This window comes from Mus musculus, chromosome 2, assembly GCF_000001635.26.
Source record: "Mus musculus strain C57BL/6J chromosome 2, GRCm38.p6 C57BL/6J".
NCBI classification, from domain to species: domain Eukaryota; kingdom Metazoa; phylum Chordata; class Mammalia; order Rodentia; family Muridae; genus Mus; species Mus musculus.
Genome location: NC_000068.7, coordinates 137256187 through 137400365, shown reverse-complemented (window position 1 = coordinate 137400365; position 144179 = coordinate 137256187). Strand labels below are relative to the sequence as shown.

At 40.4% G+C, this 144179-nt stretch overlaps 2 long non-coding RNA genes across 5 annotated transcripts; both read right to left on the bottom strand.

The window, feature by feature from the left end:
- Nucleotides 1–70362: 70362 nt before the first annotated feature.
- Nucleotides 70363–113320, bottom strand: Gm14055. 4 transcript variants are annotated; one of them, XR_375018.3, is made up of 8 exons: nucleotides 111790–113320; nucleotides 111503–111630; nucleotides 106277–106346; nucleotides 105741–105808; nucleotides 80395–80469; nucleotides 79468–79642; nucleotides 73976–74009; nucleotides 70363–71374 (listed from the first exon to the last, which is right to left on the bottom strand). It is a non-coding gene; the product is annotated as a predicted gene 14055 (long non-coding RNA). The 4 variants fall into 4 exon arrangements; XR_375017.3 differs by having other exon boundaries at nucleotides 111503–113320; XR_375019.2 differs by lacking the exons at nucleotides 111503–111630; nucleotides 111790–113320 and adding an exon at nucleotides 107761–107941.
- A 7506-nt stretch (nucleotides 113321–120826) lies between these two features.
- Gm39944 lies at nucleotides 120827–136370 on the bottom strand. The gene is made up of 3 exons (XR_866771.2): nucleotides 136234–136370; nucleotides 121518–121568; nucleotides 120827–121064 (listed from the first exon to the last, which is right to left on the bottom strand). It is a non-coding gene; the product is annotated as a predicted gene, 39944 (long non-coding RNA).
- Between the last annotated feature and the right edge of the window lie 7809 nt (nucleotides 136371–144179).

Here is a 144179-nt window from a genome sequence, read left to right as displayed (position 1 = left end):
CACTCCTCCATTGTTGGTGGGAGTGCAGGCTTGTACAACCACTCTGGAAATCAGTCTGGCGGTTCCTCAGAAAACTGGACATAGTACTACCGGAGGATCCAGCAATACCTCTCCTGGGCATATATCCAGAAGATGCCCCAACAGGTAAGAAGGACACATGCTCCACTATGTTCATAGCAGCCTTATTTATAATAGCCAGAAGCTGGAAAGAACCTAGATGCCCCTCAACAGAGGAATGGATACAGAAAATGTGGTACATCTACACAATGGAGTACTACTCAGCTATTAAAAAGAATGAATTTATGAAATTCCTAGCCAAATGGATGGACCTGGAGGGCATCATCCTGAGTGAGGTAACACATTCACAAAGAAACTCACACAATATGTATTCACTGATAAGTGGATATTAGCCCCAAACCTAGGATACCCAAGATATAAGATATAATTTGCTAAACACATGAAACTCAAGGAGAATGAAGACTGAAGTGTGGACACTATGCCCCTCCTTAGATTTGGGAACAAAACACCCATGGAAGGAGTTACAGAGACGGAGTTTGGAGCTGAGATGAAAGGATGGACCATGTAGAGACTGCCATAGCCAGGGATCCACCCCATAATCAGCATCCAAACGCTGACACCATTGCATACACTAGCAAGATTTTATTGAAAGGACGCAGATGTAGCTGTCTCTTGTGAGACTATGCCGGGGCCCAGCAAACACAGAAGTGGATGCTCACAGTCAGCTAATGGATGGATCATAGGGCTCCCAATGGAGGAGCTAGAGAAAGTAGCCAAGGAGCTAAAGGGATCTGCAACCCTATAGGTGGAACAACATTATGAGCTAACCAGTACCCCGGAGCTCTTGACTCTAGCTGCATATATATCAAAAGATGGCCTAGTCGGCCATCACTGGAAAGAGAGGCCCATTGGACTTGCAAACTTTATATGCCCCAGTACAGGGGAATACCAGGGCCAAAAAGGGGGAGTGGGTGGGCAGGGGAGTGGGGGTGGGTGGATATGGGGGACTTTTGGTATAGCATTGGAAATGTAAATGAGTTAAATACCTAATAAAAAATGGAAAAAAAAAAAGAACTTCTTTGTCACAGAGTTAAAAAAAAAAAAAAAAAAAAAAAAAAAAAGAAAATAATTTTATGGTTGGGGGGTCACAACAGCATGAGGAACTATATTAAAGGGCAAAGCATTAGGAAGGTTGAGAACCACTGCCTTAGACAATGGACAAAACACTATATGGTTAGTCTAGTGTGACTCTATTCTTTTTTAGATATGACACTTGGTGAGGCTTCCTCCCTCTAAGCATTAAATCTGTAAACTGGGAGCAATAAAAAGCACAGCCTCTCAGGCTGTTATGAAATTAAAGTTTGAAAACTGTGTGCTTCCTCTGCTACATAGTAAGCACTAAATGAATTTTAGTTAGTATAACTTTAATATGTCACCTGGGTGAAAATTTGTCTCCTGGGACTGAACCCTGTGACCAGCAATCTTTTACTCGCAGACTGTTTTAGCCAAATACTCATGAGCTACACAATTACAACAATATAGTCTGCCACAGCACACAGTGCAATTCTTGGTGATGTTCTCAGTTTTTACCTCTCTAGCACTGACCAGAAAAACCTCAGGAATAGTGTGCCTCAGAGAAAATTGCTTCAGGTCCTGTGTCATTGCATAACAGCAGAGGTGTTACAGGTACCCAGAAGATCCAATGAAGGGCAGGACTACCTAGACCCCAAGTTTTAACAGTGACAAATGTATCAATGGCTTTTGCATAATGGGGTGAGAGTCCCTGAGTGACAAGAACAACTCTGAGACAAAGTGCAGATTAAGGAGCAGGTGGGCCATTTACAGGTTTTCTTATTGTGGTTCAGATTTTAGAGACAGGGTTTTACCATGTCATCTAAGCTTGCCTGAAACTTGCAATTCCCTTGCCTCCCCTACTGCTGAGATTACAGACATGTACCCTCACCCACGGATCCAGGATTTTACATTTCAAATTACCTGCCAGTCTGTGTCCTTGTAGGAACTTTGGTATTAGCTAATAACTGTATGTTTTGTATATGTGTGTATCTGAAAAAATGGCTGACGGTTGTGAAAAGTGTCCCACATGCCAGGAAATATGCTAAGCAGTTTGATGCAGTTAGCCCTCACGACAGCTTTCTGAATCCTGCTCATTCTGTAGGTGAGCACGTGTGACTCTTAACTCTGAGTGAGGATATAACTTGCCCAGAGCCTCCTAGCTAGGAGTAAGAATTAAAATGTGTGAGGAGCCGCCCTCGCATTTGCCATTATAAGATGGCACTGACAGCTGTGTTCTAACTGGTAAACATAATCTGCACACGTGCAGGGGCAGTTTTCCCGCCATGTGTTCTGCCTTTCTCATGATGACAACTGGGCCGATGGGCTGCAGCCAATCAGGGAGTAATACATCCTAGGCGGAGGATAATTCTCCTTAAAAGGGACGGGGTTTTGCCACTCTCTCTCTCTTGTTCTTGCTTTTTCTCTCTCTTGCTCTTGCTTTCTTGTTCTTGTTCTTTTTCTCTCTCTTGCTTTCCTGTTCTTGTTCTTTCTCTTGCTTTCTTGTTCTTGTTCTCTCTCTTGCTTTCTTGTTCTTGTTCTTTTTCTTGCTTTCTTGCTCTTGCTCTCTTGCTCTCTTGCTCTCTGGCTCCTGAAGATGTAAGCAATAAAGCTTTGCCGCAGAAGATTCTGGTTTGCTGCGTTCTTCCTGGCCGGTCGAGAACGCGGGTAAGAGTTGGTGCCGAAACCCGGGATCGAACCAGGGACCTTTAGACTCTTTAGACCAGGACTCTTACCCGCGTTCTCGACCGGCCAGGAAGAACGCAGCAAACCAGAATCTTCTGCGGCAAAACTTTATTGCTTACATCTTCAGGAGCCAGAGAGCAAGAGAGCAAGAGAGCAAGAGAGAGAGAAAGAACAAGAAAAAGAAAGCAAGAGAGAGAAAAAGCAAGAACAAGAGAGAGAAAAAGCATGGCAAAACCCCGTCCCTTTTAAGGAGAATTATCCTCCGCCTAGGACGTATTACTCCCTGATTGGCTGCAGCCCATCGGCTCAGTTGTCATCACGAGAAAGGCAGAACACATGGCGGGAAAACTGCCCCTGCACGTGTGCAGATTATGTTTACTACTTAGAACACAGCTGTCAGCACCATCTTATAATGGCAAATGTGAGGGCGGCTTCCTACATATCCCCCTTTTCTTTTAATAAGAGCAATAGGCCACCCATATTAATGAGAGTGGAGATAGAGGTCAAATCCCCAGTGTGCAGGTAAAGGAGCCATATACAGGATTAGCTCTTAGGCTCACAGGCTTTTACCCAGAGCAACCCTGACCTGCTCCCGTGTCGTTTTTCCTGGGGGAAGGGAACTAGGACACTGAACCTTCATGAAAGATGACATGTCTCCCTAGAATAGGCTCATATATGCCGCAGAGCCCTTCTACTGCAGTGCTTAGCCATGCAACTCTCTTGGGCTGCTGAAGCACACTCACTCTATCCCGTGCAATGAGACTAGCCTCGTGGGGTACAAGAGCTGAATGGCCAGCGACCTATTGCTTAAGCATAGATAACCATATATCAGGGGAAGCACCATGTTCTAGAGCTGCAAGCGCCTGGGCAATAACCACCTTGTCTCTCCTAGTTTGGGCCTTAAGCTTACAGACCAACCAAAGAAGCAACACTAATCCACAGCAAAGTATATCTCCAAATAATCCCACCCATACCCATTCTTTAAAGAAGGAAAATGCTGAGGAGATCCAATTGGGTAATCCTTTGATCAGGGAACAGGTCCAAGCGCGTGGAGTTGACCTGAATGATGGCAATTCTCAATTCCCAAAGGGTCTGTTCAAATTCAGCCGTCCAATTCTGTAACATATACTGAGAAAGACTTTTTGACAAATTAGCTGCCCTACTAAATTTCTTATACTGAATGGAAGTAACGCACAATCCCGGAAACTTTTATTCACATCCCAGCTGAGTTATTTGCCATAATACATCTAGTTGTTTCTGGACAAGATCTATGAGTTGATTAATTTCTGCCCATGGAGCATTTTTGGGATCGGAGAATGGCGGCCGCTAAGCCTGCATTGGTAAGAGGTCCCCCAAGCTCCCGACAAATCTGAGCCAGTCTTGTAAGCCTTTGTTCTTTCTTGGGGCTATGGCCGCTCTGCATTCCTGCGTGGCTTGCTCATAAATAAGCTATTCTACCAGAGGTGCGGCTTGCTCTGAATCTCCAAAAATACGCTCTGCTGCCTCTGTCATTCTGGCCACAAAATCTGAGAATGACTCCTGAGGTCTCTGGACGATCTTTGTTAGTTGTCCAGTGGCTTCACCTGCTCGGGAGAGCGCCTTCCAGGCCCTAATAGCCTTTTCATCTGATTCAGAACTATTAAGAACTGGCTCCTTGAGCTCACCTAGTGATGAGTATAGGCTCCTTCTCCTAGAGACCTCCGCTAATTGATCTTTTTTCTTTTCTTTTTTCTTTTCCTTCCTTCTATTCTCTCCCCAGGTATTCTTACCTGACCTAAACTTTTCCTCGGGTTCAAGACCCTTGGAAAGGCCTGTATACTTATTTTGTGTACCATATTTCCTCTTTGCTCCTACTCTCTCTCCCCGCTTTACTTCTGATAGATTGCCCTGAATTTCATCCAGAATTTTCAGCCCTGCCTTAACCACTTGATAACATGTGAAAAGGAACAAAAAGGCTCCTAACACTAGAAAAAGTTCAAGGCCAAACATACCTTGTAAAGCTATTTCCCACTTTACTTCTGATAGACTGTCTTGAATTTCGTTAGAAAGTTCAAGGACAGACGTACCTTGTAAAGCTATTTCCCACTTTACTTCTGATAGACTGTCTTGAATTTCGTTAGAAAGTTCAAGGCCAGACTTACCTTGTAAAGCTATACTTACGGGTACCCTGTTCCCCAGCTGAAGAGTTCTGAATTCACGCAGTTGAATCCTTCTCAACAGTCTGTGTTGCGGGAACACTTTATTGCCACCGTTCCCCAGCTGAAGAGTTCTGAATTCACGCAGTTGAATCCTTCTCAACAGTCTGTTTTACGGGAACACTTCATTACCATGACCCGCAGTTCTGGTTCCGGAATGAGGGATCTTCCTTGCGCCGGTGATGGTAACCGTCCCAGGTTTTCTTGTCCCAGGTCTTCTCGTCCTAGGTCTTCTCGTCCCAGGTCTTCTCGTCCCAGGTCTTCTCGTCCCGTCCCGGGTCTCAGCACCAACTCTTAAACGCGTTCTCACGACCGGCCAGGAAGAACGCAGCAAACCAGAATCTTCTGCGGCAAAACTTTATTGCTTACATCTTCAGGAGCCAGAGAGCAAGAGAGCAAGAGAGCAAGAGAGCAAGAGAGCAAGAGAGCAAGAGAGCAAGAGAGAGAGAAAGAACAAGAAAAAGAAAGCAAGAGAGAGAAAAAGCAAGAACAAGAGAGAGAAAAAGCATGGCAAAACCCCGTCCCTTTTAAGGAGAATTATCCTCCGCCTAGGACGTATTACTCCCTGATTGGCTGCAGCCCATCGGCTCAGTTGTCATCACGAGAAAGGCAGAACACATGGCGGGAAAACTGCCCCTGCACGTGTGCAGATTATGTTTACTACTTAGAACACAGCTGTCAGCACCATCTTATAATGGCAAATGTGAGGGCGGCTTCCTACAAAAATGCTGACTGATCTGAGCGTAGCGTCTGTGGTCTACCCATTATTCCCCAACAGTGGATCAGATACCAGAGATACAGCCTAGCTTTTCACTGTGCATTCTCAAGGAAATGGCCTTACAACAAGCCATTCCCCTAAGAGGCAGTGGGAATCCTGGCTGGGCCCAGAGAGGACAAGAAACAGAGTGTGGAGCCAAGGGAAAGATAAGCAGACAAACCAAAGCCAGCCTGCTGGCCTAGGCTAGACAGAAGCAAGGAAGCAGAGTGGTTGGGAATTCCACAGTGGATTTTCAGTTCTGTAACAATAAATGCGAACACTACACACACAATTTGTGTTAAAAAAAATATTCTACACCATGGTGTATAGAATTGCTTGTTGAACTCTCAACCATATCTCCAAGGCTCATTTTACAGATGTGATAACTGAACTCAGAGATATTAAGAGCCTAGGCCACATAAATTGTAGGAGATAGGTTTGTATCTTAATCCAGAGAGTCTAATAAACTCAAAAGCCTTTTGTAAGGCTCTACTTTGTTCTCTTGTTTTTCCAGAGATATACTTTTAGATGATATTTTACATGACATCCTAAGAAGAAACATCCTGGAATGCAGGGTGTGAGCTCTCATGGTGTCTTCCTCTTACAAATATAAGACTCCGTTTACAACATTAGGCAATAATAATCTTTACAGCTGACCGTGGTCAAATTTCTGTCTGTGATTATGAAGGCCATGGTGACTACTGTCTCACTACTCATGGCCATTATTCACGTAGCTGCTCAACTTCTTTCCAGATGACATCTGGAGGTGAAGTGTATAAGGCTGAGCTGTGAGGAATCTCATCACTACACAACCACAGAACTCTTCTGGAAAAAAAAAAAAAAAAACTGGGAACACTATCCAAGGCATAATAACCTTCATAAATAATCTACGAGCTCAAGGACATTAAATGTAAAGAAAGGTTGACCCTTGACCTCCCGTTCTCTTTAATGGTGCTTCATTAGTCTCACAAATGGAGGCAAATTCATAACAGGGGGAGAGAGGAATCAATTCTGCCACTCGAAAATAATGAAGACATATACATCAAACAACAGCTTTTTTAATTCTTTCTAATTAAGTGATTTATCCCCGAGGAGTGCTAAATTGGTTGGTGCAAATATAAATTAGACAGGGCATGAGTGTTTTAAGATCAATGTGGAGCTCTTTCTCTCTGCACTGTTTTCCTTCTTTACGTTCCCGACATTAAAACTACTGTTCTGAATATGTTCTAAAGAAACTGAAAACCCAGATTCTGTTGGCAGCTCAGCACTCAGCCCCGCCCCCTCTGTGCCTGCTCTGCCTGCCTACCTTTGTGAAGAAGCAAGCTTAGGGAGGAGGCAGAGGTCATGAAGAGAATCTGAAGCCATCTGCTGCTCCTCCCTCCACTTAGACATCAGAATATCGGCACATTTTATCCATGGTTTTGGGCTCAGTACTTTAAATCTTTTTGTCCCTCTCTCTGATACAATTCTTGATATGAAAGGGTTTATTCAAAATGTTCAAAAGTTTTGCTGTTGTCTAATACATCAGCCATCTGTAGGATGCTATATATATCTTCTCTGAGGCCCAAGATATTCTAAATGCCCTGTGTATAACTACACAATTAACTCAGGAATCACACAAGTATTAACTGATCACATTCATCATGGTTTTCACAGGAAACTGGAGCCAAAAAGAAAAGGAAACTGTATATTTTTAGATTTTTTAAAGTCGTTTTGCTTATGAGATGAAAGAAAACTAACATTACTTTACCATGACTTTGGAAAGTCCTACAACTTAAGGTGACTTAGACTTTCGAAATTTATCAGGAAACATCTAAGAGTGTACCTTAGTGTTCGTAGTTGCAGAACACCGGAAAGAGCACTGTATTTATCTGTAAGAGAAGAAGTTCTGGCAATTGCAATTTAGGGCAATGATTTACATAAGATACTTTAAAGTATGTAAATGTAAATATGTGTATATAAAGAAATGAGCTGTGAAATGTCCCAGCTCTATGGAAATTGCACCTCTGAACATGCCTTGGAGTGTGGTGTCTTAGGCTGAGCTCTCCGGTGTCCATGTGAAGAAATGATATGTGACAAATGATTTGCTAAGTGAGTTCTTCAAAGAGGAGCCAATGCATGACTGAGAAGAGCAGCAGGAAAGAGGACATCATCAAAGAAAATCTGAGTGATGCCCAGGCAAGCCTCAGCCAGAGCCTAAACTCATCTCATACTCTGTACCCTACTGTTGCAATTCTGAGAATGGAGCTTTGTTTTCTCAACCATCAGTTATGGGCTACAGGCTAAATGAGAAGGATATAAGCTCCCAGATATAGTTTGTTCCTTGCAGAAGGAAAATGCTGAACACAGAAAAAAGACACAAAGATACTGAAAAAAAAAAGGCACACAGAGACTAGGGATAGGAACACAGAACAACTGAAAGGTATTGAAAGACATCTACTCAGTCCCTTGCAAAGCCTTTGACAAGTGATGGGCAGACTGCTGTGTTTCTGTGCACCAGTACTGAGGAAGAGAACATCTTACGATTTCCCTTTTGTGATGGTCTCCTCTCCCATGTTAGTAATCTCAAAACACCACTATTAATTTATGACAGGAAGGAGATCCCGATTGGTTCTAGTGGAACTGAATTAGCAAGCATAGAATTACCCATTATAAATTGGTAGCTAGGAAAGAGGTGCGTTCTTAGTGTAAGGTTATAAACAGTGGAGAGGTAGAGATTTTGTGCTTGCTATGGGTCTTAGAGAATGACTGATGAAAATGTGTCGAGGAAAACTAGACATGAAATACTTAATAAGAGAGACGAGAAGAGGCAGGGTCATGGGGTAGGAAACACATGGGCACCATAAGGATGAAGTGAGCGTGGGTAATGAGTGGATGCTATAGGGAGTTGAGAAATGACAGACAAACTGAAATTTAGTAAGCTACTACTAGAGAAAAACGGAAAAATCAAATAAAGTGGTGAGAATACCACATAAAAAGGATAAAGACATTCAATAATCCAACATGATAATGTGAGTTATCTATCGCTATATATGAACTGATGGCAACACGCTTAGGATGATGCTGTAGGAAGGTACAAGTTCAAGAGCTATTGCTATTTCCTGAAAGGGAGCGCCAGCCAGAGAACCCAGGAGAAGGATGATGTTTTAGTCTGTGACTCTGATAAAAACAACTTTGAAAAGAAAGGATTCCTTTCACCTTACACTTCTAGGTCACAGTCCATCAGGAAGGGAAGTAAGGCTTGAGTTGAAACTTAAGGCAGGATTACCTGTGACTCCATGCCACATTACTTCTAACAAGAAATTCACAGCTGAGGAAGCACAGCAGTAACCCTGGAGGATGCTGTTCGCTAGCTTGCTAGCTAACTCCACCACTGACCGGCCCACATGTTCATATCCAGCTAACTTCCTTCTTTAGCCCTAAGACTGCCTGCCCAAGACATGTTGCTAACTAGGATGGGTGAGCTCCCTCTTACATCAGTTAATGACCAATACAATGCTTCACAGATAAGCCCACAAACCAACCTGACCTAGACAGCTCCTAAATTGAGGCTTTGCCTCACAGATGGCTCTAGGCTATGGAGGTTGACAGTTAAGGCTAAACAAGACAGATGTGAAAGATGAATCCAAGGGAAGAGTTCAATAATAATCCAGAATTTTGAGCTAATGTACACAATTTCTAAATATATAAGTTGAAGTGTCATATCCACTTTGAACAACACCATGTTTGGTTTTTTTTTTTTTTTTTTTTTTTTTTGTTGTTGTTGTTGGGTTTTTTTGTTTTGTTTGGTTTTTGGTTTTTGGTTTTGTTTTTTTTTTTTTTTTTTTTTTTTTGAGAGAGGGTTTCTCTATATAGCCTTGGCTGTCCTGGAACTCACTTTGTAGACCAGGCTGGCCTCAAACTCAGAAATCTGCCTGCCTCTGCCTCCCGAGTGCTGGGATTAAAGGCCTGCGCCATCACGCCTGACTGATGTTTGTATTTCTTATTCTGGCCTGTCATAGTAACTCTTTTATTGCCTTGACAAAGCACCAGGACAAAGGCACCTTACAGAAGAAAACATTTAATGGTGACTTGTAGTTTCAGGGAGTTAGAGTTCATGATAATGGCATGAAGAGACATAGCAGCAGGCAGGCAATCAAAACACTAGAGCACTAACTGAAATCATACATTCTGAGAGGTAACCACAGACTAAGAGGGAGAGAGCTCTAACTGTGAATAATGTGTGATTTTGAAGCCTCAAAGCCCACCTCCAGTAATGCACTTCCTCCAGCAAGACCCCAATTTCTAATTTTTCTCAAATATCTCCATCAACTCTGGATCAAACATTCAAATATATGAGCCTACAGAGTCCTTTCTCATTCAAGCCACCCTTTGCCCATATATTTCAGACTTACAATAACTGGTCTAAACTTATTGTCACAGGTTGCAGAGCACTGCAGGGCTTCAGGAAGAGTGAAAACCAACATATTCTAGCACCTGGCCTGCCGATGACCCACTCATTCTCACCATACACCAGAGCACTAACTCATGCATCCTCATGGGCATAAAGGCAAAGAACTCAGAGGCTATGTGGACACCACTGGAACTGATCATCTCTTGGGCCACATCTGCAACGTTTCAGACTTTTTTTTTTGCCTTTCTTTTTCTTTTTTTTATTACGTATTTTCCTCAATTACATTTCCAATGCTATCCCAAAAGTTCCCCACACGCCCCCCCCCCCCCCACTCTGAGTGGAACACAGCGCCTGCTCTGTTTCAGACTTTTAAACAGAAAATTTAAAAAAAAAAGAAAATTAATTGGAAACATGTACATGAGATTGATCTATAGACATAATGGGAAAATGCTTATTCTTTGTATCTTGGTAGTGATATTCCACTCATATAACTTACAAAACACCAAAATTGCAGCCAGTCTTCTGCATCCATGGACTCCATAGCTCCAGATTCAGCCACACACGTGGATAACACTGGAGAACATGATTTGTAGTGAGCTTGTATGTAGTATTTTCTTGCCATTGTTCCTGGAAAAAATACAGTATGAATTTACATGGATTTTTCATTGCATTAGATATCATAAATGACATAGAGATGATTTAAAATATACAGGACAGTTGCATAGGTTACATGTATGAGAGTCTGTAGATTTCAGTATATGAAGCGTATTTAGCATCAATTCCCAGTTGATACCAAAGGATAGCTGTAATTACCTTAATTTTAATATATTAACTTTTCTATTCTCATTTTGAAGGTTTTCATAGTTGGAATCTCTCTATTCTATTGAAAATTCCTTTTTTTTAAAAATGGTGTTTCAGCATTATGCAGATTTATTATGTGGAAAAACAATACTTTAGCAATCCATTGCAGGACATCAAGGTTAATTCTAACCTAATATTATGAGTAGTATATTGTAAAGGATGTTTCTGGGCATAATTGTTTATAAAATATATTTATAGACATGTTCATTTTGTCTAACTTAATAGAACATTATTTCTTTTAATGAAAATGTCACTGAGGCTTAGGGAAGCTGAACCACTTGGGCAACACCACACCATCCCCGGGCTTCTGATTCAATGCAGATGCTCTCACAATCCACAGAGAAGTTACTTCAGCCCTCTAGCTTGACAAGATCATTCTGTGGGTCAGCAAGTCTCAGAGTATACCATAAAGTACTTTCTGATGCCATGAAAGGCAAGGTATACCATTATAAAATATTATGCAAAGGCAAGGAACTTGCTGCCATTTAAACCTGCTGCCAATTGTCCCACTCCATATAAATTCTAAACTTTATTACTATTAAAATATTTTCACACTACATAGACGGAGAAGTGACGAGAGTATGAATTAAAACCAAACCAAAGTTCAAACACACGATGACTCTCAAGTTACATCTTATTGACATATGACTGACATGTTGAGCTAGATCAAATTACAAAACCTATTTCAGTTCTAATGCTGTTAACATTCAAATTCATATGTGTTTTAGAACCAGTGAAATATGGTAAAAATGAACTGAGCAGACCCCTTAGTGCGATGTGCAGGCCTGAGAGATTACTTAAAAAGAAAAGGTTGCATAATACATTATGTACTGGATCATCCATGGACCACTGTAACCACTTTCAAAAACACTTCAGTATCTATCCATATTTACTCAACTCTTACACGCATTGAAAAATAGTTACTGTCCTCAGGACGAAAACAAATCCTTCACAGAAAAGCTGTACTTACAAGTCTGAACGATTTGATATTTATATACAAAGAGCTAATGATCATCTGTTCATATGACTTCACCCAGCCACATACACAGAGAGCTGTCAGAGTTTTCTAGCTGAAATGTCCCTGTTGACAGTCCTTAAGCCGATTCCAGCTGAAGGCAATTTGAGTCACTGAGAAGCAGAAGGAGCCTGTCCCCAGCAGCAAAGACTTATTAGGATGGTACATGACAAGCTTCGTGTTCTTTAAAAGAAATGCCTGTGTCTTTAGGTCTTCGAATTGAGGCTCATCCTACCTAATCTTATTTTGGAATATGATAATTGTTCAATTAAAAAGATCTTTCAATCCTTATCCTGTTTGAAATCAAACCCATCAAATACTAGCATAATTGGCACCCAGCTTCATTCTTCTTTTCTTTATAGGGTACTCAGCATCCTGTCTCAGGCTTATAACCATGACTTTGATCCTTTCCATAGACAAAATTGAGAAGGTTCAGCTCAAGTCTGTATGATACTAAAGGGAAGAAGTCACTGTATGGGAGTGCCAAGTTCAAAAATCATGTCTGTCATTTGAGATTAAATTTAAAGCAGAAATTGGGCAGTGGTAATTTAGCACAATAAACCTCTACCTTACACCTGCAAATAATAATTTTCCCTAATATGAAAAAATAATGTCGCTATTTCCAACTGCCTTTTCCTTCATGCATCTCAACTCTATAATCTAGAATACTTAGATTCAATTACTAGGGGTAGAGAGTTCAGAGAAGTGTGGTTAACACCTTACTTGGTGATCCAAGTAGAAAAAAAGCATGCCTTAGCAAGAGCCCTCCTTCAAGTATTGATTTAAACTTTGTCAATCCCATCTTCTTTAAATATGCTTATGGTGTGTGTAACAGATCTCAGCAGGGCAAAGATGGCACACAGCACAGTGAGGAGAGGTTGGAGAATAGAGTTGCCCAGGAGATCAATGCAAAATGGCAAGGACCTATTTTTTTTCTTTTTTCTTTTCTTTATAATTTTTTTATTTTTTTTTTAATTTTTTATTAGGTATTTTCCTCATTTACATTTCCAATGCTATCCCAAAAGTCCCCCATAACCCCCCCCCACTCCCCTACCCACCCACTCCCACTTCTTGACCCTGGTGTTCCCCTGTACTGAAGCATCTAAAGTTTGCAAGACCAAGGGGCCTCTCTTTCCAACGATGGCCAACTAGGCCATCTTCTGATACATATGCAGCTAGAGACACGAGCTCTGGGGGGGTACTGGTTAGTTTATATTGTTGTTCCACCTATAGGGTTGCAGATCCCTTTAGCTCCTTGGGTACTTTCTCTAGCTCCTCCATTCGGGGCCCTGTGATCCATCCAATAGCTGACTGTGAGCATCCACTTCTGTGTTTCCTAGGCCCCCACGTAGCCTCACAAGAGACAGCTATATCTGGGTCCTTTCAGCAAAATCTTGCTAATGTATGCAATGGTGTCAGCATTTGGAGGCTGATTATGGGATGGATCCCTGGGTATGGCAGTCTTTAGATGATCCATCCTTTCCTCTCGGCTCCAAATTTTGTCTCTGTAACTCCTTCCATGGGTGTTTTGTTCCCAATTCTATGAAGGGGCAAAATGTCCACACTTTGGTCTTCATTCTTCTGTGTGGTACATTTACACGATGGAGTACTACTTGGCTATTAAAAAGAATGAGTTTATGAAGTTCCTAGGCAAATGGATGGACCTGGAGGGCCCATCCTGAGTGAGGTGACCCAATCACAAAAGAACTCACATGATATGTACTCACTGATAAGTGGATATTAGCCCAGAAACTTAGAATACCCAAGATTCAAGATACAGTTTGCAAAACACATGAAACTCAAGGACCTATTTTTTGATCTCTGAACAGAAAGCAAAGTTAGGGGCTGTTCCTGAACTGAAAGACAATTGTAGGAAAAGAAAGCCCCGGAAGAGCTGTGGTCTTCAATGGTCAGATCAGCCAATCAGAGATCAGAAATGATCTGAGAAACAAATGTACTGACATCGTTTTCCTCTGGTCCTTCTGTGTTGCCATCTCCATATTCCTACCACTAAGTGGAGGAAGATCTGCTGGGCAAGAACTGCAGAGCAAGTGGGTGGTGGTTGCTATGGACCTAAAGCAGCAAAAGAAAAGTACTGTCTATAGAGTAGAAAGCTAAGCTCTGCCCTATGCAAAGGTGAGTTCAATGGTTTCAGGTACTTCCTAAACTTGTTCACAGGCATATCATCCCAAAGTGTGAGGGATCTACTACCACCAGCAGCAGTTCATGAGCCTGTGTTATCCAGACTCTGCTCCTCCTAAGCTTGTCTAACTTGAGGCACTGCCCTGCTCACGCAGAGATCCTTTCATCTCTCTTAGCGTCCTTCTACATCCTAACCACTAAACAGGAGCTGTTCCTTATTAGGTAGCCATGTATCCAATCTAATGAATACTTAATTATAATAGTCAGTCTAAGGGATACAGAGCTGAGGCAGCTGTCCGCACTGACTAAGTTCATCTCTCTTCAGTCAGAAATGGTTCGGAGCAAAGCAGTTAAGAACATGAGGACTTTTCTAACAGATTTTGGGAAATTAACTGAAAGAAAGTATTCTGGAATTATAATACCGAAGAAATTGTAAAGTATACCCTATAAGCTCGTTTAACTAGATCACCCTCTGCAGAAGCAACATCATTCACAGCCAATCAGAAATCCCAAAATTCTCAAAGGAGTACATGCAGTTTTCCATGCCTGTGCTTTCTACAATTCACTGCTTATGCTTCCTTGGACAATTTATGTTCACAGAGATTCACTAAGTATATGTGGCTTGGGACCTTAATGAAGACACTACCAGGTTTTCGGGTTGTTCCAATACTACTAACGTGGCTAGCAAATGGCAGGAGTTTCCTCTCTTGTTCCAGTAGGAAATTCAACCACAGCAAATGGTGTCCCAACTGTCGTTGAAGAATCATCAAGGTGATACTATCTCCTTCCTTCCCATTGTCCAACATAGCCAGAGTCCATCATTCAGGCATGGTCCATTGAACAAGCTAAAGAGCACTGTGATTTGGTCTTCTAAGAACTTAGATAACCAAGACTAGATTTTACAGACAACTTCTCAAATACAGGGTGGGTGACCATGAGACAAGAGGTCTGATGAAAGAACACCCAAGATCTGCAGCTCAGTCTAAGCTCTATTCAAACTTCTGAGACTGTGAAATTAAGGCTAGAAGTCTCCACATTTATTAAAAGATCCCTAATATTTCCTGATTCCAGTCTGGCTGGCAATATTGCAATAAGAGCCCTCTCTCGTGGTTTGTCAAATTTCCATTCAACCACACAGCTACAGTGATTCCAGTTACAAGGCTAGAGAGGCATGTTCAAGATATAAAGTTGAAAACAAACATCAGAGACTTTGTTCATGTCAATACCAGATAGCTTTCATTTGCTGGAACAGTTTTGTTTTTAATTCAAAATGAAATCATAATCATAATTTGTTTCACTTACCTTATCACTTTATAATATATTTGATTATGTAATATTGAATTGAATTCTAAATCCAGAAGACTAGAATTTGGGAGAAATCTGGAAATTAGCTGCTGGCCCATTTATAGTAAGCCATCAACCATTGCATACAATGAGCTCATGAGTTTGAGTTTAGCATAAATTGAGAGAGGACTAAAGCAGCAGATTCGTGCTGAGGAGGGATGTAGCCTCCTGACTCATGTCAACTAAGGAGAAGCAGAAAACGACTGGATAGGGTGAGATTGGAGCAAAAATGTAAGAAATGCAGAATATGGTTAATGAAGAAGTTTAGTATTTGACCACAGAGATAATATCTTTACCAGCAGTCAGACTAACCACTTGATGCAAGAGTTGATTCAAATAGTGGAGGTGTATTCAGACCAAAAAATAAGGGAAATTGAAAAAGTCATCTTCAGAGAAGAACAAAGCCACACCCAGTCAATACCACACATTACAAAATATATCACCGTCAAGTTCTAAATTACCCAGATTGCTTGCCAAACTTGGTGAGACACCTGATGCTCCATTTTCTGAGGCTGGCCTTGTTGGATGTATGACTTCTCTGCCAAAGACAGAGTGCAGGGATAGAAAGGCATGCCTCTTGGAATCTCTTTGTGGATGCTGAGCAGTGGTCTCCTGATCCCACTGATCAAAGTTGAAGAGCAGCAGCCAGGAGGTTATATACCAGAGTTCCAAGCCAGATGGAACTCTCCTGAGTTCATCTCCTTAATTTGGGGCTAAACCCTCTGCAAGGCAAAGAAATTTCTTAGTGCCTCCTTTCCGAAGACCTCTCCTTGGCATGCACACTGACCATTAATGCCTGGTTTCTAGGACTGACTCAGAAAAGCACATTCTAAAAGATCCTTTGCTGAGAGACACATGGCAGGAGAAGTTTGAGATAAATTTCTCCCCAAGGACCCAGGCTGTTCTTGGTAATAACCATACTTCTAGTATAATATAAACAGATACACATGGACAATGGGTATGTTTATATATACACTAGAAAGGATCCATGAAGAGTGTACAACATTTCAAAAATACATATGTGGGCATGAATTAGTAGCAGCATATTGTTAGCACATGTTTGCTTCTGTGAACCACTTACAAAGCAAGTAAGGCCTTGACAACACAGAGAGAAAATGGCAGCAGTACAAGGAAGGATTTAGCATGGAGACAAAAGTCTCAGGACACGGAAGCACTGATTGTTGTCTTTCAAGTAGTTTGAGGTAACTGAAATCCCAAGCTAGGTAGAGATAGTCTGACACTTAAGACCAATAATCCACAATTTCACATGTGTCAATCATGGGTACACTTGCAGAATGAAAGTTTCATTGACAGCATCTATTCAGTTCCCTGAGTAACTCTTACTTCTCCATCAATTTGTCAGTGTTGATGCTATGCAACATGCCACTTCTTGCCCCCCACCCCAGCAGGGACTAACCCATATAAGTATCAGATTACACTGCCATTGTCTGTGCATGGTTGTGGGTAAGGAAAGAAGACAAACGGCCACTCAGAGAAGTCATAAGTCTAAGCCCCTGCTTACATTTTGTTTTATATGCATTTTTAACCTAATATAACACCACCAAGCTACAATGGTGCAAAATTAACATAGCTTGGGAGAAAGTTTGAGGTCCGTATAAGATGTCAATTCAGGATCAATGTTAAAAAGGGGGGTGGGATGTGTTCTGTAATTAAATAATGGTGTGTGAACCTAGTGGAGGTGTGGTAAGAGACATTTTAGTGGCAGGGCTTTCTCTGTACACATCATGCACGTATGTGCCTGTCCACCTGCCCCTTCTAGCTGAACCACATTGCTGATCACATAGACCTCATTTTCCAGATTATTTTGCCAAGTCCATTAGATGCCCTAGAAATCAGGGCAGGAGAAAGAAGAAGCCATCTAGTGGGTGCCTCCCTGTCTCTCTGCTTTTGGTGGCATCTTGGGCATAGATGCATCTTCTCCATGGCTCTGGACCCTCCTGCGGGGTCCTCCCAGGGATCCATTCTCCTGCAGCTCCTGAGGTCCAGTAGCAGCCTCCTATCTCTCTTGTCCAGACCTGGGCATGGTGATGGCTTCTTGCCTCATCATCCTCAACTCTTCCCTTTTTCTTATCTTCAGCTCATCCGATGCTTATCCTGCTCAGTCCCTGAAGCAAAAAAAAAAATGTTAAAACTGTGTGGCCAACTTCAATGAAAACAATGTACTCATGTGTTTGATCATCTCAAAAAGAAGGAATATATATATATCCCAAACTTATTTTCCCATATTACTTTCATTTTAAAAAATGTTTATTCACATATGTGAGTTATATATAATAATTTATAACTAAATGTCATGACATTTTTATTCATTTTTATTCAATTTTAGTCCTTTCCTATTTTTGACAGTTTCCTACCTGTATGTTATGTGCTGTGACCTTATCCCTAACCCATCACCCCTTCTTACCTCCCTCCCACTCTTGCCAAGCTCCTTTTGTTCTCAACCAGTTCCCCCTCTAGTTCCATGTCTCTTTTTCTGTGTGCAGGTCTTGTGCAAGCAAGTGATCACGGTTGTGTGTTTATGATTGCAGCGTAAATGTGATGTTCAGAAGACAGCATTTTACAATACTTCTGCATATCCTCCTGGTCTTATAATCCTCCCTTTTCTTCAGCAATGTTCTGTAATCCTAAGAGTGAGTGATATACTAGTCCCATTTGGGACTGAGTATGCAGCAGTCCTAGATTCTCAGGACTTGGTTGAGGTATGAGTCTGCTTCAGCCATTATCCATTGATAAAATGGTTTCTCTAACTAAGGCTGAGTGGTGTACCAGTCTATGGATATTAACATAAGCACTAAGAAGGCAATTCAACCACATGTACCTTCAGCAAGATATTAGCGGTTGATTTACTCACAGGGCTCAAGGCCTTGCTAGCCATAGGCTTTTGATCTGGTTTACAGAACTAGGTGTAACCTGTCTCAGGCAGCAGGTTACCAATTCCATGAGGAAATACTTGCCTTCCCCTGCAAAATTCATGCAGTGGCAGGTCTATATGGAGCATGTAGTGTCCACAGCTAGGTTACATTGTTGATGACTAGCTTCTACCTCAACAAATTGCAAGCCACCTTCAGGTACTGTGAACAGTAGTCAGCAGGGAGGAAGCTATCAACTTAGTCCCAGCTTGATTCCTGTGCCTGTATCTGCAGAAATAGAAACTTGGCATCTTATTCTTACGGCCAATCAAGTAGTGATAATAACCTGTAGTAGAGGCTCCCTGCCTAGTAACACACAGAAAGGAACTCTACACCTGGCACTAAAATTTTGGATTTAAAAACTGTGACTTCTGAGATCAGCATTACTGATTTATGCAGTATAGTTCTACCAACAAAACACCCCCCAAAATAAAATAATAGCAACAAAAGTAAAAATAAGAATATACTTTTTTCTGTTAGATTACAAAGAAGGTGTTTGTGTAGTTTTTTTATACGCCTTTGCTTTCAGTTGAGCCCAGACCTTTCCCACTCCCCAAGTTTCATTCCAAACCTCTCTTTTTATCCTGAGTATTCCACTCTCTATTTCTCTAGCACACATGCTTTATACTTTTAACACTGTTTAATTTTCTTCAGAAGTGTTGGAAAAATCCTACCATGATATAATTGCCTCTTTTCTCACGAAGCAATATTTTTTTTCACCTACTAAACCCAGAATATTTGCACATTCACTGAAGGGCAGCTTCAATGACAACGCATAGCCTCTGAAGGCCAAAGACGACATTAGTTTTTCCTATGTGCCTCCAAGTATATAATTAAGCTCCAAGAAATGGCTGGAGTAAAAGAGTGCAGAATTGAGGACTTCCACAGACAATTCAGCTCATCGCAAACCTAGGTCTTTTCTCCTCACGTTGCAGTTGGGAAATGGTTGGTCTACTGATCCCTCAGAGCAGGCCTTCAAGCCTGGATGGCTTCACAGTGTCTCTTAGAACTTGCACGGGACTTTGCATCTTCAAAGCACCATGTGGACATTAACCAATTATTCTGTTCTTGGACCAATGCCCGAGTTACACTATCAAGATTCGACAAACTCTTTGTACTCTCTGTAGTTCTACAGGAATGTACGTTTGTCTATTTCCATCAAAACTGAAGCCAAGCTGAGACCTTCAGCTGAAGGAAGCCCTGACGATTTAATATTTAATACAAACATCCTGTTCTCATAAATTGATCCTCTTTAACAGAAAAAAAATATCATTAGAACACAGCTGAGCAAAAAGGGAAAAGGTTATAAACTTTGAAAAGAGCAAAATAGTTGCTATTGTGAGCTTCTCAAGTACAGCTACAGAGACTTGTGCAGCTGGGTCAGTGGGGAGCAGTCTCACGTTGTCTGCTTTCATCTGCCTGTGGCTGCCTGGTACTCAAGGCTTGCACTGTGTTTATGATAGCTGTGATGTGCAGTTATTTGCTTTATGAATTTCTTCCCTCATTTGATTCTCCATCATTTCCTTGTGTTTATGGCACAGTGCGGATAGAGAGTGAGAGAGCATTCAGTCCTAAAAACAAAGCTACCTGCACAAAGAGAAATCAGGCCTAATATAGGATCATAGCCTGATCCAACACCTTCTCTCCTACACCACACTAGAGACCGGGGGCGGGGGGAGATAGAGACAGAGAGAGAGCCTGTCCTCTGCCCTTTTTCAAAACTAATCACCCACCCAAGGGGACCACCCTCTTTCCAGCTCTTCCCCAGCATCTTCTCCAGCAATCCTTTCCCAGATGAGCTATCTACCCATGGAAATCAAGGCAAGTGGCTAAAGTGCCAGGATTTCAATGTGGCAAAAATATCTCTCCTTTTCATCAGACTTCAGAGCATTACACAACTGGAGAGCAACCAAGACCTACCAAATACTGTTGACCATCTGGTCTTGATTTAAAAGCCAACCACATGGCATTTGCACTTCTCCTTGACTGACAAGTTCAATCACAAACCAAGCCTGGCTCTCCTACACTCCTTGTCCCTGGGAATTTTATAGAAATTGGCATTGGAAATGTTTATGAGCGCCCTACCAGGGAATAGAGCTACATGATCATCCTGAAAATATAAAAGGCCGACCTTAGTAAAACGATGCCACAACCATAGACAGAAGAAAAAATGGACAACTTGAGTTTCAAATGGCATTAGCCATCATCAAGTCGTTATTTCACAGTAGAGACTTGGTGATTAAAGTTTCCACTGGATACTTAAGCACTGCTAATGGCTGACATTTAGTATAAAAGAGGGGAATAAAAACACAGAGGTTTATAAGAATTCCAGAAAATTTTGCCTCCCATAGATTCCTATGCCCGAGATTTTACTTAATCATATATTGAAATCATAATCGCATGTAAAGTCTCAATTCCAGAATCCAAGCATTTGGTTCACTCTTCCCCACTAAACCTCTGTACTCTATATAATCTGTTTAGTTTATTTTAACTATGTGTGTGCTTGTGTACATATCATGGATATCTCCTACATCATACTGCTTCATAGCATTGTAATTTTACTTGCTATATTTTAAATGAATGTGCTTCATCTTCTCATAAGCCTGGGAGACACAGAACTGTGGATAAGACTTGGATCTAGGCAGCTTGTTTCAGAGGTAGCCCCAGAACTAGGAAGGAGCGAACAGAAAGAGTGGAATAAGGAAAAATGAAGAACTAATCCAAATGCATGCAGCACCATTAGGGTTGCTACAGAATATACTCAGTCCTGGTCCCACAGGGCACACTATGAGGAAGGAAAAAGTCAGATATGATGGCACACATCTAAAATCTAAGTGCTTGGTGGTTGATGCAGGAGATGACAATTCTGAAGCTATCCTGGACTATATGGTGAGTTCCAAGACTAGGCTATAATAGGAGACCTTATCTCAAAGAGCAAAACAAAAGAAGCCAACAAGCCTCCTAATAGTTTCAGACTTTAAGGAGAGGGGATGCTGCACCTGGTCACTCTGTTACATCTCACACTCATTGAGCATCACCTGGACATTTTGATCCCTAGGTCTTCTGAATGGCATTTAGGAGCCAACCAACCTCTATGGGTTAGCAGAGAATGCCTTACAACACACCCTAGAAGCAAGATGCTGGCAGTTAGTTAGATTTCAATTAATAGAGCTGCCTGCCACATTTTAGTTGTGAGTCTGTGATGCCAATGTCAAAATTTGTTCTGTGTCTCACCACACTGACTTGACTGCAAGTTTCTCAGAAAGAGGCTGTCTTCCGAGACAAGAGCCACTCAATGTACCCATCACAGAGTCCGATACTTGGGAGGAGGTGAAATGATTATTTCTGATAGAAACCATACAATCAGAATAAATCAATCATTTATCACATATGCCAATGTCCTATCTCTTATCTCTTCTTCTATCCTTTCCTTTGTTTCTTTCTACCTTTCTTTCTTATTTTATTTTTAATGTATTCATTTTAGGACAGGATCTTTCCATATATCTGAGGGTAGCCATAGACTCTTAGTCCTTCTAGATTAACCAGAAAGTAGTTTATAATTGGGTTCCTTCCCTGGCCTCCACATTTCTTTCTTTTTTCCCAATCTTTTATTTACATGTGCATGATGAAACTTATACTGCAAAGTCCTGAAGCTGACTTTAAGCAGACATTGGGCTGTAGGTCAGAACTTCTCTGAGATTGGATATGAAAGCATATAAGTTTCTCTCCAAGTAACAGTGACATAAAAATGGCCATGCTGTGTGTGAGACATTGGGGACCACAGATGTAGCAGCACGTGTAAGGAGCATCCCTCTTTCCCACACCCATCGACACCTGCTTCCTACCTTGTCCTCCCATAAATTTTTCTAAGGATTTCTAGTTGGCATGGAGTCACAGAGCACAAGGAAAGTACATCATGAAAAATTAAGAATTAGCAAGTGAAGATGCCCCTGTTCATACTCGGTTCTGGGAGTCTTGCTGTCCCTGGCGTATTTGCCATTCCACCCTATGGCTTCCTCTGAATATACATGTTTATTCAATCCTTTCCTGGTGATTCTAGAACAGAATAACACGCTGCTTCCCTGTCTCATCATCTATTGCTTGGAAAGGGGAGTGTCCTTTGTACACCAAGAGGAAGCAACTGACCCATTTTTTTTTCCAGAGCCAAGATTTTTCTCTCTGCCCAGCAGAAGTTCAGGATCTGTACAAGTTAGCCATCTGTTGTCTCTCCTTCATGTTTAGAGGAAACAGGCAGACATGTGCAATATAGTCTTGGGTCAGAGAATAAGCTGTCTCTTTGCACTGAGTTGTACAAACATGCCTGGGGTGAAGGCTCCAATATCATTAGCATCACATTCATAGACAACCATCTCCGACGGCTGAAACCGGGTGAGAGCAAACCCAGCACTTGAAAATGAGAGACCTCATAAGCTTTGACCTCTTTAAAGCTGAGCCATGTGGAGGCCCTTTCAACAACCTTATATTACCAGTCTCTGCAAAGAGAAGCAGACAGTGAGAACTGCTTCCTAACAAGGAATGATGTGTTCTTAGTAAGTAAGCTGTGGCCTCAAGCCTTTCTCATGGACCACTCACTAAATGCCAATATGACAGGAGTCATGGTTTTCATTAGCCCTTTCTTTACATCATTAGCACAATCCTTAGTACTCCAGCATAGGATGAACAGGCAGGTAAACTTTAAAGATGCCTAGGGCCCTTGTTATTTGATTAATGATGACAACCATCCCTGCTGAGCATCCTTGAGAGCTGAGGTGAGTTAGAACTAGGCTAGGCATTGGGTGGGTGGGGGTGGGGGTGCAGAAGGAGGGACATCAGAAAAGTCAAATGCTCTTGGCTGCACATGAATGAAATCAAACAGCTTGCTCTGGTCTTTTTGGAATAAAAGATGCTAATATGACTAGTGATAAGAAAGTCTTAACTTATAAAAGAATGAAAGTAAATAATAAGTGGAGCATGGTGGCGCACACCTTTAATCCTAGCACTTGGGAGGCAAAGGCAGGCGGATTTCTGAGTTCAAGGACAGCCTGGTCTACAAAGGCTACACAGAGAAACCCTGTCTTGAAGGGAAAAAAAAAAAGTACACACACACAAACAAAAAAAAAAGAAAGAAAGAAAGTAAATAATAGTAATATAATATAGGTTAAAAGATGAGAAATCAAGTATTTGTGTAAATGAATCAAATCAAAGCAGAAGTCAGACGTTGTCAGTCTGAGCATACCCACCCCAGGTATGACCCTATCCACTACATCTCTATTTCTAACATCAGATGCTACCTCATGGTAGCTTCCTGAGCAATACACACACTTTGGTCTCTTTACCTACAGAACCAGGATCAAAAACCAGGTCCTCCCTCAGATGACTTATGTTGCTATTATTAGAGGATCAAGTTCAGCTCCACCATTGTCATTGCTGGGCTAGGGCCCATACCAACAAGTGCCTTGAGTTCCACAGTTAATCCCAGAAGGTTGGCATCATTCTAAGCTTACTGACAGAAGAGGAAACTGAGGCTATCCTTGGTGTGTAACTCTTCAAAGGTCTACTCAGTGAGGTTTGAGGATGACCTGCACCGGCAGAGTCTCTCACCCTACCCTTACCTGCTGAGTCACAATCCAAAGACAACCCCCAAATTATTCTTAGCCATATTAAATCATAAATCAAAGTGCCCCAGGTCACAGTGCCAGGAAATATCAAGTCCAGAAAAACAAATCCAAACAGAATGAATGTATAGCCTAAACTCTTCCATCCATTCTACAGGCAGGATTCTTGCTTCCTGAAGGAAGTAGGATGGGCTTCGTTCTTCTTACTAGTCATGATCGGGATGGCAGACAAACCCTGGATACTCTGTACACTCCTTCTCTGAGTGATCTTTAAATGTATTGTGTATTATCAGAATAATCTTTAGAATAACTTGTACTCTACATCGATAAAACTATCTTAAACCAAAATGGCAACACACCCTTCCCCATTTCTAATAAGGGTAAGAATTATGCATAAAGTTTAAGTGGAAACTAAAAGCACTTTGGTGAGCCTGAGAAAAAGTTCTTTTAGAGATCTCTGTTGTGGAGGGAAGGGTGGCCAGGGACAACTTCAGGTACCAAAAAGGACTTTTCTTTCCTAAGAATTGGCCTTGGTTTCTCTCTTGGTGCGTTGGCTTTAATGACATCTGAAAGGTCCTCCACTTTGCTGTGAATCGACCCCCAAAGCAGATTAAACCACCCCTCCTCATTTGTTGGGTTGTTCTGGAGTAGTAAACACAGTGCTCTCCCAAGCTCTTTTCCAAGATGGATTGTATATAAAGCATGTGTGGGGCTGGAGATGATAGTACGCTGGAGGCTCTCAGCAATCGGTGTTTACAGACTATAATGGAAACCACAAGTTTCATCTTTAACTCAAGTCAGTATACATTCCTTCAACCCGCAGGCAAATTGGGACAGGGAGAGGGGCTGGGAGGAGCTCCCAAATGAGTCATCATTTCACATTTTTTAACAACTTGATGAACATCTAGAAATGCTGCACTCGCCAGAAAAAATACAGTTTTCTTCTCCCCACACCCACCACCACTGGCTTCAACAGTGGCCCTATTTGAATGTGGAATTTCTTGAGCATCTACTTGAATTGTCATAATAGAAGGTGTGTGACTGACATCTCTACCATGGAATTACAGGCATACAAAGACCCCACAGCTAACATTAAATTAAAAACCACCCTTCTTATTGCCCCAAATATGAGAGGGGAGAAGCATTATTTCTCTTAGGTTCCATTAATCCTCTGGAAAGCCCCATCCCTAGGTGCTTGGGGGAAAAAGGGGGGGAATGGAATTCCCAGATCTGCAAAGCATCCTTCTCAGCCAAGATTCGTGGTGCTAACAGACAGATGGTAAGTGGAGCTGGGTTCTAAAGCCAGAGCTGTGTGCCTTTGGGTCTCTCAGATCTATGTGTGTGATCACTGAAAAATTTCAGATCATCTGAAACAGCAGGCTCTGTGTGATCTTGGTAAATATGGCATCCCTGCCTCTCTTACACAGTCAGCAGCCACATGCATCATGTGGGTGAGCAAAGGGAGATGATGTATGTGTGTCTCGGGCATACATGTTTTACTACTACTACATTAAGTCATTAGTTTTTCAATAACTCTTTGATAACTGAAAGAGGAAAAAAACTGAGTTTTATTTCTATGTTTTATCATGAGCTCCTAATAAATTCTATTTTGTTTTTCCATTTTACCTTCTCTCTTTATTTTTAGTAGTATAGCATATGTGCACGTGTCCTACCAGTTATGACCAGAACAATGCCGTTTGTCCTTAAAAGTTTGCATGTTTCAGAGAAATGCCCATTCCATAGGCAACTTAGGGGAAGAGAAATTTTGAGTCAGTCTATTTTATAAGGATTCTTTGAGGTACTTGTAATGTCAGTATTTGGGAGGTGGAGGCAGGAATTCAATGCTATTCATGGCAACATAGGGTAGCTTCAGCTACATGAGAACCTATGTTTAAAAAATCCCCAAATAAGATAAAAATAAAACAAGAAGTGGGATGCAAAACCAGGCACACCTTAGTACCAGGACACTGGTTCTGAAACTCATGAGAATAAGAGATCCATGAATGATCAATGCTCAGTTCCTTTCTAGGCAAAAAAACGTGTGATCACTGCACACTGCCTGCTCCACTCTGCTTTATATAACAATCTCTAGATTATTAATAATGCCTAACACAATGAAAGTGTTACATGCACAATTTCTATATTCTACTGTTAAAGACTAATAACAAGATTCAGTCTGCTTGTGTTCAATATAGATGTGACTTTATCTTTGTCTCCAGTTGGAGGACTAACTCTGTTGATACAGAACCTATGGATACAGAAAACCAACTGTAAACCATTTCTATTGTGATGGCCTGGATAGCTCATAGATGCTTATTCGATGTCCCCACAGATTAGCATTAAAACTGAACGTTGTTGCAAAGAAATAACTTGTTTGAGTTGAATCATAAATCATGTGGCATTTGTAATGACTAAGACCAATTCACACGTAATTTTCTTTGAATTAAATTGAAGACTGGCTTAAAAGAGTCTAGAGAATCCTTTATAAATACTGACAAAAAATAAGGATCTAAGCACATAAATGCATTTTATGGCTACAGCTGCAGTGTAAATCCTCGGGATAAAGATGATTCAACTTCGTTAATTCGGCCTCTTTTCATTTTAAGGTCATCTCTGTTGAGTTATCATTTACTCCTGTTGGTACACGTTCCTACTCGATATAATCTTCAGAGACTTCGCTCAGGAAAATCTAACAAGTTTCAGCTCAGTTTCTACTTTTCTTCCTTTTGAGGAAAAGCAAAAGGAAGGGGCTAGAGACATGACTCAGCAGTTTAGAGCACTTACTGATCTTGCAAAGGACCCAGGTTCAGGTCCCCAACACTCACATGTGAGCCCACATCCATCTGTAATTCAAGTTCTAGGAGTAAGATATCCAATTTATGAATCCTTTGGATTTAGAGACCCAAAAGGACAAGCCGTAAATGTACACCAATAATGTGTGAACAGGGTACCTCTCTCTCTCTCTCTCTCTCTCTCTCTCACACACACACACACACACACACACACACACACACACACACACTCTTTCAGCAGCTGCTCATTTCCAGGCTAGTGTGCAGACTATGCTAGGTGCAGGAGATCTTGTAGTGTATGAAGTTGACAGAGTCCATCCTTTATGTAGATCTTCAGATTAGTAGTGATGATAGTAAAGATAAGACAGTAAAAAAATGAAATCAATAGATTAATAAGAAAAATGTTACAGAATTAGGCAAGAAAGCTAGGATATATGGACTCTAACTGAATTACAATTAGAAATCTGGTCAGAAAAGATACTTTAAGAAAACTTTAGAAAACTTGATACCACCTGGATATTTGATGTTGAAGAATTATACAACTTTGGTTGTGGGATCATGGTTTGATGAAAATGTTTGAAAAGAAGATAAGAAGAGTAATTTCCTCTAATTTTATCAATGGTAGCACAAATAACAGGATATTTCTTAATAGCTGGATAATAGCACATTACCAGCAAATAAATAAATACAATTATCAATTAATTATTGCTTATTTATAATTATTAATTAATTATCACAATTAATGTGTTCTTCATTACATCCTGGAAAAAAACAAATTTTAGGTGCTTTTACTATAAAATTCAAAATTATCAAATGATAGATATTTTGACTGATTTGGTTATGGGATCATTCCTCTGTGAGTGTGTGTGTGTGTTATAGATAATAAAAAATCTGAAAGAAGATTAAAAATATTCTGTTAGAGATGTGCTGAAGTACTTCTAGGTCAGTGTATGCTAGAATTTGCTTTCTATCTAAAAGGGACTCTGGGGCAGTAAAGATATATGAAACATGAATGGTATAAAGACAACATTGTTAGAGGTGGGTGAATACAAGAATTCATTTTACTAGTTTTCAAGTTGATGACTGCTTGAGGACATCCCTAACATTTAATACAATGAGTTTTGAGAGGTGGCTCAGTAGGTACTCTAGTACCTTATCATGTAAGAATGAGGACTAGAGTTCACTTCCCAGCACCCATATAACAGCCCTTTGCAATGTGCTTATAATCCAAACACTAGGAAAAAGCCAACGGTCAAATCAGTGTAGCTCACTGATCAGCCAACCTAGCCTACTTAGTGAGTTCAAGGTCAGTGAGAGGCCCTTCCTCAAAAACAAGGTGGATGGCTCCTGGGAAACTTCACCTGGGACTGATCTCTGACCTCTATAAACATGCATCAACACACACCAATTTCAAGAAATAATATTCATTCTGCACATGTCATTGCCATGTCTATGCTATAGGAACAGGATGGATCATCACTCTCAAATCTGGCTTGATATTCAGAGTAATAGTACCCCCACATACCAATATATCAAAACCTACAACTCACACAATGATTCCAAGTAGGGTGGACCCGGACACATGCACACAAAGGTGATCTGAAGGTGCCTTGACAGAGCAAGAGGAAGGTGCTGCTGTAGAGATCTAAGTGCTGGTGACTGGCAGGGTCAATTTTCCATGTGTAGCCAGGACCTTGTACAGCCTCCTATCAATAGCCTAAGAGAACACTATGCTTTCCCAGAGGTGAGACACAAACAAAACTGGGTGTGGTGAGTCTTTAAGGCTCTCTGCAGTAAAACATCCAAAACTGGAATCAGACTACTGCAGTCATTACATTTAATCTGCATTAATGTAGAATGGTAGTTCAGAGAAGGAAATGAAAGCTTAGCAACATTAAGGTACCTGCCCTGATTATAAAAATAACAATAGTAAAGCCAGGCTCTGCTCCGTGCACAGAGGTAACTGAGATCTTCTGCCATGAGGTTCTTCCATGAGCTAAGAAGCACTTCTGTATAGAAGGATGACTCTGGAGTTATACTCCAAAAGAGGAACATCAACAAGGTTTATTGCACTGAGACTCAACACTGGAAATTTTATCCCAGATGAAGCAATAGGCACCGGTAACAATGGCAGTTGGAAAAAGCACATAGCCTCCTGCTGCTGAGCTGCTTTTCCTCTGAATCAATTAAGATGTTCTGGTTGCCAGTAATCAAGACTCTGAAACAATAGGGAACTGTGCAGTTATCCACAGCACTGAGGGCAGAGTGGGGTGGGACTCAGGGTGGGAGGTTCAACAGCTCCTTGGTGTTCCCAGGATCCAAGTTGTCTTCAAGTTTATATTACTCTGGCTTGGTCTGGTTTCACTCACAGACTGTGACATGAAAACAAGTGTCGCATCAACACATGGTGTCAAGGGGAAGAAGAGAAATCTCCCAAGAGAGGAAAACAAGGCATTCTGTAGAAGACATGCATGCCTTTTGTATTTTATTGGCCACTAGGCTGGATCACACACCCATTTTTGCACCAACCACTAAACAAACTGCCAAGGTCAGTGCTAAACCACAACAGACATTTGAACTTGGAACTGAGAAGAGACTGTAGGCCTGAGAAGTCTGCACAAAAAGAACAGTACAGGTTCTAATTGACTGGGAGAGACTGGACTGAACAGTAGGGGTGGGTTAAGTGACATCAGACCTTCAGTTTCAGATGGAGAGACAGTAATAACTTTTAAAAACTATACTTGCAAGTGTTGGCAATAAATTTAATTTCTAAAGATATTTTGTAAGCTAACATCCTTTTGAACAGGGCTACCAATTGAACTTGACCTTTGGCTTGTCGGTATGAAAACAGAAAATGAAGAATCATTAGGGGTTCTGTTTTAATAAGGATTGAGAACAGAGAATAAGCATTTTTCCACAAACACCCAACAATGCTTGACCAGTGCTATTGTCCGTGGGCCACCCAAGGCACAGCACTTTTCCCTACTCCTGTTTTTCCACTCTATGAACTGACTGGGGAAAATGAATGCTCACCTCTGCTCATAGAAGCAGCCTATGGTTCCTCACTGCTACTGTGCCTCCTACCTGCCTCCTGACATCTCTCTTCCCTGTTTCTGGCCCTTAGTATGCACTTTCATGGAGACAAATTTTAACTTCCAGGTTGCTTCCTGGTGTTTCTTGCCTTCTCCTCCCAAATGTAATAATGAATTGAAATGCACCATGATGTAGAAAGGCAGAGAGAACTTCAGATGGGTTGGTTACTTTGCTCCACACTTTAAGAAAAGGCATAAACCAAAACCATGTTGATCATGGTAGCTGAGGCAAGCAAGGTAGGCTTAGATTTTATGAAACAGTGACCTCCTCCCATAAATTAAATATCCAGACACTCACAGTCTCATCTGGTCCTGATTTTCAATTATCAGTAAACTGATACACTTTTACTTTCATTTGCATTATAGCTTGTGTTCATCTAGTTTATGTTTCCTACTGTATAGGTTTTCAAAGCACAAATATTTCAAGTCACACACACACTTTCAAAATGTATATAGGAAGATAGCCGGCCACCTTCCTGGTGAGAGCACGGGGGTCTGCCCGGCCTGAGAGGTTTGTGGCACAGGCGCCGGCGGGAGCCTTCTTGGCTCCGGGACTCCGCGGAGGACAGGCTGCACGGGTGACCGTGTGGAATACAGAGTGCCAGCCGTTTCTGGGACGGGCGAGAGTCGCAGAGCTTCTGGGCGGCGCCATCTTCAGCTCTAGACAGCCGGCCACCTTCCTGGTGAGAGCACGGGGGTCTGCCTGGCCTGAGAGGTTTGTGGCACAGGCGCCGGCGGGAGCCTTCTTGGCTCCGGGACTCCGCGGAGGGCAGGCTGCACGGGTGACCGTGTGGAATACAGAGTGCCAGCCGTTTCTGGGACGGGCGAGAGAGTCGCAGAGATTCTGGGGCGGCGCCATCTTCAGCTCCAGACAACCAGCCACCTTCCCGGCAAGAGCCACAGAGCTTCTGAGGCGGCGCCATCCTCAGCTCCAGACGGCCGGCCTCCTTCCGGACAAGAGCCACAGAGCTTCTGAGGCGGCGACATCTTCGACTCCAGACAACTGGCCACCTTCCTGGCCAAAGCAACACAGCTTCTGGGAAAGATCCTGTTTTGGGCCTTCACCTTCAGCCAGGAGGAGGTCCAAACACCAGATAACTGTACACCTTCCCTGAAAGAGGAGAGCTTGCCTACAGAGACTGCTCTGACCACTGAAACTCAGAGAAGAGAGCTTGTCTCCCACGCCTGCTGATAGAGGGTAACAAAATCAACAGAGGAACAATCTCTTAACAAAGACAACTATAACAACTAACTCCAGAGATTGCCAGATGGCGAAAGGTAAACGTAAGAATCCTACTAACAGAAGCCAGGACCACTCACCATCATCAGAACCCAGAACGCCCACTTCGCCCAATCCAGGACACCCTAACACACCTGAAAAGGTAGACCTGGATTTAAAAGCATATCTCATGATGATGGTAGAGGACATAAAGAAGGAATTCAATAACTCACTTAAAGAAATACAGGAGAACACTGCTAAAGAGTTACAAGTCCTTAAAGAAAAACAGGAAAACACTGCTAAAGAGTTACAAGTCCTTAAAGAAAAACAGGAAAACACAACCAAACAGGTAGAAGTCCTTATAGAAAAACAGGAAAACACATCCAAACAGGTGATGGAAATGAACAAAACCATACTAGACCTAAAAAGGGAAGTAGACACAATAAAGAAAACCCAAAGTGAGGCGACGCTGGAGATAGAAACCCTAGGAAAGAAATCTGGAACCATAGATGCCAGCATCAGCAACAGAATACAAGAGATGGAAGAGAGAATCTCAGGTGCAGAAGACTCCATAGAGAACATCGGCACAACAATCAAAGAAAATGGAAAATGCAAAAAGATCCTAACTCAAAACATCCAGGAAATCCAGGACACAATGAGAAGACCAAACCTACGGATAATAGGAGTGGATGAGAATGAAGATTTTCAACTCAAAGGACCAGCAAACATCTTCAACAAAATTATTGAAGAAAACTTCCCAAATCTAAAGAAAGAGATGCCCATGAACATACAAGAAGCCTACAGAACTCCAAATAGACTGGACCAGAAAAGAAATTCCTCCCGACACATAATAATCAGAACACCAAATGCACTAAATAAAGATAGAATACTAAAAGCAGTAAGGGAAAAAGGTCAAGTAACATATAAAGGCAAGCCTATCAGAATTACACCAGATTTTTCACCAGAGACTATGAAAGCCAGAAGAGCCTGGACAGATGTTATACAGACACTAAGAGAACACAAATGCCAGCCCAGGCTACTATACCCAGCCAAACTCTCAATTACCATAGATGGAGAAACCAAAGTATTCCACGACAAAACTAAATTCACCCATTATCTCTCCACGAATCCAGCCCTTCAAAGGATAATAACAGAAAAAAAACCAATACAAGGACGGGAACCACGCCCTAGAAAAAACAAGAAGATAATCCCTCAACAAACCTAAAAGAAGACAGCCACAAGAACAGAATGCCAACTTTAACAACAAAAATAACAGGAAGCAACAATTACCTTTCCTTAATATCTCTTAATATCAATGGACTCAATTCCCCAATAAAAAGACATAGACTAACAGACTGGCTACACAAACAGGACCCAACATTCTGCTGCTTACAGGAAACCCATCTCAGGGAAAAAGACAGACACTACCTCAGAGTGAAAGGCTGGAAAACAATTTTCCAAGCAAATGGTCTGAAGAAACAAGCTGGAGTAGCCATTCTAATATCGGATAAAATCGACTTCCAACCCAAAGTTATCAAAAAAGACAAGGAGGAACACTTCATACTCATCAAAGGTAAAATCCTCCAAGAGGAACTCTCAATTCTGAATATCTACGCTCCAAATGCAAGGGCAGCCACATTCATTAAAGACACTTTAGTAAAGCTCAAAGCACACATTGCACCTCACACAATAATAGTGGGAGACCTCAACACACCACTGTCATCAATGGACAGATCGTGGAAACAGAAACTAAACAGGGACACAGTGAAACTAACAGAAGTTATGAAACAAATGGACCTGACAGATATCTACAGAATATTTAATCCTAAAACAAAAGGATATACCTTCTTCTCAGCACCTCACGGGACCTTCTCCAAAATTGACCATATAATTGGTCACAAAATAGGCCTCAACAGATACAAAAATATTGAAATTGTCCCATGTATCCTATCAGACCACCATGGCCTAAGACTGATCTTCAATAACAACATTAAGAATGGAAAGCCAACATTCATGTGGAAACTGAACAACACTCTTCTCAATGATACCTTGGTCAAGGAAGGAATAAAGAAAGAAATTAAAGACTTTTTAGAGTTTAATGAAAATGAAGCCACAACGTACCCAAACCTTTGGTACACAATGAAAGCATTTCTAAGAGGGAAACTCATAGCTCTGAGTACCTCCAAGAAGAAACGGGAGAGAGCACATACTAGCAGCTTGACAACACATCTAAAAGCTCTAGAAAAAAAGGAAGCAAATTCACCCAAGAGGAGTAGACGGCAGGAAATAATCAAACTCAGGGGTGAAATCAACCAAGTGGAAACAAGAAGAACTATTCAAAGAATTAACCAAACGAGGAGTTGGTTCTTTGAGAAAATCAACTAGATAAACCCTTAGCTAGACTCACTAGAGGGCAAAGGGACAAAATCCTAATCAACAAAATCAGAAATGAAAAGGGAGACATAACAACAGATCCTGAAGAAATCCAAAACACCATCAGATCCTTCTACAAAAGCTTATACTCAACAAAACTGGAAAACCTGGACGAAATGGACAAATTTCTGGACAGATACCAGGTACCAAAGTTGAATCAGGATCAAGTTGACCTTCTAAACAGTCCCATATCCCCTAAAGAAATAGAAGCAGTTATTAATAGTCTCCCAGCCAAAAAAAGCCCAAGACCAGATGGGTTTAGTGCAGAGTTCTATCAGACCTTCAAAGAAGATCTAATTCCAGTTCTGCACAAACTATTTCACAAGATAGAAGTAGAAGGTACTCTATCCAACTCATTTTATGAAGCCACTATTACTCTGATACCTAAACCACAGAAAGATCCAACAAAGATAGAGAACTTCAGACCAATTTCTCTTATGAATATCGATGCAAAAATCCTTAATAAAATTCTCGCTAACCGAATCCAAGAACACATTAAAGAAATCATCCATCCTGACCAAGTAGGTTTTATTCCAGGGATGCAGGGATGGTTTAATATACGAAAATCCATCAATGTAATCCATTATATAAACAAACTCAAAGACAAAAACCACATGATCATCTCGTTAGATGCAGAAAAAGCATTTGACAAGATCCAACACCCATTCATGATAAAAGTTTTGGAAAGATCAGGAATTCAAGGCCCATACCTAAACATAATAAAAGCAATCTACAGCAAACCAGTAGCCAACATCAAAGTAAATGGAGAGAAGCTGGAAGCAATCCCACTAAAATCAGGGACTAGACAAGGCTGCCCACTTTCTCCCTACCTTTTCAACATAGTACTTGAAGTATTAGCCAGAGCAATTCGACAACAAAAGGAGATCAAGGGGATACAAATTGGAAAAGAGGAAGTCAAAATATCACTTTTTGCAGATGATATGATAGTATATATAAGTGACCCTAAAAATTCCACCAGAGAACTCCTAAACCTGATAAACAGCTTTGGTGAAGTAGCTGGATATAAAATTAACTAAAACAAGTCAATGGCGGCCTTTCTCTACACAAAGAATAAACAGGCTGAGAAAGAAATTAGGGAAACAACACCCTTCTCAATAGTCACAAATAATATAAAATATCTCGGCGTGACTCTAACTAAGGAAGTAAAAGATCTGTATGATAAAAACTTCAAGTCTCTGAAGAAAGAAATTAAAGAAGATCTCAGAAGATGGAAAGATCTCCCATGCTCATGGATTGGCAGGATCAACATTGTAAAAATGGCTATCTTGCCAAAAGCAATCTACAGATTCAATGCAATCCCCATCAAAATTCCAACTCAATTCTTCAACGAATTAGAAGGAGCAATTTGCAAATTCATCTGGAATAACAAAAAGCCTAGGATAGCAAAAACTCTTCTCAAGGATAAAAGAACCTCTGGTGGAATCACCATGCCTGACCTAAAGCTTTACTACAGGGCAATTGTGATAAAAACTGCATGGTACTGGTATAGAGACAGACAAGTAGACCAATGGAATAGAATTGAAGACCCAGAAATGAACCCACACACCTATGGTCACTTGATCTTCGACAAGGGAGCTAAAACCATCCAGTGGAAGAAAGACAGCATTTTCAACAATTGGTGCTGGCACAACTGGTTGTTATCATGTAGAAGAATGCGAATCGATCCATACTTATCTCCTTGTACTAAGGTCAAATCTAAGTGGATCAAGGAACTTCACATAAAACCAGAGACACTGAAACTTATAGAGGAGAAAGTGGGGAAAAGCCTTGAAGATATGGGTACAGGGGAAAAATTCCTGAACAGAACAGCAATGGCTTGCTCTGTAAGATCGAGAATTGACAAATGGGACCTAATGAAACTCCAAAGTTTCTGCAAGGCAAAAGACACCGTCAATAAGACAAAAAGACCACCAACAGATTGGGAAAGGATCTTTACCTATCCTAAATCAGATAGGGGACTAATATCCAACATATATAAAGAACTCAAGAAGGTGGACTTCAGAAAATCAAATAACCCCATTAAAAAATGGGGCTCAGAACTGAACAAAGAATTCTCACCTGAGGAATACCGAATGGCAGAGAAGCACCTGAAAAAATACTCAACATCCTTAATCATCAGGGAAATGCAAATCAAAACAACCCTGACATTCCACCTCACACCAGTCAGAATGGCTAAGATCAAAAATTCAGGTGACAGCAGATGCTGGCGTGGATGTGGAGAAAGAGGAACACTCCTCCATTGTTGGTGGGATTGCAGGCTTGTACAACCACTATGGAAATCAGTCTGGCGGTTCCTCAGAAAACTGGATATAGTACTACCGGAGGATCCAGCAATACCTCTCCTGGGCATATATCCAGAAGATGCCCCAACAGGTAAGAAGGACACATGCTCCACTATGTTCATAGCAGCCTTATTTATAATAGCCAGAAGCTGGAAGGAACCCAGATGCCCCTCAACAGAGGAATGGATACAGAAAATGTGGTACATCTACACAATGGAGTACTACTCAGCTATTAAAAAGAATGAATTTATGAAATTCCTAGCCAAATGGATGGACCTGGAGGGCATCATCCTGAGTGAGGTAACACATTCACAAAGGAACTCACACAATATGTACTCACTGATAAGTGGATATTAGCCCAAAACCTAAGATACCCAAGATATAAGATACAATTTCCTAAACACATGAAACTCAAGAAAAATGAAGACTGAAGTGTGAACACTATGCCCCTCCTTAGAAGTGGGAACAAAACACCCTTGGAAGGCGTTACAGAGACAAAGTTTGGAGCTGAGATAAAAGGATGGACCATGTAGACACTACCATATCCGGGGATCCATCCCATAATCAGCTTCCAAATGCTGACACCATTGCATACACTAGCAAGATTATGCTGAAAGGACCCTGATATAGCTGTCTCTTGTCAGAGTATGCCTGGGCCTAGCAAACATAGAAGTGGATGCTCACAGTCGGCTATTGGATGGATCACATGGCCCCCAATGAAGGAGCTAGAGAAAGTACCAAAGAAGCTAAAGGGATCTGCAACCCTATAGGTGGAACAACATTATGAACTAACCAGTACCCCGGAGCTCTTGACTCTAGCTGCATATGCATCAAAAGATGGCCTAGTCGGCCATCACTGGAAAGAGAGGCCCATTGGACACGCAAACTTTATATGCCCCAGTACAGGGGAACGCCAGGGCCATAAAAGGGGAGTGGGTGGGTAGGGGAGAGGGGGTGGGTGGCTATGGGGGACTTTTGGTATAGCATTGCAAATGTAAATGAGCGAAATACCTAATAAAAAATGGAAAAAAAAAAAAAAACAAAAAACAAAATGTATATAGGCTGTCCAACCCATTGACAGCAGAGAGAGGACCCAGGTCTTAGCATGTGAGAATTCCTTGGAGAGTTTCTGCTCTTTGAGTTGTTCTCAGTAGGAGCCACTAAGGTGGTAACTAGGGTAGAAAGGGAAGCAGAGAAGACCTCAACTGCCTTTATTCATGTGTGGAGCAGTGCAGAGGACAGATGAAGCAAGGTCTTCAGAAATTTCCTCACACTGCACTCTGACACACTTAACGGAGCACACAGAGCAACAGTAAGAGAGTGGGAGACATGCCAAAGGTATCATAAATATTACAGCAGTGGCTTGTGTGTGTGCCAGATGATGGAGAAAAGAGTCAGTTTTCTTCATCCAGTGAAAGTGAAACAACGGTGCATGTTTCATACCAGAAAGAAACATCCCAAACCCTCTGGGTGAGTCTGAAAAGGACTAGTGGGTGATAAAACAAAACAGCAGAACACACTAGGAAAAGAACAGATACTCGGAGCTGCATGAACAATATGCCCTCCTACCGGATGAAAACCATCTAGGGTGACCCTTGAGGTACCTGTCAGTACTCCTACTGTTCTAGCCTTATTCCCTTAGGCAGGTGTCTCCTTGTTTGAGCTCTCCGCACCTGCATCAGCACATCTCTTCCCATTTCAGGGAATAGGATGGACCATCTAGAAACTGCCATATCCAGGGATCCACCCCATAATCAGCTTCCAAACGCTGACACCATTGCATACACTAGCAAGATTTTGCTGAAAGGACCCAGATATAGCTGTCTCATGTGAGACTATGCCGGGGCCTAGCAAACACAGAAGTGGATGCTCACAGTCAGCTATTGGATGGATCACAGGGCTCCCAATGGAGGAGCTAGAGAAAGTACCCAAGGAGCTAAAGGGATCTGCAACCCTATAGGTGGAACAACAATATGAACTAACCAGTGCCCCTGAGCTCTGGACTCTAGCTGCATATGTATCAAAAGATGGCCTAGTCGGCCATCACTGGAAAGAGAGGCCCATTGGACACACAAACTTTATATGCCCCAGTACAGGGGAACACCAGGGCCAAAAAATGGGAATGGGTGGGTAGGGAAGTGGGGGGGGAGGGTATGGGAGACTTTTGGGATAGCACTGGAAATATAATTGAGGAAAATACGTAATAAAAAAATATTAAAAAAATTTAAGTTCTGATAAATGTGCACACCTGTGAAACACCTACCCCAATCAAATATATCATTCTGGGAAGTTCACTCATGCTCATATTTAGTCAGTTGCTCTTGTCCATAGGAAAATACTGATCTAGTTGGATCACATAGAATTGTTTTACATGCCCTACACACCTACTTAAATGGAGTATAAAGAATGCACTGCTTTCTGTCTGGGTTCTCTTACTCAGTGCAGTGTCTGTAAGATTCATTCATAATGTTACATGTATCAAGGGTATCGATCTTTTTATTGCTGGCTTATGTTCCTCCAGGCAGGCATACTGCAAGGTTTTGTTCATTCTGCTGGCCTGGCTTGACACTACAAATAAGTCTGCTATAAACATGTACAAATCTAAAGTTTTATTTCTGTTGAGAAGATAGCCAAGGGAGGAACTCTGGTTGTGAGATAGGTTGGATGCTTTACTTTATAGAAAATAAACTATTTTTCCAAATGGTCACATAATGTTGCACTCTTATAAGCCGTGCATGAGACATGTAGTTCCTCCTGGTCTTTGTCAAAACTGGAGGGTCTTATTTACAAAGCTGGTAGTTTGTAATTTGTCATTCTAGTTTGTATGTAGTGAAATCTCATTAAGTTCACGTTTCATTTTCCCTGGGGCTAATTGCATTAGCCACCTTTTGTGGGGCTTACTGGCAGCATCAATTAGTGCACAATACCATAACAAAATGCTGTGTGCTGGGATGTTAACAGATTTTATTTTCACAAATAGAAGGCTAGAAGTTCAAGATCAGAAACCTAGCACACTACATTCAAGAAAGGAATTCTCTCTGGTCTGCAGATAATGATCTTCATAATGTACCATCACAAGAGAGTGAGAACAGGGGGAGGAGAAGAGAAAGAGGGAATTTATAAGGGCGCTAAGTTAACTGCAAACTCGGGGTCTCCTCTAACTTTACTTCTGAAGTTCACTTCTCTAAAAAGATTCTCTAAAAAGAGCCGCATTAAGATCAGAGCTTCAAGCCAGGTGGTGGTGGTGCATGCCTTTAATCTCAGCAAAGGCAGATGGCTCAGCCTGGTCTACAAAGGAAGTTCCAGGACAGCCAGGGCTACACAGAGAAACCCTGTCTCAAAGAAACAAATACACAAACAAAACAAAAATAATGGGGTTTTAACATAGAAGCTTTTGACAGTCACAAATATTTAGTCTATAATCCCAACCATTTTTGTGACTTCATTTCTTAAGTGTCTACTCACATATGTTATACCGATTTTGTATTGGATTTATTAGCTTCCCATCGGATTACATTATTTATATATTTTTGATCCAAGTCTATCATGAGACATTTATTAAGATATTTTTTCCATTCAATATCTTTTCAAAATTAGAGGTCTCAATTTTGATGACACGCATGTAGCTTTTTTTTAAAGTAGTGGGGGCTGTTTTGGTTTTGATTTTGTTGATTTGTTTTTTCCTTTTTGAGTAGTATCTGGATTGCCTATGAATAATCCCTTTCTTCCAGAATTTTGTGCTTACAGGCTCTGTGTTTCATGACTTTATTTTTTACTTCTAGGTGTAAATGTTGATTTGAGTTAATGCTTATAAATGCATAAGAGAAAGATCGGATGCTCATTTTCCTTTCTATCCTTTTATCTGGTTGTCTCTGAAACAACTTTTCTGCAGTAGCCACTCTGTCAAAATTCAGTTGACCATAGATATGGGAGCATATCTGGTCTTATTTTCTTTCTTCTTTATTTCTATTCCTTCTTTTCTTTTCCCTCCCTCCTCTTTTCTTTTCTTTCCCTTTCCTTTCTTTTGTTTCTCCTCTCCATGCTAGAAATGAAAATCCATGCTCTCAAACATGCCTAACCAGTTCTCTACCACTGATCTATAGCTACAGCCCTGTTCCTACATTTGCTAATATGTTCAATTAATCGATATGTCCACAGGAACAGCAGTATTGCACTGTAAGTTTGTATACCTTTAGACATCTTAAATTCAGATAGGGCAGGCTTTATCAAGATGCTTGGTTTTTCCAGGTCCTTTGCTCTTTCATATACACTTTAGCATCTCAATTTTGAGTAAAAAGCCAAATGGGGATTTTGTTAAAATAGATTTGGAGACTATAGGTGTCTTAACATTATTGAGTCACTAGTATATATTTAGATCTTTCCTCCTTTCTCTCAGCAATGTTTCTTACATGTTGCCTAGGGATGTGGTCAACAAAATATTCAAGCAGCAACTAGAGAATTTCCAAGGTACCTTACTGCAGGTTGGCAGACTGGTACTGTGGCTGGCAGAAGCCTTCAGCTTTTACTGCCCGGTCTTTCTACAAGGCAGCTTCAGAGTCCTTTTGACATGTCAACTGCATTCTCCCGATGAACCATCCCAGGAAGCATCAGGGCTTCTTCTAAGTCACAGGTTGGGGCCTGCTGACTTTAAAGGCAAATCTTGATTTGGTGTTGAAGAACTCTCTCCGGGGATACCTGACAATAGAGATCAACACAGCTCATCCTAGAGAGTACCTGGTCTGTCAGTCGTTCCATGTCCCAATAAGGTTCTACACCTAACCACTGAGAGAGAAAGAGGCATCAGTTCTCTATTTGATAGCGACCATATCGAATTTTAAAGGGTAAGCCTTGGACCTTAGAATTTCATAGACTTGAATTTAAATCCACATTCTATCCTCTGAGAATTATCACTTTCTGAGCCTACATCTATTGGCAAAATTAGGATAAAAATGCCTGTATCATAATGCTACTATGAGAATTAGATACATTCCTGCATTTTACAGGATAAATAAATACAAAATTAAAGCAAAATACAAAAGAAAATGTAAGAGACTTGACACTCACTAAATGTAATTATTACTACTTTTTTTTTTTTTTAGTGTGTATGCTACTAAAGGGTATAGTTGTTCAATTATTTCAAAAGACTTGAAGCATTTGTATCAGGGGATATAGTCTGATTGGAGAGCCTATATAAGGGACTTTCCCTTTTTGTGAAACTTCCTTAACCTTCAGAGATGGTAGTTACAGTGAATAGTGTTCATTGTCAACCTGAACAAATCTAGATAACCAATGAGATGGGCCTATGATCAGTCCTATGAAGGACTGTCTTAATTTGGTTAATAGAAATGGTGGGAAGATCTACCTCAAATTTGGGCAGTCTCATTTTCTGGGCTCTGTCCTGGACTAGATGCAAGAGGAAACTGAGCATCAAGCATGCATGCCTTAATTCGGTGCTGTCTGGTCTTGACGGTAAATGTGATGTTACCATTGCCTTAAAGTTTCTGCCTCCCTGACTTCCGGGCAATAGGAAAGGAAAGGAAAACAGTAGCTATTGCTAATGACCCTAGACTATAACCAGTATCCTTTGAGCGATACTCAAGGGAACTTGCAAAGTGTCCCATTCAGGTACAGCCAATTCTCCTGTCTGTCTCTCTATAAGGCCCCTCCCATTCCACACACACCCCCACCCCAGATTTGAACAAAGCTCTGTCAATCTGAGGCATGCTGAACAGCTTCAGATGGGAAGTAAGGAGCTCATGAATGAGCTACACAGTGGACCCTAAGCTGGAGAAGGAATACCTGAGCTGCCTTATCCTGTGAAGGACAACTGTCAGCTCTCCTCTATGGCTGGTGACCCCAAACAGACCCTAGCAAAATTAAACCCTATGGCAGTAATTTAAAACTCTTGATTTACTCTTTAAAACTCTTTATTGATCATCTTTCCTTCCTCCCTTTACTCTTTCAACTCTCTCAGTGTTTTAACCCAGACTGTACTCCCAAATAATCTACGGACACCCAAATTTGGACACGACCAAATTCGTATGTGAGGAATCTCTGTTTGAGGCATGCCACACTAACCTGGAAACTAACCTCAGAGTGGTGCTTTGAGCACATGGAGTGCTCTGACTGAAGGGTAACCCTGTTTGGAGAAAGGGCTAGCGAGAGAGAAACAGTGTTCTCTAAATCAAGTACCCAGGTTAGAATGAAGTAGAGAGACAGTCACTTGTGATAGACTTTGCTCCCAAATCATTCATGGCATCACACTCAAAGGGTTCCAAAGCATTTATCCAGGAGATTGCTTAGCCAATGGTTCAAGGCTATTGGCCAAAACACCTTGCTCAAGGTAGCAGTCTCATGCAAGAATGGGGTAATGTCTAGCCCGTGCCTGCTTTTCCTAAGACAAGCAAGCCACAAACCACAGGTAGAGGATATTATCCCAAACATAACAGTCTCACAATATGACAGTTTTCTTTGAAAGAGTTATACAAATATATTTCTCTCACTTGAGGACTTCAGTAGAAAATAATTATTCTTTTCTATCTCATAATATATATTAAGAATGTTCAAATGTGGTTTTGTAGGGAAGTCTGCCAAATATTTTGAGGCACCATATCCAGCTTTGCTTAATTTTAGACAGCTTGGCAAATCAAGTCTAAAGTACTCTTTCATACAAAATGAATGTGCTCAAAAGGCTAAAATATATGCATTTATATTAAACACCAATTTTTAAAAGCCGTCTTTGGCCTCTTTGGACTATCACATGCTGAGACGGATGGTGCTGAAAAGCAGTTGCTACAAGCTTCTCTAAGCTTTTCCTACCACCAAGAAACAAAACAAACAAGCTGGCTACCTTCAGAAACTGCCACATACGTGACAAGAAGGTTGTTTGCAGATAAACCAGATGTTTTATTACCAGCCTGGCATACACATTCTCCATCACTCGGCTCATGGCCCCTTCTTGTTCCTAGGAGTTCATGCCAACAACTAGAAATGAGCACAAAGGCTGTGCGAAATGCCGCGTTTGTTTGAGTGTTTGTGTTGGCTTCCTTAAAATCGGCTGATTTCCAAATCCCCTCCCCACCCCACTTTACTTGTATTTATGCTGTGGGCAGAACAACCTGGAGCCCATATTTAAATACAAAATGCTTCGTGCAAATCTCTTTATCGGGGGCTCGCACATTAACGCCCTTCACAATTGACCCACAGGCCGATTGTTTAAGGTAAGGCTTCCACAGGGCTGTTTCCATGTTTCCACCAAAGTCCAGCCTTGTTTTTAGTTTTCTTAGCTTTTCTGGACAATCAAAAGGAAGTGGAACCGAGCCGGCTAGCTGGGGCTGGAACTGCCCTGTCTCCTCCTACCTTCTGTCTCGGTTTTGTTTTTCTACTTTTTTTTTCTTTTTCTTTTTTCCTCCTCATCACTTTTGATCATAGAGAAAACCGAGCCAGACAGGGAAGCTGCTTGCTCATGATCTGGTGTCTGCTGCCTTTTTCCTTTTACCCAAAGCTCCTGGGAAGCCCCTGACCAGGAAGCTATACTGCTACCTCCTTGATTTCAGCAGAAGCAGATTCTCTGCAACTAACGGAGAAGTTCGTGTAGGAGGAAATGTGAATCTCCTCATTTCTTCTTCACCTAGGGAGATGCTTCAGTCAGCTTCAGGCTCCACAGTACTTTCCCTGCTTCCCATTTTCTCCGTTGGGAGAGAAAACACGGTTGCAGCAAATGCAAACTAAGCACTGACTTCAGATGCCAGAGGCACTTTCTTTGAAAGTTCTCACAAGGTTGTATGGCGAGTGACTCACGCTCCAATACAGTGTTCTCTGCTGCAAGCTAGAAACTGATTTATATTTATGAGTGTTTATGGTAGCACTGGAAACAGGCTACAATACAACTACAGACAATAATAATGTCCGTCTTAGATGATGGCTACGAGGGCTTAAAGTATCCCAGGAGAAGCCCAGGGTGAGTATGCAGAAGTGTCAGTCATCATCATCATCACGAGTTATGAATCATAGTAAGACCTGAGAGGTCTTGATCTGGGTGGAGTGGCTCACACCTGTTAATTCTAACACTAGGGAGATGGACGCAGGAGGATCATGAGTTCCATGGGTTCCATGGGAAACATAGCAAGATCATGTCCTGAGACTAATGATGAATGTCTCCATTGTGGCTAATAGATCAATCAAGCTTCTGGAGAGGCAAGCATGTGTGTGCAGGTGTTTATTCTACAGCTTTCACTCCCATGGACTTTGTCTTGCTTTCTCTGCTCTGGAAGCCCCCAAACTCCTGTTTGTAGAAAGGAAGCTAATAAAGGCTCTAGCTGACAGCGATGTGAGGACTGTGTGTATGCAGGTCCCTGACACAAGTATTCTGCATATCAATACATGATGTATATACCTACATGTGGCTATTATATTTAATATGAATTGTTTCTTTAATGCATTTTATTGCAAGGGCAAAATTCAAATAGGCCCACATGATAAGTGTATGCCTACTTGTCCTTATACCACAAAGACACAAATGAGTTGCAAAATTGGTTCATTGGATGGTAAGTGCATTCTTGATTCCTTGAAAATGTCTCAAACCAGTGTTAGGTCACATGAGAAATGAAAAAGAGAGCTAATGAGGCAAAGAAACATCCCGAAATTCATTTTTCTGTGAGATAGTTGGATGTTACTCTAATTAAGAGATGCTTTCCTGATTGCAATCATCAGCACTTACATCATAATGGCTTAACATTAGGCATGGTTATCTACTGGTCATATACATATGTATTCTAGTCACATCCATAAACACTCATAGTAAATCTTTGAGGAGGGATGCTAGTTATTCAAGAAGCTAATCAGGACCCACTCAGTCTATTCTAAATCACTTTTTTCATAGAAATCTATTTCTAAGAAGCTGGTAGGAAAGAAAAGCAAGGTTACTGGAGGATCTTGTAAGATAGGGAACAAAATGCCCATGGAAGGAGATACAGAAATAAAGTTTGGAGCTAAGACAAAAGGATGGACCATCCAGAGACTACCCTACCCGGGGATCCATCCTATAATCAGCCACCAAACACAGACACTATTGCACATCCCAGCAAGATTTTGCTGAAAGGACCCTAATATAGCTGGCTCGTGTGAGGCTATGCCAGTGCCTGGCAAATACAGAAGTGGATGCTCACAGTCATCTATTGGATGGCACACAGGGCCCCTAATGGAGGAGCTAGAGAAAGTATCCAAGGAGCTGAGGGGGGCTGCAACCCTATAGGTGAAACAACAATATGAACTAACCAGAGCCCCCAGAGCTCATGTCTCTAGCTGCATATGTAGCAGAAGATGGCCTAGTTGGCCATCATTGGAAAGAGATGCCCTTGGTCTTGCTCTTGCAAACTTTATATGCCCCAGTACAGGGGAACACCAGGGCTAAGAAGTAGGAGTGGGTGCGTAGGGGAGCAGGGCGTGGGGAGGACATAGGCGACTTTTGGGGTAGCATTTGAAATGTAAATGAAGAAAATATCTAATAAAAATTGAAAAAAAAGATATGCTTACATGCCATTGGCTGAATTCAAGTTATCTGTTGCCTCTGATTTCAAGGGATGTCTTCCTGGATGCCAAGAAAACAGAGTACACCATTGCACTTCCTTGCTCATGTATGTAGGGAGAGCTCACCTGAGCTCTATCAACCTGCTTAAAGATAGTCATTGAGCAGTGGCAAAGACATTCTCAATACTTTTAAGTGCTACAGGAAGAACAAACCCAGGCTGAGCTCTAGGGCATTGGTTTTTGAGGAAACAAAAGGAAATGGTCTCTGAAATGTATAGATAGCTCATCCCCCACCCATTCTATAAAAACCAGCATGCCTCACTTTCATATTCTCTGTCCCACATCCTCAAGAATAATTTATGCCACTTAGTAGATGACAACATAATTTTAAAACTTTCCTGTGTTTTTCTGAAGTCACATAGGTAAGACATGGCCACTCAATGTCCCTCCTTTTAGACGCTTTAGAGAAGTGTCTTCTCCAATTCTCCGATGAGCTTGAAATCAATCAGCTGTCCCCTACCAAGGAGCAGCCATTCTTTGTGAAATACATTTAGTGAACTGCAAAGCCGTCCACAGTTCTTTTCCAACACCCTGTCCTTCCTCCATACCACTTTTTGACATGAGATTTGAAGCTCTTCTCATGAAAAAGTGGAGTACATTTCCTTGTCTCTTAAGTCTGCGCCGGATTTGTGACTTTCTTGGGCTAATAGAATGTGATAGAAATGACCTTCTGAAAGTTCTGAGCCTAAACCTAAAGACACCTTGCATATCTGCATAATGGTCTTAAATTCCTGCTCACTAGCCACATGAAAAATCTCTCATTCACTGGAAGGCAGGTGGGAGAATACAGGGAACAGAAATATGTCACCCCAGTGGGACTTTCAAGAACTGATCAGATGTCATGTGAGCAAAGTCACCCAGTGGAAGATGCAAGAACATATGGCAGTGAAATACATCACCCCAGTGGGTCCTTTAGTAATGGACACTGACGTGGCAAAGATCGGCTGCTGCATGAATGAGTGATTCCTAACTCAGATCTACACAGAAGGTCAGTGAGCCCAGGCTACATTTCTAACTTGTCAAGCAGCGACCTGCCCAAAAGTTCTTTAAACCACAGAACGGCCGATGTTCTTGTTACTCATTTGTCCTCCCATTTTAAAGAAAAATCTATATTTTTAAATAAATATACTGTTTTAAATTTTTAAGTGTTTTTAAATTAATATATTTGCCATCAGCGTTATTAAAATTTTGTGCATGTTTTTTAAAAATCTAGCTCTTAAATAAGGATAAAAAAAAAGGATAAACCTCAGAGAAAGCCCATGACAGGATTTAATTTATTTCTAATAAACTAATAGTTATCTATATTTATGGGATAAAGTACAATGCTTTGATCTAGGAATAGATTATAGAGAGCTAATAAATATATCTAGCTATTTCAAATAATTATCACACTATTGTGATTAAAATTCTATTATTTTAGTAATTTTGAAATATGAAACACATTATTATGAACTTGGTTACCATGACCTGCAACAGCTTACTACAAATTATTCCTCTGGTCTAATTGGTACTTGGTCCCAATGACAGTCGTCTTGATGCCTGGATCCCCAGAACTGACTGATTCTTGCCCTCCATGAGCATGGCTCTCCAACAGCACCTTTGATGCCATCAGACATCTGTATCCTCATGACAAGTTCATTTGGCTCAAGGTTTTCCAATTTAATGTGTGATCATTTCAGTCCAAACTACATTCTTCTAATAAAATCTTTAGGCCAGAGAGGAAGGCTAGTTATCACTTAGAGTCACGTAACCCTAAAAGGCAGAGCCCAAGACAGGAATCCGAACAGCCTACTTGAGAATGGGACCATCTCAGCATGTGAGGTCATCATCATAATCATTACACAAACTCCAGCGTTAGCAAAGAAAGAGAGGAAAGGTGCTAATAAAAAGTCCCTTCCAGACTCTTGACTCGAGCCCCGGGCTACCTTGCCAGCAGAGTCTTGCCCAACACCCGCAAGGGTCCACACAGGACTCCCCACGGGACCCTAAGACCTCTGGTGAGTGGATCACAGTGCCTGCCCCAATCCAATCGCGCGGAACTCAAGACTGCGGTACATAGGGAAGCAGGCTACCCGGGCCTGATCTGGGGCACAAGTCCCTTCCGCTCGACTGGAGACTCGAGCCCCGGGCTACCTTGCCAGCAGAGTCTTGCCCAACACCCGCAAGGGCCCACACGGGACTCCCCACGGGACCCTAAGACCTCTGATGAGTGGACCACAGTGCCTGCCCCAATCCAATCACGCGGAACTTGAGACTGCGGTACATAGGGAAGCAGGCTACCCGGGCCTGATCTGGGGTACAAGTCCCTTCCGCTCGACTCGAGACTCGAGCCCCGGGCTACCTTGCCAGCAGAGTCTTGCCCAACACCCGCAAGGGCCCACACGGGACTCCCCACGGGACCCTAAGACCTCTGGTGAGTGGACCACAGTGCCTGCCCCAATCCAATCGCGGGGAACTTGAGACTGCGGTACATAGGGAAGCAGGCTACCCGGGCCTGATCTGGGGCACAAGTCCCTTCCGCTCGACTCGAGACTCGAGCCCCGGGCTACCTTGCCAGCAGAGTCTTGCCCAACACCCGCAAGGGCCCACACGGGACTCCCCACGGGACCCTAAGACCTCTGGTGAGTGGACCACAGTGCCTGCCCCAATCCAATCGCGCGGAACTTGAGACTGCGGTACATAGGGAAGCAGGCTACCCGGGCCTGATCTGGGGCACAAGTCCCTTCCGCTCGACTCGAGACTCGAGCCCCGGGCTACCTTGCCAGCAGAGTCTTGCCCAACACCCGCAAGGGTCCACACGGGACTCCCCACGGGACCCTAAGACCTCTGGTGAGTGGATCACAGTGCCTGCCCCAATCCAATCACGCGGAACTTGAGACTGCGGTACATAGGGAAGCAGGCTACCCGGGCCTGATCTGGGGCACAAGTCCCTTCCGCTCGACTCGAGACTCGAGCCCCGGGCTACCTTGACAGCAGTCTTGCCCAACACCCGCAAGGGCCCACACGGGACTCCCCACGGGACCCTAAGTCCTCTGGTGAGTGGAACACAGCGCCTACCCCAATCCAATCGCGTGGAACTTGAGACTGCGGTACATAGGGAAGCAGGCTACCCGGGCTTGATCTGGGGCACAAACCCCTTCCACTCCACTCGAGCCCCGGCTACCTTGCCAGCTGAGTCGCCTGACACCCGCAAGGGCCCACACAGGATTCCACACGTGATCCTAAGACCTCTAGTGAGTGGAACACAACTTCTGCCAGGAGTCTGGTTCGAACACCAGATATCTGGGTACCTGCCTTGCAAGAAGAGAGCTTGCCTGCAGAGAATACTCTGCCCACTGAAACTAAGGAGAGTGCTACCCTCCAGGTCTGCTCATAGAGGCTAACAGAGTCACCTGAAGAACAAGCTCTTAACAGTGACAACTAAAACAGCTAGCTTCAGAGATTACCAGATGGCGAAAGGCAAACGTAAGAATCCTACTAACAGAAATCAAGACCACTCACCATCATCAGAACGCAGCACTCCCACCCCACCTAGTCCTGGGCACCCCAACACAACCGAAAATCTAGACCCAGATTTAAAAACATTTCTCACGATGATGATAGAGGACATCAAGAAGGACTTTCATAAGTCACTTAAAGATTTACAGGAGAGCACTGCTAAAGAGTTACAGGCTCTTAAAGAAAAGCAGGAAAACACAGCCAAACAGGTGATGGAAATGAACAAAACCATACTAGAACTAAAAGGGGAAGTAGACACAATAAAGAAAACCCAAAGCGAGGCAACGCTGGAGATAGAAACCCTAGGAAAGAGATCTGGAACCATAGATGCGAGCATCAGCAACAGAATACAAGAAATGGAAGAGAGAATCTCAGGTGCAGAAGATTCCATAGAGAACATCGACACAACAGTCAAAGAAAATACAAAATGCAAAAGGATCCTAACTCAAAACATCCAGGTAATCCAGGACACAATGAGAAGACCAAACCTACGGATAATAGGAATTGATGAGAATGAAGATTTTCAACTTAAAGGGCCAGCTAATATCTTCAACAAAATAATAGAAGAAAACTTCCCAAACATAAAAAAAGAGATGCCCATGATCATACAAGAAGCATACAGAACTCCAAATAGACTGGACCAGAAAAGAAATTCCTCCCGACACATAATAATCAGAACAACAAATGCACTAAATAAAGATAGAATATTAAAAGCAGTAAGGGAGAAAGGTCAAGTAACATATAAAGGAAGGCCTATCAGAATTACACCAGACTTTTCACCAGAGACTATGAAAGCCAGAAGAGCCTGGACAGATGTTATACAGACACTAAGAGAACACAAATGCCAGCCCAGGCTACTATACCCGGCCAAACTCTCAATTACCATAGATGGAGAAACCAAAGTATTCCACGACAAAACCAAGTTCACACAATATCTTTCCACGAATCCAGCCCTTCAAAGGATAATAACAGAAAAGAAGCAATACAAGGACGGAAATCACGCCCTAGAACAACCAAGAAAGTAATCATTCAACAAACCAAAAAGAAGACAGCCACAAGAACAGAATGCCAACTCTAACAACAAAAATAAAAGGGAGCAACAATTACTTTTCCTTAATATCTCTTAATATCAATGGACTCAATTCCCCAATAAAAAGACATAGACTAACAGACTGGCTACACAAACAGGACCCAACATTCTGCTGCTTACAGGAAACCCATCTCAGGGAAAAAGACAGACACTACCTCAGAGTGAAAGGCTGGAAAACAATTTTCCAAGCAAATGGACTGAAGAAACAAGCTGGAGTAGCCATTTTAATATCGGATAAAATCGACTTCCAACCCAAAGTTATCAAAAAAGACAAGGAGGGACACTTCATACTCATCAAAGGTAAAATCCTCCAAGAGGAACTCTCAATTCTGAATATCTACGCACCAAATGCAAGGGCAGCCACATTCATTAGAGACACTTTAGTAAAGCTCAAAGCATACATTGCACCTCACACAATAATAGTGGGAGACTTCAACACACCACTTTCTTCAAAGGACAGATCGTGGAAACAGAAACTAAACAGGGACACAGTGAAACTAACAGAAGTTATGAAACAAATGGACCTGACAGATATCTACAGAACATTTTATCCTAAAACAAAAGGATATACCTTCTTCTCAGCACCTCACGGGACCTTCTCCAAAATTGACCATATAATTGGTCACAAAACAGGCCTCAATAGATACAAAAATATTGAAATTGTCCCATGTATCCTATCAGACCACCATGGCCTAAGACTGATCTTCAATAACAACATAAATAATGGAAAGCCAACATTCACGTGGAAACTGAATAACACTCTTCTCAATGATACCTTGGTCAAGGAAGGAATAAAGAAAGAAATTAAAGACTTTTTAGAGTTTAATGAAAATGAAGCCACAACGTACCCAAACCTATGGGACACAATGAAAGCATTTCTAAGAGGGAAACTCATAGCGCTGAGTGCCTCCAAGAAGAAACGGGAGACAGCACATACTAGCAGCTTGACAACACATCTAAAAGCCCTAGAAAAAAAGGAAGCAAATTCACCCAAGAGGAGTAGACGGCAGGAAATAATCAAACTCAGGGGTGAAATCAACCAAGTGGAAACAAGAAGAACTATTCAAAGAATTAACCAAACGAGGAGTTGGTTCTTTGAGAAAATCAACAAGATAGATAAACCCTTAGCTAGACTCATTAAAGGGCACAGGGACAAAATCCTAATTAACAAAATCAGAAATGAAAAGGGAGACATAACAACAGATCCTGAAGAAATCCAAAACACCATCAGATCCTTCTACAAAAGGCTATACTCAACAAAACTGGAAAACCTGGACGAAATGGACAAATTTCTGGACAGATACCAGGTACCAAAGTTGAATCAGGATCAAGTTGACCATCTAAACAGTCCCATATCACCTAAAGAAATAGAAGCAGTTATTAATAGTCTCCCAACCAAAAAAAGCCCAGGACCAGATGGGTTTAGTGCAGAGTTCTATCAGACCTTCAAAGAAGATCTAATTCCAATTCTGCACAAACTATTTCACAAAATAGAAGTAGAAGGTACTCTACCCAACTCATTTTATGAAGCCACTATTACTCTGATACCTAAACCACAGAAAGATCCAACAAAGATAGAGAACTTCAGACCAATTTCTCTTATGAATATCGATGCAAAAATCCTCAATAAAATTCTCGCTAACCGAATCCAAGAACACATTAAAGCAATCATCCATCCTGACCAAGTAGGTTTTATTCCAGGGATGCAGGGATGGTTTAATATACGAAAATCCATCAATGTAATCCATTATATAAACAAACTCAAAGACAAAAACCACATGATCATCTCGTTAGATGCAGAAAAAGCATTTGACAAGATCCAACACCCATTCATGATAAAAGTTTTGGAAAGATCAGGAATTCAAGGCCCATACCTAAACATGATAAAAGCAATCTACAGCAAACCAGTAGCCAACATCAAAGTAAATGGAGAGAAGTTGAAAGCAATCCCACTAAAATCAGGGACTAGACAAGGCTGCCCACTTTCTCCCTACCTTTTCAACATAGTACTTGAAGTATTAGCCAGAGCAATTCGACAACAAAAGGAGATCAAGGGGATACAAATTGGAAAAGAGGAAGTCAAAATATCACTTTTTGCAGATGATATGATAGTATATATAAGTGACCCTAAAAATTCTACCAGAGAACTCCTAAACCTGATAAACAGCTTCGGTGAAGTAGCTGGATATAAAATAAACTCAAACAAGTCAATGGCCTTTCTCTATACAAAGAATAAACAGGCTGAGAAAGAAATTAGGGAAACAACACCCTTCTCAATAGTCACAAATAATATAAAATATCTTGGCGTGACTCTAACTAAGGAGGTGAAAGATCTGTATGATAAAAACTTCAAATCTCTGAAGAAAGAAATTAAAGAAGATCTCAGAAGATGGAAAGATCTCCCATGCTCATGGATTGGCAGGATCAACATTGTAAAAATGGCTATCTTGCCAAAAGCAATCTACAGATTCAATGCAATCCCCATCAAAATTCCAACTCAATTCTTCAACGAATTGGAAGGAGCAATTTGCAAATTTGTCTGGAATAACAAAAAACCTAGGATAGCAAAAAGTCTTCTCAAGGATAAAAGAACTTCTGGCGGAATCACCATGCCAGACCTAAAGCTTTACTACAGAGCAATTGTGATAAAAACTGCATGGTACTGGTATAGAGACAGACAAGTAGACCAATGGAATAGAATTGAAGATCCAGAAATGAACCCACACACCTATGGTCACTTGATCTTCGACAAGGGAGCTAAAACCATCCAGTGGAAGAAAGACAGCATTTTCAACAATTGGTGCTGGCACAACTGGTTGTTATCGTGTAGAAGAATGCGAATCGATCCATACTTATCTCCTTGTACTAAGGTCAAATCTAAGTGGATCAAGGAACTTCACATAAAACCAGAGACACTGAAACTTATAGAGGAGAAAGTGGGGAAAAGCCTTGAAGATATGGGCACAGGGGAAAAATTCCTGAACAGAACAGCAATGGCTTGTGCTGTAAGATCAAGAATCGACAAATGGGACCTAATGAAACTCCAAAGTTTCTGCAAGGCAAAAGACACCGTCAATAAGACAAAAAGACCACCAACAGATTGGGAAAGGATCTTTACCTATCCTAAATCAGATAGGGGACTAATATCCAACATATATAAAGAACTCAAGAAGGTGGACTTCAGAAAATCAAATAACCCCATTAAAAAATGGGGCTCAGAACTGAACAAAGAATTCTCACCTGAGGAATACCGAATGGCAGAGAAGCACTTGAAAAAATGTTCAACATCCTTAATCATCAGGGAAATGCAAATCAAAACAACCCTGAGATTCCACCTCACACCAGTCAGAATGGCTAAGATCAAAAATTCAGGTGACAGCAGATGCTGGCGAGGATGTGGAGAAAGAGGAACACTCCTCCATTGTTGGTGGGAGTGCAGGCTTGTACAACCACTCTGGAAATCAGTCTGGCGGTTCCTCAGAAAACTGGACATAGTACTACCGGAGGATCCAGCAATACCTCTCCTGGGCATATATCCAGAAGATGCCCCAACAGGTAAGAAGGACACATGCTCCACTATGTTCATAGCAGCCTTATTTATAATAGCCAGAAGCTGGAAAGAACCTAGATGCCCCTCAACAGAGGAATGGATACAGAAAATGTGGTACATCTACACAATGGAGTACTACTCAGCTATTAAAAAGAATGAATTTATGAAATTCCTAGCCAAATGGATGGACCTGGAGGGCATCATCCTGAGTGAGGTAACACATTCACAAAGAAACTCACACAATATGTATTCACTGATAAGTGGATATTAGCCCCAAACCTAGGATACCCAAGATATAAGATATAATTTGCTAAACACATGAAACTCAAGGAGAATGAAGACTGAAGTGTGGACACTATGCCCCTCCTTAGATTTGGGAACAAAACACCCATAGAAGGAGTTACAGAGACGGAGTTTGGAGCTGAGATGAAAGGATGGACCATGTAGAGACTGCCATAGCCAGGGATCCACCCCATAATCAGCATCCAAACGCTGACACCATTGCATACACTAGCAAGATTTTATTGAAAGGACACAGATGTAGCTGTCTCTTGTGAGACTATGCCGGGGCCCAGCAAACACAGAAGTGGATGCTCACAGTCAGCTAATGGATGGATCATAGGGCTCCCAATGGAGGAGCTAGAGAAAGTAGCCAAGGAGCTAAAGGGATCTGCAACCCTATAGGTGGAACAACATTATGAGCTAACCAGTACCCCGGAGCTCTTGACTCTAGCTGCATATATATCAAAAGATGGCCTAGTCGGCCATCACTGGAAAGAGAGGCCCATTGGACTTGCAAACTTTATATGCCCCAGTACAGGGGAATACCAGGGCCAAAAAGGGGGAGTGGGTGGGCAGGGGAGTGGGGGTGGGTGGATATGGGGGACTTTTGGTATAGCATTGGAAATGTAAATGAGTTAAATACCTAATAAAAAATGGAAAAAAAAAAGATATTAAAAAAAAAAAAAAAAAAAAGAGTCCCTTCCATATAGAAGTGGCTAACACTATAGGGTTTTCACACTAATGATGGTCACTGGCTAGCAAAGAGGGGTTTTTGTTGTTGTTGTTGTTTCTAGAGGGGTGGTCTTCAGAATGGTCATTCACTGTCTCAGGCTCCTTCCAAATCATCACTTCACTCTCTTCTGGGTCCTTGGAGGATGACCCTTGTCATCCATCATGGAGACGTGGAGGAAACAGAAAGAGATGTGAACAAAAGGGTTTTATGAGCCAGGCCTAGATGAAGCTACCTTTTGTGGTAGCTTCCCATCCCATTGGACAGAGCATAGGAACATGGCCACATCAAATTCTAAACTCTATGAAACATGCAGATATACCCCCGGTGAAATATGAGGAAATTTTAGCTAACAGCTCTCAGCAAATTTTATACAGAATCAAATTGTGGAGATTAAGTGCTTACTGGGGAAAAGAAATCACTGTATTTCAAAAAAGGACTGACCAACACAAGAATATACCCATATTGCATTCATTACTGAATAAAAGATAATTAAAAATGCTATGCACATATTAGAACACCCAGAAGCTGAAATTCCCACATTCATGGCAACTTACTAAAGAAAAGCTTACTTAGGGCAAAGAACCCAGCTCAGAATGTACTATTGTCTTGCTGTAATAGTCTGCAGGATTTTCATTCCCTGCCCCAAATAAGCCTGGGATTAGAGGGCAGACAACAAGTAAAAGCACTTTTCTTCCTTCCTTCCTTCCTTCCTTCCTTCCTTCCTTCCTTCCTTCCTTCCTTCCTTCCTCCCTCCTTCCCTCCCTCCCTCCCTGCCCCCCCTCTCTCCCTCCCTCCCTCTCCCTCCCTCCCCCTCCCTCACTCCTTCCCCCTCTCTCTCCCTCCCTCCCTCTCCCTCTCCTTCCCTCCCTTCCTTCCTTCCTCTCTCCCTTTCTTTCTTTCCTTTTCCCTTTCTTTCTTTCTTTTTTTCTTTCTTCCTTCCTTCCTTTCTTTCGGCAGAAACTATAACAGCTTATTAACCACCAGCTTACTCGTAAAATGTTGGCATAACTTTAGATTCACTCAGATACATTTAAAGGGAAGAACATTCTTTACTTCTCTCCACCCCAGCAGATTCCTTTTCCCCTCCCAATTTCATAAGAAAGTCCTCAGGAAAAATAGACATTACAGTATCAAATTAATGGATGAATTGAGCCTACATTTTTCTTTTCCCATGATGCAGTCTAAATGCTGAAAAAAAAGGACCAGACAGAAAGCAGGATCCATCCGTCTACATTCCAAGACACGCTCCAGTTACCCAATCACTAAAGCGCGTTGCCAGCATGCAGAGACCATGATTTGGACTAAAAAGCAGAGATTTTCAATATATTCAAGTCATAATCCTTAGTTGATAGTGCAGTCTAGCCCATCACTAAGCAGCCAATGAGTTTAAAGGACACCGAGGGCAAAGTAGCATCCTCCTGGCTGCAAGGTATGGTTCTCAGAACCATTGCTGCTAGGGTTACAAAACAGAGCTGGGAATGCATATACTCTCCCCCTATTTTCACATCACTTTGCTTTCCCAAAATGTTTCACTACTCTTCTTCCATCCCTCACCCTCCCTCCTCCAGGTCTTTCTAAAGACAGAGAAGAAACCTAAATTTTTAAAATAATTGGTTTTCAAAATATGCTAAGCATTTGGAGAGTAATTAGAAACAGTTTTAGTTCCTCGTTATTCTAAAGCAAATTATTATTGATTTACAACAGACGGTTCATCTGATCTCTCTCAAGCAGCCATAAAATGTAGACTGTGTATTAAAAATGGTTGATGTCTTTCTGGCAATAGCACCTATGCTCAGCCAGTGACAGACCTTGCCAACTGGATGAAAAATAGCCCAGTCTTGCTGTGTGTTCTGCTCACTTTTGTGCCTATGCACTTATTTTTGGATTGGCTTCATTTTTCAGAGGGATTTGTAGACACTCCATTCATACTAGCAATTTGCAAAGCAAGGAAGAACATTTGCTAACATGATCATGGACTTACAGCTAAACATGCCCTGATATAGCACATCTTAAAAAAGGCTTTATGACTCTTAAACAATCTCAATTAATACACTGGGGTTTTCTCATAGAAACACAGGAGCATCTGCTCTTTTACTCAGGGGTAGAGATCTGGGCTCTACTATTTAGCCAGTTTTAAGCCTCAGCAAGCCTCAGTTTTCTTCCATGAAAGGCAGGGAAATAAAGAGTATTTATGCCCATGATCAAAATAATATAACTAAGATTTGAGCTTCATCATAGCACTAGGTGTGTGAAGGAACTCTGATTACAGCAAGGTAATAGTTCAGAACTAAGTATTACCCAATGGATTTATTATTTATTGTTATTTATAACTTGGGCAGGTCCATAAAAGGCCAGCAGTGTTTGGTGCACTAACATAGGGCAGAAAACCAGACTTAGGCACTAGGTTCAGGCTTAGGGCCCAAGACCAGCCAGATCCAGACACAGGAGCTGACCAAGAGAGCTGGGAACACACAGCTTCCCCTCCTTCTTGCATGAAGAGAAAATTCAATATCTATTATTTTAGCAATTTTTTCTGTAAGATTTCAGGTACATTAACTAGAGTTACCATGCTATAAAATGCATATACCCTACATAGCTGATTGATCAATTTCTCCTTTTCATTCTGCTCCCAATTCATGGTAACCACCTCTCTCCTCTGTGCTTCCATGAGCTGACTTACCTAGATTCAACATACAACACAGATCATGTAGTATTTTTCTTTCTAAGGTTGGCTTTCTATCACTTAGCATATCTTCTTAGATATTGCATGTTGTCTTAAATGACCAACTTCTTTATTCTTAAAAGTTCATTGTATTTCCTAGTAAAGTCATAAGTTAAACTCTTAAAGTCTCACCAACATGTCTGCCAAAACATGATATGACGAAAGAAGGATGGCACCAATGGACATGCCAAAGAGGACAGGAAGAGCCTTTGAGGCCTCAACCCTACACAAAGAACTATAGGTAACTGAGGGAAGCTGCAAGCAAGAAACACAACTTCTCTAGGAATACACACACATGTACAAGTAACATTATATGGGCTGAATAACTTATATTTATGAATATATGTATATACATATATGCATGCAATAACAATAATTAAAGGAATCTACATATTTGAAGAAGAGCATAGAGGGGTATATGGGAGGATTTGGAGCGAGGAAAAGGAATGGAGAAATATAATTAAATTATATTTTAATATCACACATATGTAATATATTAAATAATATTCCAATGATGGGACTTTTTAATGTTTTCATACATGCATATTGCTGTACACTGTTTATATTCCCACTTTGCTGCCTTCTCTTTGCCCATTCATCTGCCAACATATACTCAGGATGATTCTCTACCTACTCTATTGGAAACAGCAAGATTTCTTCTTGGATACTGAAGTGTATGGATATGTCTGTGCACACACACAATGTACACATATTTGTCTTATCCCAACTGATGTGGCCTTTCGATGACAAAACTTCGCATTAACTTTTCCTATTACTCAGCGTTATCAGATATTCAGGGTTAAACATGCTAAGATTTCTTGATCATTAGTAACACATACTTTCCCTTTTAAACATATTCCATCTTACATAAGTTCACAGTTATTCTCCAACTGTCAACTGTTTCTGCTGCTCCTGTTCTTTTTTATTTTCATCTTGAACTTAAGTTGTTCATTCTGCATCATCCAACCTGCACTTGGAAAAGAAATACTCTTCATGAATGTTTTTAGAAAATAAACTACTACCTTAACAAATCGAAGCATTGTAGAAGCAACTTAAGTCTACAAAAGCCAACTTTGTAAGAATGTCTTTCCACCACGTGAGCCTCAGTTATCTGATGAGTTCATCATGCACTCAAACAAGACTTCCAAACACTTTCTGTCAATGTGTCCTTCTCTATATTCAAAGTAGACAGAGGCTAGGTAGAAAACTCAGGCCAATTCATGTTTGTATTATAAATATTATTCCTTAAATAATAAAGAAACAGGGTTGCAGATAGTGCACAATGGTAGAGAACTTTCCTACCAAGTCTAAGGCTCTGGGTTCAATGTCCTATAGGATGAAATTTAAAGGACATTGCCCCAGCTAGCTCCCAAATAATTGAGAAAAAAACCTTTTGATTTATCCAACAAGCTTTAAGCACAATAACTATGCAGCTATTCCTGATATTCTATGCTATCTACATACTTCCCCAGCCATATGCCCCAAGTTACTTGTAGTTTGAATCTCCCTGGCTTGCTCTGTGAGTCCTCATGAAGAACTCTCTTGGCAACTACTCCTCATTCCTGCCCTCATAGAGACATTCTGACTTTTTCTCCACCTTGTGGTCCTCCTTCTCCTGGATCTCACTTGCCTCCTGCCCAGTCATTAGCTGTTCATCCTTTTATTAACTAATCAGAGATAAATGGGGAACATTCGTTATAAAACATTGATACAGGAGATTTTTCAGTATTCATTACTATTTCAGTTGGACTATAACTAGATATCAGGACACAGAAATCAGCATCTGAATACACAGAGCCCCATTTCACTCCCCAGAGTGAAAGGAACGGTGGTGAGAAGAATTAAATTTAACATGACAAAGCCATTAACACCTCTAGATCTCCCAGCACAATATGTAGGTTAGTCACAAAAAACAGAGTCTTCATGAAGGCATGAAGGTTAATTACCTATCATCTTCATTTTTTGCCTTGTGCTGTACATTAGGACAGTCATCAACCAGGCCAGACTAGTGTACTAGGCAAGAAAAGAAACAGTGACATTCCAAGTCAGAAATTGAGATGCTTGTGAACGCCATGTAATATATGTTCATTTGCTTTAACTACACACACACACACACACACACACACACACACACACACACACACACACAACATAGAATTTTAATGGGAACATTTGCATTCTGTTGTAGCATCTTAGGATACCAGGAAAGGATAGCTAGCCAAGGGGTCCTGCCTTAGTTTGGGTTACTACTGTTATGATGAAACACCATGAACAAAACATGAGGAGGAGAGGGTTTATTTGGCTTATATTTTCTCATCACTGTTCATCACTGAAGGAAGTCAGAACAGGAACCCAGACAGGGCCAGGACCTAAACGCAGAAGCCCATGTGACCCCAGTGAATGAGTGGGTAAGAAATGGCAAAAACACTGATTCTCATCTCTTGAGAGAAAGTGAAAAAGAGTCATGAGAATCACTGCAGATGTCTAGAAACAAGACAGACCAGGACAGCTCCAGCTTCCTCCTACTGGGGAGAAGGGAAGCATAAACCCATCAGCCCCAAAGTACCGAAGCAAAAGACCCTCTCAATATAAGCCAACAAACCTCAAATCCAGTTGTGGGACTTGTTTCAACAGTCATTTCTCCCCCAAATGGTCAACAATGCAGAGAAATCTCATTTGCTCAGGCTCTGTGAATGGGAGGAATTAGCTGGGCACAGTCTTGAGAGTTCAAAACTGACATATAGTCTAGGTTGCTAAGAGCAGAAAATCAAACAAGCCCAAGTGTGAGGGACAACCAGGAAGCAGGTTTGGAGGGCAGGAGGGTAGATGTGGGCAAGCCAAAAGATGCAAGCAGCAAAGGGTTTGGCTCAACCTAGAAAGTAAATAGAGACTATGGATCCAGTCACGGGGTCTGTGCACAAAGCTCATCAGCTGAGTTTGATAGCTTTGAACCTGAGGTCGGTGGGTGGAACAAGCATACAGCCCCCTATCTGCCTTTCACTGGTAAAGATACTGAGAACACTAAGGTTCTAGCAAGGCAAGTGACACATCACAGCTGCACTCCTCCAGAAGGCTGATTGACAGACGGGAAGTATTGAAGGTATGAAGATAGGTTCTCTACAGAATAGATCTCAGTGCTTTTGTTGCTCTGACACAATGAGAGAAACGGTGTCCACCTGCCTAAAACAGTAGTAATCCCAAGGAACGGGACCTATAGTCATCTCCAGAGGATGGGTGACTTTGCCCAGCCCCTACTGCAAAGCTAAGTGTAGAAAGCAGAACCCCTTGGTATGAAAAGAAGGGTTTCTACCAGATTTACCTAATAAACTCAGCAATAGCATAAATCATAGGGAAAAAAATAATTCATATTCCATGCTGGAGCATCTTCTAGGTATATGCCTAAGAGTGATAGTGCTGTGTCCTCCGGTAGTACTATGTCTAGTTTTCTGAGGAACCACCAAACTGATTTCCAAAGTGGTTGCACCAGCTTGCAATTCCACCGGCAGTGGAAGAGTGTTCCTCTTCCTCCACATCCTCGCCAGCATCTGCCGTCACCCAAGTCTTTGATCTTAGCCATTCTGACTGGTGTGAGGTGGAATCTCAGGGTTGTTTTGATTTGCATTTCCCTGATGACTAAGGATGTTGAACAATTTTTTAGGTGCTTCTCAGCCATTCAGTATTTCTCAGTTGAAAATTCTTTGCTTAGCTCTGTACCCTATTTTTAATGGGGTTATTTGGTTCTCTAGAGTCTAACTTCTTGAGTTCTTTGTTTATATTGGAATATTAGCCCTCTATCAGATTTAAGATTGGTAAAGATCTTTTCCCAATCTGTTGGTTGCTGTTTTGTCCTATTGATAGTGTCCTTTGCCTTACAGAAGCTTTGCAATTTTATAAGGTTCCATTTGTCAATTCTTGATCTTAGAGCATAAGCTATTGGTGTTCTGCTCAGGAATCTCTCCGCTGTGCCCATATCTTCAAGGCTCTTCCCCACATTCTCTTCTATAAGTTTCACTGTATCTGGTTTTATGTGGAGGTCCTTGATCCACTTGGACTTGAGCTTTGTACAAGGAGATAAGAATGGATTGATTTTCATTCTTCTACATGCTGACCACCAGTTGAACCACACCATTTGTTTAAATGCTGTCTTTTTTTCCACTGGATGGTTTTAGCTCCTTTGTCAAGGATCAAGTGACCATAGGTTTGTGGGTCCAACTCTGGAAATCAGTATAGTAGTTCCTAGAAAATTGGACATAGTATTACCTGAGGACCCAGCTATACAAACTCCTGGGCATATACCCAAAAGATGCTCCAACATGTAACAAGGACATATGCTCCACTGTGTTCACAGCAGCCTTATTTATAGTAACCAGAAGCTGGAAAGAATCCAGATGTCCTTCAACAGAGGAATGGATACAGAAAATGTGGTATATTTACACAGTGGAGTACCATTCAGCTATTAAAAACAATGAATTCATGAAATTCTTAGGCAAATGGATGGAACTTGAAACTATCATCCTGGGTGAGGTAACCCAATCACAAAAGAACATGGTATACACTCACTGATAAGTAGATATTAGCCCCAAAGCTCAGAATACCCAAGATGCAATTCACAGACCACAAGAAGGAAGACCAAAGCATGGGTACTCCAGTCCTTTTTAGAAGGGGTAACAAAATACGCATGGGAGCAAATACAGAGACAGAGTGTGGAGCAGAGACTAAAGGAAAGGCCATCCAGAGACTGCCCCTCGTGGGGATACATCCCATATACAGCCACCAAATGCAGATACTATTGTGGATGCCAAGAAGTGCATGGTGACAGGAGCCGGATATAGCTGTTTCCTGAGAGGTTTTGTCAGAGCCTGATATATAGAGAGGTGGATGCTTACAGTCAACCACTGGACTGAGCATGGTGTCCAAATGGAGGAGTTAGAGAAAGGACTAAAGGAGCAGAAGGGCTTTACAACCCCATAGGAAAAACAACAATATCAACCAACCAGAGATCCCAGGGTCTAAACCACCAAATGAGGAGCATACATGGAGAGACCCATGGCTCCAGCCACATATGTAGCAGAGGATGGCCTTGTTGGGCATCAAAAGGAAAAGGGGTCATTGGTACTGTGAAAGCTTGATGCCCCAGTGTAGAGGAATTCGAGGATGGGGAGGCAGAAGTGGGTGGGTGGGTGGATGGGGCACCTCTCATAGAAGCAGGGAGAGGGGGGATAGGATAGGATAGGAGATTACTGGGGGAAAATCTGGGAAAAGCAATAACATTTAAAATGTAAATAAAGAAAATATCCAATAAAAATAAGGGAAAAAACCAACAACTCTTTTGAGATTTCATCTTGTCCTGGTCTAAATTTCCTTTGACAGGAAAACAGAGAATAAACAATGCCAGTGAGTATGTAGGGAGCAAGGAGTCCTTGCACACTGCTGGTAAAGATTTCAATTGATCCTGTCACTATTGAAACCAGTGTAGAGGTTTCTCAAAAAGCTAAAACAATAGTAATGGGGCCTGAACCAGCCATATTCTGTAACCCAGCAAGACCTCCAGTGGAGAGATTGGGACAGAAACCCAAACACAAAACCTTCAAGCTCCAGTCTGACCTTCCTGCAGCATGTTCTGGGACCAGCACCTAGCAGAATCATCATCAGAGAGAGCAGAGAGATTTCATCCAACAACTGTTGAAAGCAGATGCGGAGCACCGCAGCCAAATGTTAGGCAGAACTCAGGGAGTCCTGTGGAGGAGGGAGAGATAGGATTAGCAGAACCAAAGGAGCCAGCCATACATGGGGAGAACAAGGCCCACAAAATCAACTGACCAGGTCTCAAGGGAATTTGTGGAAATAAAGGCTCCTGTAGGGGTCTGAATTATATCCTCTACACACAAGCTATGGCTGAGGAGCTTGGTGTTCTTGTGGAAATCCAAACAGTGGGAACAGAGGCTGTCCCTGACTCTTTTGCCACTTGTGGGACTCTTTGCTCACTACTGGGTTGCTTTGTCCAGACTTGATATGATGGTGCCCAGACTTACTGTAGCTTGTTAGGCTGTGCTTGGTTGATATTCCTGGGAGGTCTACTCTCTTGGGGAGTTTGAGAGGCGTGGATCTGGAGGAGAGAAAATGTAAGTGGGGAAAGAGAAAGGATAGGGGAAGGGGAGGGAATGGAAACTGTGGTACATGTAATATATGACAGAAGAACAAAAACTACAAAAATAAGAAGGGAAAAGGGCTAAAATAAAAACTGCCATATGACACAGCTATAATATTATTCAATATATACTAAAAGTTCTAAGTCAACACATCACAAATATACTGGGACATCATCTGTATTGCTGCATTATTCACAATAGCCATAAAATGAAGCCATGTCCATCAACAGATACATGGATAAAGATATGGTATGACATAAAACAATAGATTACTGCTCAGCAATTAAAAAAAATAGGAAACTAATAGAACTACATAATAATTGGGTTAAGCCAAAATAAGCTAGACTCAGGAAGATAAATACTACATATTTTTTCCTATACATGTCACTTAATTTTGAAACCACACACACACACACACACACATATATGTATATGTGTGTGTATATATATATATGTGTGTGTGTGTGTGTGTGTGTGTGTGTGTGTATGTATGTATATATATATAATTTTTACTTTCTAGGGGATCTTGAACAGAAGCCATATTAAGGAGAGAGGGAAATGGAGAAAGGAGAAGGAATAATCTAGGGCTGATTCTAGGACCAGCTAGGTGGGTAGCAGGAATGAAGACAACAACAGGAGAGAAGGATGAATTAGAGCAAACCATAAGTCCTGTATGAAATGCCATAATGAAACTGGTTACTCTGTAACTTTAAAGAAGTAAGAAAATCACCTTTATGTGGAGATGAATGTAAATGAACATAGAAATGAGAAAAGTTCAGGGTGTTCTAAGTGACTTGCCCCACAGTAAGCATCGTTACCTCACTTTCCACCTCCCAGTCTCCCCCTTCTCGCTGGGAGATCTCAGCTAATCCCTGCGATAAGTTCCCACAATGTCCCTTTGGCTCACTATACTAACACCCTCAATAAAACATACTCAATACCCTGGGAGTGTGTCTGGCCATGCAGTTCCATACTCATATTCCTAGGCAATACGTCATTATTCATTTAAGTTGAACTTAGTGATCAGCATGAGCTCGAAGAAGTTCTCCATGAAAGTGGTCAAGATGACATCATCCGCCAGCATTTCAATGTCATCCCAGGAGAATCCTCCTCAATGACAAACAGAACCTTAAAGTTACAAGAAAACCTAAGAATTTAAATACCTCCAAAATGTAAATGTAACTCAGTTCAGGGATGGATGCATGTTAAACAGGGAACTCAAAATACTTGTTTGACTGGCATTGTCCTGACAGGGGGGTTGGGGGAGAACCACAATAGAGGGAACACTTCCCCGAAATTAGTAAGAAATGACTGGGGTAGCATATCACAGCAAATGCAACTGCACAAGGCTCTGTGTAGAGACTGATGCTGCTCCCAGTTCTGATACTGATATGTGCTAAGTTTCATCAGCTCTGTGAAGCAGGTCAGCCTATCAACACTCTGCTTATTCTGAGGTTCTTCAGTCACTTTCGTTTTTACAAAAACTGTCTCATCGTCTGTTCTCTGTGGAAAAACCCTTCTGTCAAGGTTAGCTTTTGTTAACTTGACACAAACTATGATTACCTGGGAATGATTGGTGTGGGAGGGTGGCACCACTCCTGAGCAAGTGATGGGGGAATATAGTGCAAGGCAGCTCAACATGAGCCTGGGGGAAAGCAAGTGAGCAGCATCCCACCATTGCTTTCTGCTTCAAGCTGCTGCCTTGAGTTGAGTTCTTCCTTGGCTTCCTTCAATGATGGACTGGAATGTGCATGATGAGCCAATTAACCTCTTTCCTTTCCCGGGTTGCTTTTGGTCATGGTGTTTATGACAGCGATAGAAAGCAAACAGGATGGTCTTGTTGGATTCATATTTTCTCACAGTCTGTATTATTTTCTATTATGTGTAACTCTACATTAGAATCGTCATCTTAATACTTGGAAAATCATTCTTTTCTTTGCTAACCTGAACTCTTCACTACACTTTCTCTGGTGATTTGTTTTCCAAAACTGTAAAATGATTTTTGGGTTATTGTCACCAAGTCAATATTCTCTACTTGCTTGCCTTTGATCAACTCTCTAACTCAATGAAGAACAGTTTGATCTGCATGCCAAACCTTTTTCTTTTCATAATATACAGGCATTTTATTCAGTTACTATGAGTTTGAGGATTTATTTAGTTGAACATGAAGTTAAAAGTAGACTAACTATGGTCTTTATACTGTAATTGTCACATACATTATGGTTTTATTTTATATTAATCATTCCATTTGTTTACATCTCAAATGATATTCCACTTCCCAGTTATGCCTCCACCAAGCCTCCATCCCACATCTGCCTTCCCCCTTCCACTTTGTCTGTATGAGGGTGCTCCCCCACCCACCCACCCTCTCCTAAAGGTAACGAAATTGGCACAAAATCCAAAGACTGGGGGGGGGGCGCATGTGCGTGCGCACAGGCAAAAGTATTAATCTACCTTCAAGCTCCCCATAGAAGCAAAATGACTACACATCTGCTTCAGTTCACTTTGTGCTTCTGGAAAACTCTCTACGCAAGATGGTTACTGCAAAAGGAAGGAAAAGAGCATGGTGCCTCAGACTGCAATCGGCATAAACTCCCAGCACACACAAAGCCCAGCCTGGATATGGGTAGAAGAAAACAAAATGTCAAAATGAAAAAATAAAATACTTTCAGAAGAATTTTTAAAATATGGTACTCCAGGGGAAAGGGCACCAGGAAAATTGTGTGAGAGTGTAACCACAAATGGCAGATGGACAAAGCTAGGCGTGGCCCAGAAATACAGCAAAGCCTTCATTAGCAGATGCAATGATACATAGCTCTCATCGTTACATAAGACCCAAGGAATTTCTCCCATGATTCACACCCTTCTTCATAATCACACCAGTACCTGGCTAGAAAGCATGCCTTGGGGGGAGGGCAGGGGATGGGGAGGGGGTCCTCTGGATTTACAAGCATGTTGTGGTGAGCATAGTTTTGCTTGAAGCTATTTCAAGATATTTCCCAGTTCCAAATCCTTACCCTGCAGTGGAAATTAAAACAGAATAAACTGTATTTTAGTAATTATTTTGATAAAGAATCAGAGTACCAGACTGTAAAGCTTGGCTGAGGTCCCAGACAAAGTTCAGAGGTAGTATGGATACACCTCCACGTTTAATCTTTCCTCCATGATGCCTCTTAAGCAGGTAGAAAGAAAAGTCTGAGGTCAAATCAGAGGACACTCAGTGTGGGCAGCAGTAGCCATAAAGGTGAGCCCTTAGCTCGTGAGATCGGGGTCTTACTGTTTATCGTTTGCTATTTCATATAACAACCCCTCTAGCTGTACTGTGATTTAAAGTATGTCACTCTCATAGACACCAAAAGCAACCATTACAAAACTCCCAATTACTCGCAAAACCAGATAAATGAATCTGCCCAATTTATCCCTGCAACAGAAATACATTTTGAAACAGAAAGTAGAATCTGAATATCATTTGGATTTGCATGGCTGGTTTCTGTTTGAGCTAAAACATAACCACATGCACTGTATTAAGGTTGCCTGATTTTGAGAAGCTTTTTTTTTTTTTTTTGCATTTGTTAATTTAAAGGAAACATTGTAAAGTTAAAGCAAAACTCTGTTCTCCTCCTTGTCTGTGTCCCAAGGCTCCCGGAGGGCAGGGTTACATGAGTTATAAAAACTGCATGTGAAAGGCCTTGACTTTCCCAAGAAAGTTCCAAAATATAATATAGCAATGGATATTTGTTCAGCAAAGCATAAGCCATGGAATTTCAGGCAGGCAGTTAGGACTTGAGAGAAAACAAACAGGCCCAGCCCACAACACAGCAGTAGGGGCATCTTTGCTTTCCCATCATTTCTCTCAGCTTCCATTCCTCAAAAGCAATTGGCACTCACCAAATCTCTCAAAGATCTTAGGCAAGAATGGTGGAATGCCCTTGAACATCACAGAAATGTGTCTGTGGTTGTATGAGGCCAGTTCTTATAACGTAGAGCCCCAGATAGAGATTCTGATACAAGGGCTGTGCAGGGGGACAACTCAGTAGAGAAACCCACAAAGAAACAAGGGGAACAAAGTAAGGCATGGAAGAGATAATTATAATGCCTTCATTCTCACCCCAGATAGCTCTGGAGAGTATGTGGGTCTCCCATAAAGAAGGAACATACAGCTAAATGCCATCAGTAATTTCTGCTTGAATGGCCTTGAGGTAAGTACTCAGAACAATGAAGCAGCTCTACATGAGATGTTTAAGATGGGATATGCTCAAAGACAGTTTATTTTGCTCAGTATTGTCATTATAATTATTTATTGGTATTGTCTCCTTTTGACAAAACTGTGGGAGCTTTTTGCATCAAGAAGCAATGTATCTTTAAGGTTAAATAAAATATTTTATTTCAATCAGTCAATAGTGACACATACATCATTGAAGTTTTCTAATTTCTTCTCCTGGACTTAAGGGTGGTCTATCTATTATCTCTTTATATAAAAGTCCATGGGGTTCAGACAGATCCTACTCTCCTGTTTAAAGGATGATTATATCACTTGTCTATCAAAGCTGGCATCCCTTCAACTTCAAGGGTTGTTTGTGTTGCAGGCATGAACTCTCAACGGTATGGACTACACAGTTGCTGGAGATGAATAGGAATGATGTACAGTTCTTTCAGCATGTAATTATTATATGACATCATGCACTCATTCATCTGTTTATCTATTTAAAATATTTATTGTGGTTTCATTCCTGTAAGTCCCTCAGGTAAGGCAATGAACAAAGCAGATATGGTCTTTCCTTTATTAGGTCATCATGTTTGTCTACAATTAGGGCAAGGATGGAGGCAACCCAATAGTTAACTGTACCAACAAAATCACTTCTACAACTGACAATTTTCAAAGAGAAAACAAATTATAGAATGAATGAGGCAAGTGGTGAGTGGGCTCAATACACTAAGGTGACATAAAGGAGCAAGCTGTGCACGCATCTCGGAACTCAGCAGATTGGCACTTGTGGTACACTTAGGAATTACAAGCAAAGAGAGGGAAGGTAGACGTGGTGCATAGGGATCCAACCTTATAAGGGGTTTGGTAAGTTTACAACTCAGCTGCAGAAGGGATTTCTTAACCTGCACTAAGATCGATCAGTAAGATAGCAAGTTCTCAGGCATTGAGTTACATTTGTCTTAACATTGGCCAGTGGATGAAAGTGTGTGTGAGTGTGTGTTCAGAGTCATGGAATAAGAAAGGGAGTTTTTGATATTGAAAGATGGCCCAGTTTTTCAAACTCCAGAAGGACATCAGGTATTATAGTAATTATGGGAAATTTTTGCCTTGTTAAAACATTCCCAAGATGTTTTAAAAGATCTACAGTTGGACTCAACCTTCCTTTGTCCTTGGCAATGTGATAAAACATCATATTTAGAAAAGAATGCAAGTTGGAATTGACCTTGGCTCTACCAAGGGAGAGTTATCAAGGTCACATTTTGAAAGTTTTTTGTTGTTGTTGTTTGTTTTTGGTTTTGTTTTTTTTACTGTAATTGGTATTAAAATGAATCAAGACATGAGTGGAGACCATGGCTTTTATGTTCCATGTTCTGTCCTGAGTGCTGAGACGGCTTTGATGCCAATTACTTTCTCAGTTGTTAAGCAAATGATTACGTTCCTTAAGTTCCTTAATCTTTTTTTCACCTTACTGGAAAAAGTGTCATGTTTAGGAAACTAGACCTTGATCACAAACAACATTTTATAACCATTATTCTCAGAAGAGATCATACCTAAAGAGCACAGAAACTGGCAAATAGAACCAAATGGAACAATTTTAAAAGTGCAGGAAATCTGGATTTTCAGTCTGATATATTAGGTCACTGTCAAAACCAAGATTGGAGAACAACCATCTAAACTATAATAAACTTAACATTTCAAATTTAGGATGAACTGAAATTTAGGTAGTATTTAAATTCTTTGTAAAAATGGGTTTTTCATATGGTTTTCATTTAACCAAGATTCCAAACCATCTTCACACACTGTTGCATGTATCCACTCTTGCCCCTACCCACTATGAGAGCCCACACTTAATTGAAGAGAAACTTAACCCACATATTTCAGGTTCTTTGTGTAGTGTCCTTTGCTAAGAGCTTGCTGATGTCCAAAGAGCCTGTGGGAGTGTATTCTAGCCAGAAAATCATATATTCCAGCTTATAGTGGCCTCCAAGATCAGAAAGTCTTGGAAGGGCAGACAAGTTTGCATCTTTAATGCCAGGTATGAAGTATGCTAAGCTATCAAATGAATAACTGTTGATCCACAGAAGAGATGCAACAAGAGATGGAATGGTGAGAAGGCTTGGCCTCACCATGTTTTTCCATTTCTAGAAGCAACCACTGAAGTCCTATAGGGTCTATAAAGTCAGACTCATTTTATAATGCAGAGCTGGACCAGATGATGTCTAGCTGGCATTGCACAGCTTTGAGCAAGGCAGGGACTTCCAGGAAAGCTTTCAGATTCCTAAACAGAAGAAGTATTCATTTATGACCAGCTTCACAGCTCAGTGGGTAGGCTTCAACTTCTGGACAGCAAACCAATTGCCAGCTTTAGAATTAAACAAGGGATGCCAAGATGGACTTTAGGCTTGGTGGGACAAGCGGGCAGCGGTGCATAAATACGTGTCAAAGTATAAGAAAAATAACCTTTGCCCTAGGTATATACTCCCTACACTCCCCACCACTGTGTGTGTGTGGCTACTGTTTGGTACTGATGATCTCATTCTATCATTCTCTACCTCCAGAGGGAAGGGTAAGAGTCTCTCATTTGGGCAGAAGTTCGACAAGTAAGGTAAACTGGCTGGCCAATAAGGCGGCGGGGGGCGGGGGGGGGGGGAAATCCTCCGGTCTCCACCTTCCCAGCACTGGAATTACAGACTTGTGCTTCCCTACACATCTTTATGTTTGAGTGCTAGGCATATGAACTAAGGCTTTTATAATACATGGCAAGCATTTTACCGACTGAATTATCTCCTTATTCCTCATATTTTTTTCTTTTAAAATTTTAACAATCATCATTTCTTTAAAAACTTTTCTGGTTAATGTATAGAAGGTGGATATCCTTATGAAGTCCATATAGATGTGTGTGTGTGTGTGTGTGTGTGTGTGTGTGTGTGTGTGTATTACTGCTTTGTTCTCATTGATTCCCTTTCCCCACAGCTTCTTCCCACCACAACTGGACTTCAATCCATTTTACTTTCACCACTTTTTCAAGGCACTTGATATTTCTAGGAAAGGATAATCTATATATCATCTTTAAAAATAGTGAGATTAGACATGTATAGATAGTCCCCCCAAAATAACCATTAAGAGCTGAGAGCTTGAAACCATAATAGCTTGTGTGTGTCTTATTCAACTTTTGAACCAGAAATGTGCTCTGCTATTATAATGCCATCATACTTCATTATTTTCCTAGAGTATGTCAATGTCCATCCATTCTGAAAAGCTTTCCATTCCCACCAGACAGAAATAAGATAGCTCATGAAGCAGGGGCGGAGATGAAACTTCTATTTCAATAATTGTACTGTGTATATTTTCCAAGGAGGGAAAGGGAACAGTTCATGATCCTTTTAGATCAACGAAGCAACAGCCATCTATCATCAAGATTATTTTTTCTTTTCTTCCTTCTCTCCTGTGGTTTTCAGTGAAGCAATGTTAGTGTCACTGGAAAGTTTCTTTGCCACTCTGATCGAGGTTTTAGAGTTGTCGTGCAGTAAACCTCCAGTGACCCATCTGTATGTTGCAGTCTGAGAAACACTGCTGGAAAACATCTATGTCTTCACTCGGTGTGCATCTCTTGTCTGGAGAGTGTCATTTTCTCCAGGCTTGGCTTTGATCTCCCTCTAGTCTACATCCAATTCAACCACCAGAGTAGGCTATGGGAAAAAGAGAAAGTAGAGAAAACAACAGAAAATAAATTCCCTGGCTGTCTAAAACCAGCAGTATGTTACATATTACATAAACACAAACACTTTGCTGTCATTTAAGAGTCCTACATGAAGGCCTTCTGCCATGTCTTCTGATCTTTTTCTGGCCACATGAGCTAACATAAGAAGAACAAGCTTTCCTTCTTCCTGGTGTTCTTGGGAAGAATTTCTTCGCTCTTCCAGCCATTTTATTCCGTTTCATCACAGACATTGCCCAGCAGGAACTGCTCCTGTGTACTGTGTTATGCCATTTGTGCTGGTCCATAAAATGGTAAAGAGTCCAAGATTTTTAAATTGAAATGTGCTTCCTCTCAGGTATGGAGTGGGAAGCCTAAGATCAAAGTGTCAGTGGTTTTTCCCAAGGTTCTGCTTCCAACATGGCTCCTAATTGTATATCATCCAGAGGGGAAGATTTAGTGTGCTTTCCTGGTGAAAGGGGTGGAAGAGCTAACAGGAAATGCCTAAGCTAGTTCCCGTCAGACTTTAAACCAGTTATCCATGATGCCTCCAAATGCCTCCAGCTCTTTGTACCACCACAAACCACAGATGGAGTTTCAGAATATAAATTTGGAGGAGCATTCTGACTACAGAAACTACCAAACTTAAATCTATCTCTGGTCCCTTTCTACCCTGTTTTTATTTCATTTTTCAATGCATTCTGAACCATATGAAATGGCTTTGCTTCTTTATTAATGGACTATTAACCAGAATGTATACTCTGGGGAACACTTCAAACTTATTCTGACCATAACTGGAGCATCTGAGCCTCTACCAAGAATAGGCTCATCTCATTCATATCTGTTCAATAAATGAATCAATAATTTTACATTTATATAATCTCAACAAAACTGAGCATTTTGTCCTCCTTGTTTCTTCCCCGTTTCCATTCCCTTTCATTTAAAAACTATTTGTTAAGCATTTAGTCTAGCCCAGGTCAGGTTAACTGGGATAGAAAAGGATTGAACCTCATCAATGATGGGAGAAGGGTGCACACTCAGAGGCAGGAGAGACTGATGCTACCAAAACCCTACTGAGCATAGAAATGTTTTCCTAATAATACCAGAGGAACACCATGAGCTGGAGGCTGAAAGGTGATCATATGCATGGTAATCAGAGGATGACTCAGGTAGGAGGAGCAGAGTACTTTGTGTGCAAAGATAACGTCTCTAAAAAGGGCACAAGGAGAAGTCAGGCTGGAAGAAAGTGTTGTGTTGCAAGGCGGGTAGATAGGCTGGAGGAACTACATAGGTAGGGTAGGGTAGCAGTTAGCCTTGTTTTACTTGAGGGAGTAGCAATTTGTGTAAGAGACCAGCTCTAATTGTTTATTGCACTATTCTTCCTCCTCAACAGTGTCTTGGTTTGAATGATAAACCATGTGGTCAGTCTTATAGGCTGTCTTGCAGGCATCTATCCTCAGCGGCTTACCACAAAGACTTGTGACTAAGAATGATGACTCTGAACCCAGGTTTTCTGGATTTAAGTAATGGGTTCTGTTATTTACATTTTAAATCCCTGGGTAAATCCTGAAACTGAGCCTTTGCTTCCTCATCAGTAAAACAGGCATTCAATAATTATAGTATCCAAGTCAGAGTTTTAATAAATCAATTTTGTAGTATAGATTTTTTGACATATATAGTAACTATATAGTAAGTGTATGCTAGTTTATTATTACTCACAGTCTTTTTAAATTTTGTGCTTTTATGTATGAATTGCATTGCTACTTAATTATGAGGTATCATACGATAATTCAATGATTGTATAAAGTATGTAATGGTAAAATTAGGGCTGTAGAATTTTTGATATATGAAGAATAATGGTAGCCTGTGAAAGATATCTGAAATGGTTCACATAGAATTGTATTTAAAAAAAAAAAAACATTTAGCCTTTAAAAAAATACTTGCAGGAGAATGAAAAAGTTGCAAATAATTATAGAGTTCTTCATGAAGTATCTGTAAGTGTTCAATACATAGAGAAATGAGTAATTACCATAATCATCTACTAAAAACAGAAACATTTATCAAAGCTGTAGCTTTGAATATTTGGCTAGCAGTGGTGACCAAGCAGCTATTTAGAATGTGAGCATCAACAGAATACTGTCTTAGAATTTTCAGAAGTAGCAACAATCAGAGTTGGGGGAACCACTCAACTTACTTTCTCAAGTCAAAAGCTGTATGTTCTGAAATACAACTCACTTAGAGGGCTTGGGCTTCACAGAGGGCTTGGGCTTCACAGAAGGGTCTAAAATGTATGTTCTCCTTAGTGTCTCCTTAGAGACACTAAGACTTAGTTCTCCTTAGAGCCAACAGATTTAGTACCATCAAGAAGGATTGATCTTCAATGAAGTCCTCCCAGGAAGCCTTACATTGAACTTCCCAAGACTGAGATATGAGAACTCCAGTTTTTTATGCTACTTGACAAAATGAGCCGGTCCTCTTAGTGGGGTGTCATTGTTACATGTTCTAGAACAGGTGGAGCTTGGCAGGTTGCTGGTGCCACTCCTGCCATTCTCCATTCTGAGATTTCCCTGGGTCTGAGCCTGCTCAGCCTTACCAGTTCCTTTGTCTGGAGCCACAGTCCACTTGCCCTACAAGAAAGTCAATAAGATTAACAATATAAGCTTCCAATATATATGAATGCACTATAAATAAAATCCCCAAATAATGTGGTAGACAGAGTCCTAAATGGACATCTCTTATTACCAAATGAAACTTCTTGTACAAGGAATGGATTATATCTAATTGAGTTTTTGGCCAAAAGGGTCCAAATAACCTGTTTCAAGACTATATGATGTGCTTCACAAATGACATGACCCTATTGCTGAAGACAATACCTATGCAAACCATTAAACATTGAAAAGTTGATCCTGTGCCTCCATAGAGCCTTTACCCCTATGTTCTAGCATCTTTGGTACAGGAAGGTACTCTGCATGGTACCGAAGGTGAACTGTAAACACCAACCCAACTACAAACCGGTTTATCTATGGTGGTATTCTTCCTGCAAGATATACTAGTGCAATACTGGCACAAACTTTCTGGGAGCAGCCAACTGATGTTTGATTTGACTTGAGGCTCACTTTATGAGATGGAACCCATACCAGACACAACATGGGTAACCAAGAACCTGAGACTTGATAGCCCAGGGACCTAGTGTAAAACTAAATTCTGTTTTGCTGAAAGAACACAGCAATAAAGTAACTTTTAATTGAAGTCTACTGTACTCATAGATCGGTGTTTTGCTCAGCTATCATCCAAGAGGCTCCATCCTGCAGAAGAGGAGAATAAATACAGATACCAATAGGCAGATGTTATGTAGAGAGTGAGAGATCTTGGAACACTAAGCCCTAAACAGGGTATCTCCATCAAATCCCTCCCCTCAGGATTCAGAGAACTCCCAAAGAGGAGGAGACAAAAAGAGTGTAAGAGCCAAAGAGGATAGAGAACCAGGTCCTGAAAATCAACAGGATCAAGCACGTATGAACTCACAAAACCTGAGGCAGTGTGCAGAGGGTCTGCATGTATCTACACCAGATGCAGTCCTAGAGCTAAAAGGAGAAGTGGACACATGCCCATTATTAAACTAGAAGTTATCTCTGACTTATAACCACTTGCAAATGGAAATTTAGTTTTCTTTAAAGGAGTCTCACTGGGAAAACAAACTACTCTTAGAGGGAAGGCTGTGTGCCCAGCAGTAGATGGCCAACAGAAAATGAACTGAAGAACATCTTTTGAAATTTCCTAACCTCCTTGTGTCATATTGGGCTTTTTTAAAAAAAAATCTCATTTTTATTTTTATTTTATTCATATTTTCTATTTATCTTATCCTTTGGTATATATTATATCTTCCAGTTTACTGTTTTTTATGGGATTTCTGAGTGTGTGAATGAACGGGTCTCTGCATCTATACCTGTTTCTTGTGCCTTTTCTTGACTTCTTTTCATCTTTGTTTTATCATATTCTAATAGTTAGCTTCATTTTGTCCTATTAAATTTTACTTAATTATCCCTTAGAGGCCTGTTTGTTTTCTAACGAGAGACGGAAAGGGAACGGATCAAATGGGAAGGGAGGGAGGGAGGAGCTGGGGGCAGTAGAAAGAGGGGAAACTGTAATCAGGATATATCGCATGATTTGTTTTAAAATCTATTTTCAATAAAAGGAAAAAGCATTGTTTTAGGATTCAAAAGAACTCAACTACAAATCTTCAATATTGTAAAACTTTTCTTCTCTGAATGCTGTGAGTGTTTATAATTGCTTAGCAAAATATATTAAGCTAAAAATAAAATAAAGCAAAATTATTTGAGTTGAAAATTCATTTGAATGACTTTGTAATACCATTGGGGGGGCAATACTAATACAGAGGTTAGGAGGTGAGCAGCCTCCCTACCTTTCAATAATAAATTATAAAACCTCTGGTTCAATAAATATTTGTTGATAGCCCTCTGTGTAAAAGGCATAAACCCTGGAACATAAACTTACATGAAGGACACATCTTCCCCTTGCCGTTTAGGTTGTAAGCCAATCCTTTAACAGCTGAGTCACTTCTGTAGTCCAGGTCTCCATTAAAAACCAGCATTTTTAAAAGTCTTATCTGGCTAAAACAAGGTTAAGAAGTGAAGGAACGAAATGTTCTAACGAAAGCAGTTCTATGAGGCTGGAAAGAAGTTAGAGGCAGAAGAGCTTGGAGATTGGAGAAAATAGAACTCTGTAAAAGTATGAGCAGGTTCAAAACAGTACAAAGAAATGAAGACAATCAAAGAAATTGGGGGTTAGTGAGACATGTTGCCTTAGTCAACTGTAGCAGAGGAGAGAGCATGCGATGCTCTCACTTCAAATTCAGTTCAGCCCTGTAGCCACCACTCACATGGTAGATAAGCAGGGACTCCAAATTCCCACTGCCTTCACCATTCTAGAAGGCAGACAGACAGACAGACAGACAGACAGACAGACAGACATCTTAACATGTAGCCCAAGTATAATAGGGTAATTTCTTCCCTACAGTTCTGCAATGATACCATTCAGTGACTATGAGCTTATGATCCTGGAGATTAGCCAGCCTTTTTTCTCTATGGAGTAAGCTTTATATTGGCTAATCAACACTGTAACATAGAAAGTCTTTGTTACCATATCTGCCTCACTGGTTTGAGATAAAGGGGAAAGTAAGATCCTCGGTAAGGAAGGCGCGTATTGATTACCTTCCATGCATCAAGAGCAGTGCTGTTCACCGAGGACATAAGAAACACAGCTACACTTCACTTCAACTGAATCACACTTTCAGATCCCAAAGAAAACAATTAATTCCACCTCAGGGTGCCAAGGAAGCATTTGGAAAGAGCTGGTGATGTTCTGCCAGGTCCTCAGACGGATAAGTAGGTGTAAGAAGAGATAAGGAGTCCCTGGGAGCCAAAGGCCAGTGTGAAGATATTTGGCTTCATCTGTAAGTCTTGAGACAATGAGTAAAGCAGGAAAATGATGTCTTGCAACTTTTTTTCCTGTTTTCACTTGTCTAGGTCCACATTCGTTTGCAAATGCTGTTTTTGTGAAGTGCTTGTTCATTTCCTGCCTTTTTCACTATTTGGGTTATTAGCTTTGATTCCTTTTTTGTTTATAGGAGTTCTTCTTTATATACTCAAGGTAGGAACACATAGAAATAGAGACAAATACAAATATAAAATCTTGTAACATTAGGGCTCTCTTTTATTTAGACATGTGTTCATTTACTCACAGCCTAGTGTATACTAGGTAAGTCTTCTATCACTAAGCTACATCCTTAGTCTTTTTCTTTTTTAACAGTGTCTCTTGAAAGATAGGGGATCTTAATTGACCATAGTCAATCTACCAACATTTCCCTTTATGGTAACCACTTAGGTGTTTGAACAAACTTAAAACAAAACTTTTCATGAGTATACATTCAGTTACCCAAGGTTGGGGTGACTCAGATGTCCATCAAGAGTAAGCACATCACACATCATCACAAAGTACAAACATCATCACAGAGAAACGGATACAGATGAAGTAAGCATAGTTGAATACACAGTCTGATTCCAGGTTTTTAAAGTTCCAGGGGTTACAAGTCAGGACAATGACTATCCCTGTGAATTACTAGCTGAAAGCAATACTAGTGGCTATGTTCTGCTCTAGGACATGTCAGTCCTTTCATTGGCATGGGACCTTCATAAGCATCCATCAAACAGCACATGGTTCCTCCTTATTTACCTCATACTGCATTTAAATTTTTATCTATTAAAACTACTGGAAGCTTCAATGAAGCAATAACAGTAGCCCAAAACTTTAGCTGAGAGAAAGAAAAATGTTTCACATTTGAAGATTTGGTTAATCAGGACTTGCAGGGGGCGGGGGCGGGGTACTTCAATGTCTTAGAAGTCTGGCTCTAGGAAGACTACTTTTCTGTGAGGAAGACAGATCTGAGAGGATAAGAAGAGTAGCAGGGATTTGAATCTATAGTGGTGCAAGAGAAAAGGAGGCCTGGCAGGAGTGAGAGTCGATGAGTAGAAATTACCTTGCCTTTTGCAGCTGATTGTTTCTTTAAAATCCATTCAGCAGTGTCATAAGGACCAGAAGCACCTGCTGAAAGTGTGGGGGGCAAAGACCTACAAGTCTTTGACAAATGTTGAGTTTTCAAACAATGATAGACCCTGATAAACAAACCTCTCTCCTGGATTTATTCAGTAGGAGCATTTTTGTCTGGATCTTGTCTTGGATGTTAGGAGCGCTCATACAAATCCACATATGGATTAGTGGAAAGTTATAGAACCCACATGATACTGTTTGGACACTTTCTTTTTTTTTTTTTTTTTTTTTTTTTTTTTTTTTGCTCTCCCCCTTTCCCTGCCCTGCCATGCACACAACTCATCTTGCTGGGTGGTTTCTACTTGTCTCCTTAATTCCCTCTTCTGTCTACACACTCGTTAGGAGAAAGAGTAATTCCTGTCATTGGAAATGAAGAGGTCTGGAAAGCAGGGAAGAATTCAGGTAGGCGGCATGTTCCAAGACAGACGCTGGCCAAGACTCCAAGCTCAGCCAATGCTTCAAAGTCTCCCATGAGTACAGAGTGAGGACCACATGGGTGTCACCTCCAACAGTCAGGTAGGGGTGAGGCAAACACCTTGCTGTCATCAGGGTACCTTCATTATCCTCACCAGCAAATAATTATTGGATATCTCTGGCTGAACCACCCACTCAATTGCATGCTTCATAGGAAAGGCAGGAAGGAAACATGAACTCTACCCCACTGCTCACAGTGAAATGATGATCAAAAGAACTAAGTGGTACCCCCCCACTCCATCCTGTCCTGGGCCCTGTGAAGGAAAGCTCTGCCTGGAGGAGATTTCTTAAAGGAAAAGGAGGTAGTATGCAAATGCTTTAACCCAGTTTCTTTGCGAGAAGGACCATAAGTTAAGAGGACACAAAGATTATCAAGCCTACAAGAGAGTTCAGTTTTCTCATCTTTTCAAGGCCTCCCCTTGAACCTAATATCTTCACCCCCCTACACACATACACCCCTAAATAAATGAAGATTTCCTATGTACTTCTTTAATAATTTTCTATGTCTGTTTCCCCTTAAAAAAACATACTCCAAGATTTTTTTCATGGGGTTCCTGGTGAGCATTGCCTAGGAAATCACAATGTCAAAATTGAATTCAGTATCATCCCCTTGTGTGTGTGGCGGGGGGTGGGGGGATTAATTGACGCAAAGTGTAGCTTCTCTATGTGCCTTTTCTAAAGACGTATGGTCTATGTGCTCCATTGCTCAACCTCAAGGTCTCCCACATCTTTTGAATGAAAATGCCATTACATTCTTACAAGAAAAAGTAGCCTCATGAGCTGCCCCTCCCCACATTGACCTGAGTTGAGTTTTTAATCTAAATCAGGCCACACACTTCTAGTCCTAGCCCTTCTCCAGGAGAAGAGTCTCTTAGACAAGATTTAGTCTACAAACTCCTCAAAACAGAATGGCATGCAGTTCATTCCTAGGACAACAACTTTTCTATTTCTTGACCAGATCCATAAAGGTTATCAATTACTTACTGGACATCTAAGTGAGTCACATCTTGGAAGCAAGCTTTGAGATGACATATCTTCTACCAGTAGAGCTGACCACTGCAGTCCTCTTATGAAATATATCAGACCAAAACCATTCGATTTAGCTTGTCCCTTCATTAGTCCCGAGATTGGAGAAAAGCATTTTTGGAAAGCCTGTGAGCTAATGACACAAATATGGAAAGCTATTGGACTCTTTGTTTCCATTAAAGTTTTTCCTAATTATTCTTTCTTCTTCTTGCATGTTTTGGGTGTTGTTGTTGTTCATTCGTCTGTTGCATTTTCATCTTTTTAGGTTTGAAACCATTCCAAAGTAATAGAAGTAATACTTGGGAGTATTTTTCAGATGCTTATATAAGAGATGTCTTATTAATATGAGAGAACACTGTACTAAATCACACATATAAAGTCAGTATGGCCCACCATAATCTCATGTTGTGTACATTTCTTTATCTCTAAGTTATACACTATTCTAAATTATATGTGCCCCAAATTTTATGTGATGTGTAATAGTACACAATCAGTACTATTCTAAATTGGGACATCACTTTCAGTTGACGTTCTAGGGAGCTATACTAAGTTTTACTCCATGAGAAGCAGAGGATACATCACACAAAATCCTTGAAAAGGGAACAAAACAATAAATGTTAACTAGTTTTTTAATTACATATATACAAACATGCTTATGAGATGTCCCATGGGGCCTGGAATTACAAGTGTATGGAAGTAAAAGAGCACCTTATACACGTTTGAGGGAGGAAAAAAAAAACCTGAGGAAATTCTCTGCTTCCGTCTTCCAAGGAACTTCAGGGAACACTAAGTCTTGGAAGCAATTGGTATTTAAATGACTATCTCCTATCTCTTTTGGAGACAGAGGACTGTGAAACATCCATGGAAAATTTGTCCTGTGCCTACCTGCCAATGCCTGTGAGGAAGCCAAAGTCATATTCAGCATCTTAGTTAATTTCCACAAGTCCTATTGGAAATCTTCTTCAGTGAATGTGGAAGGAAAAGAGAATAAGACATAAGAGAAATTTTCCAGTCAAAAGCATATCCAGCATGGACTTTGGGATGGATAGCATCTTGGATGTTGAAAACCTCAAGTCTATTTGGTATTAACATGATTATGGCATAGCATTCATCAAAATTTATGCATAGGGCTTATATTTCACCACATGCCTGTATTTGTTTGACACACAGACCTCAGCAACAGGGAGTCCATGGCTTCTAGTTCCTACATAGCAGGTGGTTACAGTCCCTTGGTCATCACAACTCCTAGTCTGATACTCCAGCCTCTTCGTCCGAACAAAAACTTAGATGAAGCAAAAACTATACCTACCTATGATACTTGCCCTCCTGAAAGTCCAGTGGCAAGATATCAACTATTGTCATTACAGAACTGTTCACAAATCAATTCTTCTTTTCATTCTATCTAAGTAATGGAGGCAAAGAGTAGATCCTAAGACCAATATTCACTTGTAGTGTATTTGTCTGTCTGCCTGTATGTCTGTCTTTCTGTCTGGACACAGGGTCTTGCTATGTAGCTGAGGTTAATCTTCAATTTCTCATTCTCCTGACTTACTTTACTGAGATTACAGATATGTACCCCCATGCCTAACTAGAAGTTTATTTATTGATATAGAGAAGAGGAGGGAAGGAGAAGGGTAAGGGCATGTCTTTTGGAATCTAGCCTCAGTTGGATCCCAAAGAGAGCTCTGGAGCCTTGATTACACCACACACTTACATCCCTCCATTTCTGAGGCAAAGGGTCTCTTTGTGCTCCTGCATCAGTCAGTCATTGGCTATGGGCCACCTCCAGTGCCAAAAACATTGCAAAACTTCCTAGGCAATTCCAGACTAGCAATTCCCATTTGGTCAAGGACAATTCTCCAAAGGAAGCAGCAGCTATAGGGTATTAACAGTCAATGTTCATAGAATATGGGATTCTGGAACCACATCTTGGTAAAGAGAATCTGGAAAGTTGATAATAGCACCCTACACTTACCTGCCTAAGTCATCCCCAAACATTTTCCAATAGACAGTGTTTGGGCTCCTAATGCTTCCTTTAAAGCAATTCTAGTGGGAAAGACATACAATGCATGTCACTTTAGACTGTTCTTAACTGCTGAGTATGTGCCTCAATGTATCATACTCAGATACTATTTATGAAGTAGGTATTACTATTAACTGTATATTATCTAGTACTGTAACCTTAAAAATGGCAGAGCCCAGGCTAGAACCCATTTTCTTTTTTTTATTTTTTATTTTGTTTATTAGGTATTTTCTTCATTTACATTTCAAATGCTATCCCAAAAGTCCCCCATACCCTCCCCCCTCCCACTCCCCTACCCACCCACTCCCACTTCTTGGCCCTGGCATTCCCCTGTACTGGGGCATATAAAGTTTGTAAGACCAAGGGGCCTCTCTTCCCAATGATGGATGACTAGGCCATCTTCTGCTATTTATGAAGCTAGAGACACGAGCTCAGGGGTACTGGTTAGTTCATATTGTTGTTCCACCTATCGGGTTGCAGACCCCTTTAGCTCCTTGGGTACTTTCTCTAGCTCCTCCATTGGGGGCCCTGTGTTCTGTCCAATAGCTGACTGTGAGCACCCACTTCTGTGTTTGCCAGGCACCAGCAGAGCCTCACAAGAGACAGCTATATTAGGGTCCTTTCAGCAAAATCTTGCTGGCGTATGCAATGGTGTCAGTGTTTGGAGGCTGATTATGGGATGGATCCAAGTGTGTCATTATGAGTATGAGTGTTTTTGTTGTATGTATATGTTAATCATATGCATGCCCAGTGTGTGTTAGAGTCAAAAGAGGTAGCTGGATGCCCTATAGCTAGAATTATAGATGGTTGTGAGCTACCATGTAGGTGCCGGTCTTATGAAAGAATAGCAATGGCTCTATATCTCTGAGACATCTCTCCCATTGCATAGAACCCTATTTTCTTAACACTGTGTTAAACTGCTTATCTTTTCATTGCCAAAGGGTACCTGTCAATGAAAAAAAAAAAAAACCACATAAGATCAGAGCAGAAATGCTTAGTTTCTTGTATAAGACACAATGCCAAAGTGTGTGAGGAAAAAAAAAAAACTGAATTATGAATGAAATATATGAGGGTGGTTAATTGTCGTGTGTGTGTCTGTGTACGTGTCTGTATGTGTGTCTGTGTGTGTGTGTGTGTGTGTGTGTGTGTGTGTGTGTGTGTGTGTGTGAATTTGTCAAAACTTGTACTTTTCTCCAGTGAGTTGATATTTACCGTTTGAACTTTCATCATTTAAATCCCATGAAAATGCCATTGCATAAGAGATAGCTGTGCCAAATTAAATAGTATCTATTATTTGTTAACAGTTTCAATATATCAGGCACTGTTCTGTGCAGTTCCATGTTTACATGGGTATATCACACAAACTTCAGAACCACACCATGAAACAGCCTCCTTTTCACAGGAGGAAATGGAGGCACAGAAGAGTGTCAGCCACTGGGCTGTAGAGCTTGTGTTCCTAGTTCACTCCAACACTACAGAGGAGTCCCAGACAGTTGCAACAAGGAGCCCTGTTGGGAGGTCCAACTTTCCTGACTTAACGATGAGAAAACTGAGTCCCAGAAAGAGTCAATGACTTTTATCAGTTGGCACAGACTCTGAATATTTAATCTTCCTAAGAGTACTATTTATATTTTGACAAATATTATCCAAAAATAACTACAACTGAGAATCAATATTTACTTGATAGGAATTCAGTAGAGTGTATAAATGTGTGCTGCCTCTTCTAGCAATCAAGAAACTCTATACATTATTGTTTGAGATGGCAAAAAAGAAACACCAATGTCCTGCCTTAGATGCTACTAAAAGAAGTTACTTCTTGTACCTCCTTGCAGTTATGAGTTCCCTAAGTATGTAAATTGATATAATGTGGCCAGAATCAACAAATTCCAATCTTGAAGCATGTCTCTTTAAGAAATTGATAGAAAGAGAAACATTAGTATTTACTAAATATTCGCTATATGTGAAACACGTTACCCATATCATTACTATGTATTATCATTTACTATGTAAACTGTATATGAAATTATTCCTAAAATAAGAATGTATACCAGTTGGCATTTTCTGCATGATGAATATTTACAAAATGAAATGATTTAACACTAGGTCATTTGTTATTGGGTGTCTAGGTTACCCGGGTATTTCTACTGAATCACGTTAGGCTTAAATATTTAGATGGGTTCATTGATCCAGGTGTAGGTAGCTGCTGAATTAGATGGGAACTGGCTGGTCTGGAATACTCTCTGCTGAGCTGATGCCATTTCACTGCACATTATACAAAACCACATTCTATGTTTGCTCATTTGAAAGTGGCCCAAGAAATCAGCCATGAGGTCTCTGACACCTAGGATCATAATAGGCACAACATCTTTTTTTTCCTACTAGCCAAATAAAGGCACAAGTATAGCCTAGATGCAGGATAGGGAAGGAAATAAGATCTGCCTCTCAGAATAAGCTGCAGGTTGCACTGTCAATGGCAAAGGAGCTGAGACTAGTAAACACAGGGGTTCTTGTTGTAAAGAAAAGGGGACTTACACGGAAGGGGGTTGAATAAGAAAGTATAAAAGGAGATGACCAGATTATATGATACAGATACATGAAATTGTCTAAGAATGAAAAATAAGAAATTCTTTTAAAAGACACAGAATAATGCAAAATGTCTATGATAGGAACAGTTTTATTCAAGTAATTTAAAAGATATCTGACATTGGCTCAGAACAAATATGAACCTATGCAAAATGATGGGAAAATCTAAAATAAATCAAGGATATTAGCATAGTACATCTTTATAGATTCTTTTGACTCACACCAGGCTACCTTTGCATGATTCTCAAGATAAAATTGTCTGTCTTCTTTGTCTAGAAGGGTCTGAGGTTAGACTCAGGCAGTCAGAGTCTCTTTTAATTTATGGAATGCATATCAGAGCCAGATCAAAGTTTAAAAGCAGTGGTACAGTCACACCACCACATGGTATAGAGAAACACTTAGCGAAAACTAGGGTTCTAGTTATGTCTTTGCTCTTGCTACTATGCAGGTTTCAAAATCCTTTCCAGTCTCAAGAAAAAAAAAAGACATAATATACATATATTGAGTTCAAAATGAGAATTAAGTGGGTTATTATGTAATACTTCAGGACTAATAACTGGCACACTGTTCAGGCTCCCTTGACTATACCAACAGTAGCAAGGCAATAAATAATTTTATATGTATATATTGTTTCTACTCTTAGTCAGGAACTATGATCCCTGCTGAATATAAACAGGAAAAGACATAAGACTTAAAGATGTGCCTTTTACATTTGAGGAGAATGGGGTATATTCAGCGATAAGGTAAATATACACGAAACAAATAATAGCTAATGAGAACAATATGGAGAATTCTGAAATGGACTCCAAGAATACTGTGAGTCTAACTAAGGTCATTGCTTTCACTCGCTTCCAAAAGAATCCATTGGTTTCTCACTCACGTCAATGGTTCCCTTTTCAAGGGATGGTTATTGGAAGTGACTTAACCATTGAAACTTGTTTCATCTGAGTTTTGAGCATTTTTTTTTATTTGTGCTTGGAGGGTTACCAAATCATTTCATCCAACAGATATAAAGGGTGGACCATTATGCAAGATTTAACATCCTCTCAGAGTCTCAAAAGAGACATACCCATTTCTGAAGTAGAGAGAAGAGGGTCACTGTCTAGCATGCTGGTACCACTGTGTACTTTCCATATCACCATCACTGCCATGAGACATATATTAGACCTTCAGTGAGATAGAGTAAAGGGGACATCAGGCCAAGGTCTGATACTTTCAAGCGTTCCCCTAGATGCCAGTGCCTCTGAATAATCATCCTTTCTTTCCATTACAGAGATGTCATTATGCAGGAAAGCATGTTCCCAGTTGCCCACAGTAAGCTAGAGGCAGGAGAATACATTGTTCAAAGATAATTCATGTCCCATTAAATGTCAAAACCTGACTCACGTGATTGAGCCACGGCCTCTCCCAATTGCAGGCTGGAAAATTCATCTGAGCTTGCACCTCTGTGAGTTGAATGGTGGGAAAAGATGGTGATCATTGAGCTCCACCACTCAACAGGAAACAATGACTGCGCCTTGAAGACCGAAGACCTCTGTGAGGTCATAAGGCAGCAGTGATTGCAATTAACTGCTGATAAATATGAAAGGGCCTCTTGTTGCTGGCGGTGAGGTGCCAAGACAAAGTACAGGAGCAGCTTGGAAAGGCAAGTCTCTGAACTCTGCCTGTGAGATGGATTAGTTCACCCCTGCTCTGGATGTTAGGAGGTGGGGAGAAAGGAGCCCTGCCAAAAGGATTGAGAGAAAATCACAGCAGCGGCTGCTTGCGCCCAGGAAGGTATTCAACCTCATTGTTTACTATGGTTCTTCTTCACCAAAAGATGCCCTGGGATGACTCCCCCAATCAAAACGAAAATAAGAGAAATAATAAAATAAAATAAAATAAAATAAAATAAAATAAAATAAAATAAATAAAGGAGTTGTTTATAATAAAAGCAGATGCCACCGCAATTTGGTTATCACAAGTGTAAAAATAAGCAAAAATGAAAGTGAAAACTCAAGACCAAATCTTTATGAGGTTATGGTAGTTAAAGTCCTGGAAATATAAGTTTTGGGGATGAAGTACAGGCACCATTTTCTCTCAAATGGACTTTATGTCTGGCTAATTCAAATATACAAAGAAAAAGGTAGAAACAGATGCTAGTATGCACTTTTCTAGAAAACATTTTTATAGTATCTTTGACATTTTCAGTGGGGTGTGTGTGTGTGTGTGTGTGTGTGTGTGTGTGTGTATGTGTGTGTTCAGACTCAGGCTTTAAACAATATTATATTAATGATGGGAGATTGACAACTATTCTTCAGTACTCTGACTTCAGTGACTTTGGAAGTGATAAGATACATACAGGGAATCAACAGACACTGAAAAAACAATTTAAATAATTGGTAAGACTCAGATTATAAGAGATTTAATTCAATATCCCTAAGAACATAACAATGGTTTCAGAAGATAAGAGATTTAATTCAATATCCCAAAGGACAGAGCAATGGTTTCAGGAGATCAGACATAAATAGGATAAATTAAATGAATAAATTGAAATATTTAATATGTTTTAAAATATTAATTTTAGCATCAACTAATTGAAAACTCAAAGAGGCCTGGAAACCTCAAAGTTTCCAGCATCCCCATGAGATTCCCAATTGTTTTTGGTATTATGGAAAAGTGCACATGACCTAAGTTTTGAAGGGAAGTGAGTTCAACCCCCAAAATGATGTGTATCCCTTTGTCCCATGCTTGCTATACCAAGGGCAATCTGCCTAATAATAGTACTGGCCGTGGAGCCTATTAGAAATACAGAGTATCAAACCTGTCCTCACCTGTGGAGTCAGACCCACATGTTAAAAGTACCCTTCAATGATACCTGTGCACCTCAAAGCTTGCAAGGACCTGTCCAACCCAAGCCACAGTCACGTGGGGCAGGAGGGTCACATAGAAAATGGTATTTTTATCTCAGCTAATTTCTTCCTCCTCTAGCTCCTAATGCTATATGTTGACCATCAAAGTAAAGGCACACCAAGCATATTCTAGAAAGTTTTGAGTGGGTGCCTAAATAAGAGATTCTGAGGGTAGATATGCACATTAGAACACACACACACACAACACGTTTATAGAAACCAGTAATCTAATCAAATTCCAAAGCATATAATAGATACACCCTCATATGAGACCATGACATCCTCTTCAAAAACCATGGTCAGTTCCTTACTGGGAACAGGAAAGTGAGGAAAGAAAAGGTTTATAGACAGCCCTAACTTTCAGGGCAAGTCTAGGCAAAGGGAAGCAGGAAAATCCAGGTGTCTGCACTCCCATCCCTGGACCACCCTGTCTTGTTGTCTCAGCTGCTCGGGAATTTTTTTAAAGGACAGAACATAATAACAACAAGAAAAAGCAAGTGTTTATAGGGGTGGTATATGGACATTTCTCCTTACCTCATCCTGGCACCATAGTAGTCTTCAGATTATCATTTTAAAGTCAACAAAACTAACAAGATTGGAACTGAAATTAAAGCCCCTTCTTCTATCAATCATACTAATCCTACCCTTAGAACCAGCTCTAACTGCTTTCTCCTTACAAAGCCAATGTCAATCGGATATGGCCTACTAGTTCCAAAAGGCAGATGAGTGACTGTTGCTCTGGCATGCTCTGCTTCTTACTTCAGAACTGTTTTCTGTCATGTACCCTTCCAGGGGCGCTGAGAGCTTATTTCTTATTCTGGAAGTTCCACAACAGGAACTCAGGCATTTAGACACACATCAAGCTATACACCAAGAAGGCAGCTCACCTTCCTTGCATAACCTTTACAGATACTCTTACCTGCAATAAAATGTGTGTAGAAAGATGCAAACATGTGCACGTATACATATAGGCATTCTTTCTGCTCATTTTTACATAACGGGAGTATCCATCCTCATAGCTATCATCCTAGATTGCTTCTTTTACTTAATGTATTGTCAAAATCATTTCATTTCAACATAATGGTTTTTATGGTCTTTTTCATGTTGCAGTGTTTGACTAGGTTGGTGAGAGAAACGGTGTGGTCAGTCCTTTCATGATAAATGCTACCTCATCAATGTCTTGGTAGCTACTTCAACATCTGCTTAGCACGCATGAGATCCTGGGATTCCTGGGTCTAATCTCTAGTCTTGTGTGGGGGTAGGGCAGCGGGGTGCATACATGCTTGTGTGTGTGCATTCATGTGTGCTTGCAAGTATATGAGTGTGTGTGTGTAAGCATCTGTGCACACATGTGCAAGTGACAGCTTTGTGATGAGCATTTAGACACATGTCCATTTATATTTAAGCATTTACACAAGTATAACTGTGGGATTTGCTCTTTAATGTGGCCTAAAAATTGTGACTCAAAGAGGATTTGTAACTTTTATAGACAACTGCCAAGTCAAGCAGGAGTCAGACTTGTGAAAATGATATGGAATTAAATACGTTTAACTTTTCAAGCTTTTCAGACTATAAAGTCTTGATCACATTCTCTGAGATCTACCATAGCATCCTCCAAGTGGACACAGACCACTTTCGAAAGGAAAGAATGTTGACTGTCTTTCCATAAACCACTAAGGGCATAAAGGTAATTTTGTATAACTTATCTGTGCCACAAGTCACTGCTTTTTTTTTTTCTGGTGATTTTGAGACAGGATATTTTTAAGTAGCACAAGCTGGTCTCAAAGCTGCCTGCTTTATGACATGATTGTGCTGCCTTAATTAACTATCAGCTAATAGCTTATGATTAATTAGTTTCCTGTCACTACTATTCTTCTCATGTTATTCATTGTTCATAATTCTTTCCTTCTACATAAATGTTTGTACCATCTATATAATTTTAATATTATTTTGAATCACATAAAACTGGAAAATATAGATATGTACATACATATAAACATATAGATTCATTCTTATTTTATTGGTTTCTGGACTATATCTGAATTAGTTAATGGATATATGTGTATCAGGCCCTGAGACAGGCTAAAGGAAAGTGGTTTGTGTACCTCATAGTTTTGGAAGTATAAAAGCATGGCCTGGCCTGCTGCTGATGCTCTTCTTGTTGTCAGACTACAAAGTCAGAGCACAGTACGGTACAGAAAGAGCGCTTGTATCTGGGTCTAAACCTGATTCCTTCCAAAGGCTCCACCTCTGGACATGTTTAGGAGATTTAGGGTCTGTCTTCTTTTACCAGAACACGGGGCATTGGATATTAACTCTTACATAAGTGTACTGTAGATAAGTCACTTTCTAACCTTGTTATTTTTATTTTTAAACTTACCATTGATATCATCCACAGCTCTTAATATCTATTCCCAGAATTTTTCACTATGTCAACATATTTTTGTTTAAAACTTACTATCTAACAAGCAAGACAGTACCATGTAAATTATGAAAGGAGGTGGGTCACTAAGGGGGAGGAGCTGCACCACGACACCCAGCTATGAACCTTCATCACAGGACAAATAATCCTTCACAAGTGTTTGAAATAGAAAGAGATTGTTCGTCTTTGTTTCCTGGGAAGAGCGATTGGCAGCAGTAGCACCTGGCACGGGACCAATCCCCTGGCATGCCACTCTATGGAACTGGCTTATCTAGCATGTATGGCACCTTAGGTGTCATTCCAAACATGGAAGGAAAACAAAATCTACAAAACAAAAACATCTCTCAAGAATATGAAGGGAAGGAGGGAAGGATGTGTGGATGAAAAGCTAGAGGAATGGATAGCTACTACCACTATGTTAATGGTGAAACCTGAATATAACACCTGTTGTCTCTTCCATATGTGGTGAAAACCATTCATTTACTTGATACTGACAGAAAGAGAGGGTCATAAAACGATCTTTCAGGATCTGTCAATTTCATGATTCTGAAATGGACTATAGAAGAATTTTGGCTTCTCCTGAGTTGATCTCTTTCCCATTGAACCATCAATTAGTGAGTCTAAACAGTGCTGCAGACAGTCACAGGAAGTAGACTGTTTAGTTAAACTACTGGTGAAATTTATATTTTGAATCTGAGCTATGGAAATGCTGCGTATCATGGAGGACAAAGACAAAGGTATTTGGTAGAAGTAGACCCAGAGTATGTGATGGGTAAATATTTTGCTTGCTGAATTTTAATGAAACCATTTTGGTTTTCCTGTGACAAAATGATACTTAAATACACTGATATATGTTCTCCATGAAAACCCAGGGCTCAGGCTCAAATCGTTCCTCTACGTTCCTCTAATCATTCGTCATTTTTATATTTAGTCATCTCCCCCAGGTCTGAACTGACAACTGGTTGGAACTGAAGAAAATCAGCTCAGCTAAAGTCCTATCATAAGCGGAGCTCTTAAGGCCTCTGTTCACGCCCTAAGCTCTAAAGTGGCCCATTCAAAACTACATTGCTGCTGAGAGACCACATCATGAATGGATGGAGTATTAAAAGCCAAGCACAAACATATCTACTGCCTGCAACAGCCTGTGCTACACAAGGTCTTCTAAAGCATGAGCTGAGGCCTTCAGCCTAAAGATGCAGATATAAGATGTTTCCTTATAAAATACCTGAACAGTTTTGGACATTTTTTTCTGCAACAAATGATTAAGAAGTTAGTGCCATAGAAGCAGCTCTCAGGAGCAGGGGAGATATCTCAGGGAACAACGTGCTTGCTCTGCAAGCATGAACACCCAGGTTAATCATGAGTAAGGGACCTGATATAGTTTGCATTTGTAATCCCAGGATCCCTGGGACCCATTGGCCAACCAGCCTAGTTCACCTAGGACCTCCTGGAGACTTCTATCCAGATCTATGAGAGATCCTGTCTCAAAAGACAAAGCAGATAGCACATGAGGAACTACATCAGAGGAATGTTGGTCCCTCTTGACCTCACACACAGGTTCACATGCACTCTGTGTGTGTGTGTGTGTGTGTGTGTGTGTGTGTGTGTGTGTGTGTGTGTGTGCCTGAACTCAATAATTAATGGATGTTGTATACATTCTTTTCTTAATCTTTCTTTCCCCTGAAGTGAGCCCGCTAGGCAACATGTTTTCGTGTGATTTCCAGAGTTCAGCAGTGGTGTTAAACTCCTCTAACACACCTCAGCAAATAGCCTAGTAACCTAACTGCCTTCCTTTACCTGTGTCTGGGTTTTCCAGTTCTCTGTCACAGTTTCCAAAGATTATTCTCAAATAATCAGTGTATCAAAGCCTAGCTCTGGGGAAGCAAAACCAAGACTGAGTATGTAGCCCATTACAGTACACTCCAGGCATATAAATTTCTCCTAAAATCATCTAATTAGCAAATGAACAAAATAGGAACATTTTAGTGTGTATTCACCATAAAAGCAGAGACATGAATGCGTTTCAGGGGTGGGGGAGAGGGGGTCCTATCACCCTTTCTCATCTGTCATGTTACTGAGTATCACATTTTGGTCAAATAATACCATATCAAGCCCCGGCAGTGCTTCCCCAGGTGTCACATGCATTCACACCTTTGTGTCCCCCTGCATACCATTCTCCAAAGTGAGAATGACCTCTCGACTCTTCAACATGTTAAAATTGTACAGATCCTGCTGGGAAGATAGCTCTGCAGTAGCGCATTTAAGTAGCATAAAAGGAGCCCTGGGTTCAATTCCCAGTACCATAAGAAGGCAGACCTGACTCAATTTTGCCTCTTCGGTGGCATCTCTTATGTCATAGCTAAGATAATCCAAGCACATGAAAAACCTGTAATTCACAACTCAACACTTAATCATAGACGTTTGCACATGTTCTAACTATCGTATGCATTGTCGTCGTGTCTCTCTAATTAAAGTTGACTCTCCTTGCGAGTACTAATCACACCCTGTACCTCCATGGGCTTTCCAGTGCCCAAAGCAATGTAGCTCACACACTTACTTTTCAGTGGATGATTTACGCTTTTCAGTAATAAAGCACAGCCTGTGTATGGCCTGCGGTAATGAATCATCTTTAATGGTCTTCAGAAAGGTCTCTTCCCTCCGCAAACTGCCTGCAGACAGGGTTATCTGGAGCATCCTTCTGGATGATCCTTTCCAGGCATTCCGAAAAGGCAACTGGCCACAACAACACCTTGGTTTCTGTACACAATTTCTCCTCCTGGCTTTCAGGGAATCATAAAACATAATGCTTCTCACTCGTAAGTAAAGAGAACTTACTTGTAATTTTGATGAAATGATCCGAGGAGTGACTGAAGTCTTTTTCTCTCTGCTGTGATTGTTACCATTATAAATAGACAACCATTAAAAGGATCAAAGCAGGAAACCTTTTAAAGGCTTACCCCAAGGCCTGATGCCCTCCCCACTTTATTTTTCTTAGCCTTAATGCTTAAGGAAAACAAACACTTATCGGTGTGTACGCATGATGTTTATCCCTCCATCTGCAGGGGGGGGGGGGTGGCAGTGTTCCAAACCCTGAGACAGTTCACTAGAGCGCCTAGTGAACTAAGGTCAGCTCTCTTCTCTACTGTATCCATCCAGTTATCCCCAGGCCCAGTGTGGATCTCATTACTGCCACTTGGTTTGCCAACTCACAAACCACCCCAAGTCCCTTTAGAAACAATCTATTTGATGGCAATTACGAAAGAGGAGAGTACTTCCTGTTTTGCTCAGGAACTGCCTCGCAGCCACTCATACCAGAGCGACTCCAGCAAGGTCTGGTCTTTTTTCTGTGTGACTGAGCCATTTCCCACCTCACCTTGCTCAGCAATGGCTGGCAATGTCTCGAATGCCTCTCAAGGTTCTGCCACAAGGTTTTTCAGCTTCTGCCAAGTCATCCCTTGCCAATGCAAAGCTCAAGGACCCTGTTAAGCTTGGAGGTCCCTGAATGGCCCCAGGAGAAGACATGAGCACTTCTTGACGATTTCTCTACCCCCTTCTACAGTAAAGCAAATGGAGGAAGTAGCTCTACACGCCAGCCTAACATACACACACACACAGCGCCTGTCCCTGAGTTTTGGCATTTTGGGCACTTACACTGGATGGAGCACATGACCGGAGAAAGCACGTCTATGTCAGATGGTGCTTCAGTAGGGATCTGATTCTGAATAGTGTCTTAGTATATCCGCTGTCCAAGTGCTTCTCAGAGTCCAGTTACTGAAGTCTCCCAAGTGCTTGACCATGAAGCACTCCCTAATGAGTCTATAAAACAAGCAGCAGTTGGGAACAGAATCCAGGTTCACTTAAACCAAATTGAACTCCGTAGGCAGGGGCTTTCCGTGATTATGATAAGCATGGAACCAATTTCTATTTTTGCTAAAAATTCTCTCAAAGGGCAAAAGTCATGAAAAAAAGACTAAGGTTTCAAGTAAAACTGTGTTTTGCATTTGCATAGACTGCATCTCTTTTTAAATATTACCCTCATATTCATTATTTGATTTGATTCAAAAATAATAGAATGGCTTTGTAGTTAGTAATGCTTTTTCTATACGCCTGAATAAACCCTGCTTTACAGATTCACTGGCTTTAGAATTGAACACATTATGTGCTCTCCATTATTTCTCTACTTTCATATCTATTACATGTAGAGATTTTGTGTTTTCCTCATACTTCTACATATAAACATATACATATATCTCATATAGCATACAGTATACATATACAATGTCTAGAGCTAATTCAATGTAAGGCAAGTATTAAATAAATTATCATTCCAGTATTGGAAATAAGAAAATAAAAGATTAACAGATTTTATCTTTGCCCTAAGAAATACTTCAAGGAAGCCAGAGCTAAGTAGGGTTCTTCCATAGCAGAGCCTGAGACAAACATTCTACTACAAGCAGTCTATTAGAAAACCAAAATGGCTTAGAAAGAAAATAAGGCAATTAAAGTTACAGTCACAAATATAGAAAACTGTTGCCAAATGTTTACAACATGAAAGAACCCTCTGAATGATTGCCGAACTCACCAAACATCTCAGTACATTCCTCTAAATTTATCTACTGACAGAGATGTTTATCTACCAACTTTATCCTTCATTATTGACTGCTTCTCCTGGACAATGACTCCACAGCAGTGACTTCTAGCACACCCATAGGAGAAACATGCTTACTGGACCATATGCATACAAGATTTAAGACATAGGAAAACAGAACAGAAGAAGCACACATTAAACTCAGGGGCAAGTGGTCCCTTGGTGTGGCTAAAGGAATAGAATCAGGTCAGCAATGCATATAAATGCAGTGTAGTTCAGTTGGTTTAAACTTTGATCATCACAAGAATTTAAATAAATGAGCACAGCCAGAAAGAACCAACTTCTAGACAAGGGCACTATGTCATATTTCCCAATAATGCATTTGAAAGTTTATTAAGCATTTCTATATCCTTGTATACTGCTTAAATCCCTCTGGTGAGTGTTCTTATATATTGCTTTTGAAAAAGAAAACAGAAAAAGCAACTTTGACAACATATTTTCATTGGTAAAACAAATCAATCTAGCTAAACCATAATAGTCAATCCTCCCCTAGGGCAGAACACCTCCTCAGAAAAGGGTTTCTTGTTGTTGTTTCTGTTGTTTGTTACTTTGTTGTTGTAATAGTTACATGTTTTGTTTTGTTTTTACTGTGGTAAATCATTAAATCCTCATTGTGGTATGGACCTCAAAACCGTTGGGAAAGCACTTGGTTGCCCCCATAACAGTTGTGCCACTGTGCCAAAATGTCTTCAAAATACTTGTTTGATGTCCGTAGACAAACATTGTTGCTAGTCTTAATCAGAGGAACTTCTCTTTACAATGAAGAACAGTGAATATAGAGATGTAAGTTGCTCACAGTTTTAATAATAAGTAAAAGTATCCTGATGATCCCTTAAAAGGACAGTAAAGACACCCCCTTTAAGACTTAGGAATAATATGGTGGTGGGGGGAAGAATATGAAAGTTAGAAGATAAAGTGAGGGTCTAGGAAACCATCTTAGAGATATAACTTAGCCAGTTCCATAATAACTGTGCAGCAGCAGATGCTGCCTCCAACAGACCTGCACAAAATTAGATCTTTCAACAGTCAATATCAATTGAGAAAGAGCTGAACTATGGGCTGCTGATAGATTCTGTGGAAGCAGCAGAGATTCTCTTCAGTGGTATACCCACTGATGAACCCAAGGCGCTCCAATGATTACTTCCAAATGCATGGTCACACTAACAGTCCCAGTTAAATTCACGGGTCACAAAATAAAACACTAATGCATAAATGTTGGAAAGAGATTTTCAGGGAGTTGGAGGAGAAATAGTGGTGGGAGGGAGATACAAGAGAGTGAGGGTGACAGAAATAAGAAGTTTATTAATTTGTTGACTAGTTTATGTCAGCATTATACATGTTAGAGTCATTATAAAGAAGGAACCTCAACTGAGAGAATGCCACCACCAGACTGGCTTGTGACCGGGACTGTTGTACATTTTCTTGATTGATGATTGGTGTGGAAAGGTCCAGCACAGTTTGGGAAGTACTATTCCTGGGTAGGTAGTCCTGAGTGTTCTACAGAAGCAGGCTGAAGAATCCATGAGGAGGAAGCCAGTACAAAAAACTCCTCCTGTGACAGATCTGATCGTGTGTTTTTAAGGGAACTGTGGTAGTATTTGGAACTATAGCCCCAAAAGCCCTTGAGAGTTAAAAGCTTGGTAAGCCGTTATAGGAATTTGGAAGATAATTCTGTAAGCAGTGCAAATGGTGAAAGCCTGAATTATGAAGTTTGGAAGGAAAACAAAGAATTTGCTTGGACTATTTATGTGATATTTTGAATTAAGAATCTGTGGTTCTGGTTATCTGGGCCTGACAAATCAATCATAATCAGCACCCCGAACCTTTGGTTCACTGGGACAATTGTTGTTCCTTATTAGCTGGGCCTGAGAAATTAGCAGTGATTAAGAAGAGATCTAAGTCATTGGGAATCAAATATCTGGGAGTATTTCCTCAAGGTCAGTACACAGAAATAGTGGCTCAGAGAAGGGCAAGGCTACTTCTCATGCTTGTAGATGAACTGGGTACTATAAGAGCCATCCATATGGTACTGGGTTTGAAAGGAGTCATGGACAGCTGAGGCTTCATCCTTTATGGCAAGGCAAAGAAGTTTGGAGAGACATTGGAGAAAGTGCAGCACAGTTGCAATCTAGACTCCAGGATTTTGGAAATGACAGTACCATGGGACAACCATCAAGAAGAGCAAAGGCCTTGGAGTGGAGTCAACCTGAGCTGAGCCTAGGAGACAAGCACTCATGTGTGTATGTGTGTGTGTGTGTGTGTGTGTGTGTGTGTGTGTGTGTGTGTGTTCGCATGTGCTGTCTCAAGCTGTTTGTAGTCTGGAGAGAGTGAATGCCAGAAGTCTGACACTGAACCTTATACTATTGGACTTTGGTTTTGCCTTGATTTATTGTGACTGTTCCCTTTTCTTCTTTCTTAGAGTATAGAAGAATTCAACTTATTTTTACTCTATAGGAGCCCACAGCTGAGAGAGCTTGAACTTTTGAAGAGACTGAAATTTTAGTGAAACTTTGCAATTGTAAAGACTTGAAGTATTAGAGAGATTCTAAATATTCTAAAATAGAGAGGCTGGATGTTTTTTAAGTATTTGAATTTTGCAAGACTGTGGCATGTACAAATGTCTGACATGTATTATATTGTGGTATTAATATGAGGTCTTGCAGTGAACAGGAAAGGAATGGTTATGGTTTAACAGTGTTTTGTTTGTATGTCAAATTGGTAAGGGGTCAATCATTTTGGCCAGTTTTATGGAAACTTGATACAAACTAAAGTCATCTGGGAAGAAGGAAACTCTGTTGAGAAAATGCCACTACCAGACTGGCCTGTGGGCAAGATTGTGAAGCATTTTAACGATTGATGATTAATGTGGAAAGACCCAGGTAACTGCAACCAGTACCACCCTGGGATGGTGGTCATGGATGCTCTAAGAAATCAGACTGAGCAAGCGGACTGAGAAGCAAGCCAGTCGGCAGCATTCCTCCATGGTCTTTGCATCAGTTCCTGCCTCCAAGTTCCTATGCTGAGATTCTGCCATGATTTCCCTGGATGATGGATTTATAATCTGTGAAATGAAATAACCCTTTCCTCCCCAGGCTGATTGTAGTTATGGTGTTTTATCACAGCAATAGAAACCCTAACAAATAGTCCCTCTTCTTCTCTCTCCCTCTCCCTCTCCCTCTCCCTCTCCCTCTCCCTCTCCCTCTCCCTCTCCCTCTCCCTCTCCCTCTTCCTCTCTCTCTCTCTCTCTGTGTGCTGTGTGTGTGTGTGTGTGTGTGTGTGTGTGTGTGTGTGTGTGCTAGTCAAAAAAGCAAATTTAAGAAAAGATTTTAAAAAAAGGTTTTAACACAATAATTTTTTAAATAGGCAGGAATGACATTACTTTTTAACCTGCCAAATATGTAAATAGGTTCTCTGAAAGAAGCTTTTGCTATTCTAAAATATGACCCTATTTTAAATACCTGCCTTCCAACAGGCCAACCTTTACACAGAAGCAGCTCCAGGACCCAGAGCTGTGTCTCTAGCTGAATACATAGCAGAATTTGGCCAAGTAGGCCATCAAAGGGAAGAGAGGCCCTCTGTCTTGCGAAGATCATATGCCCCAGTACAGGGGAATGCCAGGGCCAGGAAGCGGGAGTGGGTGGGTTGGGAAGCAGGGGGTAGGTAATAGGGAGCTTTGGGGATAGCATTTGAAATGTAAATGAAGAAAATATCTAATAAAAATATAAAAAATAAAAGACAGAGAAAATAGTTTAAATGGTCTTCATAATAAAATAATACTAAAAATTAAAAAAAAAAAAAAGCAGCTCCATACAGATGATTCCTGGAACTTATTTATTTATTTATTTTTAACAAATGAAAGTTTTGCAGAACCATGTTCAAGACAAGATTACACTTGAAAGTCAGAAAGTACACCTGAGTGCCTGAGGGTGTACAACCAAAGTCCTCAACAGTTATCAAACATTCTTCTTCCACTCTTCTCTGTTTCCCTGAGAGATCTTCCATTTCATCTTTTCTCCTCTTTTTCCTGAAGGAACTTTTTTTAAAAAAACGAGTTTATAAAAGTAAGAACTCTTATCCACCATTCACTTCTAAATAAAGAAGAAAGGAATACCAATGCAAAACAACTGAATCAATCATCATCTCTCTCTTTGAATTCTAGCCAAACCCCTTAATGTGGACAAGATACAGTGAGTGACAAGGATATGGGACAATCTGGATTTTATGTACTGTGCCGGTTAAGCCCATTTGCAAATAGGCATCTTTACATCTGTTCCTGTGGAGAGCTTGTTTTCTCTATATTTGGGCAGAGCCCACTAGAATCTTTAAAAAACCACTACCTAGTTGACGAACTGTGATGTAGACCAGAGAGGCTCAGGCAAGGTCAGCAAGGACAGAGACCCACAATGAAACCACACTGTATTCTTTCATTTTTTTCAAACTTATACATCTTCCTGCACCCCTTTCATTGCATATGATTTATGTTTGGTTGATTCTGCTACAAGCCTGGAATGTTTACACAAAGGCTTAATAGACATTTACTTTGGAAGTTACATTGTGAGATAGAATCAAGGAATTGGCCCATTGCCGAAGTCAAAATGGGAGGCCACCTGGAAGTTAGTGATCACTTTGCAAACACCAGAGGCATGGAACAGATGGTTCCAGAAGAGTTAGACTTCACATGATAACCATATTGCTCTCAGATATACCTCTCTGAAATGACTAAGGGAAAAGTCATGTTCAACACAGACATCCACAGATACACACAATACACACTTGATAGCTCTATATCTTTTTTTGTATTTTTTTATATTTTAATGTCTGAAATCAGAATGGATAGCTCTATATCTTAATGCCATAATTATATATTGTGCAGTACTTTACACAGTTTATATCAGCTTTATGTAGCAGCTACAATAATGCTCTACAAAAAGGCTTCTGAAACCTTAAATACCAATAGTTCATCCTGAGCTCAGCTTGGAGTCAAATATAAAAGAATTATAAGCCTTACCTTATAGATAAGGAACTGAAACAGACTCCGTGTTCCACTTGTTCCAGGTTACATGCTATGCAATTAGTTTACAAAAATTGTTAAGTATTTCTAGAAGCAACGTCACTACCCCTTAGATGTTTGGATTAAGCTACATGTGTTTTAATGCTTCAACAAAACCACAAAATTCTTATTATGCAATATAAGTGTCATAAAATTAAATTTGATAAATGATAAAAATAAAATAAATACAATCTCTTCTTTTTCTAAGGAATTGCCTATAAGATACAGATATACAAAATAAACACGTCACTTTATGTAATATACATCCACAAGGCATCCTAGAAAGAAGATTGATTACCTCAAAGAAAATGCTCGAAGACATCTTCAATAATTAAACAATATTCTATGCCAACTTAAAGAGAGGAACACTAAGCTCACAGGTATCTGAAGAAAAGTAAGACTTCATGGAAAATTAGCAAGAACGTGTAGAATAGAGAAAGCTCAACCAAGCTGCTGCAGAATGGACAACTGATGGAAAGCAACTCTAGGTAGCAGAGAAAACAACGTAGCCACACAGAACCTTTTAAGCAACAGTAAGAGGTTAAGTTTGGGGGTTCCTGAACAGGTAGAAACATGGTCTTGCCTATCCTTTGAAGGGCATCTTTTTAAATGAATAAAGGGTTAGAGGGCAAAAAAAAGTCTGAAGCAGGCTTTCTGAGATGGTGAAAGTATTTAAAATGGTTAGATTCTAGAGTCTGTAGATATATCTTCCATTGGGTGTGCTGGCAGATGGAATATAAGCAAAAACAAAGAGATGAGTCAATGATTGCTGAATCTTGCAAATCTGGAAGGATGGGTTCACCACACTCTTCATGGAAAAGACTAAGAGGAGAGTTTGTGAAAAAAAAAAGTGACTGTTAGAGTCCTCCGGACCTGGGAGAATATGGATGCTAACAGGTAGCCCTATAAAGCCATAGTGTGGGTCTTTGCATAGAATATCAAACTAGCCTACCACCCAATACACCTGCAGTCTCTGTGAGGACTCTCAACTGTGCTTACTTCCCTCACACTTCTTGATGTCCCAGAACATAGGTGTACATACTGGACAACAGAAAACGAGAATTCCAAAAATGTAGGCAATGAAAGAATTTATCAAGCAGCTTAACTGTTGGTTTGATGACTTGTTTTCCTGATATTAATTATAAATAAGTTGATACTTTTCTCCTTCATTTTTCAGTTTTCTGTTCCTGCAGCTATATTACATTTCATGTCAAATAAAGTCCAGTTGGATTCTAAGCAAACAAGCAAAGACATATGGAAGAAAGTTTACTGTGGCTTTATTCATAATAACCCCCAAATGGGAATGCCATAGATGCCTGTCGGGAGAACAGAAAACTGAAGCATGGTCCAGTCAAACAAAAGTTCTCAGCAATACAGAAGAATAAACTATAGCTATACACAAAACATCAATAAATCTCTAGACAGAAAGATGAACAGAAAAGTCTTGACACTAAAAAGGATGCACGTTATGATTCCACTGACAGAAAGTGCAAAGGAGAAAATACTCCATCAGAATGGGGCTCAGAACATTTGTTTTCTCTGGATCAACCAGGAATGGTTTTGAAATGAGCCTTGTCAATGAATATAAGTATTCTAAAGCAGGCTGCATATGGTGCTCACACATGAAGATTCCATACATGGAAATCTATGACTATCATATTGACTACAAATTATGCTTTAATGTTGAAATTGAGAGAAAGGGGCATTACAATGTTGCCTATCAAATGCCATAGCATGAGACAAGACTGGAATGAATACTTTGTCCTTCAAAACTGAAAATAGGAGATGCATAGACTTTGTCTTCAGATCACAGTGGAGGAACTGTTAATGGCCCTTTGCACAGGACCTCCTTTCTCTCCTCTCATCATGTTTATTCTATCCAAAGATTGGTTACCACAAGTTCAGGGCCTGTTCTGTGTTGTGACTGGACATTGTATATCTCAGGAGAAACACAGAATATCATTGATCAAGCTATGTTCTGTTAGCTCCTCTCTGCATGCCCTCCAGTGACTAGGCTACGACATTCTACATACCCTCCCTCCTTTTGACTTGGATTATCTTCTTTCTCCGAATTTACATATCTCCTTCATCTTTAGCAAATGCCAAGTGTTCTAACCCCCGAATACCTTGAATCTCAAATACCTACAGTACATTCCTAATAGATTTTCCTGGGAAGTATGAAGCCTCTTTCATGGATAGAGTATTCTTTCTCTACACCAAGCCTTATAAATTAGATACAATTTGTCAGGCAGGTACTCAGTGCAGTGAATACTTCATTGCCAAGGTTTATGACCAACCACCTCTATTACAGAATAGATAAGCAGAAGCGGCTTTCTATAGTGAATAAAGATGGCATACTGAACTCATTTTTATCTGCAGTTGAAACTTGTATCCAATAGTTAATTCAGATCTTCTCTTGATTTGAATGGGCAACCTCCCTTCACTTCCAGAGAATATATACCCGATAGGTCATTTGGAAAGAAATAACTTTAAGGCAATTTCTTAGTCCAGACATGTAAACACATGCCTCTAACCCCAGCAATAAGGGGTCTCAGGGAGGGGAGCATGAGATGGATCGAGTTCTGGGCCACTACATAAGTGATTGACTCAAAGCAATAACAAAATTATTTGTCTAGAAGCTTATATGTAATTCTCATGGGTTGCACATCCAAGGCCCACTCACCCTGTCCTGCATCCCCATCTCCCTGTCTAATATCCCAAGGTGGCTACAGATCAAAATAGTGCCATATGGACTGACTCAACTTTAAAAACAAGCCTGGTTTAAAAATACTCACAGTGAGAAGCAAGGATTAGTGAAGGCTGAGGAAGTTTCTGAACTTTGTTCCAGCCCTCGGGTTGCTATTAGAGCCTTTAACTAAGTCAGCCCTCTGTTGCATCCTCTATTTTGCTTTAAAGACCCCATACCTCACTTACTGTCCTCACAATTATGAAATAAGTAGTAATTTTGGAACAAGGGCTTCATGTTCCCCTTTACACTAGGATCTGCCTATAGTCCAGATCTTTTGTTTATTTCCAGTCTAGTTAGCAAGCTAAACATCTCTGCTTATTTTAAAACTCACTTCACACAATGCAGCAGATAGAAGCTTATCAATTAAGAAATTTTCTAAACACATGAAACTCAAGAAGAATGAAGACCAAAGTGTGGACACTTTGCTCCTTCTTAGAATTGGGAACAAAACACCCATGGAAGGAGTTACAGAGACAAAGTTTGGAGCTGAGACAAAAGGATGGACCATCTAGAGACTGCCATATCCGGGGATCCATCCCATAATCAGCTTCCAAACGCTGACACTAGCAAGATTTTATTGAAAGGACCCAGATGTAGCTGTCTCTTGTGAGACTTTGCCGGAGCCTAGCAAACACAGAAGTGGATGTTCACAGTCAGCTATTGGATGGATCACAGGGCCCCCAATGGAGGAGCTAGAGAAAGTACCCAAGGAGCTAAAGGGATCTGCAACCCTGTAGGTGGAACAACAATATGAACTAACCAGCACCCCCCCCCCTCGGAGCTCGTGTCTCTAGCTGCATATGAATCAGAAGATGGCCTAGTCAGCCATCAGTGGAAAGAGAGGCCCATTGGTCGGGCAAAATTTATATGCCTCAGTACAGGGGATCGACAGGGCCAAGAAGTAGGAGTGGGTGGGCGGGGGAGCATGTGGGGGACTTTTGGGATAGCATTGGAAATGTAAATGAAATAAATACCCAATTAAAAAAATAAAAATAAAAAATAAAAAATAAAAGAAATTCTCAAGTCCCACAGTCACCACTGTTTCCAGTGCCGAACTGGAGAAAGATGGGATTCAGGCTGTGGATGTTCTTCTCCCAAACTGGAAACTGTAACTACTTCTCTACAAACTAAAGATAAAGATAATGGATAAAAGGGTATTAAAATTAAAATTCAGTAGATCTTTCATTCTGCTTTAGGGATGACATGAATTAATTATAAACTTATTACTATGGAGCTATCTCATCAGTCAGTATTGCCAAATTGTTGAATAACACCTGTTACCTGAAAAATTCCACACACCACCATTGGCCAGCATTAAGATGCAGTGATATAGGTGGGTGAGACTATACACCAGGTTTGGCCTAAAGTTCACATCAGTGGCAAGGGGAATCTGGGTAATTCAATGCATAATAGTGTTACCCCATTCCTCTAAAACATTAAAGATGTGTCCCAGACAGATTGATTTGACCTTTGATTGTTCATCCAATCTCCTCTCTTCTCACATCAGTCCCTGATCACTCTGCAACGTGGTGGTCACTAGATATTGCAAAGCAATTTATTGTTCCCTTTTGTGGTCTCTATCCCTTCAGTCCGTTCAATGACCTTTCATTCTGTAATGTTCTCCTGCCTATTGCCAGCAGCACAGTCAAAGGGGCTGGAATGAACATGGAAAGTGGACCTTGGTAGCCAGGGGCCTGGGAGCCTGCCACAGCCTCTCTATCACTGATGGGACCTTTACTCTCTGCCATGGAATGCATCGCCACAGCCTTCTCCATTGCCTTCATTCTCTTCCAGCTGCTTTCTACCCTGCCTCTTTACTCACAGAGATGACCTCTCCACCTACTTCCCTGGGAAAATTAAGAACATCTGATGAGAACTCCCACAGTTTCCTCCCAAACTCCTTCGGTTTTCTTTGGATCATCACCCAAACTTTCTTCCTTCCCTCTCATCTTGGAAGAAATGTTCCCTGCCACATGGGCAGGTTAACCCCTTCACCTGCCTCCCACCATGCTGTGCCTCCCCTTCAGAGACCATGGTTTCCCTTTTTACTCTGCTGGTGACTCGACCAGTTCATCAACATGGCCTCAAATCTTTTCATTCAAAGATAAACAAACACACTCACACCAATAAAGTCCCTCCTCAGCTACACTTTATATTTGCCTGACCTTTTCTCCTGGCCTCTTCCTAATCCCTTTCTCTCTCTGTATGCCCTTGACAGAGCAAAGCATTGTCAGGTCACAAAATGCGTAAGGCACCAAATCAACAAGAAACCCATTTTTTTGCTCTCACCAAATCTGGTGGTGTATACTTAAAACCCTAGAGGCTGAAGCCAGGATATTTCAAATTCAAGGCCAGCCTTAAGTTATCTAGTTAGGTTATCTAAGCAGCCTCCTGTGATATAATAAGGCTCTGTCTCAAAAGTTGTTTTTTTTTTTTAAGAGTTAAGAAAATTTTTCTTTTTTGAGACTACAAAATAAATATAGTGTGACTTCTGTGTGATGTATTCAGCTTGGTACCTTCTATTCTGAATTGTCTTGGACATTTAGGAATGTTGTAGTTGTAGGAACTTCAAAGCTATATCTTATTTCTATGAAAACTGGCTGGAATGTTGATCGGGATTGTACTAATTCTGTGGATCACTCTAGGTGCTACAGATATTTTAACAATGTTAATCGCTTCAATCCATGAGCATTCAAGTTATTTCCTTAAGTTTCGTTGTCATTGTCCTTGAATTTCCTGCATAGCTGTCTACTTACAGCAGGCCTTCCAGATTGGCCAATGAAAGAGAAGAGCCCAGAGTTAACTCCATACATTTTCAATTGGTTGTTTATCAACAATGGTCTAAGGACAGTTGAATGGCCACAAGCAGAGGAATATTTGGTTGCTGTTTTTTTGCTTGCTTGCTTGGTTGATTTTGTTTTTTATTTGTTTGTTTGGGGTTTTTTGTTGTTGTTTCTAGATTGGTTTTCTCTGTTTTTTTTTTTTATTGTTTTTGTGACTGTTATTATTGCTTTGAGAGTCATACCATGTATCTCAGGCTTCCCTGGAACCTGCAATCCTGTGTCTCAGCCATCCCAAAGCTGAAATTATGAACTTGTACCACCACCACATCCATTAAAATCCAAATCTTTTTTCTCACAACATACAAAACTCCTTTCAAAAGTTGAGCAAACTGGTGGCCACCCACCCAGAAACACTCCTTTCTCAAGGTGAAGCCTTCCTTCCCTCTTTTAGTGATGTTGGGTTCATTCCAACATTTTCTACTGTGTATTTAAAGTGTCCTGTAGTGTTTTACCTTCATCTATTACTGAACAAAAGTTATTCCCACAATACCATACTTGCCTGCTCTCCACTCACCTCGCTCTCAGTACTCCACGGGGATTCTCATTGGCTCCTACCCTCACCACCCTCCCCAGTGCTATATTTGACTTCTGGAATTATCTGTAAATTCCAGACCACATCACCAACACCTGCTATGTACCTCAGCCTAATATCTTTTGCCTTTTTTTTAAACAGGTGTGGTACACTGGCTCTCCTAGATCTAACTAATAGATCAGAATGATAAGGAACCTTCATAGGTAGCTTTTAAGGAGCTTCTAATATGATTCTGGCAAGGGACATGTACTGTTACCAAGTCTAGAGACAAGATTTTACCTGCTTTGAACAAAAGCAGGAGGCAGAGGACAGTCATCTTCTGTTGAATCAAAGTAGCAACAATGCACTCCCTCCATGTTTGGCACTGTTTCTGTGCCTCTTGGTTCTCTTAAAAATCACACTGTGCATGACATTGATAACAGACAGTGACACCTCCTAAAATTAGATAAACATTGCTTGCACACCTAATGATATAAAACTAAGTACTTACTTTGGCTTCAACTCAAGGCACAATGGTGTTATATGAAGCAGGAAGTGATGAGGTGTCTGGCTTGGGCACTGTGGATCAAGAAAAGCGGTGACCTCTTTTCCACTTATTGTTCACATTGTAAATGCTTTCCTTCCATCAATTAAAAGGCACGTGTGTATTCTGTACCTCCAATTATTTGTGTCTGTTAAGTATCTCTCCCTATGATTTAAACTTACTTTCCTTGTCTGAATGCCTGGATCTGCTTTCCTAATCATGTATCCCCAAATCCCTAGGAGCTCGGTGAGTGACACACTACTGTACGGCTCTGCTGTTGCTATTTTCTTCTCCACTTTAGGAAAGTGAGGAAGAGTTAATAAAAGTTTGGCCACATATGTATCCTACCCTCCCACCAGAGGAAAACATAGCTTCCTTGAATAAAGGAGAATTAAAGAAAGCTCCCTTCTTCCACCAGGAGCCTAAGATTCCCATTGAGGGCCTCCAGCTCATTCCAAACCTCACCCTGAAATCAGGGAGGCCTGGACCCTTGGGATGCTCACCACCTTCTCCGCATGACCTGCAGCAATCACAGCTTCCGAGTCTTCTAATCTGTTCCATATTCCTGCAAGTCTTCAGAAAAGAAGAGTAATCATTCTCAGACCGTCACTCCACACTTGCTTTCCCACTCACATCCGCTCGGCTTTGGGAGCAACAGGCCAATTGAGTTCTGCCCTCCCTGATGCTAATGTTGCTCCTTGGCCTTGGCTTAATGGAGGTGCTGCTATGGAAATAAGCCATGCACCAAACAGCCTGCCAAAAAGAACAGGGAGAGCTATGGAATAGTCTTCTCCCGGATTAAATGGAGTATCTAATCAAAGCCACGCCACAGCTGTTAGAGAAACAGATATAATGAGCAGAAGAAGCAAGAGGCCCTGAATCCACATCATCAGAGGCTGCTATTGCTTTCCCCTAACAACCACGGTGTGCCATTTTCAATTGAAACTGGACCCATTCCAAGTTCATCTGCCAGCAAAGATGTAGGGATTAAGAGGAGAGCAGCCATCTGAGAAATTCCAGGACAGAGTGAAGCACGCATTGCTCAGCCTTCTATCTGACTACCTACTAATCCTGTGCTTCTTAGCTGTGCCTTACCAATTTATCAGGACATTCTAGCTCCACCTCTGCCCTATCTCCCCAATAAAGCGCCTGCCTCAACCTCCAGGACCATTTTAATTCAATCACTATCATATTTTGCCTGGTATGTCAAAGTTAATGGCCAGTTGGTTTCTTGGTCTCACCTTCCTTTTCCTTGCTGTCCATTCCTCACATTAGAGCTGAAGAAATCATTCTTGTTTGAAAATCACCCAAGCCCCCGAAAGAGTTCCCATTGTCTTTGAATAGAGAAAAGAATTTTATCCAGCCTGCAGCATATTTTTAGCCTGTCCCCATCTTCCCTCATCATTTTTATACACTATTCTACCTTTTCTGCTTCAGCCATGCTAATGGTCCTTACATTGTTTTCTCAAGATAACAACATTTTCCCCACTCTCATAGGTTATTTCCAGTGGCTGGTTCTGTATTGGGGGTTCTTCTGTATGTGTAGTTTGTTAAAAGAAGGCTTTTAAAAACAAGCAAGAAACAAGAGAGATAGGGAGACAGCAGAGGGGGGAGAGAGAAAGAGAAAGAGAAAAAGAAACAGAGACAGAAAGAGAGAGCGATGAAGAGAGAGAAAGAGAGAGAGAGAGAGAGAGAGAGAGAGATGAGTAAAAGTTCCTACTAAAGACCATGCTCAACCTGTTAGTCTCATGGCCCTAACTGAAGCAAGAGACTGGCATCTTATACCTCCTCCTGAAAGTGAAGTTAATCTCAGGTCTTCTCCTCCAGTGGAAGGCAAATGTGATCATGAACAGAGAGCAGGTAACACTCACAAGAGCGAAGAGGTGGTATCTTGGTCCAGCAAAGGGAATCTAAGACATTGCCCATTCTACTAGATCCACCTTCAGAATTTCCTTTAACTACCTCTCTCCCTGGAAAAACCTCTTACCTGAGATCTTCCCATCTGCCTTGTTCTTCGTTATCATTCATATTATGGTTCAACTGTCATCTTATTTAAGTAGCAGAAGATCCAGGGAAAGTGGTCACTAAGCTACACCAACCTCCTATTGCACCTCACTACTTAAGGTCGCAGTCTACCATGTTCGGATAGTTCCTCTAGAGAACTCCCTTTTCTTAGTCGGGCTTCCTCTTCTCTGAGGAGCCTGACCCCCAGTTGTCTGCCTGAGCAATGTCACATAGTCCTTGGCATATCTACAAGTTCAACTTCCTCCTTCCCCGATAAGAACCTGCCCAGCAAGTACCTGAGTTTCTTGGAATGCCTTTCTCTACAAATGAGGCATGCACAGTACTTTAAACTCCAGCCAGAGGTTTCCAATCACCCTGAAAACTCCTTCTCATTCTTCAAGGTTCATATATAGTCCTTGTCCATTCTGAATAAAGGTTTGCACATAAACTAAAATTGCCCAAGAAAGCTGTTTCATTAAAATCCTAGATGAAGATTTCCGCAGAGAAGACCCCCACTTCGTCAAACTCACTCCCAGCTGGACCAGGATCCTGAAGACCCCACACATTCCTGGAGTTTTCCATGCCAGTGTACAGAGGTATCTGGATACCCCGAGTGAGGAAGCACACATGCATGACACAACCTCCTAGTTGGCTAATCTCATTGTCTAATAGTATTCCTTTGCACCCTCTGAAATATGTCCTATGTATTTTTAATTGGATGTTTACTGACTGTCCTCTAGGACTCAGATTTATAAATCTAACAGTAAAGTCACAAGGCACTGGAATCATACAGATTCAATTCTGACCAAAGCTTTTATCATCTTTTATAAGCCATATGATGTTAAGCCAGTTAATTAATTTCTTATAGTGCCAGATTAATCAGGTTATTGGAAGGATTAAGTGAACTGATTAAGTACTTGGAAAAGTGCCTGATGTATGTAAAATCCTTCCATAAATGATGTCTAGGAATTCATATGCCTAGCATATGAATGAAAGGATACAAAGGATGAATGAATTCTCTAGCAATTTAAACCATGACTGCAGTGGTTTTAATAGGAATAAGTTCATATATATGAATGCTTGGTCATTAGGGGAATGGTGCCACTTCAAAGAGGTTAGAAGGTGTGCCCTTGAGGTTTCAGATCCTCAACCAAGTCCAATGGCTCTGTCCTTCATGTTGCATGTGGATCTAGATGTAGGACTCTCAACATCTCCAGTTCATATCTACCTGCCTGCCACCATGCTCCCTGCCATGGGGACAGTGGACTAAACCTCTGAAGCTGTAAGGGAACTCCAATTAAATGGCATACCATATCATGGTAACATACAACATGAAAGGCTTATGAGACTATCTAACTGCTTTGTGATTGGACTTGAGACATTCTTCATGGGAGGGAACACAGGGCTGATTCTGTAAACCTAGTCAAAAGCACATGGCTGGGGAGAGCATGGGAGGGGAATATACACTACCATTGTTTCCCTACATCAACATGTCAAAATGTCTTCTGCCCACTCACTGAGAATGTTCAGTTTATATTTGCTTAAGGGCTACCTATGCGTCCTACTTCTAATAAAAAGTCTCTGTCTTTCTGAGGGACACTGAACTGATAGATCCTGTGCCTATTTCTATTTCATCCAGGTTTCAGACAGACCTGGAGCTCATATGGTGAGCGTCTGAACACTTCTGTTTTTCCCCATAAACTGGTAATGCTCAGGCTGGAACAGAAACGCTTCTTTTTTGCAGAGAATGGTGACTACTGTGGAGTCATGTGATCAGAGTGCTGAGAATAAATAGCAAACAAGTGCTCAGTGTTAACATATAACATATATGTTGTGATATGTGTGATCATATATGACATGTATATATATTATAACCAGGCTCCCACCAGACCCAACATCATAGAAGAGAGGGTGAAAATAATTTAAGAGTTATATGGCAGGGATGTCTGTCACCAGAAGCTGCTTTCATGATATGACATTGAAACCATGAACTTACAGCAGCTATGTCTATCTGCAAAAGACAGGGTGTAGAAAGTCCCTTGTATATTATGTGGATGTGACACTTGTCAATTAAAAAGCCTATGGCCTATGGCTTAGGCAGGAAATACAGGTGGGACATCCAGGAGGAGAGAAAGGATTCTGGGCATAGAGTGAGGCAGAAGACCCACCAGGAAGATATGAGAAGACAGAGGCATGAGCACAGGTAACCAGCCATGTGGCAGATTATAATAATTAGATTATTTTAGTTATAATCCAGTCAGAGTAGAGCTTAGCTATATAGCCAAGGTATTTGTAAATATAGTTTGAGTCTGAATCTTATTTCTGAGAGCATAAGACTGGGAGGAAGAACTGCACCCAGCTTCTACAACAGCACCCTCAAATTTTCCATCACAGATACAAGACTTGACCATGAGTCCCCATTTCTTCTTAATGAGCTAATGACTGTCAATGGTTACTGGAGCAGGATGTGTGTCCTATTATCTAATTCTATAGTCTCTGGAACACTAAGTAGGAAGTAGTTCAGAGGGTAAAGAAGGGGGACAATAGAGGGTTGTGAGGATGACTATAATTAGAATACATTGTTGATATGTATGAGCCTGTCAAAAATAAAGTCTCAGTGTAAAAATCAGCTATCACAAGGGATAGATAATTGTATGTATCTAATTTCTTTAATAAGAACACTTATAATTACTTAGATAAAAAGATTGCACGCCACAGCTCATTTAAAAGCAGGGCCTAGTATGAAGAACTTTTGCTACCAGCAGTGTGGAGTCTGTATGTCCAGATCGATAACTACAACTGAGAAAGGGCCATGTTGACTCTAGAGGCTCAGGAAGGATACATCTGAGCTAAAGGAGCCTCTGGAGACTGTGGTCTTTGGCAGGCCTCAGGTAAAGCTTTTGCCAAATGAATCCAGATCACATCCCAAGGGGATCAGGAGTGCTACAAACATCTGGGAAACATCTAGAGACCCCTAACCACATATCTTGTCAATCTCACAGGCCTCGATCCCAAATAGTGGCAGGAGATGTTCTAATTAAGTGCATGCCCAAATCTAAAATGGCCCTTTTAAAGCAAGGGCCAAAGTCTCAGAAATGCACACAGAGGTACATAATCTACGTGATCTCACTCACTCTCTTGATGCCAAATCCCATGTAATACTTGGAAAAGGTCCTAGCCTAGAAACTCCTTGGAAACTCCAGATCTGCTGTGTCGCATGCAGTAGGCACAAATAACTGGTAACTATGGCATGCTTGAAATGTAGCCAATAAAACTACATTTTTATTGTATTTCATTTTCATTTTTCAAAAATAGTACTTGTTGTCACTGGAACATTTCTAATTATGTTTGAAACAACTTGGGTTTGTAAATCTGGTTAAACCTCAAATTTTAACGACTGAGAAAAATGTTAGCACCCAAATTGGAATGGAGTTACCATGAAAAGGAGTCAAGTTTACTTTACATGCTTAAAGTGATGATATTTTGGATATATAAGGCTAAATTAAAGTAATATAATTTACCTGCTGTTATTTTAGTTTATTTTATATAGCTACAAGAGCATTTAAAATCCCATCACATCCTTCTAGACAGAGCTATATGACTACCACTCCCCTTGGATCTTTCACAAGTACCTGGAGCTAATAGGCAATATTAGACATTATCTGTTTCCCCACTCACTTCCCAGTTTATTCCTCCATTCAAATTCCTTAAACATCTTTACTCACCAGATCACCCTGGGCAGATATTCAAGAGCTATCCTTGTTGCTTGCTTCAAAGTCAAGTGCGGTGGTCAGCCTCGACCAATGAAGAGAGGAGCACTGTCAGTCTGGATCTTGATTGTATCCTCTCAGCCCTAAGCCAAGTACAGTATGTGGTAAGCTCAGTCAGTGAAGACTTTCCAAATGAATGAATGCACCAGTGAATGAATGGATGACTCATTTCTGGCTTGTTTGGGGGAACACAGAGCAAACAAAACAAATAAAACTGAAAAGGAACTTTCTAGTGTGTTCACCTGAAGCTGCATGCCTTAGATAGCCAGGGCAGCTGAGTCCCACCTAGGAGGCCTCCCAGCAGAACTGGGAAACTGGAGTTTCCATCTGCCCCCTGTGGAGGGGGATCTGGAGATAATCAGAACAGTCAGAGACTTTTTTGTGTGGATTAAGAAGGTTTTGAGATGTTACAGCTGCCTCCTTGAACCACACCCTCCTCAGCTTTGCTCTGTGGCCTCCCTGCTGGAAAAGCTGGAAGAGGAATTGTAGAAACAAGAAATCTAGGTCAGCAGATTAAGGAAGGACTGGTTTGCCTCGGAGTATCAATTAAGCCAAAGTACCTACCAGTTAACAGGTCTGACTAAAGGATTAACTGAAGAAAGTCAGGCCTGTGCCAAGAAAGGCTGAAGCCCAAACTGGCTTACCCATTTTTGTTTGTTCTCATCCTGCCTCTCTCTGTGTGAACAGCATGTAATATGTGTCTATATGGGTATTAAACTTTATAATAACTCCTAGGAAGCTGTAACCTTTATCATCCTGATTTCATAAATAGGAAAAGTGAAACATGGCTGGGATGTGAGATTCAAACCCAGGCAATGAGATGGAGATTCAGCTTTGCTGTAAATCATAATCAGTAAAGGTAGAGATAAAGTTTATACTGGCACAGTAGGTCATGAAGAGATTAATGCTCTATCTTCCTGTGCTTTATATAGACAATGTGATCTAAGGAAGATGTGTGAAGCAAAGAAAGAAATGAAGTCATTTGGAGAAAATAAAAGCAACTGAATATCATTATGTTAAGTGAAATGAGAGACCAGGAAGAGAAATAGCACATTTTCTCTTGTATTTGGAACCATTTGGGACAGAAAAGATAGATGATAGATGAAAGATAGAATGATAGTTAGATACATACATACATACATACATACATACATACATACATACATACTAAATAGATAGATGACAATATGGCATGAACATAGTGGGGAACTATTTGGGGAAGTGAAGAGAACTAGCAGGAAGTGGGACTGGAAAGAGTAATAGAGTGAATGTGGTCAGAGCACATACACTTAGATTAAAATATCATTAGGAAAACTATCACTTTGCTCAATTAATAAATTCCAACCAAAACACTAAAGAAGAAATATTTCACTCTCTGACCAGGCATTATATACTCTTCAATTTCACCCAAAATGTGGCTTATCACAGGACACAGTATACCACTGTGATGTTTCTTCTTTCACAACCAGTGTAACTGCCTGCAATTTCATGTTTGTTCCTTTAACTATGGAAACAGCTAAAGAGGAAAGGGCAAAATGTGGACACTAGGAAGGCCACCATCTCCACATCCACCTTTGGAGGAGGGACAGAGAAGACACTGGCAGTAGTTGCAACTCGGTAAAGGCTGAAATTGTGAAGAGAGCCAACAGACTTCCTTCTTTGTTTCATTCATTACCTCAGCACAAGAATCAGTAGAAGTCTGGGTAAAAGAAGAAAATTCAGGTCAATAAAAAGTAGTTTTTTTCTAGGCATTAAAACTGGTCAAAAATTAAAGCCCCAGCTTAAGGAAGAATCAACCTCATACAAAGATCTCAGAACACTGGAACTGAATCAAGTTTGAAACTGTTGGCCTCAGAAATTACACCCAGCAGTATGACTATATGGTCTGAATGTTACCGACATAGTTTTATTAGTAATTTGAGTACATAGGCTAATTAGTTACCATCTACTCATATCTGAATTCTAACATATTTATAGCTCCATACTAGTATACAAACACACTTCTAGGGTATTTGTAGAGTTGCATAATCATCATTAGTTATTCTAAGACATTTTCTTCACCCCCAAAAGAAACGTCATCATATTAGCAGTCACTCCTGATTCTCCTTCCATTGGCTTTTGGAAACCATAGTTGATATGCCTCTTTTGGACACTTCATGTAAGTCATCTAATATGTGTACGGAGAGATCACTGCAGGCTTCTGTCCCTTAGCATAACACTCATTCATTCTATACCACAAATCAATATTTCATTTACTTTTATGGCTGAGTAGTCATCTATTAGGTGGTCATACCATATGTGAATAATCTATTCAGTTGGTGGGTATTCAGTGTGTTTTCACTTTGAGCTACTGTAAATAATAGAACTATAAACACTTGTGTTAAGATTTTCTGTGAGAGGCTATGTTTAGGATTCTTTGTGGGATACGGCCATTTGCAGAGTTCCTGGGGTATATAGTACTGTCTTTCCAAATGCATCACGCAGCATTTCACATTCCTATCAGGGAAGCTTGGGGGTGCCAACTCTTCCAAACCTAGCCAACACTGACTGCTATCTCTGTGATTACAGCCATCCTGGGTGTGAAGTGATAACTCTGTGTGCTTTTGATTTGCATTTCCTAATGAGTGATAAGGAAAAGTACCTTTCTGTGAGCTTACTGGCCTCTTGTGAACCTTCTTGTTTATTCATATACTTTGTTTGCATGCCAGTTATGTTCCTTTTCTGTCTTTATACTCATCCTGTATCATCTGGATGATCATGAACGTATCACTGAGAGTAAAACCTGGAGACGATTGTGAATGTTCTAGGAAAGGAGACAAAGGCATATAAATATATATAAACTGGAGGAAACCCTACATGAATAACCAAGAAAGAAATTATCGCTTCCAATTTTACTATCTACAATCTGGTAAAATTTAAGTCATCTTAAGGTGAAATTTTCACACCTTCTTGAAAAAGACTATTTCTTATACAACACGTAACACACTCTAGAGTAGAAAATTTTTCTTTTTTTGAGAAGAAATAATACAACTAATACCAAAACCCAAGCAATAAGCCTAACAAGAAAGTACAGAAATGTCTTCCAGTGAAAACCCACAAACATTAATAGTCAATTTTAGTTCACTAATTCAAGTCAACTAATACAACTAACAGAATGACTACAATATAATGTCTTTGAGAAAAACATTAAAAAGAAAGAGTACCTCTATATCTAAAATAAACCTCCTGAGACCTATGAATTGAACAATATGGTAATGGTACCTCATGCCTCAGATCAACCAAAATTTAAACATCTAAAACTATTTGTTTAAAAAAATGAACGCAGAAAAACTGAAGTTTTCTAAACTTCTGGTGGGAGTTTAAATTAGTCAAATTGTTTTCAAGACCAAATTGGAAGTATCTAAAAGACTTGATAACCTCTGTACTACATGACTAAGAAATTCTACTCCTGGGCATACATTCTAGAGAAAATTTTATATAATATACAAGCAGACAGGTCCAAGAGTTTCCAATGTAAAATTATTTAATATAGAGAAAATTAAATTAAAGAAGGAGGATATTGAATAACACTTGGTATTTTCAAATATTAGAATCCTGTATAACTTTTAAAATAGTGTAGCTCTCTGTTCCATCATTTAATAGGCCTCTCTGAAACAGAATAAATAAAAAATTAAGTTTCAGATACTACATTCCTTGAAATCTAAGCATAATTTCAAAATAAGAGAGACATTTATATTCACAACACAATTGTACACAAGCATATGGGGTGTGGATTGCAACAAGAAGAACAACCCCAGAGGTAAATATGGAGTATTATATTCTCTATAATGCTTTATGTTTATATAAATAAACATGAAACAAATGGAGTAAAATCTATGGCAGGCCTTTAAATGGACATCATTATTTTTTGTATATTTGGATCATTTTTTAAGTTTTCAAAAGAAAATAAAATCCCTTTATGGAAATAAGAACAGAAATAAATTATTGTATATAAAAAGCACATACTATAAAAAGTTTCACCATTCATAATAGTGAAACTCCAGAAACATGTGCATCAAAATAATAAAAAAAAATTAGGACATACCTTTAATTGATGGGTCTAGAGAATTTAGACATGAAATTGACTAAAAAATATAAAGTAACTATATAAATCTATAAGTGTATATAACAGGGTATAGATACATATATTACTCAGTGTTCTCTAGAGAAATAGGACATATATAATAAATATGTGTTTTATATATGCATAATATGGATATATACTTAAAAGTTAGAGAGACTTTAAACTGATTTATCTAGAGATTCTATTTATTAAATCAATTTAAAACTGTAATCTATGTGTACAAGGGTGTGTAGATATGTGTATTTTCAGGGTACTCAAAGAAAAATAATAGAATAAATATATATGATATATGTTAATATACATGTGGAATCTATTGGAGTGGCTTATAGGCAGTGGTCCAACTATTCCAACAGTGGCTATCTCTTACAGAAAGTCAAGACCTGTTTATATCCATGAGGCTGGATGTCTCAGCTAGACTTTGCTTTATGCCAGAATCTCAAGGAAACAGGCTCTAATACCACTGAAGGTATGAACTTGCCCAGCACCAGTGAGGCAAGCAGGCACTATTTCTCATATAGTAGAAAACATGTAAGTCATATTCTAAATGTGCTTATTTTGTATTTTCACATAGATTTTGTGCTCATTAAAGTCTGAACATGTGATATATTTATTTTGGAAATGGTTTATAGTCTCAATAATTCTTGTAGAATTTAATTTGAAATGAATACATCTATAGCACAACTCCTGCCCCTAAGGGAAACAACTTAGAAGAAAAGCTAGAAATGTTGTCAGAGCCAAAGGACCAGGATATCTACTGTGATACTGTATCTTCTAGAAATGGCAGGGAAGCTTTTCTCACATATATAAGCAGTATGACTATCAGAAAAGACCTGAACAAGCACAACAATAGATATGCTAATGTAGACATGAGAAATATCATGAAGTCTACTTTATGAGAACTATAAGCAGCCAAGGAATGTTGAAACCTCAAAGACTGCCTTCTCCAGAAAGGAGTCTCCTAATTGTTTATCCAACACCAATTGGTCAACCCTGAAACTCTATTCATACAAGGAACACCAAACAACCTCAGCAGGTTATATTTTATATTTATGCATATATATATATATGTATATGTATACACACACACACACACACACACATAGAGAGGGGGGGCATAAATTTCAGAGGCATGAAGGGAAAACATTCGGGAGGAAATGGAGAAGGAAAAGAAAGGGATAAAATGGTAGAATTAGGTTTAATTTTTGAAAACAGGATTTATATTTTAAAAATAAATAAATAAAGGAAGAGCTGCAGGTGAGAGAGGATAGAGGGGAGAAACATATGATCACTGTACAATATGGTAGGGTGTTGAAGAGAAACAAATTAACTCATGTAATAAATGCATGTTGAGTAAAAAAATAATTTTTTTAAATTTAATTTGAGAAAAAATAGCATTAGTTCAATGAACTATCTAGGATCCTCATACCAAATTTCAGGGTGGGTTTCTTATTTAGTTCAAAAAAACTTTAGAGCCTTAGAGCTGAGTTTATTTTTAAAATGTGTATAAACATATTGTAGTGAATATTAATAGCTAGCAATCTTAAAAAATAATAAAATCAATTAATAGGATAAGAATGATAAAGTGTTATATTATTTATGACCTTAGCAAAAATAGACAAAGGAGAATCCATCAAGTATACTTGCTTCTGCTCCAGGCCACTGAGTATCTCATTTATTTGGAAGCAAGTAGCATCTAAAAGCCAGTAAGGAGCCCTTCCTTCCATGGATCTGTGTGTCAGGAGAAGGAGATGGGAGAGGAGGCTCTCTGGTATTGTGTGGGAAAGCTGGAAACGCTCAAGTTCACCCCCTAAAACAAGAGGGTGGGATCCAGAATGCAGCATCATCATTGCCAAACCTGAGCAGAAATTATCTGTGAAGGCCTCTCACGGAAGGGGGAAACAGCCAGAGCAGTAGCATCATCCAAGAGCAGAGCAAAACAGACAGTTTCCTAACAAAAGGAGGGGTTGCTTACTTACTGTATTTTCTTTTCCCCTGGAGCCTGAGTCAGGCAGGAAAGCAACACCCAAAGGTCAGATCTAAGTCAAAGATGTGAGAGCTCCCTTTAGGTTTAACTCACAAGGCTGCAAGGCACATACAGTCCAGATGGCCAATAAACCACTGAATCCACAGCACCAGAAGCAATGCCTTACTCCTCAACATCGGGTGGTACCTAAGCGCAGTCTCTTACATTTTAGCTCTTCCCCCAGCACATCAGGCTGTGATACTTCTGGGTGGCTGGCTAAAAGAATCACAACAGTGGAAACTGCCCTTTACTTCATTTACTTCATGCATACTTTCCACTATTTCTATGTCATGAATTCACTTTTTTCTCTCTTTTGATTTTTCTTTTGGCCAAAAAGTTATGCTGGCCCTGCTAAAAGCCAAAATGAACCAGAATCTTTCTCAAGTGTGTTATCCTTCTTTTTCTGTGATAATTTGAATCACTTCTATGTAAGAAACCCTAATATTTACTAAATTATCTACACTCACCAAACAATTCAATCCACATCTTTGCTCCGTTTGAGTGGCAAGGGGGACAGAATCACCCTCACGGACTTTTCAACCATGTAGATGTAAAATTAAACAAGTTGTTATTAATATTATTCCAGGAAAACAACTCATCACAGAATTTATGCCCAGGCCAGTGTTGTTCCACACAAAGGATGAAGACAATCCCATTGTACCTGAGACAGAGTAAACATGCAGTTTGAAAATTATGAATTTTGCCAATGAAATCACATCTCTGCAGTTGATCCATGTAAAGAACATTTCCTAATGATGTTAAGTAGAAGGAGACGAGAGGGAGAAAAGGAATAATCGAGATTTACTTTTTTATCAGAGGCCTGGTACATATCAGCTTTTGAAGAGTCGGGCATGTATTCTTGTCTGTTTATAAAATAGTATGCCACTTGAAACCCTTACTTCTCGGCAAACAACAGTCTCAGAGAAAGACATGATGAATAAAGACACAACAGCCTTACACTTTACTCTCATACCCTGGCATCCACTGGCAAGACTTGAGCGACAACCATACCAGCTGCTCATTCCTGTTTCTATATTCTGTTATCATGCTATATTCTGTCATCTGTTGTACTCTGTCATGGTTGGTGGATAGTTTCCTGGGAAGTAAGAAAAAGAAAAGGCAGTGGATCAAGAAAAGGTGTCCTCCAGTGAAATTGATCTTCAAACCCCAGCCAGTAGGAGAACATGGTGTTCAATTCATTTGCTCCTGAGCTCACAGCTGATATTCAGGATGAAGGTGAAGAACTATCATGGAGGAGGTAACACAAACACCACCACACCCATGCATCTGAACTTGCTTCCTTTTGGTAGTTCTCTACAAAGTAGAAAAGGGAAAGTATTACTTTGCTCACCTGCCAAGCCTGCTGAATCTCTTGTATGCATTTGTGCCCAGGACAGTCCTTTTCACGTGTCATTTTTCTCATGTTACCTCCTCCTGTTAAGGCTTTGGATATCTATGTAAACACTTTATACTTCCTATGTCAGAGAAGACAGGAGTCCTCAACTTATGTGGCTCAGAACATTTCATGATATATCTCTTGCTATCTTACTATTTACTTACCCTGCATCTTCATACTGAAAACTTAGCTTTTGTAATATTAGTATTCATCTTTATTCAGTAATAGTCAATATAATTACTTTCAATGTGAGATAAACTCTTCATTATTGTATTTTGTTTCTATTTCTTATTTTTCTTTGTTTCTTTGTTTTTTATTTTGATTCATTTAAACTAATTAACTATCTATTAGTATGCTCTGTGTTTTTCTATTTTGCTGCCTTCATTAGGGGTTATTTTTGGATTACATTGTATATTCACAATGTATCATAATACACCAGAAATTAATAGTAAATCCTTTTATATCGGGTATTTAAATGTTACAAGAGTGTTCCTTTCTTCCATCTTTATTTCACTTCCATTTGTCTGAGGTTTTATTATGTATACATTCCAGAATACTTTCCATATTTTGTTTGAAATATTCAATAATTTTTGAAAAAAAAAGATTTTGGGAATATTATAAAGTTACTATGTGTCCATTGTTTGTCAAGCATTTCATGTCTTCCTGTAGAGTATGGAATTTCTGCTTCCATTCAATAGTTGTGAACTTTCCATCATTGAGAACAAGCCCTAGAATAGGCAGGGCAGAAAGGAAATGCAGATTAGTACTGTACTGAAAAATACACAACAATGACCTGTGCCTTAACTGCCTTGTAATCATGAAACACTAAACATATAAATGACAACAGGGATTTTGAGGATACTTGTTCTAGAGGAGAGAAAATAAGAAGGGATGGAATAAATCTCAAACTATCTAGAAAGAGATTCAAGCACATTTTTTTTCTGAAAGGCTGAAGTAGGATCCAAGGTTTAAGAAATTTAAAGAATTGTTTACACTCATGATTTAGAAAACCTAAGTATATTCACTATGGAACCATTGAAACCATCATTGTCCACAGCAACACTAGCTCAGCTAAGGAGCAGCAGATACAGGGTTAAATGAGAGTTTGGGTGCTTAAGATTTCCGGTGTCTGTTTCCCACCAGTAATATGACCTTGGACATGTCAATTAATTATTCTGACATGATTTCCTTATCTGCAAAATGGGTGTGATAATATCATGACCCATATAATGATGTAATTTATTGTTGAGAAGGGATCACCAGTAAACCACTAGGTACACGCTCTTGTTCATGTGTTCAGTAAACATTAGGTATTATTACCATGGTTACTAGATAACCCAACATCTCTTCTACCTCTAAGATTCTATCCCCCCCCCCCCAGTCTCCCTTTTATGATCCTTCAGGTCCAAAGTAGAAATGGGATGGGATGCTGGTGTTCATCTTGTACCTTCCTTCTTTCATTCAATGTCACATACAATTAATCAAGAAATTGTGTTCTACAGTTGCTTTTGTGTACATTCCTATTTATAGCATGAAAGGAATCACTTCCTTTACTGAAGTAATCTACTAAGATTTTAATGGTGACACAAACCCACCGTGCACCACTCCTAGAATGATGAAAAACTAATGCCCTGATAGAAACAAGACTAATTGCATGATGTGTGTCCTTATGGAGTGATCTTTCATAAGAGGAAAAGGACCTGGTCTCAAAGTCACCAGACAATGAAAACAGGGAGCTAATTATTCTAGTAACTAATATATGCTAGTCACATGGGTAATTTAAAGATCTAATCCTTCTACACAGTAGGACCTACTAACTACATTTTACAGATGTCAAGCTGAACTTTGGAAACATTGACTACTTATTCGAGGGCAGACAGATATGTTCCCTACAACCATACCTGCTCTGCCATACCAAATGCGGCAGCACATCCAGAGGCAATGGGAGGCAGGACCAGCTAGTACATGTTAGGACCTGGAGACACAGATGGGAGCTTAAACAGACACACACTTCATGAAATGTGGAACATTTACAGTGTCAGGAAGGTAAGCCATAAAAAAAAAAAGGGAGGTGGGAGTTAGGGAGAGAAAACAAGAATAAGCTAGTTTAAGTTTGAATTCCCATAAAAGCACCAAGTTCTCTGGTGATTTAGAATGTAAAACGACAGTAGCAAGAGAGTAAAAAAGTCATATAAGTTGATGGACTAATGGTCATCTCTGTAGACGATGATAAGGGAGTAAGAACAGGAGAAAGAGAAATGCTACGGAAGCTCACAAAGTAAATGAAAGGATGCTTAAGAAACAGCAGAAACAAAGATTCTCCATGCAGAGAAGCAATCCCAACATAGCCTCAGCCCACAGGTCCCCAGCAATGGGAAAGAGCTCAGAAGCTACCTCAGTAGGAAAGCCAGATGAGTACTGAGCCTACCTGTCCTTCAGACAAGCCACTTAGCCAGTTGTAGTGCTTGGGAGCGATTCCCTGAAGAGACAGGTCAACAGCAGAAAACAATTACATTTTGTCATGTTATCCACCAGGGAAGGCAGAAGGCAGATTGAAAAACATTGTTATATTGAAAGATAATCTATTATTTAAAACCAAGGTATGTAACTTGAACGTAACTTGGAGATCATTTACGAGTAATATTTATTTAATATCAGAGAAACACTTTTAGTTTGGCAATACTAAAAGAAATTGTACTGGTAAAACATGGTTAATGTTGGCAAATATAGATTTCATTTCATTTTTCTCATATGCAGAGTCTAGGTTTTTGGATTTTCTTTTTTAAGTCAGTAAGGCAGCTGGGGAGACTTGTAGGAAATAGAAGAGAAGTCAACTGGGAGCATGCAATGACAAAAGAGGGTAATGGAAGGGTGAATGAAATCAATATACGCTATCCAGATATATAAAATCACAACAAAATCAGTTGTCGTATGTAATTAGCATAAACTAATAAAAATAATATGATTGTAAAAAATACCACCTACTTCAGAGCCTGAAGGCTAAGCAATATTTATAGGTTGAAAAGCTTCTGTCTCAAATATTACAACTCATGGGAAAAGGAAGACCCAGAGAGGCTGTTTTGGAGAGCAGAATAGCCAGGTACAGGATGAACAAAGAGTATATATAGCAGGTTAGAAAGAGCATGAGAGTCTCTACATGGTCCATCCTTTCATCTCAGCTCCAAACTCCGTCTCTGTAACTCCTTCCATGGGTGTTTTGTTCCCAAATCTAAGGAGGGGCATAGTGTCCACACTTCAGTCTTCATTCTCCTTGAGTTTCATGTGTTTAGCAAATTATATCTTATATCTTGGGTATCCTAGGTTTGGGGCTAATATCCACTTATCAGTGAATACATATTGTGTGAGTTTCTTTGTGAATGTGTTACCTCACTCAGGATGATGCCCTCCAGGTCCATCCATTTGGCTAGGAATTTCATAAATTCATTCTTTTTAATAGCTGAGTAGTACTCCATTGATCCACCCCATAATCAGCATCCAAACGCTGACACCATTGCATACACTAGCAAGATTTTATTGAAAGGACGCAGATGTAGCTGTCTCTTGTGAGACTATGCCGGGGCCCAGCAAACACAGAAGTGGATGCTCACAGTCAGCTAATGGATGGATCATAGGGCTCCCAATGGAGGAGCTAGAGAAAGTAGCCAAGGAGCTAAAGGGATCTGCAACCCTATAGGTGGAACAACATTATGAGCTAACCAGTACCCCGGAGCTCTTGACTCTAGCTGCATATATATCAAAAGATGGCCTAGTCGGCCATCACTGGAAAGAGAGGCCCATTGGACTTGCAAACTTTATATGCCCCAGTACAGGGGAATACCAGGGCCAAAAAGGGGGAGTGGGTGGGCAGGGGAGTGGGGGTGGGTGGATATGGGGGACTTTTGGTATAGCATTGGAAATGTAAATGAGTTAAATACCTAATAAAAAATGAAAAAAAAAAAAAAGAAAGAGCATGAGAAAAGAACCCTACCTTCAATGGATAGTGAGTGTTCTAATCAACTAAAACTCATCCAGAAGTTTGATTCTATACTGAGCCCAAAGTCAGGGGATGGGGAAGTGTATTATGTCCATACATACTTGCTACATACATACATACATACTTGAAGACACCCCCCAGCTACAACAGCTAGGACAGTAAATGTGAACTGGAGGGTCTCAGAAGGGTGAGACCGTCTTCTCAGCCCACATAACACACATGAAAAGGGAGGGGAGAAAGGGAATGTCTACCTTGAAGACATGCCCAACGTGGACATTTGTTTAGTGGAGACTCGGCCACCGCATGAGTCAATGGAAAGACAAGTGTCCGTCATCAGTGGCTTAGTTGGCACAGGCTCTCCTTCCTACACAAATAATTGGAAGTCTGCCATTTTGAAAGACCTAGACATAAGCCTCTATAATACCTCATTTCTTTCTTTTCTTTTCTTTTCTTTTCTTTTCTTCTCTTTTCTTTTCTTTTCCCTCTTATTTTCTTTATACATTTAACAGAGTTTTTACTGTATTGGACTTTTAGGATGTGTTTATTCTTCCTCACACGCTTGTCTAATGTTACTTATGACTGTCTCTGTTTGGTAACCTTGTTTTATTTGTTGTCTTTGTTGTTGTTGTTTTAGTCTTTTCTCCATTTTTCTACTACAATTCCAGCACTCCCATCTCTACCACACTCAGCACTTAGTCCTCCCTTGACTTTGTCTTCTCGGCTCTTATTTTTAATGTACCTGCACTTATTATTATTATTATTACATATATGCATTCACTTTTTAAAAACTGTTTTTCTTTTATATTGGGAAACCTATTTTGCTTTTCTGTTTTCCCTTTATTTCTCCATTTCTTCTAATCTTTTGCTCCTTCCTCTTCCCCTCCCTGCATCTTTCTTCATTTCAGAGGCCATGGAGGGATGTTCTTTACTGGCTTGCCTCCCCTGGCTTGCTCAGCTTGCTCTCTTATAGAACCCAAGACTACCAGCCCAGGGATGGTCCCACCCACAAGGGGCCTTTCCCCCTTGATCACTAATTGAGAAAATGCCTTAGAGTTGGACCTCATGGAGGCATTTCCTCAACTGAAGCTCCTTTCTCTGTGATAACCCCAGCTGTGTCAAGTTGACACAAAACTAGCCAGTACAATTGACCCCTAGTCAACTTGATACACAAACACATCACTAGTAAGCCTCAACCCTTACATTCTTATTCATCCCCAAGATCTAAATAACTTTAAAAGTCCCACAGTCTTTACATATTCTTAAAATTTCAATCTCTTTAAAATATCCATCTCTTTTAAAATCCAAGGTCTTTTTACAATTAAAAGTCTCTTAACTGTGGGCTCCACTAAAACAGTTTCTTCCTTCAAGAGGGAAAATATCAGGGCACAGTCACAATCAAAAGCAAAAGTCAATCTCCAACCGTCCAATGTCTGGGATCCAACTCACGATCTTCTGGGCTCCTCCAAGGGCTTGGGTCACTTCTCCAGCCATGCCCTTTGTAGCACACACGTCATCCTCTAGGCTCCAGATGCCTGTACTGAAGGACTGAAGGGGTCATGCAGTGTTTTGGAGATGCCAGTACCATGAGATGACCACCAAGAGCAGCAGCAGCAGTGGAGTACACATATTCACCAGGTTTCTGCTTGAATGAATTAGCAAACTCATTAAGCTCCTTAGTAGTGTAGCGAATTTCCTCATGGACTATACTTTCTACCTCCCCTCTAGGAGCCTGTTTTGCTTTGAGTCTGGTTACAGGTCTAGAAGAAACTATTGGTGGGCCGTGAGCAGACTCTGCAAAATTAATTTCCTCATGTGGGGAAGGCATTATTTCAAGAGGTGGGGCTGAGGGTACTACTTCCTCAGGTGGGGCAAACCCTTGAGAATCTGAGGATTCAAAATTCTCAGCTTCAACATGGTCTTCCCACACATCCCCGTCCCATGCTGTAGGATCCCATTCTTTGCCAATTAGAGCCCTTACTTTACCTGTCGACACACTCTGAGGCTGAGACTTGAATTTTCTCTGTAGTTCAGCCAACCTTACAATGAGAGTTTCTGTTTGATTTTCTGCAACTTGAGCTCTATTGCTACAAGAGAGAAGATTCTCCTCAAGGACACACTTAGCAACTTTTAGATCGTTTACTTGTGTCTGGAGCCTTTCGATTTTATCACACAACTCCTTCCTTTCATTCATCATTTTTTCCACAGATATTGGGGAAGGCATGACAGCAGAAGCAGGACACAGTCAGCATGTGTCTATAGTCAGGATGCAGAGAGAGAAATGCTCTATCAGCTTGTTCTCTTATTATTCAGTCCAGGTCCCTTTTTGCTTCAAATGTGGGCAAAATACCTGAAAAATCTAATCCAGAGGAAAGTAACAAACAAGCCAAACTGAGGAAGTGAGTGGGGTCTGGGATCCAAATGTGACAGAGAGGACAATGGTAGTGCAAAATCTCTTTAGCTGCCACTCACTGGAGGGTCTCAGAAGGGTGAGACCGTCTTCTCAGCCCACATAACACACATGAAAAGGGAGGGGAGAAAGGGAATGTCTACCTTGAAGACATGCCCAACGTGGACATTTGTTTAGTGGAGACTCGGCCACCGCATGAGTCAATGGAAAGACAAGTGTCCGTCATCAGTGGCTTAGTTGGCACAGGCTCTCCTTCCTACACAAATAATTGGAAGTCTGCCATTTTGAAAGACCTAGACATAAGCCTCTATAATACCTCATTTCTTTCTTTTCTTTTCTTTTCTTTTCTTTTCTTCTCTTTTCTTTTCTTTTCCCTCTTATTTTCTTTATACATTTAACAGAGTTTTTACTGTATTGGACTTTTAGGATGTGTTTATTCTTCCTCACACGCTTGTCTAATGTTACTTATGACTGTCTCTGTTTGGTAACCTTGTTTTATTTGTTGTCTTTGTTGTTGTTGTTTTAGTCTTTTCTCCATTTTTCTACTACAATTCCAGCACTCCCATCTCTACCACACTCAGCACTTAGTCCTCCCTTGACTTTGTCTTCTCGGCTCTTATTTTTAATGTACCTGCACTTATTATTATTATTATTACATATATGCATTCACTTTTTAAAAACTGTTTTTCTTTTATATTGGGAAACCTATTTTGCTTTTCTGTTTTCCCTTTATTTCTCCATTTCTTCTAATCTTTTGCTCCTTCCTCTTCCCCTCCCTGCATCTTTCTTCATTTCCCTTCTTGCTCCATTTGTCTACCTAACCTTGCTTCTCTCCTTCTCCACTCCCCTTCCTGTCCTCTTCATTTATCTCATTTGGTTACTGTTTCCACACTTACCCTATATGTGTAACAGAACACAAGATAAAAGCAAATTAAGGAAAGAAGAATTTGTTGACTTAAGAGTCCTGGGCCACCATATTGGGGAAGGCATGACAGCAGAAGCAGGACACAGTCAGCATGTGTCTATAGTCAGGATGCAGAGAGAGAAATGCTCTATCAGCTTGTTCTCTTATTATTCAGTCCAGGTCCCTTTTTGCTTCAAATGTGGGCAAAATACCTGAAAAATCTAATCCAGAGGAAAGTAACAAACAAGCCAAACTGAGGAAGTGAGTGGGGTCTGGGATCCAAATGTGACAGAGAGGACAATGGTAGTGCAAAATCTCTTTAGCTGCCACTCACTGGTGAGAGGAAGGCAATGTGCTATTTGTCTATTTGTGGAAACTACTAGAAAAGGCTAGGAATGGGAACAGGGCTATCTCCGCAGAATGTTGTGAGTGATGGAGAAGAGTGTGATGATTATGCTAATATATATATATATATATATATATATATATATATATATATATATGGGGATAAAGAGACACAGAGATCAAGAGATGTGTCTACTACCAAGAAACTTGTACTCTGTGTAATTTTTTAAGTGCATCAATTAAATAAACAAAGCAGTGTTTAGTTGGGACAGCAGCAAGAAACCTGTAAGCAAAAATTCAAACCCAAGGCATTGGGACTCTGACAGATGCAGGGCTCCAACCATTGGCAGCAGAATCTGAGTCCCTGAGTGATTGAGATGGTCCATGGTCAAGACAAAATATTTTCAGACTACCAGATTCTTTGAACCTCCATGAAACTACACCTCCAACTCAGTGACAGAGCCAAATGCTGTGGATTGATTGTAGCCAAGGACCACAAAAATGAGAATCATTCAGTGAGATAAATAACAAAACTTTAAAAGCAGAATATCAGGTTTTTGAAAGGATGGAGACATAACATCGGTCTCAGAGAATAGGAGTCACATGGATGTTAAAACTGTCTTTGATCGGACATGAAGTATTTAGGGTGGAGGAAGAAACTCAGACTGTGGAGCTGACAAAATTGCGGTCTGAAGTCCAGATATAACCTGCTTGCCACAGGGCTGTGGCTGATTGAACTCCAGGCCCAAGTCCTTACTTTTCCCTAAACTGTTCATTCTGTTGTGTTTTCGAAATTATCCCTCTTGCAGTATATAGACACAGTGGCCACCCCCAACCTTTGAATTTTGGTTCAATGTAAAGCCATACTTTGGCCAGCAGAGTGTAGAAAGCAAGAAAAGCTTGAAGAATCTTCCTGAAGAGGTCTCAAGAGTTCTTCCTTGTCCTCTTGACCTTTGCCATCTGCACAAAGAGAATATATTCTGAGTGTGGTGAAGAGCCTTGCTATATCTTTCTAGTATAGTCAAAAGGAGTGTGCTTGACCAGTCCTAAATGTCCTGTTGCTTATAAGTCCTGTCTCATAAGATATGCACTCACTTGAGATGCATCCATCCTCACATCTCTCCCCACAGTGTTACACTGACTGCCTACCCTGCCTTCCTACCTCTGAACTGTCTTACTTGGCTCTTCTACCTGTGAGGATCATGCAGAACTATGGATACTGAAGCATTTAGCTGTGATAGACACTTGGCCCATGTGGTCACTTGAGTTAAATGGAAATAAATTTAGATGCATTTAATAAACTTAATTAAAATGTTTAACACAACAAATTTAAATTTAAACACTTAAAATTCAGTGTTCCAATCATAGCATTTGTATTTCAAGTGCCATAAGTGTTTGGTAAATATGATATCAGGCAATGTACAGCACATTCTTACTGCACACCAGTTTTATTGGACCATGTAAATTCAGATGTGTGAGTTCCCTCTTCCAGTCTGCAGTGTTTTACTTTTTATCCGAAGATTCATAAACACTCTGAGAGCAACCCGGCGTTAAACTCCACTGCAACAACAATGCAGACCCTGTTACAGTGTATGCTCCTCCCACCATTTCCTTCTTTACTTGTTGGGGTCCCCAGAGTCCCTCCCTAAAGCTTGGCTGCAGCTATAACCTTCTTCCCTGCCAGATGCATTCCAGTTCAATTATTATCCTTCTACAGGAAATTTCTAGAATTCCACGAAAATCAGTCAATAAACAGAGTAATAGAGGGAAGTGCTATCATCCACTTCATCCAGCTACAAGACTGCACAGAGGTGGGAATCCAAATGGAAGCAGATCTTCCCAGCTCTCAGTTTAGTAATGAATGCATATGCACCATGTCCAGTGCAGGGCTCCCATACAGAGCAGACATGCTGGCTTTTCTTCTAGTTCTACGCCTTATGTTTGAATGGGCTCTGTTTTTCTGATGCCAGAGATGGGCTTGTTCTATTATGGTTTCCAATTAATTCCCACCCACACAGCTCATGAGTGATTGGAAATGATCTATCAAGGCTCTTGCCAAAGGTCCATAATTATCTCTCCTTAAACACCCCAAGGCCATATCTTTCTGCCCCTGAGGGTGTAGAAAAGAGATGAATTTCTGATTCAATAATCCCATCACACAGTTGTAGAGATGGCTCAGAGGTTAAGAGAATTCCCACTGAAAATGGACAGACTTCAAAACATATCAAGTGGCTCCACTCCTTCCTATGGCTCACCAATAGCTATTTGTAGGGATATACTATAATTATGGGGAAAATGATATTTCATCAATGTCTGTTTTGATTTTTCTACTTTATTCTCACGGGGAATATTCATAATCCCAAGAAGAAAAACAAAACAAAACAGAAGGAAGCTTCACATTGGGAGCCTAGGTTAGTCCTGAAGGAAGAACAGCTAACCAAGAACAAAGCTGCAGGACGGTTTCTGTTGTGTTTTTTCCAAGCTCTTTGGAATTTTTGGTCTTGGACAGACAGGGAGCAGCACATCACATTTCTCCCAAGTTTCCAACCCCAAAATATTTTCTTAATTTTGACTCTTTGAAGAAGAAATGCTACATTTGCTCTGTGAATTTTTGACTGTTGAACGTGATGCTAGCTTCTGTTTCTTGTCCCTCAAAAGAAGTGGGGGCCAATGGAAAATGCTGAGACACTACATATTTCAGCTCATCTACAGAGATTTTCAAAGCATACCACAAGGAAAATTATCCTGGAGAAAGAGCTTGTCTTTGCTACCTATTGTTTAATAGCTAAACTGAAACTGTCTATATATATATTGAAGTAAGCGAATTCTCTCTCGATCCTCCCAAGCAAGTGTCTAGATCCTAAATACCTTCAGTTGCTCCCCCTTATAGAGGCTGGTAGCATATATTTGCATTTCCTGTCCTCTACTGAGTCTAATCACCAGACCAAGCTCCTCTGAGTAAGGCTTTCAAAGGCCAACCCATCTCTCAAGGCTTTGTCTTAAACTTCCCACAATCATTCAAACTCATTTCCTTCTCTTTTCCTTCTTTCGATTATGCATTTCTCCTTTTTATGTTGTGCTTCATGCTGTGTTTCTTTTCAATCCTTCTGTCTTTTCTCTCATTTCCTTCTGCCAGTCATATACCCAACATCTCAGAATATTACTTGGTCTTTCCCATCTCGAAGTATTGCTTTAAAAAAAATAGCAAAAATAAAAATCTGCCCGGAGGCTCAAATTCTCAAATTTCCCTTTCTTAGATGGCCAACGTCCAAACTGTCAACATGGTCTGCTGAATTCGTTTCAAAACTATTGCCAGAATCTGTGTATGTCTGGGTCCTGTGCTGACCACCAAGCTCCAAATCAGCCTCACCTGTGCCAGGGCATGGGTGATTGAGATTTCTGTCTCCCCTTTTGTTCATCTGCAAACTGTGCTTCCAAGGTTAATTGGGATGGTCTTCTTAAACATGGTTAGTATCTTTCACGTCCCTGCAAAAGCCCCTGAAACTTACAAATGAAGCTGTACCATGGTCCTGCCTGGTTACCATGGTCTTGCTTCATCTTCACTGTGCCAATTCCAACTACACCCTCTAGGCTCTTTTCCTTTCATTCTCCACTGACTGTGCTCTGGCCTTCCCCTCCATTTTGAAATTTTCAGCTCTCTTCTTGCCTTAGGACATTTCCATTAGCAATTGTCTGGCGGAATCAGCTACTCCCCACATTTCAGATTTCAAACCAATCATTCTTGACCTTCAATAAGGAGTGGCATTCCAGAGATAATTTTGTAGACCACTCATTCAAATACAACTTCCCAGCCATTCTGGACTGCATCCACCAGCATACACGTTTATAGTATTCATCGCTAGCTAATCTTTGCCCTCTCTCTCTAAGCTGATTGTTCACTTTACCCCATTAGACAATCAGCCCTACTTTTGACAGCAAAAAATGTGTCTGTACTCTTACTTTGGTTTCTGCTGCTACAATGAACACCTAGACCAAAGGCAAGTTAGAGAGAAAATATCTTCTTTCATTTTTCCGCTCACTGTCCATAATTGAAGAAAGCTCAAGCAGGAACTGAAGGCAGAAGCCTGGTGGCAAGAAATGCAGCAGAGAGAATGTGGGAGAGTGATGGTTTCTAGAATTCGCCCTCTGCCTTGCTCATCTGCCATTTTTATACAACTCAGGCCCACAATCTAAGATATGGTACCACCCACAGTGCACTGGGCCCTCTCACATCAGTGAACAGTCAAGAGAATGCAAAGGCATTTTCACAGGCCAAGCTGATGAAGGCAATTCCCCCAAAGTTACCCTTTAGATTTGTACCAGCTTGACAAAAACTAACAAGCACATTTATGTGGTTCACAGCAATAGCTATAAGACTGAGAATTGTGGGCTGGATATGATGATACATGCCCTTAATCATGCCCTCAGAAGGCAGAGGCAAATAGATCTCTATGAGTTTATCAGGAGCCTGGTTTACATAATGAATTCTAAGCCAAGTTAAGAGACAATAAGACCCTGTCTTAAAAGCAAAAAGCAAAAATACAAACAAACAAACAAAAGCAACAACAACAAAACCACAAAACAAAAAACAAACAAACAAAAACCTAGCAATTAAAAACCACCCTTGAAACTGTTATTAGCACACAGTAGGTGGTAAAAGATATTTTTAATGAGTAAATTAGTAATCCAACCAACTTCAGTCTCTTCTCATCTGGAGTGGGCTGAAGTGGGAGGACAGAAGTGTTGTCTTTGGGGTGACAAGCTTCATCTCAAACCTGAAAGATGAAGTCACTCTGTAGGTCAGAAAGTTAACATCAATTTAGGACTTAACTCTGAGTGACACAAGCCTTAATCCCTTAAACATGTTATATCATCTGATCTTTATAACACCCCTTTGAGTCACTAGTATTTGTGCTTTATAAATCAAACTGAAATTACTATGGAAATTAGTTAGGAGGTTCCTAAAGTAACTAAAAATAGAACCCTGTAATCCAAATGGACCACTCCTGGCTTTATCACCAAAAGCAATCAACATTAGCATAGAATAACAGAGTTACCTGCACGCTCATGTTTATCATAGAACTATCTACAAAGGCCAAATCATGGAATTGACCTAGAAGCCCATCAGTGGATAAATAAAGAAAATGTGCTAAATATGCACAAAAGCAGGTTGTCGGCCATGAAAAAGGATGGAATTAGAGACTATTGTGAGACGTGAAATAAACCAGATTCAGATAGACAAATATGATGAAATTATTTCCTCATATGCAAAGTCTAGATAAATAGTTTTTAAAGACATGAAAGTAGACTGGGAATTATTTGGGAAGGGAAAGGGAGTGGGGACAGGAAAACATAGCGGAAAGGTGAATGTGATCAAGTTACATTAACAACTTGATGACTGATTTTAAAAGTTTAAAATAAAAAATAAAGCCAAGGATCACTATAGTAAGGGATTTTCATATAATTATACATGATTCCAATCTACAAAAAGCTATTGACAGATCCTCCTGGCATATGTTTTACCCCGTCTGACATAAAAAATTAAAAAAGGAGGTTCATGTATCTATAACTCACTATGTGCCTTTTCAATGTTTGAGTGAACCTGAAAACCACTTCTGATAGCATGGCTATCCTTTGGTCAAGAACTTACAACCATTATTCTTTTAACCCTAAAACAAATCCCTATTGTAATATATATATATATATATATATATATATATATATATATATATATATATATATATATATGCCATTTAAAAAAAACCTCAATCTTAGAGCAAGAATTCTCAAATTATGACAGGTATCAAAATCATCTTTTTTCAATTCTGAATTGCTGGGCCTCAGTCTTAGAATTTCTGATCAAATAGGTTTGAGCTGAGAATCACAAATTGGAGGCAGTCCACAGCTGGAAAGTTAATGACTTAGAAGGAGTGTGTGGTGTTTCTAATACCTCAGCCATTGTGTGTATGAAACATATAGCATTTTTGAAACTAAAATTCTTATGTTTATATTCCTGCTTTTAATGACAGAATAAGGATTCTTGCCTGGATAGAAATAGCTATGTTAGACCTGGTTCCTACCAGATTACAAGATCCATTTGTTATTGTCTCTTTCCAATTTCATATTCAGTGATGTTATCCAGGTAGCCTGAGATCAGCTACAGTAACAGATTTTTAAGGCATTTTTATTAGATATTTTCTTCATTTATATTTCAAATGCTATCCCCAAAGCCCCCTATACCCTCCTCCCACCCTGTTCCCCAACCCACCCACTCCCACTTCCTGGCTCTGGCATTCCTTGTACTGGGTCATATGACCTTCGCAATACCAAGGGCCTCTCTTCCCATTGATGGCCGACTAGGAATTGACAGGTTTTAGGGTTATTTTTCCAGAAACTAGTTACTATGCCCTTACCAAAGAGTCATCAGTCGCAATCACACCTACATATATATGCACTTTCCATCTCTCAAAAGAAAGTCATCCATGAACCATATAGATAACAGTGGCAAGAAGGAAATCCACTGATACAGATATACAGATATTTATGTCCAGATTTTCAAATAAATCTACTTCTCTCCTGCTTACCTATCCTGTTATGGAAAGTGGTCCTTTTCTTGGGGAAAGCATGTTGATTACAAGCCATCTTCACTGTGAATACTTGAGATTTGAAAATTGTATGAAGTGATCTTGTTCATCCCATGCCCTCAAGCATATCTTGAACAAATAACTTTGACAGACCCTAAATTAGACAAAGCAGGTACCATTGAAAAGACACATACTAGGTTCTGTCCTTGGGAAGGAATTAGTCATTGAGATGGATTTAGTGAAACATAATCAACATTTTTAGATAGATAAAATCTGAAAGAACTCCGTGGTAGTGTGGATGAGATGTGCCATATAGTTGTGGCTATTTGAATACTTGATTCCCCAGTTGTTAGTGCTGTTTTGAGAAACTTAGAAGCTATTGCTTGTTGGAGAAATGTGGGGAGCCGCCCTCACATTCGCCGTTGCAAGATGGCGCTGACATCCTGTGTTCTAAGTGGTAAACAAATAATCTGCGCATGTGCCAAGGGTAGTTTTCCACCCCATGTGCTCTGCCTTCCCCGTGACGACAACTCGGCCGATGGGCTGCAGCCAATCAAGGAGTAATACGTCCTAGGCGGAGAATAATTCTCCTTAAAGGGGACGGGGTTTCGCCATTCTCTCTCTTGCTTTTGCTCTTGCACTCTTGCTCTTTTGCGCTCTGGCTCCTAAAGATGTAAGCGATAGAGCTCTTGCTCTGGCTCTTGCTTCTTGCTCCTGAAGATGTAAGCAATAAAGCTCTTGCGCTCTTGCGCTCTTGCTCTGGCTCTTGCTCTCTTGCACTCTTGCGCTCTTGCGCTCTGGCTCCTAAAGATGTAAGCAATAGAGCTCTTGCTCTCTTGCTCTCTGGCTCCTGAAGATGTAAGCAATAAAGCTTTGCCGCAGAAGATTCCGGTTTGTTGCGTTCTTCCTGGCCGGTCGAGAACGCGTGTAAGAGAGAAAGTTGTTGCTGGAGGCTAGCTTTGGAAGTTTAGAGACGCACACCAGTTTGAGTTTTCTCTCTGTGTCTTCTATTTACCCTTTGGGATATGAGCCTTCAGCTCTTAGCTTCCAATGGCAGCCACCACGTCCACCTCCCGCTACCATACTATACCCATCATTACAGATTCGACTCCTCTGGAAACATAATCCCAGAATAAACCTTTCCTTTTATAAGTAGACTTGGTCATGGTGTTTTATCATAGTATAAAGTAACTAATAAAAGCCTTCATCTTGGAATTTTTATTAAAGTTATATTTTTTTTACTGGGCAAGACATAAAATTCTAAAGGTGCAGAAGGATACAGAAATATAAAACTTCCTCCCATCTTGTTCTGCCAAACACCTAGTTCCTTCCACCATCACTATTGTATGTGTATTTCTGTAGGATAAACTCCCTAACTGTAGATTTCTGGGTCAAAACACATTATTACCAATTTATATAGCCATCAATATTATAAAGCAATTCCAATTTCTTCTCATCTTAACAAAATATATATCTAATACCTAGACATTTGCCAATCTGGAGATTGAAAACTTGCATATTACAGTTCTAGTGCATTTATTATTAAGAGTGAACTTATTTCTCATTTTGCTATAAATGAATGATTCATTTATATCTGCTTTCTTGTAAACTGTGCAACTATATCCCTTGTTCATTTTTCTGTTTTTTTTCATATTCTTACTTACATGTAGATATATACTACATATGTGAAAATTTCTGTTTATTTGATATTAATTTCAATTTTTCACAAGTTACTATTGCACACTGAGAAGCTGGTTAACCACAAGAGGACTCTTCTTTGCACCCGTTATATTTAAACACCCTTTATATTTTAATATACTTGAAACCAGTAAGGGCTTGAGTCTAGGAGCCACATGTTATTAAATGCACACATCACCACTGAAAACCATAGACCTCTAAAACTGTAGCAAAGGCCACAGTTCTAACCACTTAACGTTAACAAACAGATCTCAGCCCTGAGCCAACAGGGAAGATAATCTCAAAATGCCAGAAGTGCTGGAAAGGGCCCAGCTTGAGATGCAGTTTCAGAAAGTAAGTGTCAGGGTGGTTTGAAAATGTGGTTGTGAAGGCTTCTTACTTTTTTGTTTTCAAAATTTTTATATCGGCCTATAGAGGCTTTCCCACCCTAGCTAGGGACTTCCTGGGTCCTTAAGATACCTATCTCCATCCAGAGCAATTTCCATATGGAAAGAATACAGCATGAATTGCCTCTGCCTATGAACACGGGTGTCTGGGCTTATTTTTCACACCACCTTTCATTTGTGATTAAACAAATATGTCTCTTCCAAATAGACAACGTCCAGTTTTAGCAGAAGCTTGCTCACCACAAGCCAGCAGCTAACTTGGGAGCTAGCTTGGCTTCCCTCACTCCAATTTAGTACCTGCTGAAGCACTGTCTTGATGGGAAAGAGAGGCAGCTCTTGTTTATTTCCAGCAATCAAGTCTTGCAACAACTTCTGGCAAACAAAACACCACATACAGGTTCCAAACCCCAATGAGACTCAGCAGAGGAAGAAAAACAAAAACAAAAACAAAACCACCCCACCACCACCACCACCACTACCAAGCCAAGAACATGTAGAAGATAAAGCACCAATGTCCTGGGGGCTCATCTCGGCAGCTCAACATGAAACCTATACTTCAAGGGGCTCAGAAATGGAACTTCCAGTCCCTTTGAAAAGTAATAGTCATGAGTAATAGTCAACTTCTGGAAAATCCAGTTACCAAGCCCTACAGAACTATGTAGAACACCTAGACATTTACTGAATGGATGACCAGTCTTCTGACACAAATCAGTAACCCCACCAGTGAAAATGGAAATGAATGCTAGGTTAAGAATGTGTTGAACAAAAATCCAAAGACGTTTAATTTGTTTACACTATTTATTTATTTATTTATTTATTTACCTACCTGTATGTAGGGTGGGTGTAAGAACCCTGTAAGTACATGGAGGTCAAGGAATAATCCACAGGAGTTCATTCCATCCTTTTACCATGTGGGTCCCAGGGATTGAACTCGGCTCATCATGGTTGGTGGCTCCAAAATATGATTTAAGAAGAGCCTGGGCCCAGGTATGGTGGTCTACCCTGAAATACCAACATTCAAGATATTGAGGCTGACAGACCATGAGTTTAAGTATGCTGTGTTGTAAAATCCTGTCTTCAAAAAATATAATAAAAATAAAATAAAATAAAAAAAGAGAAGCATTTCACACTTCATAAAAATACAAGCTAATTCTCAGTTGCACATGATTCCTCCATGATTCTTCTCATAAGATAACACAGAGTTCAAAAGCAAGCCTGACCACAAAGACATCACAAATGTCCCATGTGTATACGTGTATACTTCTACCCTGTACCTGGAGGTATAGGCCCTAGAGCTACCTATTCAGAAATCCTACTACAACTAGTTTATAGCTTTCTTGGGTTGTTCTCTCTCTCTCTCTCTCTCTCTCTCTCTCTCTCTCTCTTCTTCTCTCTCTCTCTCCTCTCTCTCTCTCTCTCTCTCTCTCTCCCTCCCTCTCTCTCCCTCTCTCTCTCTCCCTCTCTCTCTCTCTGCCTTCCCTCCCTTCCCAAGTTCTGAACTTAGTTAATAGTTCACTTTGCATAAGATTTAACTACTGTCTGTGGGAATCTTGAGATCACAGCCATATATTAAGCTGCTTGAGCAAAGGAATACCAGGTTTTTCATGGTGTTCCCTCTGCTTCAAATGTCTGCTTTCTTCACCTTCACCTTTATCTTCATCTTTCAGACACCAGCTACAGTGTTTCCTAACACCCTGTGTTACCACATCCACTAGCTCTCTCTCTATCAAGGAGTGATTGCTGACAAATTCCACATGAAAAACATCAAGCTCAGTGGCTTCCAACACAAGTCCATGGGTGTTCCCAGCTGACCTGTTAAGTATCCATGGTCAGCTGGGTGAACAGTCGCTGGCATAGAATGATCCTCACTGGAGTGACTCAGCTCTGGCCCATGGACATGTAGTCTCGCATCTTCCAGCAGGCTAGACTGAACTTGCTCAAAGCAGCTGAGTAAGGTTCTGGGAGAAATACAAGGGACTGAGGAGAGATGAGCAGAGGCTCTGGAAATGTTCACTAGTGCTGTTTTGGATGTGGTTTGTCCCACCAAAGACTTAGGTACTAAAATCATGCTCTCCAAAGAAACTATGCTGAAGAATAGCCCGCCTTTAAGAGATGGACCCTAGTAAGAGCTAATTGAGTCACACATATGTCACCCTCAGAAGAGATTAATAGCTATATTTTCAGAATGGGCTAGGTCTCCTGGGGCTGAGTTAGTTACCACTAGAGTGTGTTTTTACCAACCAAGTTTATCCCATGTGTTTGACTCCTTTCAGATAAACTACACAAGTCCTTTTTTTTTTTTTTTTTTTTGCATATATTCCTATCCAACAGAGCCTGCCAGGATACATGTAGCTAGCAGGCGCCCAGTCTTGAATATTTTGTTATAGCCACACAAAATGTACCAAAAGATGGAACAAGATTGATTGCCTTAGCCACTTTCTATTGTCAAATCTAACCACAAAATCAGGTAATATTACAGAACGAGGAAATGCACTTCTAATGATGGGAGGTCTATCCAGCCATAGAGTAAATGGGCATAATACAGATGCAGTATGAAAAGCTTGCCTTGGTTCCAGGATTCCATCATCTCCCTCAACTGACTTTCTGCTCGTGGATAGGTATAATGTTCTGTTTATTATTACATAGCAATTTCTAGGAAATGGCTGGCCCAGATCCGTCTCATTTGGAGACAAATACATACATTTTATTCAGATACATAAATTAACAAATAATGTGAAAGGAAGGAATATGTCCATAAATTTTCACCTATATGCCATGATTGGGTTCAGTCATCCTCGTTCACCTGGTTACTTCCAGAGGCCATCTCTGTAGTATATTATTGGCATTGTCTGCTTTGAAATCTGGTTCTTGGCATGTCAAATACAACTCTAAGTGGTTCATGTGAACTAGTTAATAAACTACTACATAAGCACTGTTTGGTAGGCATGATTATGTCCTGGTTCATGATGTAAAAACTAAAGCATGCAGAGTTTAAAGTAACTCCTACAGTGTCACAGCTCCAAACAGCAGAGGTGAGATTTGAACCCCTCATTCTAACACCAAAGTTAAATATCTCAATCACTAAACTATACTGAAGCAAACTATACACTACATTGAAGGCCTCTGGTTTTTTTCATCCTACTCTAGCCTGGCTTCTACAGAAGTTTTTCTCCATGAAATTTGTCTGATATGGTGACCACTCACCTTGTGAGGTTATTTCACTTTATTAAATAACATGAAAGTAAGTAAAATGAAAGATTTTATTCTCTATCCCTGTGAGGGTTTGTATATGCTTGGCCCAGGGAGTGGCACTATTAGAAGGTGTGGTCTTCAGAGTCATAACCATGACGACAGTCTTTGCTGATGTTCCTGATGCCTCAAGAGTCTCTAGGCTTTCTTTGTAATGATGTTGCAAAGCTGTTTCCCATTTTGACTGATAATATCCTAGAGTATTCTCAGCAAATTCTATTCTACCCTCCAATTCCTAGCCATAAGTTCTTTCCACTCTATCTTGCAATTTGTGGAGGGAAAATTGATTTCTCAAATGCAAACATTTGATATAATTTTTCAGCAGGATAATCACTGATAGCAGTATCAGGCAAAGGTTAGCCAAGAGACTGTTCACACTAAACCCTTTCATTTTGTCACAGTTCGCAAAATGGAGGCACACAGAAATCAAAGGTTTCTGCCAGTGGAAAAGGCATTTAAATGAAAAAGTCAGACCCTCTGTAGAAGTATTGCAGTAGCTTTATTTCCGAAATTGGTTAATGGAAAGTCCTTTTATGGCGATATCAATTACAACATGGCTAAAAAGTCAATTATGTAGTAATTGTAGGATAAAATAATGGGTTTACTCTAGGTAAATTCAAAGTCATATTTGAAACATAGACTTCATTATTACAGCCTTGATGTATGAAATTAATTTTATGTATATAATGGTATTCATTAAATGCAAAGGTTTAGTGATAAATGTCTTGTACAAATGTAAAAAGTACAGCAGGAAAATAAAGACAATGTTGAATGTTCAAAAAAAAAAAAAAAAAAGAAGGTGTGGTCTTGTTGGAGTAGGTGTGTCACTGTAGGTATGTGCTTTAAGTCCTTTATCCTAGCTACCTGGAAGCCAGTATTCTGCTGGCAGGCTTCAGATGGAGGTGTAGAACTCTCAGCTCTACCTGCACCATGCCTGCCTGGATGCTGCCATGCTCTCACCTCAATGATAAGGGACTTAACCACTGAACATGTAAGCCAGCCCCAATTAAATGTTGTCTTGATAAGAATTGCCTTGGTGATGGTGTCTGTTCACAACAACAAAACACAAACTAAGACAATCACACTAGCTACAGTTCAGTCCTAAACAACAGAAAAAAAAAATTCTCATTGTTACAAAAACTCTACTGGACATCATAGCACTAGAACATGAAAACTCAGGCAGTTTCCCTGAGATGACAAGAAGGAAACTTGATCACAACCAAGTCAGGATCAAGATAGGATGTGCCGTGCACAATCTTTTACTATAGCTTTAGGAAATTAGTCATGAGTTCTGGAAGCCTTGAAAGCAGAATTAGCATGTAGAGACCACTGAGATATCACAGGCTTCCCCAATAAACACAATTTGGTCCCAATTTATATATCTACAACAAAACTCCTACATCCAAGTCTTAAGGGATCATTGTGGAAGAGGAGGCAGAAAGACCGTAAGCCAGAGAAACAGAGTTTACTGTGAGATTGTGTCTCCTAGAATTGTCAGAGAAGCTATACCCATGAAGTCTCATTCACATGGATGCTCAAACATGATCTAACCAAAAAGGATGGCAAAAGACATGCCGTTGTGGAAGGGGGAAAGATAATGGGGCCTCAATACTAGACAAACAACTACAGGTGATAAAGAAATACAGAGATTTAGAGAAATAGCCTTTCCCAGGGAAGAGGCCCTTAAGTGGTTATCCAATACCAAATGGTCAGCCCTGAAGTTATATACATACAAATATTATGTGGACAATACAGGTTGTATTTCTGAATTTAGGAGTGTGTGTGTATGTGTTTGTGTATGTGTGTGTGTGTGTGTGTGTGTGTGTGTGTGTGTGTGTGTGTGTGTAAAAGAAAAAGAGAGAGTACACTCACCTGTTGAACCACAATTAAAGAAAACAGACCATGAATTTGAGAGTGAAGTGGGTACATGAAAGGACTTAAAAGGAAAAAGGAGAAGAAAGAAATGATGTTTTATATTTTAACTACAAATTTTTTAAAGTATTTTTTAAATGCTGCTATTTTAAATAATAAAAAAAAACCTGTGCATCAAAACAAATCTATTTTTCTTTGACATGTGAAATTTTGACTTTGAAAGAGCTCCATACTCTGGCCCCACATTCTCAACTTTCCTGCATTAAACCCTTATATACCTGAGTGTTACAGGGCACAGAGAGCACAAGGAAGAAAAGCTCCTGGTGAAGAGCTACAGCAACAAAAGGATAAGATTTAAAAGCAACTCTTGCAGCATCTGGTCCTCAGACTACAGACCTGGACAAGGCTTCGGGCATCTCTGAATGCCACTTCAGATGAGTTGTAAAGAAGTCCCACACCGCTGAGAGAACGTTATCTGTGCTTTATAATTGTTGATGAGTTATCTCTTCATCTTTTCTTTTCATTTCTCTCTCTAAACCAGAAAGCTGCCTACATGGTACTAGAAGCAAATCTCATGGTACTAGAAGCCTGGTTGACTTCCTAAGTTTCTCTATTTGTAACTTCCCATCATTATTATGAGGACAAATAACACTAAGCCAGTGAATATCATTCTTCTTTATCTATGAGAATCCTAAATGTAACAAAGAAATGCTACTAAGAGCCTTTGGGATAAGTCTAGAAGAGGGTTGGCCCTTTTAAAGTCTAAAAAAAAAAATTCAATCATATTTTGAAAAATAAGAAACACTATAAAAGATTTAATATGGGTTGACTTTCAATGTCACCCCATTATTATAATGTCTGGTTTTTTTAAAAACACCCTATGTTTTATGGTCATAGAATAGGATAAATTTCCAAAGACTGAACCTCAACCCACAATGGATAGTTTAATAACAGTGAATAGTTTAATAATCTAATATATTCTTTTACTGTCAATCAGCCCTTTAACAGCCCAACCCTAGGAGAACATTTTGTCTTTCCTTTTCCTCTTCAGAGAATATAATTAGCCTCAAGTTCATATGTCAAGAATGCAAAACCTCTTTAGAAAAATGAATGGAGTCTATGGAAGAAGATTCACTACTAATTTTAGGCCCCTGCCCAGATGCACTTGAACAGATTTCAAAGGTCTTTGCGGTTAAATTCCCTACCTTTCCCACCAGGATGGTCATTTAATGCTTGCCATATTTTCACCTAATACTATAAGCCTTGTACAGCCAGACACATCTATAATCTCAGCTCTATCATAAAAGCTCGAGAGGAATATGATCAGTGGAGGAGATTAAGGGAGCTTTGCAAGCAGAGGAAGGCATGTTCCATGCTAATTGCTAATCTGTTTTAGCCAATATGGCACCAGGGACAAAGGGAGCAGCCTTATCTGACAAGAAGTGGATGGTGCTGCCTTTCTAAGGTACAATGTGTCTAAACGGAAAGCCACCTAACAACCCCAGGTGACTAATTTCTCTATAAATATATTATTGACATAATAGAGGCCTCCTTAATGGGATTATAACTACCCAGACAGCTGCTGTGCTAGTCAAGTAGAACATGGTTGACAAAAAAGATTTAAAGTAAAGAATAGAGGAAAACAGCAAACCCCCAGCCAGGCACACTTAAAGGGACCCATTGCCTCAAAATAATAGGATCACGTTGCAGATATGAAAGGAAAGGCCAAGGTGCTTAAAGCAATCGCTTTTTGCACGCTCGCTCTTCATCATGCCTCTCTCACCAATTGGCTGGGTACTGCTCAACAACAGCAACCAACAGAGATGCCAGAAGGCCTTGCAAAGGAGAGGCCACGCTATCCGGGTCACGTTCTTTAAAGGAACCATGTTTGCATTTAAAAGGTTCTGAGCTGGGTATGTTTTTAGTTGTACTGCTGGACTACATTTTTATAATTCATTCAAAGTACTTTGCAAATTTCCCTTAGACTAGGAATTTACTTAGATGCCTGCACTTTAGGGAGAATAGATAGATAGATGATAGATGATAGATAGATAGATAGATAGATAGATAGATAGATAGATAGATAGATATTAGAAAAAATTCTGTTTTTAAAATAATTTTCTCAGTTGGATCTCTCTTGGATTTAAAAACCAAGGTCATTAAGTAAAGTTTGTTTCTTTATTGCTTCCAATTAAGAACAAATTGTGAAAATAATATAACATTTACAGCCATAAGGCATATAGCGAGCATTGCCTTCTGATTTTACCACAGGAAGCCTGGTCTTACATTCTAGCAGGAAAACATCTTAAGTAAGATTCCCACACTGCAGACACTGAAAAGGAGAATCTTCTATGGGTGATTAGAGGGGAGGGATTGAATGAACATAGCTCAATGGCATGGCACCTCACTCGCATGCACAAGGTCCTTGGTTCCAGCCCTGCTTACTGAAGAATCAAATTGTTAGACTGGACATTCTCAGATAAACCCTATAGAGTAGAAACAGAGTTGAGAAGGAGCTTAAGGCAGATGAAGTTGCAGCATATAAGGGCCATCTCAGAGGCAGAGCACTGTTCCTGCCCAAGTGTGCCCCACTTCAGAAACAGCCAGTCCTCTCTCAGGTCTTGCACTGTTAGTGGAGGCAATAACAATAGCAAACCTGCCAATCTCGAGGGTGTTTTCTTACTGGTATAATCACGCTACACAGATTTGCTTGATCCAGTAACTCTTTTACAAGCCCAATTTGAGGACCTGGACTCTTTTCCGTACCATCTTCAAATACATAGAGAGAGAAGGTGGAAAACCTAGTAGAGAATGGACCTGGGAGTTTAAAGGCCTGGGAATAATGAGTGTTACTTCTATCCACATTCCCTTAGCCAAAAATCAATAAACGGCCATATTTAAATGTAAGAAAGCCAGGAAATGTTAATCAATTATGTAAACACCCCTGGAACATTGACAGTCCCTCCACAGCACCTCTCTGACTATATTTATAGAATATTGGAAGAATAACACACCCGTAGGATAGACCTCCACAGGCTCTCAGCATGCCTAAAAGACTGTGTAGAGAGGAATCCATTGTCTGTGGGTATCATTGTTGACCTAGGGGTGAAGGAGAAAGTGAAAGAAGAGGAAGAGAAGAGGATGGATCTATAGGAACTGTATGGAACTGGTTTTCTAATTTCCACTTCATTTCAGTTTCCTCACCTATTTTGCAGGGAAAATCCCATTGACATCTACTGCATACATCATGTTGAAATGTTCTGGAGAGGGCAAGTAAGGAAACAATGAGCTTAACTTCATCTAAACTCAAATTTTAAGAGCTTTGGTCAAAGTTTCAACTAGCTAGTGACATAAGTAAGCCTCCACATAGCTCAGGTCTTTTCCAACCCAGAGATGGGACCCTACATACTACTGAAATTTCTCTCCCAGAAAACTTAGAAGGCCATGGAAGAGGATAAATCATTACCTGGATGCAAGAGAGATCATTGTTTTTAGAAGGATATTTGGGGTTCTACTAAGGAAAATTCTCTAATCAGTCTACAAAAGTCTAGTGTTAGCATGTCACAACCAGCTCTCAGCACACTGTAAAAAAGAAAGAAAGAAGGAAAGAAAGAAAGAAAGAAAGAAAGAAAGAAAGAAAGAAAGAGAAAG